We start from the raw sequence: 136,435 nt of genomic DNA, 5'->3' as shown, positions 1-136,435 counted from the left end.
CCCCACCGAGCCACGGGGCTTTGCCCGGGGCTCTCGCACCAGCGGTGGCTGCAGGGGGGTTGGAGAGATGGTGCTTGCGCCGAGTCCCTGCTCACACTCGGCAAGGCCTCTGAGCCATGGCGGAAAGCGTCTGGGGAACGAGACGAGCTCACCTTGCTCTGCTCGAAGTTGTTCTGCCGAGGGACCGTGGAGAACAGCAGAAGACGACATCGAGTCAGGGCAGCCCAACAACTTCCGGACAAGTCCCGCCACCCTGCAGCTGCTCACCCCACCCGGGCACACCAAGAGCCTCTGGCGCAGCAGCTGGCTCACAGCCCTTGCAGCTGCTCCACCTAACAACCTTCTCACTGCACAAGGTGTCCATCCAGCCTCCCAACTGCCATCGCTCCCTTCCCCGCTGGGCCCCACTGCTCCTTTGTGCTCACGGCCCTCCGGACACATCAGCCGCAGCTCTCCCTTCCCGCAGCAGCCCCTTCCCTCACCCTCCTGGACGCAACACAGCCTCACCCACACCCAACACCGCCACACTTACCCTCCCGACCTCCCACCCGCACCTCGGGCATGCCAGAGCTCCCCTGCGGCCAGGGCCATGGCTCCCGCCTCGGGTGGCTCCCTCCACATGCAACACGGGTGGAAGAAGCAGGAGGGAAAGGCTGCCTTGAACCCCACTCTCTCTCTGCATGCCTGACCCCAAGCAAGCTCTCCTGTGTCTTTCTCAGGCTCTCGAGGGACACTTGTCCTCTGCTCTCCCACCCTTCCATCCAGCCATCAGACGCAGCCTCCGCGCCGCCAGCAAAACTCACCGTTCTCCTGCTGCAGTTTCTCTGTCAAAACACAAGGGGCAAGGAGAACTGCTTGGTTAGCACGCCATGCCCAAGAAAGGCGAGCAAGCCCCGTGTCCCCGGGGGCCCTGCGCACTGCCTGCACTGCCAGAGGCTCACATGCCTGGCAGCACCCTTGTGAGCGGGTGGTGCCAGGAGCTCTGCCCGCACCTGTCCTCAGCAGGGCACCCCGCGAGAGGGCCATCCCCACCACTGTCACCTCTGCCCTGCAGACCTGCCCACGCCTTGCCCCCGCAAGGACACCCGCTCGCCCCCTGCACAAGCACACTTACCAATCTGCCGCTCCCTGTGGGCTGAAAGACAAAGACATCCCGCATCAGCTCCACGCCTGCCCTTGGCAGCCCCCAACCAACCAAAAGCAAGAGGCCAAAGCCACCCCAGGCGTGGACAAGGCAGCAGAGCCCACGGCTACCCAAAGCCTGCTGCCGGACGCAACCCCACCGAGCCACGGGGCTTTGCCCGGGGCTCTCGCACCAGCGGTGGCTGCAGGGGGGTTGGAGAGATGGTGCTTGCGCCGAGTCCCTGCTCACACTCGGCAAGGCCTCTGAGCCATGGCGGAAAGCGTCTGGGGAACGAGACGAGCTCACCTTGCTCTGCTCGAAGTTGTTCTGCCGAGGGACCGTGGAGAACAGCAGAAGACGACATCGAGTCAGGGCAGCCCAACAACTTCCGGACAAGTCCCGCCACCCTGCAGCTGCTCACCCCACCCGGGCACACCAAGAGCCTCTGGCGCAGCAGCTGGCTCACAGCCCTTGCAGCTGCTCCACCTAACGACCTTCTCACTGCACAAGGTGTCCATCCAGCCTCCCAACTGCCATCGCTCCCTTCCCCGCTGGGCCCCACTGCTCCTTTGTGCTCACGGCCCTCCGGACACATCAGCCGCAGCTCTCCCTTCCCGCAGCAGCCCCTTCCCTCACCCTCCTTGACGCAACACAGCCTCACCCACACCCAACACCGCCACACTTACCCTCCCGACCTCCCACCCGCACCTCGGGCATGCCAGAGCTCCCCTGCTGCCAGGGCCATGGCTCCCGCCTCGGGCGGCTCCCTCCACGCGCCCCGCGGGTGGAAGAAGCAGGAGGGAAAGGCTGCCTTGAACCCCACTCTCTCTCTGCATGCCTGACTCCCAAGCAAGCTCTCCTGCCTTTCTCGGGCTCTCGAGGGACACTTGTCCTCTGCTCTCCCACCCTTCCATCCAGTCCCACCAACAGCTGCCAGACGCAGCCTCCGCACCACCAGCAAAACTCACCGTTCTCCTGCTGCAGTTTCTCTGTCAAAACACAAGGGGCAAGGAGAACTGCTTGGTTAGCACGCCATGCCCAAGAAAGGCGAGCAAGCCACGTGTCCCCGGGGGCCCTGCGCACTGCCTGCACTGCCAGAGGCTCACATGCCTGGCAGCACCCTTGTGAGCGGGTGGTGCCAGGAGCTCTGCCCGCGCCTCTCCCGTGCAGGGCACGCTCGGGAGGCCGTGGGCACCACACACTCCTCTTGGCCAAAGCATGCTGGCTGCCTGCCTCGGCCGCACGGCAGCCGCAGCCACCCCACACTCCCAACGCACTGCCTGCGCTACCCCACGCCCAGCAGGGCCCTACGCAGCGCGGCACAGCACAGGAACTCTTCCCCAAGGCAGGCTTGCTGCCACCAGCTCCTGCAAGCACGGGCACCCTCCCGCCCTCCTGCCGGCACCCAGCTGCAGTGGCAGCCCACTGCATGCACTCACCCTTCTCTGCATCCTTCCCCGCCTCTCGATGCGCCTGCAGCTCCTCTGCAAAACAGGGCTGCGTGGGCACAACGCAAAGCAACCATGGCCCACCACCTGCAGGAGCTCCGGCCAGCGCGGGCAAGAAGGGCGCCTGGTGCTCTGAGCGCAGCAGCCTCCAGCCGCCACTGGCCTCCCGCCCACAGCCCTCCCACCCACGTGCTCGCCATGCCACGGGGCCAGGGCCCTGCTCAGCACACGCAGCCAGGGCTGCGGCGCCGGCTCCACGTGCCACAGCCACCTGCTCTTGCCAACAGGGCAGTTGCCACAGATGCACGCTGCGCCTGCCCTCTGCCTGCACCTGGCCCCGCAGAAGCTGCCAGAGCCCCACCAACTGCCACCCCACGCCTCCTCTCCGCCTCTCACACAACCGATCCAAGCGTGCACTTCCCAACGGGACTGGCCCTTGCGTTGCTGTGGCCGGGGGCTCTTGGGACCCCTCCTGGGCCACAGTTTCTCCCCACAGCTCAGCACGAAGGACCGAGAGCCGGCACGAGCCAAGGCAGGCCACTGCAGGCCGCCCCTCCGACAACGCCATCCCACAGGCCCTGCCAGATCCATGCAGGTGAACAAGAGCAGCCAAGCACCCCGCGAGAGGGCCATCCCCACCACTGTCACCTCTGCCCTGCAGACCTGCCCACGCCTTGCCCCCGCAAGGACACCCGCTCGCCCCCTGCACAAGCACACTTACCAATCTGCCGCTCCCTGTGGGCTGAAAGACAAAGACATCCCGCAGCAGCTCCACGCCTGCCCTTGGCAGCCCCCAACCAACCAAAAGCAAGAGGCCAAAGCCACCCCAGGCGTGGACAAGGCAGCAGAGCCCACGGCTACCCAAAGCCTGCTGCCGGACGCAACCCCACCGAGCCACGGGGCTTTGCCCGGGGCTCTCGCACCAGCGGTGGCTGCAGGGGGGTTGGAGAGATGGTGCTTGCGCCGAGTCCCTGCTCACACTCGGCAAGGCCTCTGTGCCATGGCGGAAAGCGTCTGGGGAACGAGACGAGCTCACCTTGCTCTGCTCGAAGTTGTTCTGCCGAGGGACCGTGGAGAACAGCAGAAGACGACATCGAGTCAGGGCAGCCCAACAACTTCCGGACAAGTCCCGCCACCCTGCAGCTGCTCACCCCACCCGGGCACACCAAGAGCCTCTGGCGCAGCAGCTGGCTCACAGCCCTTGCAGCTGCTCCACCTAACGACCTTCTCACTGCACAAGGTGTCCATCCAGCCTCCCAACTGCCATCGCTCCCTTCCCCGCTGGGCCCCACTGCTCCTTTGTGCTCATGGCCCTCCGGACACATCAGCCGCAGCTCTCCCTTCCCGCAGCAGCCCCTTCCCTCACCCTCCTTGACGCAACACAGCCTCACCCACACCCAACACCGCCACACATACCCTCCCGCCCTCCCACCCGCACCTCGGGCATGCCAGAGCTCCCCTGCTGCCAGGGCCATGGCTCCCACCTCAGGCGGCTCCCTCCACGCGCCCCGCGGGTGGAAGAAGCAGGAGGGAAAGGCTGCCTTGAACCCAACTCTCTCTCTGCATGCCTGACCCCAAGCAAGCTCTCCTGTGTCTTTCTCAGGCTCTCGAGGGACACTTGTCCTCTGCTCTCCCACCCTTCCATCCAGCCATCAGACGCAGCCTCCGCGCCGCCAGCAAAACTCACCGTTCTCCTGCTGCAGTTTCTCTGTCAAAACACAAGGGGCAAGGAGAACTGCTTGGTTAGCACGCCATGCCCAAGAAAGGCGAGCAAGCCACGTGTCCCCGGGGGCCCTGCGCACTGCCTGCACTGCCAGAGGCTCACATGCCTGGCAGCACCCTTGTGAGCGGGTGGTGCCAGGAGCTCTGCCCGCACCTGTCCTCAGCAGGGCACCCCGCGAGAGGGCCATCCCCACCACTGTCACCTCTGCCCTGCAGACCTGCCCACGCCTTGCCCCCGCAAGGACACCCGCTCGCCCCCTGCACAAGCACACTTACCAATCTGCCGCTCCCTGTGGGCTGAAAGACAAAGACATCCCGCATCAGCTCCACGCCTGCCCTTGGCAGCCCCCAACCAACCAAAAGCAAGAGGCCAAAGCCACCCCAGGCGTGGACAAGGCAGCAGAGCCCACGGCTACCCAAAGCCTGCTGCCGGACGCAACCCCACCGAGCCACGGGGCATTGCCCGGGGCTCTCGCACCAGCGGTGGCTGCAGGGGGGTTGGAGAGATGGTGCTTGCGCCGAGTCCCTGCTCACACTCGGCAAGGCCTCTGTGCCATGGCGGAAAGCGTCTGGGGAACGAGACGAGCTCACCTTGCTCTGCTCGAAGTTGTTCTGCCGAGGGACCGTGGAGAACAGCAGAAGACGACATCGAGTCAGGGCAGCCCAACAACTTCCGGACAAGTCCCACCACCCTGCAGCTGCTCACCCCACCCGGGCACACCAAGAGCCTCTGGCGCAGCAGCTGGCTCACAGCCCTTGCAGCTGCTCCACCTAACGACCTTCTCACTGCACAAGGTGTCCATCCAGCCTCCCAACTGCCATCGCTCCCTTCCCCGCTGGGCCCCACTGCTCCTTTGTGCTCACGGCCCTCCGGACACATCAGCCGCAGCTCTCCCTTCCCGCAGCAGCCCCTTCCCTCACCCTCCTTGACGCAACACAGCCTCACCCACACCCAACACCGCCACACTTACCCTCCCGACCTCCCACCCGCACCTCGGGCATGCCAGAGCTCCCCTGCTGCCAGGGCCATGGCTCCCGCCTCGGGCGGCTCCCTCCACATGCAACACGGGTGGAAGAAGCAGGAGGGAAAGGCTGCCTTGAACCCAACTCTCTCTCTGCATGCCTGACCCCAAGCAAGCTCTCCTGTGTCTTTCTCAGGCTCTCGAGGGACACTTGTCCTCTGCTCTCCCACCCTTCCATCCAGCCGCCAGATGCAGCCTCCGCGCCGCCAGCAAAACTCACCGTTCTCCTGCTGCAGTTTCTCTGTCAAAACACAAGGGGCAAGGAGAACTGCTTGGTTAGCACGCCATGCCCAAGAAAGGCGAGCAAGCCACGTGTCCCCGGGGGCCCTGCGCACTGCCAGAGGCTCACATGCCTGGAAGCACCCTTGTGAGCGGGTGGTGCCAGGAGCTGTGCCCGCGCCTCTCCCGTGCAGGGCACGCTCGGGAGGCCGTGGGCACCACACACTCCTCTTGGCCAAAGCACGCTGGCTGCCTGCCTCGGCCGCACGGCAGCCGCAGCCACCCCACACTCCCAACGCACTGCCTGCGCTACCCCACGCCCAGCAGGGCCCTACGCAGCGCGGCACAGCACAGGAACTCTTCCCCAAGGCAGGCTTGCTGCCACCAGCTCCTGCAAGCACGGGCACCCTCCCGCCCTCCTGCCGGCACCCAGCTGCAGTGGCAGCCCACTGCATGCACTCACCCTTCTCTGCATCCTTCCCCGCCTCTCGATGCGCCTGCAGCTCCTCTGCAAAACAGGGCTGCGTGGGCACAACGCAAAGCAACCATGGCCCACCACCTGCAGGAGCTCCGGCCAGCGCGGACAAGAAGGGCGCCTGGTGCTCTGAGCGCAGCAGCCTCCAGCCGCCACTGGCCTCCCGCCCACAGCCCTCCCACCCACGTGCTCGCCATGCCACGGGGCCAGGGCCCTGCTCAGCACACGCAGCCAGGGCTGCGGCGCCGGCTCCACGTGCCACAGCCACCTGCTCTTGCCAACAGGGCAGTTGCCGCAGATGCACGCTGCGCCTGCCCTCTGCCTGCACCTGGCCCCGCAGAAGCTGCCAGAGCCCCACCAACTGCCACCCCACGCCTCCTCTCCGCCTCTCACACAACCGATCCAAGCGTGCACTTCCCAACGGGACTGGCCCTTGCGTTGCTGTGGCCGGGGGCTCTTGGGACCCCTCCTGGGCCACAGTTTCTCCCCACAGCTCAGCACGAAGGACCGAGAGCCGGCACGAGCCAAGGCAGGCCACTGCAGGCCGCCCCTCCGACAACGCCATCCCACAGGCCCTGCCAGATCCATGCAGGTGAACAAGAGCAGCCAAGCACCCCGCGAGAGGGCCATCCCCGCCACTGTCACCTCTGCCCTGCAGACCTGCCCACGCCTTGCCCCCGCAAGGACACCCGCTCGCCCCCTGCACAAGCACACTTACCAATCTGCCGCTCCCTGTGGGCTGAAAGACAAAGACATCCCGCAGCAGCTCCACGCCTGCCCTTGGCAGCCCCCAACCAACCAAAAGCAAGAGGCCAAAGCCACCCCAGGCGTGGACAAGGCAGCAGAGCCCACGGCTACCCAAAGCCTGCTGCCGGACGCAACCCCACCGAGCCACGGGGCTTTGCCCGGGGCTCTCGCACCAGCGGTGGCTGCAGGGGGGTTGGAGAGATGGTGCTTGCGCCGAGTCCCTGCTCACACTCGGCAAGGCCTCTGTGCCATGGCGGAAAGCGTCTGGGGAACGAGACGAGCTCACCTTGCTCTGCTCGAAGTTGTTCTGCCGAGGGACCGTGGAGAACAGCAGAAGACGACATCGAGTCAGGGCAGCCCAACAACTTCCGGACAAGTCCCGCCACCCTGCAGCTGCTCACCCCACCCGGGCACACCAAGAGCCTCTGGCGCAGCAGCTGGCTCACAGCCCTTGCAGCTGCTCCACCTAACGACCTTCTCACTGCACAAGGTGTCCATCCAGCCTCCCAACTGCCATCGCTCCCTTCCCCGCTGGGCCCCACTGCTCCTTTGTGCTCACGGCCCTCCGGACACATCAGCCGCAGCTCTCCCTTCCCGCAGCAGCCCCTTCCCTCACCCTCCTTGACGCAACACAGCCTCACCCACACCCAACACCGCCACACATACCCTCCCGCCCTCCCACCCGCACCTCGGGCATGCCAGAGCTCCCCTGCTGCCAGGGCCATGGCTCCCGCCTCGGGCGGCTCCCTCCACATGCAACACGGGTGGAAGAAGCAGGAGGGAAAGGCTGCCTTGAACCCAACTCTCTCTCTGCATGCCTGACCCCAAGCAAGCTCTCCTGTGTCTTTCTCAGGCTCTCGAGGGACACTTGTCCTCTGCTCTCCCACCCTTCCATCCAGCCGCCAGATGCAGCCTCCGCGCCGCCAGCAAAACTCACCGTTCTCCTGCTGCAGTTTCTCTGTCAAAACACAAGGGGCAAGGAGAACTGCTTGGTTAGCACGCCATGCCCAAGAAAGGCGAGCAAGCCCCGTGTCCCCGGGGGCCCTGCGCACTGCCAGAGGCTCACATGCCTGGAAGCACCCTTGTGAGCGGGTGGTGCCAGGAGCTGTGCCCGCGCCTCTCCCGTGCAGGGCACGCTCGGGAGGCCGTGGGCACCACACACTCCTCTTGGCCAAAGCACGCTGGCTGCCTGCCTCGGCCGCACGGCAGCCGCAGCCACCCCACACTCCCAACGCACTGCCTGCGCTACCCCACGCCCAGCAGGGCCCTACGCAGCGCGGCACAGCACAGGAACTCTTCCCCAAGGCAGGCTTGCTGCCACCAGCTCCTGCAAGCACGGGCACCCTCCCGCCCTCCTGCCGGCACCCAGCTGCAGTGGCAGCCCACTGCATGCACTCACCCTTCTCTGCATCCTTCCCCGCCTCTCGATGCGCCTGCAGCTCCTCTGCAAAACAGGGCTGCGTGGGCACAACGCAAAGCAACCATGGCCCACCACCTGCAGGAGCTCCGGCCAGCGCGGGCAAGAAGGGCGCCTGGTGCTCTGAGCGCAGCAGCCTCCAGCCGCCACTGGCCTCCCGCCCACAGCCCTCCCACCCACGCGCTCGCCAGGCCACGGGGCCAGGGCCCTGCTCAGCACACGCAGCCAGGGCTGCGGCGCCGGCTCCACGTGCCACAGCCACCTGCTCTTGCCAACAGGGCAGTTGCCACAGATGCACGCTGCGCCTGCCCTCTGCCTGCACCTGGCCCCGCAGAAGCTGCCAGAGCCCCACCAACTGCCACCCCACGCCTCCTCTCCGCCTCTCACACAACCGATCCAAGCGTGCACTTCCCAACGGGACTGGCCCTTGCGTTGCTGTGGCCGGGGGCTCTTGGGACCCCTCCTGGGCCACAGTTTCTCCCCACAGCTCAGCACGAAGGACCGAGAGCCGGCACGAGCCAAGGCAGGCCACTGCAGGCCGCCCCTCCGACAACGCCATCCCACAGGCCCTGCCAGATCCATGCAGGTGAACAAGAGCAGCCAAGCACCCCGCGAGAGGGCCATCCCCACCACTGTCACCTCTGCCCTGCAGACCTGCCCACGCCTTGCCCCCGCAAGGACACCCGCTCGCCCCCTGCACAAGCACACTTACCAATCTGCCGCTCCCTGTGGGCTGAAAGACAAAGACATCCCGCAGCAGCTCCACGCCTGCCCTTGGCAGCCCCCAACCAACCAAAAGCAAGAGGCCAAAGCCACCCCAGGCGTGGACAAGGCAGCAGAGCCCACGGCTACCCAAAGCCTGCTGCCGGACGCAACCCCACCGAGCCACGGGGCTTTGCCCGGGGCTCTCGCACCAGCGGTGGCTGCAGGGGGGTTGGAGAGATGGTGCTTGCGCCGAGTCCCTGCTCACACTCGGCAAGGCCTCTGTGCCATGGCGGAAAGCGTCTGGGGAACGAGACGAGCTCACCTTGCTCTGCTCGAAGTTGTTCTGCCGAGGGACCGTGGAGAACAGCAGAAGACGACATCGAGTCAGGGCAGCCCAACAACTTCCGGACAAGTCCCGCCACCCTGCAGCTGCTCACCCCACCCGGGCACACCAAGAGCCTCTGGCGCAGCAGCTGGCTCACAGCCCTTGCAGCTGCTCCACCTAACGACCTTCTCACTGCACAAGGTGTCCATCCAGCCTCCCAACTGCCATCGCTCCCTTCCCCGCTGGGCCCCACTGCTCCTTTGTGCTCATGGCCCTCCGGACACATCAGCCGCAGCTCTCCCTTCCCGCAGCAGCCCCTTCCCTCACCCTCCTTGACGCAACACAGCCTCACCCACACCCAACACCGCCACACATACCCTCCCGCCCTCCCACCCGCACCTCGGGCATGCCAGAGCTCCCCTGCTGCCAGGGCCATGGCTCCCACCTCAGGCGGCTCCCTCCACGCGCCCCGCGGGTGGAAGAAGCAGGAGGGAAAGGCTGCCTTGAACCCAACTCTCTCTCTGCATGCCTGACCCCAAGCAAGCTCTCCTGTGTCTTTCTCAGGCTCTCGAGGGACACTTGTCCTCTGCTCTCCCACCCTTCCATCCAGCCATCAGACGCAGCCTCCGCGCCGCCAGCAAAACTCACCGTTCTCCTGCTGCAGTTTCTCTGTCAAAACACAAGGGGCAAGGAGAACTGCTTGGTTAGCACGCCATGCCCAAGAAAGGCGAGCAAGCCACGTGTCCCCGGGGGCCCTGCGCACTGCCTGCACTGCCAGAGGCTCACATGCCTGGCAGCACCCTTGTGAGCGGGTGGTGCCAGGAGCTCTGCCCGCACCTGTCCTCAGCAGGGCACCCCGCGAGAGGGCCATCCCCACCACTGTCACCTCTGCCCTGCAGACCTGCCCACGCCTTGCCCCCGCAAGGACACCCGCTCGCCCCCTGCACAAGCACACTTACCAATCTGCCGCTCCCTGTGGGCTGAAAGACAAAGACATCCCGCATCAGCTCCACGCCTGCCCTTGGCAGCCCCCAACCAACCAAAAGCAAGAGGCCAAAGCCACCCCAGGCGTGGACAAGGCAGCAGAGCCCACGGCTACCCAAAGCCTGCTGCCGGACGCAACCCCACCGAGCCACGGGGCATTGCCCGGGGCTCTCGCACCAGCGGTGGCTGCAGGGGGGTTGGAGAGATGGTGCTTGCGCCGAGTCCCTGCTCACACTCGGCAAGGCCTCTGTGCCATGGCGGAAAGCGTCTGGGGAACGAGACGAGCTCACCTTGCTCTGCTCGAAGTTGTTCTGCCGAGGGACCGTGGAGAACAGCAGAAGACGACATCGAGTCAGGGCAGCCCAACAACTTCCGGACAAGTCCCACCACCCTGCAGCTGCTCACCCCACCCGGGCACACCAAGAGCCTCTGGCGCAGCAGCTGGCTCACAGCCCTTGCAGCTGCTCCACCTAACGACCTTCTCACTGCACAAGGTGTCCATCCAGCCTCCCAACTGCCATCGCTCCCTTCCCCGCTGGGCCCCACTGCTCCTTTGTGCTCACGGCCCTCCGGACACATCAGCCGCAGCTCTCCCTTCCCGCAGCAGCCCCTTCCCTCACCCTCCTTGACGCAACACAGCCTCACCCACACCCAACACCGCCACACTTACCCTCCCGACCTCCCACCCGCACCTCGGGCATGCCAGAGCTCCCCTGCTGCCAGGGCCATGGCTCCCGCCTCGGGCGGCTCCCTCCACATGCAACACGGGTGGAAGAAGCAGGAGGGAAAGGCTGCCTTGAACCCAACTCTCTCTCTGCATGCCTGACCCCAAGCAAGCTCTCCTGTGTCTTTCTCAGGCTCTCGAGGGACACTTGTCCTCTGCTCTCCCACCCTTCCATCCAGCCGCCAGATGCAGCCTCCGCGCCGCCAGCAAAACTCACCGTTCTCCTGCTGCAGTTTCTCTGTCAAAACACAAGGGGCAAGGAGAACTGCTTGGTTAGCACGCCATGCCCAAGAAAGGCGAGCAAGCCACGTGTCCCCGGGGGCCCTGCGCACTGCCAGAGGCTCACATGCCTGGAAGCACCCTTGTGAGCGGGTGGTGCCAGGAGCTGTGCCCGCGCCTCTCCCGTGCAGGGCACGCTCGGGAGGCCGTGGGCACCACACACTCCTCTTGGCCAAAGCACGCTGGCTGCCTGCCTCGGCCGCACGGCAGCCGCAGCCACCCCACACTCCCAACGCACTGCCTGCGCTACCCCACGCCCAGCAGGGCCCTACGCAGCGCGGCACAGCACAGGAACTCTTCCCCAAGGCAGGCTTGCTGCCACCAGCTCCTGCAAGCACGGGCACCCTCCCGCCCTCCTGCCGGCACCCAGCTGCAGTGGCAGCCCACTGCATGCACTCACCCTTCTCTGCATCCTTCCCCGCCTCTCGATGCGCCTGCAGCTCCTCTGCAAAACAGGGCTGCGTGGGCACAACGCAAAGCAACCATGGCCCACCACCTGCAGGAGCTCCGGCCAGCGCGGACAAGAAGGGCGCCTGGTGCTCTGAGCGCAGCAGCCTCCAGCCGCCACTGGCCTCCCGCCCACAGCCCTCCCACCCACGTGCTCGCCATGCCACGGGGCCAGGGCCCTGCTCAGCACACGCAGCCAGGGCTGCGGCGCCGGCTCCACGTGCCACAGCCACCTGCTCTTGCCAACAGGGCAGTTGCCGCAGATGCACGCTGCGCCTGCCCTCTGCCTGCACCTGGCCCCGCAGAAGCTGCCAGAGCCCCACCAACTGCCACCCCACGCCTCCTCTCCGCCTCTCACACAACCGATCCAAGCGTGCACTTCCCAACGGGACTGGCCCTTGCGTTGCTGTGGCCGGGGGCTCTTGGGACCCCTCCTGGGCCACAGTTTCTCCCCACAGCTCAGCACGAAGGACCGAGAGCCGGCACGAGCCAAGGCAGGCCACTGCAGGCCGCCCCTCCGACAACGCCATCCCACAGGCCCTGCCAGATCCATGCAGGTGAACAAGAGCAGCCAAGCACCCCGCGAGAGGGCCATCCCCGCCACTGTCACCTCTGCCCTGCAGACCTGCCCACGCCTTGCCCCCGCAAGGACACCCGCTCGCCCCCTGCACAAGCACACTTACCAATCTGCCGCTCCCTGTGGGCTGAAAGACAAAGACATCCCGCAGCAGCTCCACGCCTGCCCTTGGCAGCCCCCAACCAACCAAAAGCAAGAGGCCAAAGCCACCCCAGGCGTGGACAAGGCAGCAGAGCCCACGGCTACCCAAAGCCTGCTGCCGGACGCAACCCCACCGAGCCACGGGGCTTTGCCCGGGGCTCTCGCACCAGCGGTGGCTGCAGGGGGGTTGGAGAGATGGTGCTTGCGCCGAGTCCCTGCTCACACTCGGCAAGGCCTCTGTGCCATGGCGGAAAGCGTCTGGGGAACGAGACGAGCTCACCTTGCTCTGCTCGAAGTTGTTCTGCCGAGGGACCGTGGAGAACAGCAGAAGACGACATCGAGTCAGGGCAGCCCAACAACTTCCGGACAAGTCCCGCCACCCTGCAGCTGCTCACCCCACCCGGGCACACCAAGAGCCTCTGGCGCAGCAGCTGGCTCACAGCCCTTGCAGCTGCTCCACCTAACGACCTTCTCACTGCACAAGGTGTCCATCCAGCCTCCCAACTGCCATCGCTCCCTTCCCCGCTGGGCCCCACTGCTCCTTTGTGCTCACGGCCCTCCGGACACATCAGCCGCAGCTCTCCCTTCCCGCAGCAGCCCCTTCCCTCACCCTCCTTGACGCAACACAGCCTCACCCACACCCAACACCGCCACACATACCCTCCCGCCCTCCCACCCGCACCTCGGGCATGCCAGAGCTCCCCTGCTGCCAGGGCCATGGCTCCCGCCTCGGGCGGCTCCCTCCACATGCAACACGGGTGGAAGAAGCAGGAGGGAAAGGCTGCCTTGAACCCAACTCTCTCTCTGCATGCCTGACCCCAAGCAAGCTCTCCTGTGTCTTTCTCAGGCTCTCGAGGGACACTTGTCCTCTGCTCTCCCACCCTTCCATCCAGCCGCCAGATGCAGCCTCCGCGCCGCCAGCAAAACTCACCGTTCTCCTGCTGCAGTTTCTCTGTCAAAACACAAGGGGCAAGGAGAACTGCTTGGTTAGCACGCCATGCCCAAGAAAGGCGAGCAAGCCCCGTGTCCCCGGGGGCCCTGCGCACTGCCTGCACTGCCAGAGGCTCACATGCCTGGAAGCACCCTTGTGAGCGGGTGGTGCCAGGAGCTGTGCCCGCGCCTCTCCCGTGCAGGGCACGCTCGGGAGGCCGTGGGCACCACACACTCCTCTTGGCCAAAGCACGCTGGCTGCCTGCCTCGGCCGCACGGCAGCCGCAGCCACCCCACACTCCCAACGCACTGCCTGCGCTACCCCACGCCCAGCAGGGCCCTACGCAGCGCGGCACAGCACAGGAACTCTTCCCCAAGGCAGGCTTGCTGCCACCAGCTCCTGCAAGCACGGGCACCCTCCCGCCCTCCTGCCGGCACCCAGCTGCAGTGGCAGCCCACTGCATGCACTCACCCTTCTCTGCATCCTTCCCCGCCTCTCGATGCGCCTGCAGCTCCTCTGCAAAACAGGGCTGCGTGGGCACAACGCAAAGCAACCATGGCCCACCACCTGCAGGAGCTCCGGCCAGCGCGGGCAAGAAGGGCGCCTGGTGCTCTGAGCGCAGCAGCCTCCAGCCGCCACTGGCCTCCCGCCCACAGCCCTCCCACCCACGTGCTCGCCAGGCCACGGGGCCAGGGCCCTGCTCAGCACACGCAGCCAGGGCTGCGGCGCCGGCTCCACGTGCCACAGCCACCTGCTCTTGCCAACAGGGCAGTTGCCGCAGATGCACGCTGCGCCTGCCCTCTGCCTGCACCTGGCCCCGCAGAAGCTGCCAGAGCCCCACCAACTGCCACCCCACGCCTCCTCTCCGCCTCTCACACAACCGATCCAAGCGTGCACTTCCCAACGGGACTGGCCCTTGCGTTGCTGTGGCCGGGGGCTCTTGGGACCCCTCCTGGGCCACAGTTTCTCCCCACAGCTCAGCACGAAGGACCGAGAGCCGGCACGAGCCAAGGCAGGCCACTGCAGGCCGCCCCTCCGACAACGCCATCCCACAGGCCCTGCCAGATCCATGCAGGTGAACAAGAGCAGCCAAGCACCCCGCGAGAGGGCCATCCCCACCACTGTCACCTCTGCCCTGCAGACCTGCCCACGCCTTGCCCCCGCAAGGACACCCGCTCGCCCCCTGCACAAGCACACTTACCAATCTGCCGCTCCCTGTGGGCTGAAAGACAAAGACATCCCGCAGCAGCTCCACGCCTGCCCTTGGCAGCCCCCAACCAACCAAAAGCAAGAGGCCAAAGCCACCCCAGGCGTGGACAAGGCAGCAGAGCCCACGGCTACCCAAAGCCTGCTGCCGGACGCAACCCCACCGAGCCACGGGGCTTTGCCCGGGGCTCTCGCACCAGCGGTGGCTGCAGGGGGGTTGGAGAGATGGTGCTTGCGCCGAGTCCCTGCTCACACTCGGCAAGGCCTCTGAGCCATGGCGGAAAGCGTCTGGGGAACGAGACGAGCTCACCTTGCTCTGCTCGAAGTTGTTCTGCCGAGGGACCGTGGAGAACAGCAGAAGACGACATCGAGTCAGGGCAGCCCAACAACTTCCGGACAAGTCCCGCCACCCTGCAGCTGCTCACCCCACCCGGGCACACCAAGAGCCTCTGGCGCAGCAGCTGGCTCACAGCCCTTGCAGCTGCTCCACCTAACGACCTTCTCACTGCACAAGGTGTCCATCCAGCCTCCCAACTGCCATCGCTCCCTTCCCCGCTGGGCCCCACTGCTCCTTTGTGCTCACGGCCCTCCGGACACATCAGCCGCAGCTCTCCCTTCCCGCAGCAGCCCCTTCCCTCACCCTCCTTGACGCAACACAGCCTCACCCACACCCAACACCGCCACACATACCCTCCCGCCCTCCCACCCGCACCTCGGGCATGCCAGAGCTCCCCTGCTGCCAGGGCCATGGCTCCCACCTCAGGCGGCTCTCTCCACGCGCCCCGCGGGTGGAAGAAGCAGGAGGGAAAGGCTGCCTTGAACCCAACTCTCTCTCTGCATGCCTGACCCCAAGCAAGCTCTCCTGTGTCTTTCTCAGGCTCTCGAGGGACACTTGTCCTCTGCTCTCCCACCCTTCCATCCAGCCGTCAGACGCAGCCTCCGCGCCGCCAGCAAAACTCACCGTTCTCCTGCTGCAGCTTCTCTGTCAAAACACAAGGGGCAAGGAGAACTGCTTGGTTAGCACGCCATGCCCAAGAAAGGCGAGCAAGCCCCGTGTCCCCGGGGGCCCTGCGCACTGCCTGCACTGCCAGAGGCTCACATGCCTGGCAGCACCCTTGTGAGCGGGTGGTGCCAGGAGCTCTGCCCGCACCTGTCCTCAGCAGGGCACCCCGCGAGAGGGCCATCCCCACCACTGTCACCTCTGCCCTGCAGACCTGCCCACGCCTTGCCCCCGCAAGGACACCCGCTCGCCCCCTGCACAAGCACACTTACCAATCTGCCGCTCCCTGTGGGCTGAAAGACAAAGACATCCCGCAGCAGCTCCACGCCTGCCCTTGGCAGCCCCCAACCAACCAAAAGCAAGAGGCCAAAGCCACCCCAGGCGTGGACAAGGCAGCAGAGCCCACGGCTACCCAAAGCCTGCTGCCGGACGCAACCCCACCGAGCCACGGGGCTTTGCCCGGGGCTCTCGCACCAGCGGTGGCTGCAGGGGGGTTGGAGAGATGGTGCTTGCGCCGAGTCCCTGCTCACACTCGGCAAGGCCTCTGAGCCATGGCGGAAAGCGTCTGGGGAACGAGACGAGCTCACCTTGCTCTGCTCGAAGTTGTTCTGCCGAGGGACCGTGGAGAACAGCAGAAGACGACATCGAGTCAGGGCAGCCCAACAACTTCCGGACAAGTCCCGCCACCCTGCAGCTGCTCACCCCACCCGGGCACACCAAGAGCCTCTGGCGCAGCAGCTGGCTCACAGCCCTTGCAGCTGCTCCACCTAACGACCTTCTCACTGCACAAGGTGTCCATCCAGCCTCCCAACTGCCATCGCTCCCTTCCCCGCTGGGCCCCACTGCTCCTTTGTGCTCACGGCCCTCCGGACACATCAGCCGCAGCTCTCCCTTCCCGCAGCAGCCCCTTCCCTCACCCTCCTTGACGCAACACAGCCTCACCCACACCCAACACCGCCACACATACCCTCCCGCCCTCCCACCTGCACCTCGGGCATGCCAGAGCTCCCCTGCTGCCAGGGCCATGGCTCCCACCTCAGGCGGCTCTCTCCACGCGCCCCGCGGGTGGAAGAAGCAGGAGGGAAAGGCTGCCTTGAACCCAACTCTCTCTCTGCATGCCTGACCCCAAGCAAGCTCTCCTGTGTCTTTCTCAGGCTCTCGAGGGACACTTGTCCTCTGCTCTCCCACCCTTCCATCCAGCCGTCAGACGCAGCCTCTGCGCCGCCAGCAAAACTCACCGTTCTCCTGCTGCAGCTTCTCTGTCAAAACACAAGGGGCAAGGAGAACTGCTTGGTTAGCACGCCATGCCCAAGAAAGGCGAGCAAGCCCCGTGTCCCCGGGGGCCCTGCGCACTGCCTGCACTGCCAGAGGCTCACATGCCTGGCAGCACCCTTGTGAGCGGGTGGTGCCAGGAGCTCTGCCCGCACCTGTCCTCAGCAGGGCACCCCGCGAGAGGGCCATCCCCACCACTGTCACCTCTGCCCTGCAGACCTGCCCACGCCTTGCCCCCGCAAGGACACCCGCTCGCCCCCTGCACAAGCACACTTACCAATCTGCCGCTCCCTGTGGGCTGAAAGACAAAGACATCCCGCAGCAGCTCCACGCCTGCCCTTGGCAGCCCCCAACCAACCAAAAGCAAGAGGCCAAAGCCACCCCAGGCGTGGACAAGGCAGCAGAGCCCACGGCTACCCAAAGCCTGCTGCCGGACGCAACCCCACCGAGCCACGGGGCTTTGCCCGGGGCTCTCGCACCAGCGGTGGCTGCAGGGGGGTTGGAGAGATGGTGCTTGCGCCGAGTCCCTGCTCACACTCGGCAAGGCCTCTGAGCCATGGCGGAAAGCGTCTGGGGAACGAGACGAGCTCACCTTGCTCTGCTCGAAGTTGTTCTGCCGAGGGACCGTGGAGAACAGCAGAAGACGACATCGAGTCAGGGCAGCCCAACAACTTCCGGACAAGTCCCGCCACCCTGCAGCTGCTCACCCCACCCGGGCACACCAAGAGCCTCTGGCGCAGCAGCTGGCTCACAGCCCTTGCAGCTGCTCCACCTAACGACCTTCTCACTGCACAAGGTGTCCATCCAGCCTCCCAACTGCCATCGCTCCCTTCCCCGCTGGGCCCCACTGCTCCTTTGTGCTCACGGCCCTCCGGACACATCAGCCGCAGCTCTCCCTTCCCGCAGCAGCCCCTTCCCTCACCCTCCTTGACGCAACACAGCCTCACCCACACCCAACACCGCCACACTTACCCTCCCGACCTCCCACCCGCACCTCGGGCATGCCAGAGCTCCCCTGCTGCCAGGGCCATGGCTCCCGCCTCGGGCGGCTCCCTCCACATGCAACACGGGTGGAAGAAGCAGGAGGGAAAGGCTGCCTTGAACCCAACTCTCTCTCTGCATGCCTGACCCCAAGCAAGCTCTCCTGTGTCTTTCTCAGGCTCTCGAGGGACACTTGTCCTCTGCTCTCCCACCCTTCCATCCAGCCGCCAGATGCAGCCTCCGCGCCGCCAGCAAAACTCACCGTTCTCCTGCTGCAGTTTCTCTGTCAAAACACAAGGGGCAAGGAGAACTGCTTGGTTAGCACGCCATGCCCAAGAAAGGCGAGCAAGCCACGTGTCCCCGGGGGCCCTGCGCACTGCCAGAGGCTCACATGCCTGGAAGCACCCTTGTGAGCGGGTGGTGCCAGGAGCTGTGCCCGCGCCTCTCCCGTGCAGGGCACGCTCGGGAGGCCGTGGGCACCACACACTCCTCTTGGCCAAAGCACGCTGGCTGCCTGCCTCGGCCGCACGGCAGCCGCAGCCACCCCACACTCCCAACGCACTGCCTGCGCTACCCCACGCCCAGCAGGGCCCTACGCAGCGCGGCACAGCACAGGAACTCTTCCCCAAGGCAGGCTTGCTGCCACCAGCTCCTGCAAGCACGGGCACCCTCCCGCCCTCCTGCCGGCACCCAGCTGCAGTGGCAGCCCACTGCATGCACTCACCCTTCTCTGCATCCTTCCCCGCCTCTCGATGCGCCTGCAGCTCCTCTGCAAAACAGGGCTGCGTGGGCACAACGCAAAGCAACCATGGCCCACCACCTGCAGGAGCTCCGGCCAGCGCGGGCAAGAAGGGTGCCTGGTGCTCTGAGCGCAGCAGCCTCCAGCCGCCACTGGCCTCCCGCCCACAGCCCTCCCACCCACGCGCTCGCCATGCCATGGGGCCAGGGCCCTGCTCAGCACACGCAGCCAGGGCTGCGGCGCCGGCTCCACGTGCCACAGCCACCTGCTCTTGCCAACAGGGCAGTTGCCGCAGATGCACGCTGCGCCTGCCCTCTGCCTGCACCTGGCCCCGCAGAAGCTGCCAGAGCCCCACCAACTGCCACCCCACGCCTCCTCTCCGCCTCTCACACAACCGATCCAAGCGTGCACTTCCCAACGGGACTGGCCCTTGCGTTGCTGTGGCCGGGGGCTCTTGGGACCCCTCCTGGGCCACAGTTTCTCCCCACAGCTCAGCACGAAGGACCGAGAGCCGGCACGAGCCAAGGCAGGCCACTGCAGGCCGCCCCTCCGACAACGCCATCCCACAGGCCCTGCCAGATCCATGCAGGTGAACAAGAGCAGCCAAGCACCCCGCGAGAGGGCCATCCCCGCCACTGTCACCTCTGCCCTGCAGACCTGCCCACGCCTTGCCCCCGCAAGGACACCCGCTCGCCCCCTGCACAAGCACACTTACCAATCTGCCGCTCCCTGTGGGCTGAAAGACAAAGACATCCCGCAGCAGCTCCACGCCTGCCCTTGGCAGCCCCCAACCAACCAAAAGCAAGAGGCCAAAGCCACCCCAGGCGTGGACAAGGCAGCAGAGCCCACGGCTACCCAAAGCCTGCTGCCGGACGCAACCCCACCGAGCCACGGGGCTTTGCCCGGGGCTCTCGCACCAGCGGTGGCTGCAGGGGGGTTGGAGAGATGGTGCTTGCGCCGAGTCCCTGCTCACACTCGGCAAGGCCTCTGAGCCATGGCGGAAAGCGTCTGGGGAACGAGACGAGCTCACCTTGCTCTGCTCGAAGTTGTTCTGCCGAGGGACCGTGGAGAACAGCAGAAGACGACATCGAGTCAGGGCAGCCCAACAACTTCCGGACAAGTCCCGCCACCCTGCAGCTGCTCACCCCACCCGGGCACACCAAGAGCCTCTGGCGCAGCAGCTGGCTCACAGCCCTTGCAGCTGCTCCACCTAACGACCTTCTCACTGCACAAGGTGTCCATCCAGCCTCCCAACTGCCATCGCTCCCTTCCCCGCTGGGCCCCACTGCTCCTTTGTGCTCACGGCCCTCCGGACACATCAGCCGCAGCTCTCCCTTCCCGCAGCAGCCCCTTCCCTCACCCTCCTTGATGCAACACAGCCTCACCCACACCCAACACCGCCACACATACCCTCCCGCCCTCCCACCTGCACCTCGGGCATGCCAGAGCTCCCCTGCTGCCAGGGCCATGGCTCCCACCTCAGGCGGCTCTCTCCACGCGCCCCGCGGGTGGAAGAAGCAGGAGGGAAAGGCTGCCTTGAACCCAACTCTCTCTCTGCATGCCTGACCCCAAGCAAGCTCTCCTGTGTCTTTCTCAGGCTCTCGAGGGACACTTGTCCTCTGCTCTCCCACCCTTCCATCCAGCCGTCAGACGCAGCCTCCGCGCCGCCAGCAAAACTCACCGTTCTCCTGCTGCAGCTTCTCTGTCAAAACACAAGGGGCAAGGAGAACTGCTTGGTTAGCACGCCATGCCCAAGAAAGGCGAGCAAGCCACGTGTCCCCGGGGGCCCTGCGCACTGCCTGCACTGCCAGAGGCTCACATGCCTGGCAGCACCCTTGTGAGCGGGTGGTGCCAGGAGCTCTGCCCGCACCTGTCCTCAGCAGGGCACCCCGCGAGAGGGCCATCCCCACCACTGTCACCTCTGCCCTGCAGACCTGCCCACGCCTTGCCCCCGCAAGGACACCCGCTCGCCCCCTGCACAAGCACACTTACCAATCTGCCGCTCCCTGTGGGCTGAAAGACAAAGACATCCCGCAGCAGCTCCACGCCTGCCCTTGGCAGCCCCCAACCAACCAAAAGCAAGAGGCCAAAGCCACCCCAGGCGTGGACAAGGCAGCAGAGCCCACGGCTACCCAAAGCCTGCTGCCGGACGCAACCCCACCGAGCCACGGGGCTTTGCCCGGGGCTCTCGCACCAGCGGTGGCTGCAGGGGGGTTGGAGAGATGGTGCTTGCGCCGAGTCCCTGCTCACACTCGGCAAGGCCTCTGAGCCATGGCGGAAAGCGTCTGGGGAACGAGACGAGCTCACCTTGCTCTGCTCGAAGTTGTTCTGCCGAGGGACCGTGGAGAACAGCAGAAGACGACATCGAGTCAGGGCAGCCCAACAACTTCCGGACAAGTCCCGCCACCCTGCAGCTGCTCACCCCACCCGGGCACACCAAGAGCCTCTGGCGCAGCAGCTGGCTCACAGCCCTTGCAGCTGCTCCACCTAACGACCTTCTCACTGCACAAGGTGTCCATCCAGCCTCCCAACTGCCATCGCTCCCTTCCCCGCTGGGCCCCACTGCTCCTTTGTGCTCACGGCCCTCCGGACACATCAGCCGCAGCTCTCCCTTCCCGCAGCAGCCCCTTCCCTCACCCTCCTTGACGCAACACAGCCTCACCCACACCCAACACCGCCACACTTACCCTCCCGACCTCCCACCCGCACCTCGGGCATGCCAGAGCTCCCCTGCTGCCAGGGCCATGGCTCCCGCCTCGGGCGGCTCCCTCCACATGCAACACGGGTGGAAGAAGCAGGAGGGAAAGGCTGCCTTGAACCCAACTCTCTCTCTGCATGCCTGACCCCAAGCAAGCTCTCCTGTGTCTTTCTCAGGCTCTCGAGGGACACTTGTCCTCTGCTCTCCCACCCTTCCATCCAGCCGCCAGATGCAGCCTCCGCGCCGCCAGCAAAACTCACCGTTCTCCTGCTGCAGTTTCTCTGTCAAAACACAAGGGGCAAGGAGAACTGCTTGGTTAGCACGCCATGCCCAAGAAAGGCGAGCAAGCCACGTGTCCCCGGGGGCCCTGCGCACTGCCAGAGGCTCACATGCCTGGAAGCACCCTTGTGAGCGGGTGGTGCCAGGAGCTGTGCCCGCGCCTCTCCCGTGCAGGGCACGCTCGGGAGGCCGTGGGCACCACACACTCCTCTTGGCCAAAGCACGCTGGCTGCCTGCCTCGGCCGCATGGCAGCCGCAGCCACCCCACACTCCCAACGCACTGCCTGCGCTACCCCACGCCCAGCAGGGCCCTACGCAGCGCGGCACAGCACAGGAACTCTTCCCCAAGGCAGGCTTGCTGCCACCAGCTCCTGCAAGCACGGGCACCCTCCCGCCCTCCTGCCGGCACCCAGCTGCAGTGGCAGCCCACTGCATGCACTCACCCTTCTCTGCATCCTTCCCCGCCTCTCGATGCGCCTGCAGCTCCTCTGCAAAACAGGGCTGCGTGGGCACAACGCAAAGCAACCATGGCCCACCACCTGCAGGAGCTCCGGCCAGCGCGGGCAAGAAGGGCGCCTGGTGCTCTGAGCGCAGCAGCCTCCAGCCGCCACTGGCCTCCCGCCCACAGCCCTCCCACCCACGCGCTCGCCAGGCCACGGGGCCAGGGCCCTGCTCAGCACACGCAGCCAGGGCTGCGGCGCCGGCTCCACGTGCCACAGCCACCTGCTCTTGCCAACAGGGCAGTTGCCACAGATGCACGCTGCGCCTGCCCTCTGCCTGCACCTGGCCCCGCAGAAGCTGCCAGAGCCCCACCAACTGCCACCCCACGCCTCCTCTCCGCCTCTCACACAACCGATCCAAGCGTGCACTTCCCAACGGGACTGGCCCTTGCGTTGCTGTGGCCGGGGGCTCTTGGGACCCCTCCTGGGCCACAGTTTCTCCCCACAGCTCAGCACGAAGGACCGAGAGCCGGCACGAGCCAAGGCAGGCCACTGCAGGCCGCCCCTCCGACAACGCCATCCCACAGGCCCTGCCAGATCCATGCAGGTGAACAAGAGCAGCCAAGCACCCCGCGAGAGGGCCATCCCCGCCACTGTCACCTCTGCCCTGCAGACCTGCCCACGCCTTGCCCCCGCAAGGACACCCGCTCGCCCCCTGCACAAGCACACTTACCAATCTGCCGCTCCCTGTGGGCTGAAAGACAAAGACATCCCGCATCAGCTCCACGCCTGCCCTTGGCAGCCCCCAACCAACCAAAAGCAAGAGGCCAAAGCCACCCCAGGCGTGGACAAGGCAGCAGAGCCCACGGCTACCCAAAGCCTGCTGCCGGACGCAACCCCACCGAGCCACGGGGCATTGCCCGGGGCTCTCGCACCAGCGGTGGCTGCAGGGGGGTTGGAGAGATGGTGCTTGCGCCGAGTCCCTGCTCACACTCGGCAAGGCCTCTGAGCCATGGCGGAAAGCGTCTGGGGAACGAGACGAGCTCACCTTGCTCTGCTCGAAGTTGTTCTGCCGAGGGACCGTGGAGAACAGCAGAAGACGACATCGAGTCAGGGCAGCCCAACAACTTCCGGACAAGTCCCGCCACCCTGCAGCTGCTCACCCCACCCGGGCACACCAAGAGCCTCTGGCGCAGCAGCTGGCTCACAGCCCTTGCAGCTGCTCCACCTAACGACCTTCTCACTGCACAAGGTGTCCATCCAGCCTCCCAACTGCCATCGCTCCCTTCCCCGCTGGGCCCCACTGCTCCTTTGTGCTCATGGCCCTCCGGACACATCAGCCGCAGCTCTCCCTTCCCGCAGCAGCCCCTTCCCTCACCCTCCTTGACGCAACACAGCCTCACCCACACCCAACACCGCCACACATACCCTCCCGCCCTCCCACCCGCACCTCGGGCATGCCAGAGCTCCCCTGCTGCCAGGGCCATGGCTCCCACCTCAGGCGGCTCCCTCCACGCGCCCCGCGGGTGGAAGAAGCAGGAGGGAAAGGCTGCCTTGAACCCAACTCTCTCTCTGCATGCCTGACCCCAAGCAAGCTCTCCTGTGTCTTTCTCAGGCTCTCGAGGGACACTTGTCCTCTGCTCTCCCACCCTTCCATCCAGCCATCAGACGCAGCCTCCGCGCCGCCAGCAAAACTCACCGTTCTCCTGCTGCAGTTTCTCTGTCAAAACACAAGGGGCAAGGAGAACTGCTTGGTTAGCACGCCATGCCCAAGAAAGGCGAGCAAGCCCCGTGTCCCCGGGGGCCCTGCGCACTGCCTGCACTGCCAGAGGCTCACATGCCTGGCAGCACCCTTGTGAGCGGGTGGTGCCAGGAGCTCTGCCCGCACCTGTCCTCAGCAGGGCACCCCGCGAGAGGGCCATCCCCACCACTGTCACCTCTGCCCTGCAGACCTGCCCACGCCTTGCCCCCGCAAGGACACCCGCTCGCCCCCTGCACAAGCACACTTACCAATCTGCCGCTCCCTGTGGGCTGAAAGACAAAGACATCCCGCATCAGCTCCACGCCTGCCCTTGGCAGCCCCCAACCAACCAAAAGCAAGAGGCCAAAGCCACCCCAGGCGTGGACAAGGCAGCAGAGCCCACGGCTACCCAAAGCCTGCTGCCGGACGCAACCCCACCGAGCCACGGGGCATTGCCCGGGGCTCTCGCACCAGCGGTGGCTGCAGGGGGGTTGGAGAGATGGTGCTTGCGCCGAGTCCCTGCTCACACTCGGCAAGGCCTCTGTGCCATGGCGGAAAGCGTCTGGGGAACGAGACGAGCTCACCTTGCTCTGCTCGAAGTTGTTCTGCCGAGGGACCGTGGAGAACAGCAGAAGACGACATCGAGTCAGGGCAGCCCAACAACTTCCGGACAAGTCCCACCACCCTGCAGCTGCTCACCCCACCCGGGCACACCAAGAGCCTCTGGCGCAGCAGCTGGCTCACAGCCCTTGCAGCTGCTCCACCTAACGACCTTCTCACTGCACAAGGTGTCCATCCAGCCTCCCAACTGCCATCGCTCCCTTCCCCGCTGGGCCCCACTGCTCCTTTGTGCTCACGGCCCTCCGGACACATCAGCCGCAGCTCTCCCTTCCCGCAGCAGCCCCTTCCCTCACCCTCCTTGACGCAACACAGCCTCACCCACACCCAACACCGCCACACTTACCCTCCCGACCTCCCACCCGCACCTCGGGCATGCCAGAGCTCCCCTGCTGCCAGGGCCATGGCTCCCGCCTCGGGCGGCTCCCTCCACATGCAACACGGGTGGAAGAAGCAGGAGGGAAAGGCTGCCTTGAACCCAACTCTCTCTCTGCATGCCTGACCCCAAGCAAGCTCTCCTGTGTCTTTCTCAGGCTCTCGAGGGACACTTGTCCTCTGCTCTCCCACCCTTCCATCCAGCCGCCAGATGCAGCCTCCGCGCCGCCAGCAAAACTCACCGTTCTCCTGCTGCAGTTTCTCTGTCAAAACACAAGGGGCAAGGAGAACTGCTTGGTTAGCACGCCATGCCCAAGAAAGGCGAGCAAGCCACGTGTCCCCGGGGGCCCTGCGCACTGCCAGAGGCTCACATGCCTGGAAGCACCCTTGTGAGCGGGTGGTGCCAGGAGCTGTGCCCGCGCCTCTCCCGTGCAGGGCACGCTCGGGAGGCCGTGGGCACCACACACTCCTCTTGGCCAAAGCACGCTGGCTGCCTGCCTCGGCCGCACGGCAGCCGCAGCCACCCCACACTCCCAACGCACTGCCTGCGCTACCCCACGCCCAGCAGGGCCCTACGCAGCGCGGCACAGCACAGGAACTCTTCCCCAAGGCAGGCTTGCTGCCACCAGCTCCTGCAAGCACGGGCACCCTCCCGCCCTCCTGCCGGCACCCAGCTGCAGTGGCAGCCCACTGCATGCACTCACCCTTCTCTGCATCCTTCCCCGCCTCTCGATGCGCCTGCAGCTCCTCTGCAAAACAGGGCTGCGTGGGCACAACGCAAAGCAACCATGGCCCACCACCTGCAGGAGCTCCGGCCAGCGCGGGCAAGAAGGGCGCCTGGTGCTCTGAGCGCAGCAGCCTCCAGCCGCCACTGGCCTCCCGCCCACAGCCCTCCCACCCACGTGCTCGCCAGGCCACGGGGCCAGGGCCCTGCTCAGCACACGCAGCCAGGGCTGCGGCGCCGGCTCCACGTGCCACAGCCACCTGCTCTTGCCAACAGGGCAGTTGCCGCAGATGCACGCTGCGCCTGCCCTCTGCCTGCACCTGGCCCCGCAGAAGCTGCCAGAGCCCCACCAACTGCCACCCCACGCCTCCTCTCCGCCTCTCACACAACCGATCCAAGCGTGCACTTCCCAACGGGACTGGCCCTTGCGTTGCTGTGGCCGGGGGCTCTTGGGACCCCTCCTGGGCCACAGTTTCTCCCCACAGCTCAGCACGAAGGACCGAGAGCCGGCACGAGCCAAGGCAGGCCACTGCAGGCCGCCCCTCCGACAACGCCATCCCACAGGCCCTGCCAGATCCATGCAGGTGAACAAGAGCAGCCAAGCACCCCGCGAGAGGGCCATCCCCGCCACTGTCACCTCTGCCCTGCAGACCTGCCCACGCCTTGCCCCCGCAAGGACACCCGCTCGCCCCCTGCACAAGCACACTTACCAATCTGCCGCTCCCTGTGGGCTGAAAGACAAAGACATCCCGCAGCAGCTCCACGCCTGCCCTTGGCAGCCCCCAACCAACCAAAAGCAAGAGGCCAAAGCCACCCCAGGCGTGGACAAGGCAGCAGAGCCCACGGCTACCCAAAGCCTGCTGCCGGACGCAACCCCACCGAGCCACGGGGCTTTGCCCGGGGCTCTCGCACCAGCGGTGGCTGCAGGGGGGTTGGAGAGATGGTGCTTGCGCCGAGTCCCTGCTCACACTCGGCAAGGCCTCTGTGCCATGGCGGAAAGCGTCTGGGGAACGAGACGAGCTCACCTTGCTCTGCTCGAAGTTGTTCTGCCGAGGGACCGTGGAGAACAGCAGAAGACGACATCGAGTCAGGGCAGCCCAACAACTTCCGGACAAGTCCCGCCACCCTGCAGCTGCTCACCCCACCCGGGCACACCAAGAGCCTCTGGCGCAGCAGCTGGCTCACAGCCCTTGCAGCTGCTCCACCTAACGACCTTCTCACTGCACAAGGTGTCCATCCAGCCTCCCAACTGCCATCGCTCCCTTCCCCGCTGGGCCCCACTGCTCCTTTGTGCTCACGGCCCTCCGGACACATCAGCCGCAGCTCTCCCTTCCCGCAGCAGCCCCTTCCCTCACCCTCCTTGACGCAACACAGCCTCACCCACACCCAACACCGCCACACATACCCTCCCGCCCTCCCACCCGCACCTCGGGCATGCCAGAGCTCCCCTGCTGCCAGGGCCATGGCTCCCGCCTCGGGCGGCTCCCTCCACATGCAACACGGGTGGAAGAAGCAGGAGGGAAAGGCTGCCTTGAACCCAACTCTCTCTCTGCATGCCTGACCCCAAGCAAGCTCTCCTGTGTCTTTCTCAGGCTCTCGAGGGACACTTGTCCTCTGCTCTCCCACCCTTCCATCCAGCCGCCAGATGCAGCCTCCGCGCCGCCAGCAAAACTCACCGTTCTCCTGCTGCAGTTTCTCTGTCAAAACACAAGGGGCAAGGAGAACTGCTTGGTTAGCACGCCATGCCCAAGAAAGGCGAGCAAGCCCCGTGTCCCCGGGGGCCCTGCGCACTGCCTGCACTGCCAGAGGCTCACATGCCTGGAAGCACCCTTGTGAGCGGGTGGTGCCAGGAGCTGTGCCCGCGCCTCTCCCGTGCAGGGCACGCTCGGGAGGCCGTGGGCACCACACACTCCTCTTGGCCAAAGCACGCTGGCTGCCTGCCTCGGCCGCACGGCAGCCGCAGCCACCCCACACTCCCAACGCACTGCCTGCGCTACCCCACGCCCAGCAGGGCCCTACGCAGCGCGGCACAGCACAGGAACTCTTCCCCAAGGCAGGCTTGCTGCCACCAGCTCCTGCAAGCACGGGCACCCTCCCGCCCTCCTGCCGGCACCCAGCTGCAGTGGCAGCCCACTGCATGCACTCACCCTTCTCTGCATCCTTCCCCGCCTCTCGATGCGCCTGCAGCTCCTCTGCAAAACAGGGCTGCGTGGGCACAACGCAAAGCAACCATGGCCCACCACCTGCAGGAGCTCCGGCCAGCGCGGGCAAGAAGGGCGCCTGGTGCTCTGAGCGCAGCAGCCTCCAGCCGCCACTGGCCTCCCGCCCACAGCCCTCCCACCCACGTGCTCGCCAGGCCACGGGGCCAGGGCCCTGCTCAGCACACGCAGCCAGGGCTGCGGCGCCGGCTCCACGTGCCACAGCCACCTGCTCTTGCCAACAGGGCAGTTGCCGCAGATGCACGCTGCGCCTGCCCTCTGCCTGCACCTGGCCCCGCAGAAGCTGCCAGAGCCCCACCAACTGCCACCCCACGCCTCCTCTCCGCCTCTCACACAACCGATCCAAGCGTGCACTTCCCAACGGGACTGGCCCTTGCGTTGCTGTGGCCGGGGGCTCTTGGGACCCCTCCTGGGCCACAGTTTCTCCCCACAGCTCAGCACGAAGGACCGAGAGCCGGCACGAGCCAAGGCAGGCCACTGCAGGCCGCCCCTCCGACAACGCCATCCCACAGGCCCTGCCAGATCCATGCAGGTGAACAAGAGCAGCCAAGCACCCCGCGAGAGGGCCATCCCCGCCACTGTCACCTCTGCCCTGCAGACCTGCCCACGCCTTGCCCCCGCAAGGACACCCGCTCGCCCCCTGCACAAGCACACTTACCAATCTGCCGCTCCCTGTGGGCTGAAAGACAAAGACATCCCGCAGCAGCTCCACGCCTGCCCTTGGCAGCCCCCAACCAACCAAAAGCAAGAGGCCAAAGCCACCCCAGGCGTGGACAAGGCAGCAGAGCCCACGGCTACCCAAAGCCTGCTGCCGGACGCAACCCCACCGAGCCACGGGGCTTTGCCCGGGGCTCTCGCACCAGCGGTGGCTGCAGGGGGGTTGGAGAGATGGTGCTTGCGCCGAGTCCCTGCTCACACTCGGCAAGGCCTCTGAGCCATGGCGGAAAGCGTCTGGGGAACGAGACGAGCTCACCTTGCTCTGCTCGAAGTTGTTCTGCCGAGGGACCGTGGAGAACAGCAGAAGACGACATCGAGTCAGGGCAGCCCAACAACTTCCGGACAAGTCCCGCCACCCTGCAGCTGCTCACCCCACCCGGGCACACCAAGAGCCTCTGGCGCAGCAGCTGGCTCACAGCCCTTGCAGCTGCTCCACCTAACGACCTTCTCACTGCACAAGGTGTCCATCCAGCCTCCCAACTGCCATCGCTCCCTTCCCCGCTGGGCCCCACTGCTCCTTTGTGCTCACGGCCCTCCGGACACATCAGCCGCAGCTCTCCCTTCCCGCAGCAGCCCCTTCCCTCACCCTCCTTGACGCAACACAGCCTCACCCACACCCAACACCGCCACACATACCCTCCCGCCCTCCCACCCGCACCTCGGGCATGCCAGAGCTCCCCTGCTGCCAGGGCCATGGCTCCCACCTCAGGCGGCTCTCTCCACGTGCCCCGCGGGTGGAAGAAGCAGGAGGGAAAGGCTGCCTTGAACCCAACTCTCTCTCTGCATGCCTGACCCCAAGCAAGCTCTCCTGTGTCTTTCTCAGGCTCTCGAGGGACACTTGTCCTCTGCTCTCCCACCCTTCCATCCAGCCATCAGACGCAGCCTCCGCGCCGCCAGCAAAACTCACCGTTCTCCTGCTGCAGCTTCTCTGTCAAAACACAAGGGGCAAGGAGAACTGCTTGGTTAGCACGCCATGCCCAAGAAAGGCGAGCAAGCCACGTGTCCCCGGGGGCCCTGCGCACTGCCTGCACTGCCAGAGGCTCACATGCCTGGCAGCACCCTTGTGAGCGGGTGGTGCCAGGAGCTCTGCCCGCACCTGTCCTTAGCAGGGCACCCCGCGAGAGGGCCATCCCCACCACTGTCACCTCTGCCCTGCAGACCTGCCCACGCCTTGCCCCCGCAAGGACACCCGCTCGCCCCCTGCACAAGCACACTTACCAATCTGCCGCTCCCTGTGGGCTGAAAGACAAAGACATCCCGCAGCAGCTCCACGCCTGCCCTTGGCAGCCCCCAACCAACCAAAAGCAAGAGGCCAAAGCCACCCCAGGCGTGGACAAGGCAGCAGAGCCCACGGCTACCCAAAGCCTGCTGCCGGACGCAACCCCACCGAGCCACGGGGCTTTGCCCGGGGCTCTCGCACCAGCGGTGGCTGCAGGGGGGTTGGAGAGATGGTGCTTGCGCCGAGTCCCTGCTCACACTCGGCAAGGCCTCTGAGCCATGGCGGAAAGCGTCTGGGGAACGAGACGAGCTCACCTTGCTCTGCTCGAAGTTGTTCTGCCGAGGGACCGTGGAGAACAGCAGAAGACGACATCGAGTCAGGGCAGCCCAACAACTTCCGGACAAGTCCCGCCACCCTGCAGCTGCTCACCCCACCCGGGCACACCAAGAGCCTCTGGCGCAGCAGCTGGCTCACAGCCCTTGCAGCTGCTCCACCTAACGACCTTCTCACTGCACAAGGTGTCCATCCAGCCTCCCAACTGCCATCGCTCCCTTCCCCGCTGGGCCCCACTGCTCCTTTGTGCTCACGGCCCTCCGGACACATCAGCCGCAGCTCTCCCTTCCCGCAGCAGCCCCTTCCCTCACCCTCCTTGACGCAACACAGCCTCACCCACACCCAACACCGCCACACTTACCCTCCCGACCTCCCACCCGCACCTCGGGCATGCCAGAGCTCCCCTGCTGCCAGGGCCATGGCTCCCGCCTCGGGCGGCTCCCTCCACATGCAACACGGGTGGAAGAAGCAGGAGGGAAAGGCTGCCTTGAACCCCACTCTCTCTCTGCATGCCTGACCCCAAGCAAGCTCTCCTGTGTCTTTCTCAGGCTCTCGAGGGACACTTGTCCTCTGCTCTCCCACCCTTCCATCCAGCCGTCAGACGCAGCCTCCGCGCCGCCAGCAAAACTCACCGTTCTCCTGCTGCAGTTTCTCTGTCAAAACACAAGGGGCAAGGAGAACTGCTTGGTTAGCACGCCATGCCCAAGAAAGGCGAGCAAGCCACGTGTCCCCGGGGGCCCTGCGCACTGCCTGCACTGCCAGAGGCTCACATGCCTGGAAGCACCCTTGTGAGCGGGTGGTGCCAGGAGCTGTGCCCGCGCCTCTCCCGTGCAGGGCACGCTCGGGAGGCCGTGGGCACCACACACTCCTCTTGGCCAAAGCACGCTGGCTGCCTGCCTCGGCCGCACGGCAGCCGCAGCCACCCCACACTCCCAACGCACTGCCTGCGCTACCCCACGCCCAGCAGGGCCCTACGCAGCGCGGCACAGCACAGGAACTCTTCCCCAAGGCAGGCTTGCTGCCACCAGCTCCTGCAAGCACGGGCACCCTCCCGCCCTCCTGCCGGCACCCAGCTGCAGTGGCAGCCCACTGCATGCACTCACCCTTCTCTGCATCCTTCCCCGCCTCTCGATGCGCCTGCAGCTCCTCTGCAAAACAGGGCTGCGTGGGCACAACGCAAAGCAACCATGGCCCACCACCTGCAGGAGCTCCGGCCAGCGCGGGCAAGAAGGGCGCCTGGTGCTCTGAGCGCAGCAGCCTCCAGCCGCCACTGGCCTCCCGCCCACAGCCCTCCCACCCACGTGCTCGCCATGCCACGGGGCCAGGGCCCTGCTCAGCACACGCAGCCAGGGCTGCGGCGCCGGCTCCACGTGCCACAGCCACCTGCTCTTGCCAACAGGGCAGTTGCCGCAGATGCACGCTGCGCCTGCCCTCTGCCTGCACCTGGCCCCGCAGAAGCTGCCAGAGCCCCACCAACTGCCACCCCACGCCTCCTCTCCGCCTCTCACACAACCGATCCAAGCGTGCACTTCCCAACGGGACTGGCCCTTGCGTTGCTGTGGCCGGGGGCTCTTGGGACCCCTCCTGGGCCACAGTTTCTCCCCACAGCTCAGCACGAAGGACCGAGAGCCGGCACGAGCCAAGGCAGGCCACTGCAGGCCGCCCCTCCGACAACGCCATCCCACAGGCCCTGCCAGATCCATGCAGGTGAACAAGAGCAGCCAAGCACCCCGCGAGAGGGCCATCCCCGCCACTGTCACCTCTGCCCTGCAGACCTGCCCACGCCTTGCCCCCGCAAGGACACCCGCTCGCCCCCTGCACAAGCACACTTACCAATCTGCCGCTCCCTGTGGGCTGAAAGACAAAGACATCCCGCATCAGCTCCACGCCTGCCCTTGGCAGCCCCCAACCAACCAAAAGCAAGAGGCCAAAGCCACCCCAGGCGTGGACAAGGCAGCAGAGCCCACGGCTACCCAAAGCCTGCTGCCGGACGCAACCCCACCGAGCCACGGGGCATTGCCCGGGGCTCTCGCACCAGCGGTGGCTGCAGGGGGGTTGGAGAGATGGTGCTTGCGCCGAGTCCCTGCTCACACTCGGCAAGGCCTCTGTGCCATGGCGGAAAGCGTCTGGGGAACGAGACGAGCTCACCTTGCTCTGCTCGAAGTTGTTCTGCCGAGGGACCGTGGAGAACAGCAGAAGACGACATCGAGTCAGGGCAGCCCAACAACTTCCGGACAAGTCCCACCACCCTGCAGCTGCTCACCCCACCCGGGCACACCAAGAGCCTCTGGCGCAGCAGCTGGCTCACAGCCCTTGCAGCTGCTCCACCTAACGACCTTCTCACTGCACAAGGTGTCCATCCAGCCTCCCAACTGCCATCGCTCCCTTCCCCGCTGGGCCCCACTGCTCCTTTGTGCTCACGGCCCTCCGGACACATCAGCCGCAGCTCTCCCTTCCCGCAGCAGCCCCTTCCCTCACCCTCCTTGACGCAACACAGCCTCACCCACACCCAACACCGCCACACTTACCCTCCCGACCTCCCACCCGCACCTCGGGCATGCCAGAGCTCCCCTGCTGCCAGGGCCATGGCTCCCGCCTCGGGCGGCTCCCTCCACATGCAACACGGGTGGAAGAAGCAGGAGGGAAAGGCTGCCTTGAACCCAACTCTCTCTCTGCATGCCTGACCCCAAGCAAGCTCTCCTGTGTCTTTCTCAGGCTCTCGAGGGACACTTGTCCTCTGCTCTCCCACCCTTCCATCCAGCCGCCAGATGCAGCCTCCGCGCCGCCAGCAAAACTCACCGTTCTCCTGCTGCAGTTTCTCTGTCAAAACACAAGGGGCAAGGAGAACTGCTTGGTTAGCACGCCATGCCCAAGAAAGGCAAGCAAGCCACGTGTCCCCGGGGGCCCTGCGCACTGCCTGCACTGCCAGAGGCTCACATGCCTGGAAGCACCCTTGTGAGCGGGTGGTGCCAGGAGCTGTGCCCGCGCCTCTCCCGTGCAGGGCACGCTCGGGAGGCCGTGGGCACCACACACTCCTCTTGGCCAAAGCACGCTGGCTGCCTGCCTCGGCCGCACGGCAGCCGCAGCCACCCCACACTCCCAACGCACTGCCTGCGCTACCCCACGCCCAGCAGGGCCCTACGCAGCGCGGCACAGCACAGGAACTCTTCCCCAAGGCAGGCTTGCTGCCACCAGCTCCTGCAAGCACGGGCACCCTCCCGCCCTCCTGCCGGCACCCAGCTGCAGTGGCAGCCCACTGCATGCACTCACCCTTCTCTGCATCCTTCCCCGCCTCTCGATGCGCCTGCAGCTCCTCTGCAAAACAGGGCTGCGTGGGCACAACGCAAAGCAACCATGGCCCACCACCTGCAGGAGCTCCGGCCAGCGCGGGCAAGAAGGGCGCCTGGTGCTCTGAGCGCAGCAGCCTCCAGCCGCCACTGGCCTCCCGCCCACAGCCCTCCCACCCACGCGCTCGCCAGGCCACGGGGCCAGGGCCCTGCTCAGCACACGCAGCCAGGGCTGCGGCGCCGGCTCCACGTGCCACAGCCACCTGCTCTTGCCAACAGGGCAGTTGCCGCAGATGCACGCTGCGCCTGCCCTCTGCCTGCACCTGGCCCCGCAGAAGCTGCCAGAGCCCCACCAACTGCCACCCCACGCCTCCTCTCCGCCTCTCACACAACCGATCCAAGCGTGCACTTCCCAACGGGACTGGCCCTTGCGTTGCTGTGGCCGGGGGCTCTTGGGACCCCTCCTGGGCCACAGTTTCTCCCCACAGCTCAGCACGAAGGACCGAGAGCCGGCACGAGCCAAGGCAGGCCACTGCAGGCCGCCCCTCCGACAACGCCATCCCACAGGCCCTGCCAGATCCATGCAGGTGAACAAGAGCAGCCAAGCACCCCGCGAGAGGGCCATCCCCGCCACTGTCACCTCTGCCCTGCAGACCTGCCCACGCCTTGCCCCCGCAAGGACACCCGCTCGCCCCCTGCACAAGCACACTTACCAATCTGCCGCTCCCTGTGGGCTGAAAGACAAAGACATCCCGCATCAGCTCCACGCCTGCCCTTGGCAGCCCCCAACCAACCAAAAGCAAGAGGCCAAAGCCACCCCAGGCGTGGACAAGGCAGCAGAGCCCACGGCTACCCAAAGCCTGCTGCCGGACGCAACCCCACCGAGCCACGGGGCTTTGCCCGGGGCTCTCGCACCAGCGGTGGCTGCAGGGGGGTTGGAGAGATGGTGCTTGCGCCGAGTCCCTGCTCACACTCGGCAAGGCCTCTGTGCCATGGCGGAAAGCGTCTGGGGAACGAGACGAGCTCACCTTGCTCTGCTCGAAGTTGTTCTGCCGAGGGACCGTGGAGAACAGCAGAAGACGACATCGAGTCAGGGCAGCCCAACAACTTCCGGACAAGTCCCGCCACCCTGCAGCTGCTCACCCCACCCGGGCACACCAAGAGCCTCTGGCGCAGCAGCTGGCTCACAGCCCTTGCAGCTGCTCCACCTAACGACCTTCTCACTGCACAAGGTGTCCATCCAGCCTCCCAACTGCCATCGCTCCCTTCCCCGCTGGGCCCCACTGCTCCTTTGTGCTCACGGCCCTCCGGACACATCAGCCGCAGCTCTCCCTTCCCGCAGCAGCCCCTTCCCTCACCCTCCTTGACGCAACACAGCCTCACCCACACCCAACACCGCCACACATACCCTCCCGACCTCCCACCCGCACCTCGGGCATGCCAGAGCTCCCCTGCTGCCAGGGCCATGGCTCCCGCCTCGGGCGGCTCCCTCCACGCGCCCCGCGGGTGGAAGAAGCAGGAGGGAAAGGCTGCCTTGAACCCAACTCTCTCTCTGCATGCCTGACTCCCAAGCAAGCTCTCCTGTGTCTTTCTCAGGCTCTCGAGGGACACTTGTCCTCTGCTCTCCCACCCTTCCATCCAGCCATCAGACGCAGCCTCCACGCCGCCAGCAAAACTCACCGTTCTCCTGCTGCAGTTTCTCTGTCAAAACACAAGGGGCAAGGAGAACTGCTTGGTTAGCACGCCATGCCCAAGAAAGGTGAGCAAGCCACGTGTCCCCGGGGGCCCTGCGCACTGCCTGCACTGCCAGAGGCTCACATGCCTGGCAGCACCCTTGTGAGCGGGTGGTGCCAGGAGCTCTGCCCGCACCTGTCCTCAGCAGGGCACCCCGCGAGAGGGCCATCCCCACCACTGTCACCTCTGCCCTGCAGACCTGCCCACGCCTTGCCCCCGCAAGGACACCCGCTCGCCCCCTGCACAAGCACACTTACCAATCTGCCGCTCCCTGTGGGCTGAAAGACAAAGACATCCCGCATCAGCTCCACGCCTGCCCTTGGCAGCCCCCAACCAACCAAAAGCAAGAGGCCAAAGCCACCCCAGGCGTGGACAAGGCAGCAGAGCCCACGGCTACCCAAAGCCTGCTGCCGGACGCAACCCCACCGAGCCACGGGGCTTTGCCCGGGGCTCTCGCACCAGCGGTGGCTGCAGGGGGGTTGGAGAGATGGTGCTTGCGCCGAGTCCCTGCTCACACTCGGCAAGGCCTCTGAGCCATGGCGGAAAGCGTCTGGGGAACGAGACGAGCTCACCTTGCTCTGCTCGAAGTTGTTCTGCCGAGGGACCGTGGAGAACAGCAGAAGACGACATCGAGTCAGGGCAGCCCAACAACTTCCGGACAAGTCCCGCCACCCTGCAGCTGCTCACCCCACCCGGGCACACCAAGAGCCTCTGGCGCAGCAGCTGGCTCACAGCCCTTGCAGCTGCTCCACCTAACGACCTTCTCACTGCACAAGGTGTCCATCCAGCCTCCCAACTGCCATCGCTCCCTTCCCCGCTGGGCCCCACTGCTCCTTTGTGCTCACGGCCCTCCGGACACATCAGCCGCAGCTCTCCCTTCCCGCAGCAGCCCCTTCCCTCACCCTCCTTGACGCAACACAGCCTCACCCACACCCAACACCGCCACACATACCCTCCCGCCCTCCCACCCACACCTCGGGCATGCCAGAGCTCCCCTGCTGCCAGGGCCATGGCTCCCGCCTCGGGCGGCTCCCTCCACGCGCCCCGCGGGTGGAAGAAGCAGGAGGGAAAGGCTGCCTTGAACCCAACTCTCTCTCTGCATGCCTGACTCCCAAGCAAGCTCTCCTGCCTTTCTCGGGCTCTCGAGGGACACTTGTCCTCTGCTCTCCCACCCTTCCATCCAGTCCCACCAACAGCCGCCAGACGCAGCCTCCGCACCACCAGCAAAACTCACCGTTCTCCTGCTGCAGTTTCTCTGTCAAAACACAAGGGGCAAGGAGAACTGCTTGGTTAGCACGCCATGCCCAAGAAAGGCGAGCAAGCCACGTGTCCCCGGGGGCCCTGCGCACTGCCTGCACTGCCAGAGGCTCACATGCCTGGCAGCACCCTTGTGAGCGGGTGGTGCCAGGAGCTGTGCCCACGCCTCTCCCGTGCAGGGCACGCTCGGGAGGCCGTGGGCACCACACACTCCTCTTGGCCAAAGCACGCTGGCTGCCTGCCTCGGCCGCACGGCAGCCGCAGCCACCCCACACTCCCAACGCACTGCCTGCGCTACCCCACGCCCAGCAGGGCCCTACGCAGCGCGGCACAGCACAGGAACTCTTCCCCAAGGCAGGCTTGCTGCCACCAGCTCCTGCAAGCACGGGCACCCTCCCGCCCTCCTGCCGGCACCCAGCTGCAGTGGCAGCCCACTGCATGCACTCACCCTTCTCTGCATCCTTCCCCGCCTCTCGATGCGCCTGCAGCTCCTCTGCAAAACAGGGCTGCGTGGGCACAACGCAAAGCAACCATGGCCCACCACCTGCAGGAGCTCCGGCCAGCGCGGGCAAGAAGGGTGCCTGGTGCTCTGAGCGCAGCAGCCTCCAGCCGCCACTGGCCTCCCGCCCACAGCCCTCCCACCCACGCGCTCGCCATGCCATGGGGCCAGGGCCCTGCTCAGCACACGCAGCCAGGGCTGCGGCGCCGGCTCCACGTGCCACAGCCACCTGCTCTTGCCAACAGGGCAGTTGCCGCAGATGCACGCTGCGCCTGCCCTCTGCCTGCACCTGGCCCCGCAGAAGCTGCCAGAGCCCCACCAACTGCCACCCCACGCCTCCTCTCCGCCTCTCACACAACCGATCCAAGCGTGCACTTCCCAACGGGACTGGCCCTTGCGTTGCTGTGGCCGGGGGCTCTTGGGACCCCTCCTGGGCCACAGTTTCTCCCCACAGCTCAGCACGAAGGACCGAGAGCCGGCACGAGCCAAGGCAGGCCACTGCAGGCCGCCCCTCCGACAACGCCATCCCACAGGCCCTGCCAGATCCATGCAGGTGAACAAGAGCAGCCAAGCACCCCGCGAGAGGGCCATCCCCGCCACTGTCACCTCTGCCCTGCAGACCTGCCCACGCCTTGCCCCCGCAAGGACACCCGCTCGCCCCCTGCACAAGCACACTTACCAATCTGCCGCTCCCTGTGGGCTGAAAGACAAAGACATCCCGCATCAGCTCCACGCCTGCCCTTGGCAGCCCCCAACCAACCAAAAGCAAGAGGCCAAAGCCACCCCAGGCGTGGACAAGGCAGCAGAGCCCACGGCTACCCAAAGCCTGCTGCCGGACGCAACCCCACCGAGCCACGGGGCATTGCCCGGGGCTCTCGCACCAGCGGTGGCTGCAGGGGGGTTGGAGAGATGGTGCTTGCGCCAAGTCCCTGCTCACACTCGGCAAGGCCTCTGAGCCATGGCGGAAAGCGTCTGGGGAACGAGACGAGCTCACCTTGCTCTGCTCGAAGTTGTTCTGCCGAGGGACCGTGGAGAACAGCAGAAGACGACATCGAGTCAGGGCAGCCCAACAACTTCCGGACAAGTCCCGCCACCCTGCAGCTGCTCACCCCACCCGGGCACACCAAGAGCCTCTGGCGCAGCAGCTGGCTCACAGCCCTTGCAGCTGCTCCACCTAACGACCTTCTCACTGCACAAGGTGTCCATCCAGCCTCCCAACTGCCATCGCTCCCTTCCCCGCTGGGCCCCACTGCTCCTTTGTGCTCACGGCCCTCCGGACACATCAGCCGCAGCTCTCCCTTCCCGCAGCAGCCCCTTCCCTCACCCTCCTTGACGCAACACAGCCTCACCCACACCCAACACCGCCACACATACCCTCCCGCCCTCCCACCCGCACCTCGGGCATGCCAGAGCTCCCCTGCTGCCAGGGCCATGGCTCCCGCCTCGGGCGGCTCCCTCCACGCGCCCCGCGGGTGGAAGAAGCAGGAGGGAAAGGCTGCCTTGAACCCCACTCTCTCTCTGCATGCCTGACTCCCAAGCAAGCTCTCCTGCCTTTCTCGGGCTCTCGAGGGACACTTGTCCTCTGCTCTCCCACCCTTCCATCCAGTCCCACCAACAGCTGCCAGACGCAGCCTCCGCACCACCAGCAAAACTCACCGTTCTCCTGCTGCAGTTTCTCTGTCAAAACACAAGGGGCAAGGAGAACTGCTTGGTTAGCACGCCATGCCCAAGAAAGGCGAGCAAGCCACGTGTCCCCGGGGGCCCTGCGCACTGCCTGCACTGCCAGAGGCTCACATGCCTGGCAGCACCCTTGTGAGCGGGTGGTGCCAGGAGCTCTGCCCGCGCCTCTCCCGTGCAGGGCACGCTCGGGAGGCCGTGGGCACCACACACTCCTCTTGGCCAAAGCATGCTGGCTGCCTGCCTCGGCCGCACGGCAGCCGCAGCCACCCCACACTCCCAACGCACTGCCTGCGCTACCCCACGCCCAGCAGGGCCCTACGCAGCGCGGCACAGCACAGGAACTCTTCCCCAAGGCAGGCTTGCTGCCACCAGCTCCTGCAAGCACGGGCACCCTCCCGCCCTCCTGCCGGCACCCAGCTGCAGTGGCAGCCCACTGCATGCACTCACCCTTCTCTGCATCCTTCCCCGCCTCTCGATGCGCCTGCAGCTCCTCTGCAAAACAGGGCTGCGTGGGCACAACGCAAAGCAACCATGGCCCACCACCTGCAGGAGCTCCGGCCAGCGCGGGCAAGAAGGGCGCCTGGTGCTCTGAGCGCAGCAGCCTCCAGCCGCCACTGGCCTCCCGCCCACAGCCCTCCCACCCACGTGCTCGCCATGCCACGGGGCCAGGGCCCTGCTCAGCACACGCAGCCAGGGCTGCGGCGCCGGCTCCACGTGCCACAGCCACCTGCTCTTGCCAACAGGGCAGTTGCCGCAGATGCACGCTGCGCCTGCCCTCTGCCTGCACCTGGCCCCGCAGAAGCTGCCAGAGCCCCACCAACTGCCACCCCACGCCTCCTCTCCGCCTCTCACACAACCGATCCAAGCGTGCACTTCCCAACGGGACTGGCCCTTGCGTTGCTGTGGCCGGGGGCTCTTGGGACCCCTCCTGGGCCACAGTTTCTCCCCACAGCTCAGCACGAAGGACCGAGAGCCGGCACGAGCCAAGGCAGGCCACTGCAGGCCGCCCCTCCGACAACGCCATCCCACAGGCCCTGCCAGATCCATGCAGGTGAACAAGAGCAGCCAAGCACCCCGCGAGAGGGCCATCCCCGCCACTGTCACCTCTGCCCTGCAGACCTGCCCACGCCTTGCCCCCGCAAGGACACCCGCTCGCCCCCTGCACAAGCACACTTACCAATCTGCCGCTCCCTGTGGGCTGAAAGACAAAGACATCCCGCATCAGCTCCACGCCTGCCCTTGGCAGCCCCCAACCAACCAAAAGCAAGAGGCCAAAGCCACCCCAGGCGTGGACAAGGCAGCAGAGCCCACGGCTACCCAAAGCCTGCTGCCGGACGCAACCCCACCGAGCCACGGGGCTTTGCCCGGGGCTCTCGCACCAGCGGTGGCTGCAGGGGGGTTGGAGAGATGGTGCTTGCGCCGAGTCCCTGCTCACACTCGGCAAGGCCTCTGTGCCATGGCGGAAAGCGTCTGGGGAACGAGACGAGCTCACCTTGCTCTGCTCGAAGTTGTTCTGCCGAGGGACCGTGGAGAACAGCAGAAGACGACATCGAGTCAGGGCAGCCCAACAACTTCCGGACAAGTCCCACCACCCTGCAGCTGCTCACCCCACCCGGGCACACCAAGAGCCTCTGGCACAGCAGCTGGCTCACAGCCCTTGCAGCTGCTCCACCTAACGACCTTCTCACTGCACAAGGTGTCCATCCAGCCTCCCAACTGCCATCGCTCCCTTCCCCGCTGGGCCCCACTGCTCCTTTGTGCTCACGGCCCTCCGGACACATCAGCCGCAGCTCTCCCTTCCCGCAGCAGCCCCTTCCCTCACCCTCCTTGACGCAACACAGCCTCACCCACACCCAACACCGCCACACACACCCTCCCGCCCTCCCACCCGCACCTCGGGCATGCCAGAGCTCCCCTGCTGCCAGGGCCATGGCTCCCGCCTCGGGCGGCTCCCTCCACATGCAACACGGGTGGAAGAAGCAGGAGGGAAAGGCTGCCTTGAACCCAACTCTCTCTCTGCATGCCTGACCCCAAGCAAGCTCTCCTGTGTCTTTCTCAGGCTCTCGAGGGACACTTGTCCTCTGCTCTCCCACCCTTCCATCCAGCCGCCAGATGCAGCCTCCGCGCCGCCAGCAAAACTCACCGTTCTCCTGCTGCAGTTTCTCTGTCAAAACACAAGGGGCAAGGAGAACTGCTTGGTTAGCACGCCATGCCCAAGAAAGGCAAGCAAGCCACGTGTCCCCGGGGGCCCTGCGCACTGCCTGCACTGCCAGAGGCTCACATGCCTGGAAGCACCCTTGTGAGCGGGTGGTGCCAGGAGCTGTGCCCGCGCCTCTCCCGTGCAGGGCACGCTCGGGAGGCCGTGGGCACCACACACTCCTCTTGGCCAAAGCACGCTGGCTGCCTGCCTCGGCCGCACGGCAGCCGCAGCCACCCCACACTCCCAACGCACTGCCTGCGCTACCCCACGCCCAGCAGGGCCCTACGCAGCGCGGCACAGCACAGGAACTCTTCCCCAAGGCAGGCTTGCTGCCACCAGCTCCTGCAAGCACGGGCACCCTCCCGCCCTCCTGCCGGCACCCAGCTGCAGTGGCAGCCCACTGCATGCACTCACCCTTCTCTGCATCCTTCCCCGCCTCTCGATGCGCCTGCAGCTCCTCTGCAAAACAGGGCTGCGTGGGCACAACGCAAAGCAACCATGGCCCACCACCTGCAGGAGCTCCGGCCAGCGCGGGCAAGAAGGGCGCCTGGTGCTCTGAGCGCAGCAGCCTCCAGCCGCCACTGGCCTCCCGCCCACAGCCCTCCCACCCATGCGCTCGCCAGGCCACGGGGCCAGGGCCCTGCTCAGCACACGCAGCCAGGGCTGCGGCGCCGGCTCCACGTGCCACAGCCACCTGCTCTTGCCAACAGGGCAGTTGCCGCAGATGCACGCTGCGCCTGCCCTCTGCCTGCACCTGGCCCCGCAGAAGCTGCCAGAGCCCCACCAACTGCCACCCCACGCCTCCTCTCCGCCTCTCACACAACCGATCCAAGCGTGCACTTCCCAACGGGACTGGCCCTTGCGTTGCTGTGGCCGGGGGCTCTTGGGACCCCTCCTGGGCCACAGTTTCTCCCCACAGCTCAGCACGAAGGACCGAGAGCCGGCACGAGCCAAGGCAGGCCACTGCAGGCCGCCCCTCCGACAACGCCATCCCACAGGCCCTGCCAGATCCATGCAGGTGAACAAGAGCAGCCAAGCACCCCGCGAGAGGGCCATCCCCGCCACTGTCACCTCTGCCCTGCAGACCTGCCCACGCCTTGCCCCCGCAAGGACACCCGCTCGCCCCCTGCACAAGCACACTTACCAATCTGCCGCTCCCTGTGGGCTGAAAGACAAAGACATCCCGCATCAGCTCCACGCCTGCCCTTGGCAGCCCCCAACCAACCAAAAGCAAGAGGCCAAAGCCACCCCAGGCGTGGACAAGGCAGCAGAGCCCACGGCTACCCAAAGCCTGCTGCCGGACGCAACCCCACCGAGCCACGGGGCTTTGCCCGGGGCTCTCGCACCAGCGGTGGCTGCAGGGGGGTTGGAGAGATGGTGCTTGCGCCGAGTCCCTGCTCACACTCGGCAAGGCCTCTGAGCCATGGCGGAAAGCGTCTGGGGAACGAGACGAGCTCACCTTGCTCTGCTCGAAGTTGTTCTGCCGAGGGACCGTGGAGAACAGCAGAAGACGACATCGAGTCAGGGCAGCCCAACAACTTCCGGACAAGTCCCGCCACCCTGCAGCTGCTCACCCCACCCGGGCACACCAAGAGCCTCTGGCGCAGCAGCTGGCTCACAGCCCTTGCAGCTGCTCCACCTAACGACCTTCTCACTGCACAAGGTGTCCATCCAGCCTCCCAACTGCCATCGCTCCCTTCCCCGCTGGGCCCCACTGCTCCTTTGTGCTCACGGCCCTCCGGACACATCAGCCGCAGCTCTCCCTTCCCGCAGCAGCCCCTTCCCTCACCCTCCTTGACGCAACACAGCCTCACCCACACCCAACACCGCCACACATACCCTCCCGCCCTCCCACCCGCACCTCGGGCATGCCAGAGCTCCCCTGCTGCCAGGGCCATGGCTCCCACCTCAGGCGGCTCTCTCCACGTGCCCCGCGGGTGGAAGAAGCAGGAGGGAAAGGCTGCCTTGAACCCAACTCTCTCTCTGCATGCCTGACCCCAAGCAAGCTCTCCTGTGTCTTTCTCAGGCTCTCGAGGGACACTTGTCCTCTGCTCTCCCACCCTTCCATCCAGCCGTCAGACGCAGCCTCCGCGCCGCCAGCAAAACTCACCGTTCTCCTGCTGCAGTTTCTCTGTCAAAACACAAGGGGCAAGGAGAACTGCTTGGTTAGCACGCCATGCCCAAGAAAGGCGAGCAAGCCCCGTGTCCCCGGGGGCCCTGCGCACTGCCTGCACTGCCAGAGGCTCACATGCCTGGCAGCACCCTTGTGAGCGGGTGGTGCCAGGAGCTCTGCCCGCACCTGTCCTCAGCAGGGCACCCTGCGAGAGGGCCATCCCCACCACTGTCACCTCTGCCCTGCAGACCTGCCCACGCCTTGCCCCCGCAAGGACACCCGCTCGCCCCCTGCACAAGCACACTTACCAATCTGCCGCTCCCTGTGGGCTGAAAGACAAAGACATCCCGCATCAGCTCCACGCCTGCCCTTGGCAGCCCCCAACCAACCAAAAGCAAGAGGCCAAAGCCACCCCAGGCGTGGACAAGGCAGCAGAGCCCACGGCTACCCAAAGCCTGCTGCCGGACGCAACCCCACCGAGCCACGGGGCTTTGCCCGGGGCTCTCGCACCAGCGGTGGCTGCAGGGGGGTTGGAGAGATGGTGCTTGCGCCGAGTCCCTGCTCACACTCGGCAAGGCCTCTGAGCCATGGCGGAAAGCGTCTGGGGAACGAGACGAGCTCACCTTGCTCTGCTCGAAGTTGTTCTGCCGAGGGACCGTGGAGAACAGCAGAAGACGACATCGAGTCAGGGCAGCCCAACAACTTCCGGACAAGTCCCGCCACCCTGCAGCTGCTCACCCCACCCGGGCACACCAAGAGCCTCTGGCGCAGCAGCTGGCTCACAGCCCTTGCAGCTGCTCCACCTAACGACCTTCTCACTGCACAAGGTGTCCATCCAGCCTCCCAACTGCCATCGCTCCCTTCCCCGCTGGGCCCCACTGCTCCTTTGTGCTCACGGCCCTCCGGACACATCAGCTGCAGCTCTCCCTTCCCGCAGCAGCCCCTTCCCTCACCCTCCTTGACGCAACACAGCCTCACCCACACCCAACACCGCCACACATACCCTCCCGCCCTCCCACCCGCACCTCGGGCATGCCAGAGCTCCCCTGCTGCCAGGACCATGGCTCCCGCCTCGGGCGGCTCCCTCCACGCGCCCCGCGGGTGGAAGAAGCAGGAGGGAAAGGCTGCCTTGAACCCAACTCTCTCTCTGCATGCCTGACTCCCAAGCAAGCTCTCCTGCCTTTCTCGGGCTCTCGAGGGACACTTGTCCTCTGCTCTCCCACCCTTCCATCCAGTCCCACCAACAGCCGCCAGACGCAGCCTCCGCACCACCAGCAAAACTCACCGTTCTCCTGCTGCAGTTTCTCTGTCAAAACACAAGGGGCAAGGAGAACTGCTTGGTTAGCACGCCATGCCCAAGAAAGGCGAGCAAGCCCCGTGTCCCCGGGGGCCCTGCGCACTGCCTGCACTGCCAGAGGCTCACATGCCTGGCAGCACCCTTGTGAGCGGGTGGTGCCAGGAGCTGTGCCCGCGCCTCTCCCGTGCAGGGCACGCTCGGGAGGCCGTGGGCACCACACACTCCTCTTGGCCAAAGCACGCTGGCTGCCTGCCTCGGCCGCACGGCAGCCGCAGCCACCCCACACTCCCAACGCATTGCCTGCGCTACCCCACGCCCAGCAGGGCCCTACGCAGCGCGGCACAGCACAGGAACTCTTCCCCAAGGCAGGCTTGCTGCCACCAGCTCCTGCAAGCACGGGCACCCTCCCGCCCTCCTGCCGGCACCCAGCTGCAGTGGCAGCCCACTGCATGCACTCACCCTTCTCTGCATCCTTCCCCGCCTCTCGATGCGCCTGCAGCTCCTCTGCAAAACAGGGCTGCGTGGGCACAACGCAAAGCAACCATGGCCCACCACCTGCAGGAGCTCCGGCCAGCGCGGGCAAGAAGGGCGCCTGGTGCTCTGAGCGCAGCAGCCTCCAGCCGCCACTGGCCTCCCGCCCACAGCCCTCCCACCCATGCGCTCGCCAGGCCACGGGGCCAGGGCCCTGCTCAGCACACGCAGCCAGGGCTGCGGCGCCGGCTCCACGTGCCACAGCCACCTGCTCTTGCCAACAGGGCAGTTGCCGCAGATGCACGCTGCGCCTGCCCTCTGCCTGCACCTGGCCCCGCAGAAGCTGCCAGAGCCCCACCAACTGCCACCCCACGCCTCCTCTCCGCCTCTCACACAACCGATCCAAGCGTGCACTTCCCAACGGGACTGGCCCTTGCGTTGCTGTGGCCGGGGGCTCTTGGGACCCCTCCTGGGCCACAGTTTCTCCCCACAGCTCAGCACGAAGGACCGAGAGCCGGCACGAGCCAAGGCAGGCCACTGCAGGCCGCCCCTCCGACAACGCCATCCCACAGGCCCTGCCAGATCCATGCAGGTGAACAAGAGCAGCCAAGCACCCCGCGAGAGGGCCATCCCCACCACTGTCACCTCTGCCCTGCAGACCTGCCCACGCCTTGCCCCCGCAAGGACACCCGCTCGCCCCCTGCACAAGCACACTTACCAATCTGCCGCTCCCTGTGGGCTGAAAGACAAAGACATCCCGCATCAGCTCCACGCCTGCCCTTGGCAGCCCCCAACCAACCAAAAGCAAGAGGCCAAAGCCACCCCAGGCGTGGACAAGGCAGCAGAGCCCACGGCTACCCAAAGCCTGCTGCCGGACGCAACCCCACCGAGCCACGGGGCTTTGCCCGGGGCTCTCGCACCAGCGGTGGCTGCAGGGGGGTTGGAGAGATGGTGCTTGCGCCGAGTCCCTGCTCACACTCGGCAAGGCCTCTGAGCCATGGCGGAAAGCGTCTGGGGAACGAGACGAGCTCACCTTGCTCTGCTCGAAGTTGTTCTGCCGAGGGACCGTGGAGAACAGCAGAAGACGACATCGAGTCAGGGCAGCCCAACAACTTCCGGACAAGTCCCGCCACCCTGCAGCTGCTCACCCCACCCGGGCACACCAAGAGCCTCTGGCGCAGCAGCTGGCTCACAGCCCTTGCAGCTGCTCCACCTAACGACCTTCTCACTGCACAAGGTGTCCATCCAGCTTCCCAACTGCCATCGCTCCCTTCCCCGCTGGGCCCCACTGCTCCTTTGTGCTCACGGCCCTCCGGACACATCAGCCGCAGCTCTCCCTTCCCGCAGCAGCCCCTTCCCTCACCCTCCTTGACGCAACACAGCCTCACCCACACCCAACACCGCCACACATACCCTCCCGACCTCCCACCCGCACCTCGGGCATGCCAGAGCTCCCCTGCTGCCAGGGCCATGGCTCCCGCCTCGGGCGGCTCTCTCCACGCGCCCCGCGGGTGGAAGAAGCAGGAGGGAAAGGCTGCCTTGAACCCAACTCTCTCTCTGCATGCCTGACCCCAAGCAAGCTCTCCTGTGTCTTTCTCAGGCTCTCGAGGGACACTTGTCCTCTGCTCTCCCACCCTTCCATCCAGCCGTCAGACGCAGCCTCCGCGCCGCCAGCAAAACTCACCGTTCTCCTGCTGCAGCTTCTCTGTCAAAACACAAGGGGCAAGGAGAACTGCTTGGTTAGCACGCCATGCCCAAGAAAGGCGAGCAAGCCCCGTGTCCCCGGGGGCCCTGCGCACTGCCTGCACTGCCAGAGGCTCACATGCCTGGCAGCACCCTTGTGAGCGGGTGGTGCCAGGAGCTCTGCCCGCACCTGTCCTCAGCAGGGCACCCCGCGAGAGGGCCATCCCCACCACTGTCACCTCTGCCCTGCAGACCTGCCCACGCCTTGCCCCCGCAAGGACACCCGCTCGCCCCCTGCACAAGCACACTTACCAATCTGCCGCTCCCTGTGGGCTGAAAGACAAAGACATCCCGCATCAGCTCCACGCCTGCCCTTGGCAGCCCCCAACCAACCAAAAGCAAGAGGCCAAAGCCACCCCAGGCGTGGACAAGGCAGCAGAGCCCACGGCTACCCAAAGCCTGCTGCCGGATGCAACCCCACCGAGCCACGGGGCATTGCCCGGGGCTCTCGCACCAGCGGTGGCTGCAGGGGGGTTGGAGAGATGGTGCTTGCGCCGAGTCCCTGCTCACACTTGGCAAGGCCTCTGAGCCATGGCGGAAAGCGTCTGGGGAACGAGACGAGCTCACCTTGCTCTGCTCGAAGTTGTTCTGCCGAGGGACCGTGGAGAACAGCAGAAGACGACATCGAGTCAGGGCAGCCCAACAACTTCCGGACAAGTCCCGCCACCCTGCAGCTGCTCACCCCACCCGGGCACACCAAGAGCCTCTGGCGCAGCAGCTGGCTCACAGCCCTTGCAGCTGCTCCACCTAACGACCTTCTCACTGCACAAGGTGTCCATCCAGCCTCCCAACTGCCATCGCTCCCTTCCCCGCTGGGCCCCACTGCTCCTTTGTGCTCACGGCCCTCCGGACACATCAGCCGCAGCTCTCCCTTCCCGCAGCAGCCCCTTCCCTCACCCTCCTTGACGCAACACAGCCTCACCCACACCCAACACCGCCACACATACCCTCCCGACCTCCCACCCGCACCTCGGGCATGCCAGAGCTCCCCTGCTGCCAGGGCCATGGCTCCTGCCTTGGGCGGCTCCCTCCACGCGCCCCGCGGGTGGAAGAAGCAGGAGGGAAAGGCTGCCTTGAACCCAACTCTCTCTCTGCATGCCTGACTCCCAAGCAAGCTCTCCTGCCTTTCTCGGGCTCTCGAGGGACACTTGTCCTCTGCTCTCCCACCCTTCCATCCAGTCCCACCAACAGCCGCCAGACGCAGCCTCCGCACCACCAGCAAAACTCACCGTTCTCCTGCTGCAGTTTCTCTGTCAAAACACAAGGGGCAAGGAGAACTGCTTGGTTAGCACGCCATGCCCAAGAAAGGCGAGCAAGCCCCGTCTCCCCGGGGGCCCTGCGCACTGCCTGCACTGCCAGAGGCTCACATGCCTGGCAGCACCCTTGTGAGCGGGTGGTGCCAGGAGCTGTGCCCACGCCTCTCCCGTGCAGGGCACGCTCGGGAGGCCGTGGGCACCACACACTCCTCTTGGCCAAAGCACGCTGGCTGCCTGCCTCGGCCGCACGGCAGCCGCAGCCACCCCACACTCCCAACGCATTGCCTGCGCTACCCCACGCCCAGCAGGGCCCTACGCAGCGCGGCACAGCACAGGAACTCTTCCCCAAGGCAGGCTTGCTGCCACCAGCTCCTGCAAGCACGGGCACCCTCCCGCCCTCCTGCCGGCACCCAGCTGCAGTGGCAGCCCACTGCATGCACTCACCCTTCTCTGCATCCTTCCCCGCCTCTCGATGCGCCTGCAGCTCCTCTGCAAAACAGGGCTGCGTGGGCACAACGCAAAGCAACCATGGCCCACCACCTGCAGGAGCTCCGGCCAGCGCGGGCAAGAAGGGCGCCTGGTGCTCTGAGCGCAGCAGCCTCCAGCCGCCACTGGCCTCCCGCCCACAGCCCTCCCACCCACGCGCTCGCCAGGCCACGGGGCCAGGGCCCTGCTCAGCACACGCAGCCAGGGCTGCGGCGCCGGCTCCACGTGCCACAGCCACCTGCTCTTGCCAACAGGGCAGTTGCCGCAGATGCACGCTGCGCCTGCCCTCTGCCTGCACCTGGCCCCGCAGAAGCTGCCAGAGCCCCACCAACTGCCACCCCACGCCTCCTCTCCGCCTCTCACACAACCGATCCAAGCGTGCACTTCCCAACGGGACTGGCCCTTGCGTTGCTGTGGCCGGGGGCTCTTGGGACCCCTCCTGGGCCACAGTTTCTCCCCACAGCTCAGCACGAAGGACCGAGAGCCGGCACGAGCCAAGGCAGGCCACTGCAGGCCGCCCCTCCGACAACGCCATCCCACAGGCCCTGCCAGATCCATGCAGGTGAACAAGAGCAGCCAAGCACCCCGCGAGAGGGCCATCCCCACCACTGTCACCTCTGCCCTGCAGACCTGCCCACGCCTTGCCCCCGCAAGGACACCCGCTCGCCCCCTGCACAAGCACACTTACCAATCTGCCGCTCCCTGTGGGCTGAAAGACAAAGACATCCCGCATCAGCTCCACGCCTGCCCTTGGCAGCCCCCAACCAACCAAAAGCAAGAGGCCAAAGCCACCCCAGGCGTGGACAAGGCAGCAGAGCCCACGGCTACCCAAAGCCTGCTGCCGGACGCAACCCCACCGAGCCACGGGGCTTTGCCCGGGGCTCTCGCACCAGCGGTGGCTGCAGGGGGGTTGGAGAGATGGTGCTTGCGCCGAGTCCCTGCTCACACTCGGCAAGGCCTCTGAGCCATGGCGGAAAGCGTCTGGGGAACGAGACGAGCTCACCTTGCTCTGCTCGAAGTTGTTCTGCCGAGGGACCGTGGAGAACAGCAGAAGACGACATCGAGTCAGGGCAGCCCAACAACTTCCGGACAAGTCCCGCCACCCTGCAGCTGCTCACCCCACCCGGGCACACCAAGAGCCTCTGGCGCAGCAGCTGGCTCACAGCCCTTGCAGCTGCTCCACCTAACGACCTTCTCACTGCACAAGGTGTCCATCCAGCCTCCCAACTGCCATCGCTCCCTTCCCCGCTGGGCCCCACTGCTCCTTTGTGCTCACGGCCCTCCGGACACATCAGCTGCAGCTCTCCCTTCCCGCAGCAGCCCCTTCCCTCACCCTCCTTGACGCAACACAGCCTCACCCACACCCAACACCGCCACACATACCCTCCCGACCTCCCACCCGCACCTCGGGCATGCCAGAGCTCCCCTGCTGCCAGGGCCATGGCTCCCGCCTCGGGCGGCTCCCTCTACGCGCCCCGCGGGTGGAAGAAGCAGGAGGGAAAGGCTGCCTTGAACCCAACTCTCTCTCTGCATGCCTGACTCCCAAGCAAGCTCTCCTGCCTTTCTTGGGCTCTCGAGGGACACTTGTCCTCTGCTCTCCCACCCTTCCATCCAGTCCCACCAACAGCCGCCAGACGCAGCCTCCGCACCACCAGCAAAACTCACCGTTCTCCTGCTGCAGTTTCTCTGTCAAAACACAAGGGGCAAGGAGAACTGCTTGGTTAGCACGCCATGCCCAAGAAAGGCGAGCAAGCCCCGTGTCCCCGGGGGCCCTGCGCACTGCCTGCACTGCCAGAGGCTCACATGCCTGGCAGCACCCTTGTGAGCGGGTGGTGCCAGGAGCTCTGCCCGCACCTGTCCTCAGCAGGGCACCCCGCGAGAGGGCCATCCCCACCACTGTCACCTCTGCCCTGCAGACCTGCCCACGCCTTGCCCCCGCAAGGACACCCGCTCGCCCCCTGCACAAGCACACTTACCAATCTGCCGCTCCCTGTGGGCTGAAAGACAAAGACATCCCGCATCAGCTCCACGCCTGCCCTTGGCAGCCCCCAACCAACCAAAAGCAAGAGGCCAAAGCCACCCCAGGCGTGGACAAGGCAGCAGAGCCCACGGCTACCCAAAGCCTGCTGCCGGATGCAACCCCACCGAGCCACGGGGCATTGCCCGGGGCTCTCGCACCAGCGGTGGCTGCAGGGGGGTTGGAGAGATGGTGCTTGCGCCGAGTCCCTGCTCACACTCGGCAAGGCCTCTGAGCCATGGCGGAAAGCGTCTGGGGAACGAGACGAGCTCACCTTGCTCTGCTCGAAGTTGTTCTGCCGAGGGACCGTGGAGAACAGCAGAAGACGACATCGAGTCAGGGCAGCCCAACAACTTCCGGACAAGTCCCGCCACCCTGCAGCTGCTCACCCCACCCGGGCACACCAAGAGCCTCTGGCGCAGCAGCTGGCTCACAGCCCTTGCAGCTGCTCCACCTAACGACCTTCTCACTGCACAAGGTGTCCATCCAGCCTCCCAACTGCCATCGCTCCCTTCCCCGCTGGGCCCCACTGCTCCTTTGTGCTCACGGCCCTCCGGACACATCAGCCGCAGCTCTCCCTTCCCGCAGCAGCCCCTTCCCTCACCCTCCTTGACGCAACACAGCCTCACCCACACCCAACACCGCCACACATACCCTCCCGACCTCCCACCCGCACCTCGGGCATGCCAGAGCTCCCCTGCTGCCAGGGCCATGGCTCCCGCCTCGGGCGGCTCCCTCCACGCACCCCGCGGGTGGAAGAAGCAGGAGGGAAAGGCTGCCTTGAACCCCACTCTCTCTCTGCATGCCTGACTCCCAAGCAAGCTCTCCTGCCTTTCTCGGGCTCTCGAGGGACACTTGTCCTCTGCTCTCCCACCAACATCCAGTCCCACCAACAGCTGCCAGACACATCCTCCGCACCACCAGCAAAACTCACCGTTCTCCTGCTGCAGTTTCTCTGTCAAAACACAGAGAGCAAGGCAGCACACCTTGGTTAACGTTATTTTTATCTTTTTTTTGCATGTGCCCACTCAGCCTAACCCCATCTCTCTCACTTTCATGCACCCATGCGGGAATTCAGAACAATAAAAGGAACTCCAAACTTTCTCTGTAGAAGTGACACACCTGCTGCCTTTTTGTTGTGCTCTTTGGCAGTAGTGGGCATAATACAGGTGTGAGAGATTTCTCCATGTTCCCTGTTTAATCGATGTGTCAGTGAAACAAAATCAGCTTATATTGCGTGATCTGTTATGGGTGGTCTCCCACCATCAAGCCCTAACCCACTCATAGTCTTCAGATATGGCTCCCAGGAGCTTAAGCACGCTTACCTATCTCCTCCTTCTGTTTTTATGCAAAAAAACAAGAAGAAAGAGGGCATATTGGTTATTATTACCAGTGCTGGTGGCTGTTACCCCTTCTTCCATCATCTTGCACTAATGAGAATACTTCTGTTTGTCTGATCTTTGTGCTTTCCCTTCAAGGAGTCAGAGGCTATTCCTCCAATGCCCCATACCCTCCTTACCAAACTAATGAAGCCCACTTCCCTCATCCTTTCCTCACAAATCACATGCTCTAGATCTCTATCCTCTGCACCCTCTCCAGTATTTCCATCTTTCTCTTCAACCAGGGACCCCACACTCCACTCACTAACAGCTAGTGTTGCATAAAGGGTAATAATAACTTCCTCCTCTTGGCTGGCCATGCATGGTTTGCCTTATCCATACTGAGGGCGCACCTTTGGATGAGCTCAACCCAGGTAATTTTCATCCAGGGCTGTTACTCAACTAGGTGTTTATTTTCATGCTTTCCACCTGTGGGAGAAGTTCCCTAGGGTCAGCCTAATCTGCAACCTTGTCTTTAAACAGAAACACAAGGGCAGCACAACTTACTGAACTCGAGGCCATTGATACCAAAGCAGACAAAGTAATCATCGTTTGCCTTTCCCTAGGAATGTGGCTGGGTTGCTTCTTTGAGGTACAACAATGGGGCAGAGGGTAGAAGGAGAGCTGACATGGCAACCTGAGAAAGCACATGGAGAAATGGGCTTGTCCCTCCTGGCATAGGGATGGGAGAGCAAAGATAACGTGATGCCACTGTGCAAATGTGTATAACAGCTTTCACAGAAAGAGGTTAGGCCTTTTCAGTCTGGAACAAACATGTTTTTATCATGGTTTGACATAGGTCTGAAAAATCACTAGTGGCTTGAAATAGGCTGATGGTAACTGTCTATCTAAAAGGCATCATCCAGGGAAAGGAGAAATTAAATGTCATTTGTGGGATACAGGTCTAAAATAAATGTCTGGAGGTGGTTTGTTACTCAGCAGGTAGTAAACCTGTCGTATTCTTTGATGTGTGTCCTGTATACAGGAAGGCATTAGTACTTGGAGGGGAGGCAGGTTAAGAATCTGGAGGAGAGAGCCTCTGACTGTTACTGCATAGAAAACTACAGTAGATTCAGGAAAACCTTTTAGCTGAAGATAGTCTGAGGGTGGGAAAATATTAAAGGCAAATTATCCTGTGTGAAAGGGGTAGGCCTTATCTTATTCTTCCCTGGTGGGCCTGCTTATGGCTGCTCTTGGAGACAGGATAGAGCTGGATATACCCATGAGTAGAATCAGTACAACCACTATTACATTCTCTTCTTATGCAAGGACATTTTCTATACATCCAAGACTATTGCAATATGTGTTTTTCCCATGGGTCTCAGTTGAATTCTTCTTGACTCACTGTACATGTGAAACTTGCCTAGTGAAAGCCTTGTTTGGTTTCAATGCTGCAGGGCAGGATATACAGTTGAAACTCTCCCTCAGGTTTTTTGACAAGTGTAAAGTCCCCAGTAGCCATAATTTGGTACAGGGGGGAGGAGACGGGAAGAGCGTAAGAATGCTGCGTTAATAATCCAAGCCCCCTTTCTTAGGAAAGAAATAAGGAGATCTAGGCATGAACCATACCTCCATAAAGTAGATGTCTGAAAATACATCCCTCCTACAGTTTGCTGATTTCCCCCCATTGACACAAGAGCAAGAGTGGAAAACTAGCTGAGATATCATTCCAAACCTTTACAGAATCACAGATGCATAACACTTACAATGTAAACTGCAGGTTTACAGTTAGAGGAAATAAACAAAAAAGCAAGCAAACTCACTTGTGCCAATGAAATGATGCCATAAGACATTTGTTAAAAACTCTGAGATAAATGTCAAAAACAGAACAACATTAGTGTCATCATAACTGAACTTGAAACATGAATCGTTAAATTAGGAATGTCATGATCTAAAAGGGGACAGATTTGCATTAATTCTCTCAGAATCTGAAGTCTTCATATTCTGACCAAAAACTGATCTTTTTTTCATACAGAAATGCCCCAGAGGCTTTCTTAGCATTCTCAGTCAGTCACAGGAAGCATCAATATCCGGAAACCATGTACTCACTTTTGTTTCTCAGAAAAGCCAGACTGTTTTTTTCCCTCAGCTAATAGTAGGTTTGCCAAAAGACATGATTTCAGTTGTCTCCAAATATTTGCAGATACTACCTGATTTGCTGGATTCCATCCAGTAGGAAAAAGAAATGATGTAGAAAGACACCAGACTCCTAATACCTTAACAGGTAGATGCCCAATTCATAATGAATGGCTTTTGTATTTCATGCACTACAGCACTAGGAATAAAATAAACAAATAATATGAACAAGAATGCTGAGAAAAGGAAAAAAGTGTTTGTAGTTGAAACAAAATGACTTCAGAAAGTTTGGATATTAGAGGCACAGAAAGTCTGGGAAGAGAGACAAAAGTATTTTTCTGAGATTAGGAGGAAATATGTTGATTTTTGGAGATGAAGGGTACTTTTGGAAGAGTGGAGTAGCCCTTGAGTAAGTTCAGTGAGTAAGGGAAACCTGAGAGTCATGTGAATGAATACAGAGTTGTGAGTTTCTTGGCAAGAATGAGCCGTCCCTGGCCTGGGATGCCTGTGCCGCTAGGGAAGACAGTAAAGAGCTAGACGCTCTGGCTACAGTGCGACTGGAATTTCAATGGCAAGAAGACCTGGGTAAGGGGGTCTCTGGCATAGAGGACAACAAACTTACCTATTAAGATAACTGGACAAAAGAGGCAAATAAACCAGAACCAGCCACTGTTTTCTGAAAATGGAGAAAAAACAAAACAAAAAAGACCAGTGACATCAATTTTCTTGCAGTATAACACGCACATACACAGAGTGACAGTAGGGTCACATAATCTGCACCATTTGGACATGGTTGGCAGAACAACAGTTTCAGTAAAAATCATTGATCTGGAAATGTGATCATGAAGACAAAAATCCTTAAAGAAAGCTAAAATAGGATACAGATATTTGCATTTTATATCTGTGTTTTGTGTCCAAGGATTTTGCACGTGCACGCACCCACGAAGCTGGATTTGAGATAAACAGGGAAGCATAATTTCCTCACTTGGGAAGATTCTTATTTTCTGTTTATTTTTGCACTTTGCCTTTATTCAAGAGCCTGACCCTTTCCTCAGCTATCTCTTAATGAAGTAATATTGCTGTAAGGGATACCACAAAAACACTTCAGTTAAACACTTTGGTTTAAGAGAAGTTGACCTTTGAAGTTTTCATTATGCAGAAATTACAAACAGGAATGCTCCGCCTTAGCCATGCTACTCCATACCATCTTTCATCCAAAGTAACCTTCTTGTAGCCTAATGCCAAAATATCTCCTTACTGGGGCAAATCTCAGCAGCTGATGGTGTAAAGATCTGCCAAAGAAACCTTTCTCCTAGCACTGAAAAATTGAGGTTCATGCTGGGAAACCGGGTCTCATGCACTTGTCTCAGGAGCCCACTGTCTGCCTGCCTTTTCATAGATCAGCGTACAGTCTTCCCCTGTCAGCCACAGTCTTGATACTGAGGTTGCATGACTGCAGAGCACTTCACTACCTTTCTCAGAATTTTGAGCTATAGAGTCCAGAAAGGAATCAGCTACTGAGTGTTGTGGGAAACAAGTGAAATAACTCACGGCTTGAGGCTCTTCCTTATCATTAGTGAGGGAAGATGTCTGAGTGAAAAGATGGCAATTTCTTTGGTTAAGATAACGCCAAAGCACATGAAATAGCTCTTAATTGCTACATACCTGACTTTTGAGCAAGAAGGTGTAGACCAAATTCCATATCAGTGGTCATGAAAGCAGCTGGGGGTTGTCCACAGGGTATTTCGATGGAGCTTTCTATTGCAAAAATATCATCTTTCTCCTGCAGAATGTGTGTCTGGGCCACGGAAGAGAGATCTTCTCCTTGGTAATTTACCCACATAATTTTGGGCTTAATATATGATCCTCTTATTCTGCTTGTGTATGTACAAGTGCTTGGCTTTTGCAAAATCACTTCATTCATGGCACCTGCAAAAGAGGTCACTTAACACAACCACCTCTGACACAACACAGAAATACTGAGTGTGCCATGAAGAAAGATCTTATAGAACACCTGCATTTTCTGTTGTTGCTTCCTCTCCAATCAAACCCCTCTCGATTTGAGCATTTAATTTCAAAAACTTCAAAAGCAGCAGGAAGACTTTTCACTTTTTCCACTTGCAGCTATGTAACTTTCTGTCTAGGCAACACGGATTTTCACAAGAAGCTCTCAGTAAGATCAGCGTGGGCTACACACATAGCAGCTAGACATAAAAAAATCAGCATTTATCATCTATAATTTTAGTGACTGGAAGGCCCATCACAAGACAGAAAGGCTGTGTTGGAATTAAGCCCCCTAGCCATTCCTCTTTTCCATGGTTTCCTGCATGCAGGATCCTTATATTGTGCATCATATGTTTAAAGGCAAGCAATGCTGCGGGAACTCCTGTCTTACAGCAAGAGCAACGAGAAGGCTGTCCTCAGCTCTTCCATGGCTCGTCATTTCATGGTGCCCCCTGAACATGTCACAAGGCCAGCCCAAACCTCCATAACCCCGCAGCAAAGATTTCTCCTAAGGAAACGATCCTGCAGGATCCCTGGGGCCTCAGGGAAGGTGCCGAGATCTGCCCAATTTCAGCTCTTTAAGCAGTAATGCAGGAGTCTAAGCCCCTCAACAACGCAGGTGCAAGTGTAAAAATGTGACCTACCAGTTCGACTTTTCTTTGCTTTGGGGAGTATGACAGCACATGTCACATCTACGTTATCGCAAGGCACAGTGATGTTGCTTTCTACTGTGAAAAGGTCTCTGTCATTCCAGGTTATATTGGTCTTAGCCTCCACATTTATTGTTTCTCCTCCGTAATTCCTCCAAAGGACTTCAGGCTTGGGGTACCATCCTTTTGATTTACATGTGTAGTAACACGTGCTCTCCTCTAGCTGATTCCTTTGAAAAGTTGGCTTATTCCCCATCTCTGTAAGAAAGTTAGAGTTATTGCAATAAGGTGCTCTCTGGAAGAGACTATTTCTGTGTTAGCATTTGGGACAGGTCTTTCCCACTGAGGAGGGAAAAGGGGCCTTTACCACATCCTTATGCTCACTGCACATTGGCAAGTACCCTACCCAATCTTTTTTAGTTGTACCAATCAAAACAGCTCTAACCAGAGGGGCTGAACATTCACAATCCCAGAATAGTAAATAACTACAGATCCTCAAATAGGGATATTCAGCATCTTAATTCAGTTCCCCATTGAGCTCTTTCCTCACATGACAAGCCACATGCCCTCTCCCACACAGCACCCAACTTCCAGCTGTTCAGAGCTGAAGCAAAACTTTCCAATTGTCTCCTTTGTTTATGGCCCCATGAGAAGGTGTCAATGTCTAGCAAGGAATGGGCTGACCCAGAGAGTCACGGCAGGAATTGAACTCAGCATTGTCATAGCGGATTACATTTCATTGTGAAAATCTCCCAGCTTACTTGTGACATCAAGATGAGTAATAGCCTCCTGTGAGACAACGTCGCTTCTCACAGCACAAACATATGCCCCCTCGTCTGCTACTTGCACTTGCCGGATAATCAAGAGAAGTGCTTTTCTCTCCCAGCGTCCCTCAGTCCTGCACCATTCTTCATCCTGGCACTGCTCCACCACTCCTCCCAGGTGGGAGGAAAAACACAGTGTAGTATTCTTCCCCTCTTCCTTTTTGTACCAAAGAACGCTCATGTTAGATGGGACACTATCTGCCAGCCAGCAGTGCAGAGTCACTTGCTCTCCAACAAGGACAACTAGGGGATCAGTGGTGATGGTGATGGGAATGTCACCTGAAAAGAAGAAGTAGGAGAAAAGGCATTGTTTTTCCATGCAAGTGTAACCTTTCCATAGAGGGAGCAAAATGGAAAAGCTATACGTGTTGAATTCGAGTCCAAAAGAAAAAGCTGAGCTCTAAGTTAGAGCCTCATAGTCCCTGCAATAATGTGGACAGAATCATAAGTCATTGCTACCAGCTCCTCCAGGCACACACATGCTTGGAGTTACCAGATTTCCAGACTTCATATACATTAGTTGTGTTACATATTCACATATCCATTCTTCAAGGCATTGCAGGGCATTATTAATAGGCAGCAGTATGTTCAGGAAGACAATGAGTACGCTGGTGAGCGGACTGCAAACCATAGCTCACTGAGCTCAAATCAGTTTACCACACAGGAGGTGCTCTGTGGCAACCACCTGTGCATAGGCCCTTGCTCTGCACAGGCCCTGGCTCTGACACCTATGCAGGGTTGACCATGCCTCTCTCATGTGTGCTGTGTAGTAAGATAATACTCCTGGGCTGTGTCCCTGAAATAGATGACACCCCAGAACAGCACGGAGTTGTGGGATCTCTCATCATTTAAGAGGACTGACGTTATCCCAGACTTGTGCTTGGAGCTGGCAGATGCAACACAGGATCTACAGTAGATGTGCTCCTCTCTGTGCTAGATCTGCTCCTTTCTGAAATAGGAACTGAAGTGCAGGCATGATATTTTAGAATAACTGACTGTGAATGTCTACATTTAGGCAATTGAACTGAATTTTACCGCTATTTTAGGAGACCAGCAGCGATCTGTTTTCCTGGGTTTGACACATGAGGTCATTCTTGGCCCTCTCATGGTGACTACAAGAGTAATCTGTATGGAAGTGTGCAAATCGAGGAGTTGGAATAGTAACCGCTGTTCTATGCTTTTCCACTTTCCCTTAGCAGAGAGGTCTGGAGACCCACCTCAGAAGCTGAGTCATGGGATGGTTTGAGGTGGCTGAAATTAGCAGTTTAAATCAGAGCTGACTCCTGACCATAAAGATGGGGACAGGATTAAAGCAAGTATCCTTAAGGTGACTGATGGAGCAATAGGCATCTCAGACCTAACCCAGTCTCCGTCTGGAGATGCGGTCTACATAGCCAAAGTTAGATTTCATTAATCCTCTCTCCCCTATGGTCTCTTCACTCTGGACAGTTCTCCTCTAGTGGTCAGCAACTAAGATGGGCAATAAAAGAGATATTTAGCCTGGTGGCACTCCCTTTCTTTTCCTATTGCGACAGTGTGGGAGGTTTTTGTTCATGCGGAAAGAAAAGCTTTTGGAAGAGAGAGAGGGGAACTAGAACGTGTTTCAAAAGCTAATCCCAGCTTCCTCTGTGGTTTATACTTTCTTCTTTTCATTGCATAACACTGATATTGCATAGGATTTTGGAAATCAGCATAAGGGTTCATCATACTTATTCCTGTTCTGTCGCTAAGGTGAACGGGTGGATATATTAGGGAGTGTCTTACCTGTAAACCACTTTGCAAATAAAAACCATACCGGAACAACAAAGAACAGTGCTAATTTAAGCTGGCTTTCTGAGCATAGGAGCTGTATGATGCGCACATTCCTTAAATCTTCCAAAATACTCATATTGGTCAAGTCAAGTTCTTCCTGGAAGCAGATGATATGCTGTGAGAATGAACGAATTCCTGAGAGGAATAAAACAGAAGTAAATGTAGCATTTTTTAAGAGAGAAAGAAAAAGGAAGCAGTCAAAGCAACATATATAGGATGGAAAAACCTTCCTCCCCTATTTAAGCCCTTCATGACAATATTTCTAACCAGGCTTCTTGTTACTATCTGACATGAGCTCAGCTCACACCGTGAGCCCTGCCAAGGATTTAAATGGTGGTTAAATCCTTCCTTTCACATCTCAGGATCTCAGCAGAGCTTAAATGCTTCATCGCTATCTGCTTCTGCATTTCAGGGAGTTATTCCATTGGTGGTGTGCTGAGGAAAAATTTTGCCTCATTTTCTCCTCCTTCCCTCCCCCAGTTATGTATGCTGCCAGACTCTGGGCAGCCAGCACTCTCTGTCAGCATTACTCTCTTAGGCTGGACAGGACCTTGAATTTAGATCACTAGAATAAACCTGTAAGTGATTTTTGCTTCCAAAGGATCTACTTCAAAAGCGCGGAGTTGCTTTACAGAATGCTTACATCGTCTAGGACCAAGGTTTTGGGATTTCTAGTAAGCCACACTGTTTTGATTCCACATGGTACAAACACAGTATGCAGCTCGTAAAACTTATACAGCTTTGCCCTCATTGTAATTGAGAATAATTCTGCTTTGGTGTAAACTCCAAAGTATTTCTTGTCTCTGCTAGGTAGATTCTTGCAGCTCTGTATTATGCTAAAACATACCTGAGCAACACAGGGAGCACAGACAGACCCTTGACTCCCTCCTTCCAGCTGTATTCTCTGATCTGGGAGTCCCTCTTCCCTGCTCTCTCAGCATTAAGAATTGTGCCAACTGCACAGCATACTCAATTTGGTCATTGTCAGGGCCCTAAGTCCACTAAAGGACCTTAATGGCCCTGATCACCCTCAACTGGAGTCTCCAGCCACACCCTGTGCCCATTGCTCTAGGAGCTCCATGTAAGCTCAGGCCCCTGAACTGAGTTTTCTCTCTGGCCCTGTCTCCTGGAGGGGCTGTGGATTTGTTTTGCAGGTAGTTTGTTTCCTGGGTGGAATTTGGATCAACACTATAACTTGTCTCTGTCCCTGTTTCCTTTTGCTTCTAATTAGACTCCCTAGATGGATCCTGGATCTGATTTATCACTTTGCCTTCTCTGGGGCTGTTTGAGGACCCTGTTGGCAGTACCTATCTCTGCCTGCCATACCCAGACCTTGTGGGAGTGTTCCCTGTTTGTGGGGTTACTCTTAGCTCCTGGCTTTCTCTGCAGGAACAGCTGGCTATCATAGTTCCCTGACTGTCCCTTTCCTGGGGTGTAGGAACATCTGACTTTCATCAAAAAAAGTTTGATGAAAGGCCAGGATTCTCACTGTCAGCCTTGTACTTATATTATTAGGCTCTTAAGCAATAAACAGGCTGTATCACCCACCATTGCTGGATCCTTCTAGGCACCTGAGCTGTGCTTCATGCTTCCCTACCTACCTTGGCACTGGTCATGATCCTGGGGCCAAGAAGGCTATTCTGGAAGCAGGTATGAGATAGGGTCATAGAAAGCCCTGCTTTTGTTGTTAAAGACTAGCAGGAAATGGCACCAGCCCTCTAGATCCCAGGAGACTATAAAGTCCTGGCCACTGTGCAGAAGAATGATCTACTATCTGTTTTCCTCACAGATAATTGGGGGGGGGGGGAGGGTTGACTCTTCTGGCTCGCCAGCAGTCTCTTTGGAAACTTTTGAGGGTCCTGTCTCAGGCGACTTCAGACAGCAATGCAGTCCCATTTAGTTGTGACTAACTACTACCAGATTGTCTTCCTTCTTTTACAGTACCTCTCATAGCTAAATCAATCAGTTTGTGACCCTTGGCATGCCTCACCCTACATCTCTATGGCTACGTTATCTTGCACCTGCATTCTACCTTAGCTTCAGCAAGCTTGTACTCTGTCTCAGCAGAAGACATCAATGAACTGCTATTGGGCAATAAAAGAGTTTTTATGTAGAGCAGTAAAACTGGAGTGACAGTACGGTAAGGAAGTACCTGTAGAGTACGCCATGACTTGCAAGGATCTGACATTTACTCTAGATGTACAGAGTATGAGAGGGAGGCAATGTAAGCACAGTACAGGGAAAATGTTGCATGTCATAGTGCTCGCCTGAAAGGCAGGTTAAGGGATAGCAATACATCCCCAAGTAAGTCTCTTCCTCCACTTTAGTGAACACCAAATTGCAGAGCTGCTCCTCAGAAAAGCACAGCTACTTATACAAATGCATAATTATCCATAAAAATGTACAATTATCAATAAGGTCTCATTATAAGATCTTTTCATAACAGCCTATCGGAAGGACAGAGTATTAACATGTTCATTTCAACCATTCAAGATTTCAAAAGAATAAAAACTCAGTAAAAAGCATATCTGGCTGTCGTTGTTGTGTATACCTTGCCCTCTTCTTCCACAACTCCTTATTCCTTGCTATGCTAAATATTTCTGCCTATATTTTATAGTTTTATAGATGGTTTACCATTTCAAAGCAGTGAATATTACTTTTTTTCAACAAAGTAGTAAGCCAATGAACTAAAACAGTTACATATGTAGTACAATCTCAAAACCCTACCTGATTAGCTGACATAAATAAACAGAGGATTAGTTATTAAAATACCTCTCCCTTAATAATTCTAAGATATCCTTTACCCTATTCCTTCTCATTACAGTAGTCTCAAGATATCTCGTTAGGAATTAAATACAATTTACCTGGCTGAAAAGACATTGTATGTATAGATATATTTTTCATATCTATTTCTATTTGTATTGTGCATCCTCTTCAGCATGAAAAAGCCTTGTACTCTTACCTGTCAGAAGAGCTCTCCTGGCTATGAGATTTTTAAAAAATGCGGGAAGAAGCAAACTGACCAAAGTCATTTACAGGCTGAAGTAGGAGGAGCAATTCTGCACTAATGGGAAAACAGTAAGAAGCACCTCTCACCTGTGACTGATGACTAAAATACAAAAGAAAGACTGATATAATAGGAAAGTTTAAGAAAATTCTTTTCAGGGGTAGAAAAAGTTAGGGGTGTGCTTTCATTATGCTAAGGCAAGGAAGAGGAGGAGCTGGAAATCTTAGCTTTTTCTCAAAATAAGAATTAACTAGGGGAATTAAAAGGGGAAGAAGAGATATACTCATGAACATTTCTGCATAATAGGTTTCAGCTTGTTCAGAAGACAAAAAGGGGTTGCTATGTATTTGGAAAGGATATTGTTTTAATGCCCTCTACAGAGGGACACTGAGTCACTTCAATTCAGGTATCTTCAATTTAAAGCTCTTCAGTTTAAGTTTCTGTACTGTTCATATCTCCAGCTCAGTTGATTTCCTTAGGTTCTCCTTATGGTCATTACCTTTGCCCACTGCATCCTTATTTGCCAGTGTGTGCATCCTCCGGTTTATGGCAGCAGGGAACCTGCCCAATGGGCTGCTGATGACCCATGGATGCGGTACCTTCCTGAATAGGGGGCATCAAGCAAAAGGCTAGTTCAAAACCAGAAGGGTGTTGAACACATTTAAATAGGTTTGACTCTAAGGAGCTTAGAGGCTACAGCATGGTTTTAATCTGCAATATACCATCTCATTACCAGTTTGACAGCAGGATATAGGCAAATTTTTGCATCATCAGGAATCTCAGAGAGCTGATTAGGAGAAAATGGCAGCCCATAGTGCATAGCAAAATGCTTACAGCCCACAGGCTCCTTGATCTGGGTAGGCAGCACCATGGCATGAAGCAGATTCACAGAAAACAATGACAGGATGCCCACAAAATTCTCAAAAGCCTAATCCCGTGGGGGCCTTTAAAGTGCAGGTTCTCTATCCACTTGCTACTCAGTGGAGTCTAGAAAAGTCTTTGAAAAACCTGCCTTCCTTCTCCTCTTTCTCCTCCCTCACAATGTCTTTCTCCAGATAATCAAGTCTTCCCTTGTGCTATTATCAGTTTTTTTTAGCTAGAGAAGGAGAAGTCATTGCCTTTGCAGCTGGCAGCACTGCAAATAAATTAACCATTTAGGTTGTATTAGCTTATGAGAAGATGTTCTGATTGCACTCAGTATTTTTAACTTAATTTTGGCACAAGCAGCTCCGAGTTTCTGTCACGGTGAATGGTTCAGAAACTGAAAGAAATTTTACTCTCCCCTCAAGCGGCCAAAGACAAACCAAGCCAGTCACACAAACACGTTATAAAATGAAAAGAAAGTGCAGACATTACAGAGCTCGGTTTACACACAATCTATTATAAAGAGTTGTGTAACATTTCCAGGTTCAGAAACTGAAAGAAATTTTACTCTCCTCTCAAGCGGCCAAAGACAAACCAAGCCAGTCACACAAACACGTTATAAAATGAAAAGAAAGTGCAGACATTACAGAGCTCGGTTTACACACAATCTATTATAAAGAGTTGTGTAACATTTCCAGGTTCAATGAGACCTTCAGGTATTTAGTCACATGTTTCTTCCTCTTTTCTCATGGTAGCTTTTTAATGCTTAGATTTAACTTAACTCCTTTTGATTCATCAGGTCTCTCAACCAGCTGGAATTAATATGGAAAAAGCAACATGTGGAACTCAAACTAAGGCAATGTAGGTTTCTTTTAAAACTAATGGATTTTGTGTGTTATTTCTGCTAGGACTGACTGGCAGTAATAAGGATCCAGTTCAAGTTTAAGGTGATGACAGTTCAAAAAGCCCCCTAGGTTGAACCTCCACCCAGGAATTTATATTACACTTTCAGGAGGTCAGAGAACATAATGCATTCTTGACAAACAGTATTTAAATGTAAAGAGTGATACAGGAATCTAGCAGCTTAGACAGGGGAAGTATAACTCCTCCTTTAACTACACCAGTAACAAGTGATAGTCTTTCCTTGGGAAGGCAGGTGCTGGGCCAAGGAGTTGCTATCTCCATCAAAGAATTGTCACAAATGTTCAAAAGTCCCTAGAGCATGAACAAGTTGAGTATGGACCACATCAAAGTAGCAATAAAAAAACAAAACATCCCCCCTCTCTGTCACCTAACCATGTTCCAGTTAGAGACAATAGAGAATATATCAAGGCTTCTATAAATGCAGGAGCTTAAATTCTCCTAGTAACTATAATGATCTGAACCGATAAAGTGAATAATCAAACTCTTCTAATTTTCCTTCTTTTTATTTCAAGCATCCATTTACTTCATATCCAATTTTGTTAGATCATTCAGAAAGAACAATGAAGGAAGTTTTCTATTTGTCCCAGAGTTATTTACCACAGTGCATTTCTTTGTAATGGTCAATACATTTCTTGGACAAATTAAGAATATCCTCTGCTCCAATATAGCCATTATAGACTTCTGGTCTCTTAGATGAGACCTAAAAAATTTAAAAAACTTTTTCTTTCAGGTTGCACTTTTTTTCTATTTTTGAGACACTGCAACTTTCTTTCATTGTTCCACATTATTCTAGATTTCCTGTTTTATCCTCTGATCCTACTCCCTTTATTTTACAGTTATTAATGTCCTAGATGTTTTATGGTCATACTCTTCCCCACTTCTGGACAGAGCTTTAATTCTACAATCCACGAGAGTCAACACTTCCTTTCACAGTTTCTCCAAAACAGCAGGTATTCTGACTGGGCGGATAGCAAAAGGTGTGAACGTCCCTTCCCTTCTGGGTACAAACGGGTGAAACATCTCTACAGGTTCCTTTGCAAGGCTTATAGGGATTGTCACTAGGAGAAGCATCTGCACTGCTTCGTAAAATTTGACTTGACTTTCCTCCAAGTCCAGAAGTACACCATGGGGTAGTGAAATGCTTCTCAGATGAAACTATTCCATCTACTCACGTACAGTTATTGCCATCCCTGTGATTTTGCATGAGTGTTGGCTTTGCTCTACTTAATGCACCGGTGCATCTAGCAAGAAAATAAATGTTTGAAACCACTTACCCAACTCAACCTGGTATCGAGCTGTAAGGGAAAGACGTGCCCATCATTAACACTATTTTTATCTCTCTTTCGTGTTCCCCTTTTTCAAAGTAGGAACGCTCCAAAGCAAAGAAGAATAGACAGCCCCAAAACTCAGCGTGGGGACTTTTTTTTCAAGCCATTTCAATTTTTGAGACTGCATTCCAAGGGGAAGGACACAAGGTGGGCCTTCAGACTTGGTCTGCCTTTGCTTGCATTTGGAAAGCCTTTCAGAGGACGTTAAGTCCATGGGCCGTGTGACCACGAGGAGATGACTTGCTTCTTGGTTGTCATCACAGTGGTTCCGGTAGACCTGATTTGTAACGTAACGACTCACGACACAATATAGGTGTCCGTAGCTTTGTTGTAGTGTTAGGCGTGGCAAACCTCTGACCGAGGAAGTTTTCATAATCCCGGGAGAGAGCTAAGTGCCATATTTCGTGAGGGAAGAAACAGAATCTCATTGTGACGAGATATTTGCACTGGGCTTCACCCTCAGGGAAGGCATAGACAGGCTCCATGCTCACTAGCTGTGCTGTTTCTAAGGTTCTTAAGAATGCAAGATTTATTTAAGACATATTTTCTTACCAAGACGTTTTCTGTTTTCAGCCTTTGCTGTAAAAGAATAGCTTAAATGAGTTAAATAAAGATAATCATTAATGATATATGATTTACTTCAGAAACTGGAAAAGGTAGAGGCCAGTAATCTCCAAATTGTATGCAGTATGCCATGGAGAAAATAGTAAAATGTTAAAATCAGGGACTGCAGAGTAACTTAGTAAGTTTGTTACTTATATCATTTTTCAGATGTTCATTTGTTTGTTCGATATATAACTTCAATCTGAATGCAACTATGAGAAAGATGATCAAAATTATTATGCATTTCAAGGTTCTGAAGAGAAGGGGGAAGGAAGGATAATAAGAAGAAAAAAGATTTCCAAATAGTTATCGATCCTTAAGTGATCACCATATGGAGAGAAGGAATAGGGATAAACTTTACTTTCCCCCGCCCCCTCCCCCAGTAGACAGCAGGAGATTTGTGAGGAATATGAAGCAAAGAGGCTGAAGTTGTTTACTACGGGCACAACTGCAGTAGTGAGCTTGATGGTTGAAAAAAACATGTAAAGAGAGCTGACTGGAGATGCCAAGCAGGAAATAAGGATCTCTAGCTCTTTGTGCCGGCAAGAAAATCCAGAAGCAAGAGGTAAAGAGAAAGCAGGAATGAGAAGAAAGGGAAAAAACTCTCATTTTCAGTTCATGGTTTCAGTCAATTTATGCCTGAGTTGGCATTGCAAGACCTCTAGGAAGCAGTGTCTGAAAAGCGGGGAAGGGAAGATTGAGAAAGATGAGCTATGAGTACTTGCAGTTGTGTCCAGGGAGAGACACAAGGGAGAGAGAAGACCTAATCCACCTCTTCGAGTGAGATTGGTGGTCCGCGATCCAGGCGATAACACATGCACAACATACCAGGGAGAGAAGTAAGTATCATTGGCCTCTTTGTGTTGTAGTCACCTCTAATAACATTTTTGAGAAGTGATTTAAAATAAAAAAAAAACAAGGTAGTTGAACAGGCTACCTTATTTACACTGTGGAAGGACTGCCTCCATCCTCAAAGAATTTTTTTATTAAAAGGAGATTTACCTGTTTTATTTTTGTCTTTCTCTTTCTCTAAAATGTTCAGCACATAGAAAAGAAGAAAAGAAATAAGGTTAATGGCATTGTTATTGGGTATAAAATGGAAATTTAAAGTTACAAACTGGGCTTTTATGTGGTAGTCTCTAAAGCTTCAGTGTTAAGCCTGCGTCACTTCTGTGAAAAATGCATCATTCCAACATGCTTTCTCTTTGATTGTTTTCCAGCTAAGCACACAAAAAATCTCTACAACACTTAAGGCCCTTTTTTGAAAAGAGAAAAGTAAACATCTCGGATATCTCAAGTATTTCACATGAGACTTCTATTGATTTGGTTTATTATTGCTTTTAATTGTAAGTACTTAAACACATTGAAGAGTGCCAACAAATCCAGTAACTAGACAAAAACATTTGAGCATATCAGTAGCAAAGACAACAAAATACAATGAGCAGCTTAAATATCTTACCTAACATTGACTTCAATTTTTCTTTTTCTAGAAAAGATATTACATAGATATCAGTGTCAGGTCTGTGACAGACTGGCTTCAACAGGGTAAATATACAAATTACATGACCATATACCACATATATCTGTGGAGTATAGCTATTTTCATTGTCTTGTTAACTCCTTTGAGTTTAGTAAGTGCAAATCCAGAGGAATTTCAATAGAGTAATTCATGAATGCATCACAGTATTTTAACTTTATTATAGTTAGATAGCTCCTGCAGGTTAAGCAGGATGAGAACAAGACTTATTTATATTGCTAGTTGAGGACTTCCCTCATGTTTAAGTTATACATCATTTGACCACATTGGAGAGAGGAATTCTGTAGCCCATACACAGGTATCTAGTGCATTTGAGATGCCTTGGCATGTAGGTGCCTTTCCAGTAGGGCTCTGGTTTCCTGTTGATGCTCTGTTAGTTCTGGTAGCCCTGCCCTGGTGTTTCAAATAACTGAGGGTGTCTCAAATGGCACTGAAAAGCAACTGAATCCATTCTTAGGTGTATCTGAGTGTATCATGCAGTTGCTCACTGGCTGTCAGGGGAGCCTAGACACTAAAGGCATGACTCATTTCCTTGCATGCAGATATCTGTCATGCTGTAGGGTGTCTCACAGCTCTGTGCAGGCTGTCAGATACCATACAAAATCTATGAGGTATCTGCTTTCTTCCCAGGTGGCAGCTGGGATTTAAGTGGGATACCCAAGAGCATCACAAATAATACAGGACACCTGTATGCAAGCAAGTGGATTGAGCTGTAGGCATCCATACTCCCATTATGGTCAGTAGAGATCCATGAATAAAGTGTATGGGGTGCAGAGGGCCACTCAGCTGACTTAAGGGTAGGTCTGAATAGGCTTGAAGAAGGCAGACGAGTGGTCACCAGGAAGAGATGGAATGCTAGAAGCTTAATAAGAAGGTTCCATTGAACATCAGGGATCTGGGCTGCGTTATCAAAGAGGTCACTGCTGGCCCAAGTTCTTTCATAGGCATCTACAGCCTTCACTGTACTATGTGTGCCTGTCACTTTTTCCTTAACCTTGAAAAGGGCTGCTATTTGAATATTGCTTCCCTGAATTTGCATCTTAGATATCTCGGAACATCTTAGCATCATTTCAAATGCAAAGGACTTTTACCTTCTTCCATTGCCATCTTCACTTTTACTGAAAAATGAAGAAAATCAGATCATAATGTTGTTTATTCTTTTAAAATTCCCTTGTTCTTCAACAGTGAAGATTATGCATGAACTGAAATAAGTGGGGTTAGGACTTTAATCTACTTTAACCTAATAAACTTTCTGTGGCTTCTTGTTAGACCAGAGTTCACTTTTTTAAACTAAGACATCTCTCATTGCTAAAAGAGATGCCCTCCCCCCCCCCAAAAAAAAAAAAAAGAAGAAGACATGAAATACCTTGAGAGATTCAGCTTTTCCTGGATGATTCTTGTTCTAACTGTAGCCTCAGGTTCAGAAATTACAAATCAATACCTTTTGGCCCCATGGATATATGTATCCTTAACTTCCAAACAGTTCCAGGGAGCAAGGCCAGATATGTGTCAGGAAACAACTATTCATTTATTTACATTCATTTATTAGAATAGCCCTTGCCACGGTTATGACATGAACCAATTAGTACCCTTCCAAACAACAGGCAGGTATTGCCTTGAGCGACAACATGAGGTACCGTCCATTGCCAGCAGATGGTTTGAATATGGATGCTCTATCCTGATGAGCAGGAGAGTTAAACACAGTGGATGTGAGTCATCCTATGCCAGCAGGTATCAGGACCAGCGAGAAGTGCCAACTGGCCCATTTTATTTTCAAGTATAAATATTGCTGGTGAGTCTCAAAAAGATGCATTCAAACAGTAAAAGCCTCCTGCTTTTAGAGTCTTATGGCAGACCTTAAATTGGATACTTGAATTCTTTTTGATTGTTGAATTAATTCATTTTTTTTCCTTTTCTAAAGAACCAAAGTATCACTTTTAGCCCATTAATTAACTCTGGAACAATTACAAAGGACACCTGAACGTGAATGACATGGTACAGTATGTCAATCAGCATATGGTAATGACTAGACCTTAATGAGAAAAGGAAACAGACTCTATTCTTAAGGCACAGCTGAAAACACTCATACTGGATCTCATCACTTTGTGCAGTGCAAAAATAAAATGAAAAACCATGGAACCCAATGTACCAGTACAGGCTGGGGACTGACCATCTGGAGAGCAGCTTTGTGGAGAAGGACCTGGGTGTCCAGGTGGAGAACATGTTGAAGAGGGGTCAGCAAAGTGCCCTCATCACAAAGGTGGCCAATGGTATCTTGGGCTGCATTAAGAAGAATATTGCCAGGAAGTCACAGGAGGTGATCTTTTCCCTCTATTCAATACCGATGAGGTCACATCTGGGGTACCATGTCCAGTTTTGGGCTCCCCAGTACAAGAGAGACATGGATTTACTGAAGTAAGTCCAGCAAAAGACCACAAAGATGATTAAGGAACTAGAGCATCTCTCATATGAGGAGAGACTGAAAGAGCTGGGACTGTTCAGTATGGAGAAGAGATGGCTGAGGGGGGATCTAATCAATGTGTATGAGTATCTGAAGAGAAGGTGTAAAGGCGATGGGGCTAGACTCTTCTCAGTGGTGCCCAGTGACAGGACAAGAGATAATGAGTACAAACTGAAACACAGGAAGTTCCACCTGAATCTAAGGAAAAGTTTTTTTGCTGTGAGGGTGACTGAGCACTAGAACAGGCTGCCCAGAGAGGTTGTGGAGTCTCCATCCTTGGAGATATTCAAAACCCGACTTGACATTTTCCTGGGCTAGCTGACCTTGCTTGAGTGGTTGAGTTGGATCAGATGATCCCCAGAGGTCCCTTCCAACTTCAGCTCTTCTGTGATTCTGTGAAACTTCTAGATACAGCTAGGACTGCTAATTAGTTCTGTAATTTAGTATAAATAAACTGTACCCCCAACATATTTTCATAATATTTATATTCCTCTTCCTCATTACTTACCTAATTTTACTGTTTTCTTGTGGTGGCCTGGTAAAAAAAAAAAAAAAGGCGAGAAAAAAACTTTTGTACATGTTATTCTGCAGTAATGCAGACAGAAATCAGTTCTCTGATTTGTCATATAGACACCACTGTCACTGATCACCCTCTAGAGTTACCTTTATCTCTCTCATTTTTATAGAAATGAGCCTACACAAATAGTTTATTTCACAAAGCTACTCTTGTCAGACTTAAAGCCATCTGAGATAAGGATTGCATTCTAAGGTAAGGATGCATGCTCTCTTGCTCAGCCCATGTGCTTTCCAACCCCTTTTGTGTTCCATTTTCTGAATTTGGTTGTTAAGGAGTCAGAGATGATTTTGCTTGTGAGTTTTTGTTACAATCATAGGTTTCAAGATTAACTGCAGTATTTCTATATGTTGGCTAAAATAACATAGGAAGAAATACTTACTTCTCAGCTTACAGAATGTAGTGGAAATAAGGACCATGCTAAGACATAAAATTACCAGGAAGACAACTAGCCATTTTGAAATGGATGGAAAGAAAACATCTGTAAAGATAACCAAAGGAAGTTATATTCTGTTAATGCCTTAAGAGATAAAGAAAATTATAACTCAAGATGCAGACAATACATCTGCTCAACTGTCACTGAGGAAATATGCCATTTTTGTATGTATATAGAGTCATATTTTTAATCTATTTTAATTCAGCACCAGCAAGTTGGCTGTACTGAATTTGGAACAAAGACACGAAACGTTGATAATATCTGATGCCTCTTTAGATGGGAAACTGATTTACTGAGCTCTGTTGAAGGCTCTGCAGTAAACTGGAGAAAAAGGTAGAAGACGACTGCAGTTCTCATGAACTTTTCTCCAACACTACACACTGATTTTGCAAATGCATCTTCAGGACATCTCATGACATAAAAGTGGAACCTTTTCATTTAGCAGACAGTCTATCTGAAGCTCACCTACCTGAAATCAGGACTCGGGACTCGCTCATTGTGTTTAGCAGATTGTTGACTACTCTGCAAGACACTTCCATGTCAGATCCTGGTTCCAGGTTCATGGAAGCTACGACACTGTATAGACCAGCAGGCATCATCGTTATCTTTGTGGCTGATAGTTCCTTCCGGGTCTGTCCTTGACCATCCAGCCAAATCACCTGGGGTTCAGGAAACCACCCTTCTGTGTGGCAAGTGAGGCTGATACCCTGCTTCACATGACTCTTCAGGAAAATGGAAGGCACATCACCTCTAGCTAAGAAAAAAATATGCATGTTCTCCATTTTAAGCAATATTTAGAGTGGAAAATTGTCCAATTTTTAAAGGAATTGCTGGAATTTAACTTTTTTTTTTTTTTAATTTGCATGAAATTACATAGAAAGACTTTTCTGAATTTAAACTATGACAGAGTCTTAGGCCCTGGAGCTGCTTTCTTCATAGTCAGCAGTTCTTCATGGGCAGAGTCTATCAAATTGAGAGTAAGGAAAGACTTAATGGAGAGTACAAAAGATAATGGCAACTGGGGACTGCAGTTCTGGAGGGGGGTTGCCAGTGGAATTCCCAGAATTTTGTTAAGAAAAAAAATCCATAAAATTATGAGTATTAGTGGATTACATGAAGCCTAGGAACAAGTAATAGTCCATGAAAACAGAAAAGATTATTGTCAGGCTAGTTATTTCAGGTACAACTACTACTGGCATGGTACAGATGAGGTCTACTGTGAAAAAAATGTCTCACAGCTCATTTTCTTGATATTGAAAGTTGTTCTCTAATGCTCAGAGAAGAGAGATTTTGAAAAGCCTTCCATTCAGAGTGAGAGATGTAACTTCTCTGGATGGAAGATGGCTTGTCTTCCTTTTTATTCACTGAAATCTTATGTCATGATCATGTAGAAAACCAGGGGAATGGACTCTGGGGGGATGAGAAGGCCTTGTCTAATCCTACTGTCTAAAAGGGCTGAAAACCATGCTCACCACACTTACCCAGTAGAAATTTACCCTTCTGTAGCAAGAAAAGCAAGAAGAAATATTTGTTCCCTTCCAAACCAACTACACTAACTTAAGCTACCAGGTGTGTATCTATTAATGCACTGAAGTGGAAATTGGAGCAGTGAAGGCCTAGGTACTGCCTTGTTTTCCTGCCATGGACATGCAGCATTATAAGCAGGTATGGGACCAATTAGACTCAATGGGTGTGCGTACCATTGACTATGCTGACCATATGGAAAGCCTACACAATCAGTTTAGTCATGGGTGATTACACAGAAGAAGCCTAAATTTAACTTTGCATTCATCAGCTGAATAGCTGTAAACTTCCCTCAATTTGCTAGCTAGGTTTCCATTGAGTATAAAGGGAAATTAAATTCTCAGCTCCCATGCCGATGCTTGTACTTAATTCATGTACTTAAATTCAGATATCTCAGACTGGAGCTAGATCTTACCTTAAGTATGTGATATAGTCATTAATCCGGAGAAAGCTATATTGAATCAAACATATCCCTCATGTTCTTTCCATAAAGACAGATTATCAATCAAATTATATTAAAATTAAATTATATGGTGATTCCCTCAGTCAATGATCGATATCCATGTTTCTGTTCAGCTCTATCTTTGCATACATTAAGAGAGAGAATAGCCACTGACCTGCTACTTCCAGTTCAATCAGCACATCGTGGTACTGGTTGTCAAAAGAGACCACACAAGTATACGATCCTTTGTCAGAGTTCTTGACATTCTTCAAGTGCAGAGACATGTTTCCAGCTCTAAATTCTCTGTGGAAGAATTCTGTTCTGCCTTGGTATCTCTCATCTTGTATCTCCTTTTTGTTTTTTCCGTCATATCTGCTCACAGTTCTTTTTTTAGATTGTTCATTAAATATCCACTGAACAGAAAATATCTCGGGAATGTGCTCTGCTCCCACATGGCAGGGCAGAATGACTCCTTCTCCAATGACTCCAGTGACTGAGGTATAAGGAAGAGAGCTTACAGACTGACCTGTGTGGACATAAAATTGCAAATCCTACCTATTGCAGTTGTTTATGTTTATGCATTTCACATTTTATGTGGCCCTAATTCAGGAAACTAATAGAACAAATACCAATATCAACAGGAGAGGAACCCAAAAGAAAAGTGAAAAATAACATGGCAGAATACATAAGCAGCTGAGTAATGTTCAGATAACATGAGGCTCATGAAATTTATCCTTCAGTACTTTGAACACTTACTGAAGCAAGTTCATGGGCATTAGTGACTGCTAGTGCAAAAACATGGAAAAATGGGTGAACTTCGAGAAGTCTGTAAAAGGTCAAGCACAGGATGCAGGATTTATCAAATAAAAATGGCTAGGTGGGATTCAGTTGTCCAAACACTGACACCAACTGTCATTTGAAATGTCCTAGGCTATGCAAGACATCCGTATGGTGCTGGCAGACAGGCAACCGCAGAGATCCAATAATTACAGCCTTTGTAAAAGGACCAGTGTTGCTCTGGTCCAGTTCTTTTCTTTGAAAGGAGAAGCCTAGGGTGACTACCTTGAAGCTGGATGTCCAAATTTCATACTTCTAAAGCTCTACGAGATGAATCCCACCCACAATATGTATGTTTGAAAGGGAGAAAAAGGGAAAACCAGCTCATTTTATAGCAGTCACTCCCATTTTAATGCCAAGGAAGATACTAGAATGGAAGAAAGGCACCTTGAAAATGACAAAATAATTTATAGCAGTCACTCCCATTTTAATGCCAAGGAAGATACTAGAATGGAAGAAAGGCACCTTGAAAATGACAAAATAATATATAACATCCAACATGGACTTTCAAAGAAGTCATATCACAGCAACTTGACTTTATTCTATGGCATGTTAACAATCTACCATGCAACATCCAGGAAATAATTCAGATATCTTATCATAAGAATATTATGTCACTTCCTATGCTATATGGTATTGCATCTTACCAAGCCTGAAGGACACAATCCACATCAATGTGTAATTATATCTGCCAGCTCCATTTGGCAAGAAATATCAGATACTCTAAAGCATTTACAATGGCACTAGATGTCTGTGGTTGGGTACCTGAATAATTTACAGACAGTGGAAATTCAGGGCCAGAATAGGGCACCTGTATACAAATATCCCTAAGGAGGTGTTTACATTTCAGCTGACTAAATTCCTATATAGCCAATGGAGACAGAGTCTGTTCATCCTATAGTAGAAACCTATCTTCATTCATTGAAAATCTCTCTGTTCACGGGATACAGTTGCTTGAACATATGATCTTGTGCCATCTTTGATGCCTCAAGGTACACTAAACACAGGAGCAGCAGATGTGGAACAGGGTATACAGTAAGTCTGTTCTGTTTTAAAGCAGCTAGAGGCAAAGGAGAAAATCCTATCATATCTAAAATACCAGTAGATACTTATGCATGGGCAACTGAATCTTACCCTATATGCTGAGTTCACATGCAGATATCTGCTTGTGGAGAGCTAGAAATGGGCAGCTAAATCTGTGAGCTGAATCCAACACCTCGGACACAACTCATCTGGCTACATCAAGGTGTCTGGTGCTATCTGACTTACCTTGGAGTATCCCACTTATCCTCCATTCACCAGAGGGTCATACGTTTCCTGCAAGCCCTATCATATCTTCCAGCTTATGCTGATGTTTCAGGTACCTTTGCACATCTCAGACTGCACCACAGGCTTTTATTTGATAAGTGTTTTTAGGCCTCATACATCATCCAAGTTAAAAAACAAAACAAAACAAAAACACAACAAATGATGCGTACTCATTATTTTTTACTTTTCTACTTCCATGAACCTTGGCAGAAACAAGATGTTTTATTAATATATATTCAAAGTGGAACTCTCTTTACCTGCAATCAGATGTGGTATGTGCTGAAAAATGAATATGTGAATAGCTGTCAACCACTGGAATTGGGAACCCATCAATATCCAGGCTTCGTAATCAACAGGACCAAAAGCAAAACTTCCAGATGAAATTCTTATAGGACTCCTTTGATCTCTTCACATGTTCAACGCAAAATAACAAGGGTAAATGCAGAGAGAACTCACTACAATACGGAAAATATGAATAAACTTATGGTTTGATACTGTCAAGGGCAGAGAGGATTGCAAACATCTTTTCTTTCTATATCTTCCTACCAAATTTTTCTACATGCAGTAAATGGTGCAGAAGAAATGTAATTTGCCTGCTCTGTTCATGTGTCCATACTTACCTCTGTCTTCCATGAAATCTCTATTACCTTCACTGGCAGTTTCTCCTTTCAGTGTTAAAGAGTTAAAAGTATCTCATCTTCTCTGTCAGTGTTTCCAGATTGCTATTTCTTTTTTCCTTTCTTAATGAAAAAAAAATACCCTCATGGATAAATTCCTAGGAACAAAAAATGTTACTGTACTGCTCTCTCTGTTGGCTTACATCAGTGATTTAAAGAGAAACTTGTAGTTTAACAAATGTGAAGTTGTCAAACTTCCACCCAAGGTCACTGTTGAGCTACTCCTAGAGCATACTCATAGTAAAGGTTTGTAACTTGAACTGACCAGTGGGCTGAAATGGCGTAGCACAACTAAATTAAGGATTGCACTTTCAAAATTATTATTATCAGGGCTTTCTTTCTGTAAAATGCCTTGCTGGTTTTGTTTTTCCCATGGTAATACTTACCAGTGACCCTGTAAAAATGAAACAGTATGAAATGTAAGCAGTTTTTCCCCGTCTTCTAATGAACAATCTTGTTTCAGTTAAAAATCTATGCTGATACAATGTTTAAACACAGATTCCTCTATCCCAGGACATGCATTTTATGGAGTCTGGCAGTTATAGAATAGTAGAATTTTGGCTGCTAGGGATTTTAACTAAAATTTTCCTGAAAATTTTTAATAGATTCTTAAAAGCCTCTCCTAATAGAGTGTCTATAGGCATCCATGTATTCCAGGATTTAAGTGTCATTATGTGGAGAAAATTCTCCCATGCCCATGACTCCTTACATTCACTTAAATGCAGAGAACAGCATATTCACTTTTGTTTCTGAAGATAACTTTTCAGTACTTAGTATTTTTATCAAAAATATTCCTCAGTCCTTTCTAACAAAAAAACCAAAAAACTCATGATTTCCTCAGCCTTTCTTTGCAGCTTTTTTTCTTTTTCTTCCCCCCCACCCGCACCCCCCCAACATGAATTACTGGATAAATTCAAGTGCTCTCAGAGAAAGGTGCTCCCATCTGAAAACAGCAACAATGTAACTCCAGCAGGCAGGTTCATTTTTGTCATCGCAACCCATTAAATCCATACCAATTAATTCAAATATCATTGTAAATGGAGTGTTTTTTATTTACAGATTTAACAAAAGTATGTTTTCTTACCTGAATAGTAAGAACCTTAAGACTTCTGTATGGAATATGGTTGTGGTCAACCTTTGTCCCCATATCTTTATTGCCATTGAAGTTTGTGACTGTATTTTCAGCATCCAATGGGGCTAGAGACTCTTGAACAATCTGATTAGGGGAAAAAGTACATGTCCAGATCTATGCTGAAGGCCAAAATAACTTCTTGTTTCCCACTTTATCTCTCCCTATATTCCTAGGTAGAACAACATAGGGATATTCCTCCTCACCCTCCCGCGCAAAGCAGTTCTCTGTTCAACCAGCATTCAGCCAGCAAATATGACAATAAGATTTAAAAGCATGTAATGAACTACTTTGATAAGATATTTTTTTGTCTACCACATGCATGAGTGTTCCCCTCTATTTGCAAACATAACCAGATATTGATAATTTTTAAAAATATTCTTCTTTTTATATTCTTTTGAAGATCAGCAACAAATTTCAGTCAAATTTTCCTCTAAGTTTTATACTTCAGTTTGTCTGACTCCTGGCTGTCCTGTCAGCAAGCATTTAGTGCGCTCAGGAGACTGCTGCATCTCTTTCCACATCCTGGTCTTACAGAAGTTTCTTGAAAAAGGGATGTCCCAGACCCTCTTTGTTTGACTTTATAATAGAATGCTTTGTGTCTTTTGTTCTTTTGTCCAGTTTCCCTTTTTGCACACATAACACTACGAAACAAACTGCTGAGTGAAAATCTCAGCCAAAATGTCTGTTCGGAGCTTTGCCAGATTTGTTCATAGTTCTTTAAACAAAGGCGTCATTCTAGAAATCAAGATTTTGAAGACTCACTGTACCCATCTCTTCCATTCCACCAACTTTTGAGGCCAATTCTGTCAATTTTATCCAAATATGATGAAGCACTAGACTTTCTCCAAGCTATCAAGTTTCTATAAGGTCTGTGAGAACAGTTGGTTTGTTGCCTAGGGAAATTCAAGGATTTGTGTTGTACCAAGGGTATTAGTCTGAGAGGGTAAGACTACAGTCATAATCTATTCCTCTGCAGTACCTTTATAGCTGAAACTCTTGAGCTAGCTGGAAATGCTGTCTGGGAAAACAAAAACAAAAATAGAAAGACTAGGAACCTCCATTGGCACGTTTCATAGGAAGATAAGAGACAAAAGAGTGTCCTCTCACTCAAGGCTGGGTTTTATTCAACACCCAATGCAAGAAAATAAGTCCCACAGAGCCAAGGGTAAGTCATACTATAGCTTGATTAGGGCCAGATTTGGACCCATTCTCAAACTTCCTCCAAGAATAACTTTAAAAAAAAAATTTTTTTTTCTCTTTACTGCAGGACATGCAGTAAACCTCAAAGGAGATTTTTGAAGGAGCATGAGACAGTTTTGGAAGTGTTGATTAAGGCATTCTTTCTAGGGGCAGAACTGGAGAAAGCACAGAGATACTTGTTTGAAAATGATCCTGATGAATGATGAGGCCCAGAATGAGATCAAGAAAGCAAAATGAGATCAAGACAGCATTTGAAGAGAGGTGTGGGTCTGGAAATGTGGGAAGGGTCACTTGTGGAAACAAGTGTTGCATGTATGAAGTAATAGATGAAAGGAAACAGTGGATGTGTGTTTTGGGAGGAGGACATCCCAAGCATCACAGCACTCCTGTTAAAAAGGCTTCTATAGGCAAGTGGTCTTGGAGCAGCTCCAGGCATGACTAGTAAACCAGACAGAGAAAACCTTCTTTGTTAATGCCTATATTTTGACTTGCTGGACTTTTCCTTCTCTTCAGGACTGAGGAAGCTCAATCAATGCATTTTAAAATCAAAGACCAAAGAGGTTTACAGAGGCTTTGTGATGGAGCTATGAAATTCACCTCATCCATGATGACCCCATTTAGAAAACTGGCACACAGAAAACATGGACTGAGTTAACTTCTTTAGAGCTGCAGGTGGAGAAAGACTTGCCTGAGATCACTGTAGCAGTTAGGGTTGAACTTTTCAACTGGACTGCCCGTATCATCAGGGTTTGAGTGGTACTGCCAATGCCCTAGAGTACAAGAGACTTTTTAATGACCAAAGCCAAAGTCCTTAGAGCTTTTAGACACAACTTCTTCATCCCACTGAATTGTTTCAGCCTAGGAGAAATTAAAGCATTAATATTGTAGGACTGATGAATTTTGATGCAGCTGACTCACATTATGAGTAAACTGTTATATGAAAGCAAACATGTTGAACAGAAAGCCTTAAGTGACTTTTTTTTTGATCAGAAAAAAAAAACCCAAATCATATTTCATAGTGACATAAAGTGGTAATGTCCGGGCTCTCTGCTAGAATTTGTTTAGCTTAATAATGGAGTCCAAAATGAAGCTATAGTCACATAAATGCTTCAATATAATAACAGTTTAAGGAATTTTAAGAAAAAAATAGCTACTTTATTGGTAACACTTATGCTTGTCTTCTACTATATTCTTTATTGTCTTCTTTTCTGCTCAACTGAACCTGTGACTTCCTTAGAAGACTTCACTGTCACTCATCAGAGTCATCTCACACAGATAACAAAGAGCTATTTTAGTATTATCTAATCTGAGCCTAATCTATGAGTGCTTCTGAAAACATGAGCTACCTGTTTTTGTAAGAGAACTGCAACTAGAGACTAAAAGCGTACCTAACATTCAATATTATCTAAACGTTCCCTTCAGTTAACTAAAGTAGGTGATAAGACAAAATTTTCTTTTAGAACAGTTGTTCCTCAGAAAAAAAAATCATATTCTCCTGCTTTTTAACAGTACATCCAGTAAAAGTGATATCTCTTCCTAAGTTCCCATCTCTATTGCATACAAGAGGTATGCATGCAACTTTTAAAACATATTTTTGAAGATAGGTGTGTGAGAAGGTGTATGAGAGAACAAATAAAAATATTAAAAAAATAATTAGAAAAGTGCAGTTATTGGTATGAAGTTTGATAACTGGAGCCCACCTGTATGTGTCATGAAATAGGTTTATCAGGAAGGTCCTCAATGTCGTGTCCTTCTGCCTGTGGAGAGAAGTGAGTGCATTTTTCTGAGATGATCCTCATGTGAAACAAACACTTCTTTTCCTGAGATCGCAGAAGACAGTAGCTTAGGTTGCAATGCATCTCAGGATAAGATAAATCTCCACATCTAATCATAGGAATCACACTGTCACACCCATTCATGAATAGACTGGATTCTCTAGGTGCAATTAAGCTGATGTAACTGCAGCCTTTTGAAGATGTGGTTGCAAGTCTCAGTTGATTAGACTCCCTCTACAGTCAGGGCAGGGACAGGCAGCTCTACAACATGATTGAGTCTGTCTAGGGGCCTTAAAAAAGCAGAGTTTTAAATCAAGGCACAGCCCCATGTCTGTAACTCCGCTGTATGCAGACTCCTCCTCACCTTTAGTATCAAGATGAGAGCCCTGGTTAGGAATTCATTGCTCTTTTCTCTACAAAGGGTTTGAGTTTTGTAAATCAAGATATTTTTCCTGCTCATGGTTGTTAAGCTTCCCTTTCTCTCTAACACATAAATAAAGCTGGTGTAATTGAATCATAAGGTCTTGTGCTCTAACATTTCTGTCTGGTTATCATTTCCTACCCCATCTCTGACTTGTCTCATTGAGCAAAAGGTAAGAAAGAATTTTTGTGGATCATCAGTACACCTGTGGGTACTAGATGTATGGCTACATATTCCTACCTGTCTGTACTTAAACTACTTCTGAGTTGATAACATCCTACTGTTTAATCGGTTCAAGCAATTCTCTCTATCTCCCTTCCCGCCACCCCTCCACCCCCACCCCCAGTTTCTATAGCTCTTGTTCACGCAATTTTTTCAATTTTATTGCAATAATTTTCAGCCATATTGGAAACTGAGTTGCAGCACACGAGTACACAGGAACATGAAAGATAAGCCTCTGCTGCACTTGGGAGCTCGCTGTTTAGAAAAAGCAAGCTTTTAGCCATCTCCTACTGCACGTTGCTGGTATGTGCAGGTATTGGCTGGAATATTGCACCTACCAAAGGGCAATGAGCTGCTAATGGTGAAAGTGCAGTTTTTATTATCTGTTAGCTTTAGGGAGCAGATGACTAAAGTCTATAAAAAAGGAAAATGAAAGTATATATGTTCAGGTAATACCAGCAAATTGTGAAGAGACAAAGATTCCTCACTGCCATAATCCATGATGAACTTAAAATGGATACTTTGGATCTTGCTATTCAGGTAAGGAATTAAAGTTTCTCTGAAGCAGAACTGTGCCCGATGAGGGTTTTAGGATTGCTTTGCATGAGTGCTGAGCCAGAGGTTTGCTATTTGCAACCCCCAGCAGATAATTTCATTTCAGAATTAAAAAGGGTTCTTTCTAGCCTGGATTTATGGGAATATGTTATTGTCATTTGTGGGTGCCATTTTAATGATATGTTAAAGATCATTTAAGTTCCATTTTATTTACAACCTCATTGTAAAGAATAAAATAATCTGCTTCCCTAGGAGCGGGTAATATAAATCTGATCTATGATTATGGTTTTTCATCAGCTGCTATGTGCCAGCAACCTTTATTAAAGAGGAGATTAGTCACTGAAATACTACTTGTTATTTTCTAGGTTGCTTGAAAGAGGTAGTCTGCTGAAACTGTTATGATGGATGGAGTTGTGTTTTCCATGTAATATGCTGATTCCAACATTTATTTGCACTTATGAAAGAAACTTATTTTGCTCTTTTTGTTTTGGAGATATAGACTCATCGTAACGAGTCTATTATGTTTGCCTGGTGGGTATATACCAATATATTTTCTAATATATAACATGTCATATATATTTTAATGAATGAAGTGTAAGTCAGGTATAAATTAATTGCATCATATCATTCTGTCACTTCTAATCAGCAAAACAGATGTAGATTTATACTTTCATGAGTGTGTTTAAAGTTGAGCTTTGCTTAATTTTCCAATTGGTAAATGGTGAAAATTATTGTGGCATTCATTTTTTTTCTTTCCTCTTTTTTAATCATTTTTTACCCAGTGTATGAGCACCTTCAGCTTTATTGGACAGGAGTGTAAATCAGAAATAAATCACAAGCAAGACAACCAAGACTCTGTAGCTTTGTTGCAGTTTTAAATCCTTTTTCTTCTTCATTCAGTCTAGATCTTGGAAAAGCTAACTGCATTCCCGTGAGTGGTCAATAGTTCAACGAAAATACGAATTAATAGGTGTATAGATTGCAAAAATGGGTGTGGTATTCCACATTCACATGAGTGATCCCTAGCTTCCATTTCTCTTTATTGCTTTATGAATCTCCTTTGTTAGGAGAGCATGTAGCTTAATCTCCATAAGGAAGCAAGTACTGAATGTATTCTACAGGCCTTGCATTGAGACAGAAATGTTTCTGACCTCTAAGGAAAGCAGTCCATACCCATGCTGAGCTAAGTGAGACTGAACGTTAGTAATATAAAATGGCTTGGGTTTTTTTGTTCGATTTTGTTTTTTTTTTAAGTTCCTGTGAAAAGCTCTGGGTGGGAGAAAATACTGACATTATATACTTAAAAAAAAAAGACCTGTTGAGACATTGGGTGAGGTTTCCCTCACCAAGATTTACAGCCCTTCATGTTGCACAGCAGCGTATCAATCCTGACTTCTTTATAGTTGCCAGAAAAGTCACTTCATCTTATCTGCTTCTCTGCAAGGATCCGAATGTCGTTCATTAACTCATATACTACTATGTCTACTCTGAGATGGTAGAGTTCAGGATCCTATAAGGAGGAAGCAGGGTAAAAAATAGGATCACAATCCTGGACTTGAGGAGAGCTAACTTTGGCCTCTTCAGGGACCTACTTGGAGGAATCTCATGGGACAGGGTCCTAGAAGGAAGAGGGGTCCAAGCAAGCTGGTTAATATTCAAGCATCACCTCCTCCAGGCTCAAGACGGGTGCATCCCTCTGAGGAAGAAGTCGAGCAAAGCGGGCAAGAGACCTGCATGGCTGAGCAAGGAACTCCTGGCCAAACTCCAGCAGAAGAAGGAAGTCTACAGAATGTGGCAAAGGGGACAGGCCACTTGGGAGGAATACAGGGACGTTGTCAGAGTGTGCAGGAAGGCTAGGTGATGCTACAAGGAAGGCTAAGGCCCTTTTGGAGTTAAATCTGGTAAGAGATGTCAAGGACAACAAGAAGGGCTTCTTCAAATCCATCAGGAGCAGAAGGAAGACTAGGGCAAATGTGGGCCCACTACTGAGTGGGGTGGGTGCCCTGGTGATGAAGGATATTAGAGAAGGCAGAGTTATTGAATGCTGCCTTTGCTTCAGTCTTCACTGCTAAGGCCAGTCCTCAGGAATTCCCGACCCTGGGGACAAGAGAGAGAGAGTCTGGAGAAAGGAAGACTCTCCCTTGGTGGAGGAGGATCAGGTTAGAGATCTTTTGTCCAAACTTGACATCCATAAATCCATGGGCCCTGATGGGATGCACCCCCGAGTGCGGAGGGAGCTGGTGGATGTTATTGCTAGGCCACTCTCCATCCTCTTGGAAAGGTCCGGGAGATCAGGAGAGGTGCCTGAGGCCTGGAAGAAAGCCAATGTCAGCCCAGTCTTCCAAAAGGGCCAGAAGGAGGAGCCAGGAATCTACCGGCCTGTCAGCCTCCCCTCCATCCCTGGAAAGGTGATGGGACAGCTCCTCCTGGAGGTCCTCACTAAGCATGTGGAGGACAAGAAGGTGATCAGGAGTAGTCAGCATGGCTTCAGCAAAGGGACATCATGCTTGACCAATCTGATAGCCTTCTCTGTCGGAATGAGTGGCTGGGTAGGTGAGGGCAGAGCAGTGGATGTTGTCTCCCTGGACTTCAGCGAGGCTTTGGACACTGTCTCCCATCCCATCCTTGTAGGTAAACTCAGGAAGTGTGGATTGGATGAGTAGAGAGTGAGGTGGATTGGGAACTGGCTAGATGGCAGAGTTTAGAGGGTTGTGGTGAATGGCGCAGAGTCAAGTTGGAGGCCTGTAGCTAGTGGTGTCCCCCAGGGGTCAGTGCTGGGTCCAGGCTTGTTCAATGTCTTCATCGATGACCTAGATGAAGGCACAGAGTGCACCCTCAGCAAGTTTGCTGATGCTACTAAACTGGGAGGAGAGGCTAACACACCAGAAGACTGTGCTGCCTGTTCAGAGGGACCTGGACAGGCTGGAGATCTGGGCAGAGAGGAACCTCAGGAAGTTCAACATAGGCAAGTGCAAGGTCCTGCACCTAGGCAGGAATAATCCCATGCACCAGGACAGGCTGGGGGTTGACTTGTTGGAAAGTAGGTCTGCCGAGAAGGACCTGGGTGTGCTGGTGGACAACAAGTTAAGCATGAGGCAGCAATGTGGCCTTGTGGCCAAGAAGGCCAATGGGATCCTGGGGTGCATTAGGCAGAGTGTTGCCAGCAGGTGGAGGGAGGTGATCCTGCCCCTCTCCTCAGCCCTGGGGAGGCCTCCCCTGGAGGACTGTGTCCACTTCTGGGCTCCCCAGGACAAGAGAGACCTGATAGTAGTGGAGAGAGTCGAGTGGAGGGCTACAAAGATGATGAGGGGACTGGAGCATCTCTCCTCTGAAGAAAGGCTGAGGGAGCTGGGCCTGTTTAGCCCGGAGAAGAGAAGACTGAGAGGTGATCTCATCAATGTGTAGAAGTATGTGAAGGGGAGGTGTCGAGAAGATGAGGCCAGTCTCTTCTCCGTGGTGCCCAGCAACAGGACAAGAGGCAATGGGCAGAAACCGAAACCCAGGCAGTTCCAGCTGAACCTGGGGAAAAACTCCTTTCCTGTGAGGGTGACAGAGCATTGGAAAAGGTTGCCCAGAGAGGTAGTGGAGTCTCCTTCACTGAAGATATTCAAAACCCATCTGGATGTGATCCTGGGCAATATGCTGTAGAGGCCCCTGCTTGAGCAGGGAGGTTGGACTAGATGATCTCCAGAGGTCCCTTCCAACCTCAACCATTCTGTGATTCTGTGATTCTGTGATAGGGGAAATGAATACCACTCATCACTGCTTCCACTGAGCATATGGGCCTGAAATAATCCCTTGAATGCAAATGGGGGTACTTAGGTCAGGAATATCTCAAGTTAGATCTCTGGTTTCAAAGAAGGTAAGACCTTGCATCTGCTAATTTTAAAAATGTGTAACCATTTTATTAAAAACAGTCTTTTGTTTAACAAAGACAGCAGAAGTTTTTACCTAGCAAGAATTGGTAAGAAAAAACACATATTGCGTTTCAGTGCAGAATAGATGCTCTCTATGGGGACTTGGAGATGACAACACCTTTCAAAGACCTCAGTCTGCCTCATGATCTCACTTGCCTAAGTTTAGATATTTAAACATCCTGTTGGAATTTGATATAGCCTCACATTATGCAGAGAAATTTTGGCATCCATCTGGAAGATTCCCATACACAGAGTGTCTTATGGACACTTGGGGACCAGGTCTGTGAAATGCCCTCAAGAGCGCACAAGACTCACAGCTATATAACAACCTTCTAAGGTTCTCAGAAATACCTCTCTCTCTCCCTCTCTCTCTCTAATAGATAAGCATGAATCTTAGAATCTCAGCTCAATTGCTTGACTTCCTTTAAAAACACCCTGTTCAGTCATTTTCTTGATTTCATTCAAAGGCAGGTACCTAAATATGTCTGAAGATTTGTCGCCGTGTCGCTTTATATACTATGATATATAGAAAAACATATGACTCTAGTTTCTAATTCAGTCTTCTCATTTTTTGTTTTGTACTTGAAAAGGTTTCAGGAATCTGATAAGATTTGCACTAGAAGTTTTGCATATTGATGTCTTCCCAATCTGCACAGTGATGGGTTCCACATTTCAGCGAGTGATGAATCCTCACATCATTATTTTCCTAAGGATAATTCATTTGGTCACAGGTAAATCTAGGTTCTAGTCTAACCACATTTTCATTTAAAAGGATATATAATTTCTTGGGCCATTGGATAGCTCTAGGAATAAAATAATAGTAGATTTGGGGGGGATTTTGGCAATATATATATTATTTTGCAACACAATATTCACAGCAATGTCTATTTTTTCATATATACATATGTATTCATACTATATATATATATTCCTAAATAATATTTGTAGTAACATTCTTGTTTTAAAAAGACTTTTAAAAGCAGACAGCCTCTATTCTCTCCATTCACTGGCCCAAGCCAGAATCAAACCATAGCATTACATAAAATCTTAAAACACTTCATTCATGCAGATTGCAGTGTTCACCTGGTTGATGAAGTAATTTAATCATCTGCACAGAGAAAGCCCTAGGCCAAGGCAATACTAAGGACTCGCTTAAACCTTCAATGCAGGATTATAAACAGAGCCAGAGACCTCCCATGACTGCTTTTCAGTGAGCTTCCTTCCTCTGTTTTGGAGCATCTTTTCAGCTCAGCTGGCCCTATCATGTTATCATGCTGAGAAAGCTCGGGTTCCTCTTTGTACCTCCCAGTGTAGAGTAGTAAGATGGAGGGGACAGTAAGTTTTGCAAAGGGCCATTGATATTATTGCTGTTAAAACTCAATGCGAAGGTTGTCTTTTTCATGACTGACTTTTTTTTTTTAACAAGCGCACCATATTTGAAAAGAAATCAACTTACTGTGGTGTGATTCATTGCCAAATGTCTCTATCTCAGTGAAAATATTATGGATCTCTGAAGTTAAATAGGCTGAATACTTTCTTTGTGGGTTCCAGCTTTAGAAAAGGAGCTAGCCTTTCTGCATGGTAAACAAGCCATTTCTACCTCTGCACCCACTGAACTCAGCATTTTCTTCCTCCCTGAGGTTAGTGCTGCATTCTCAGAGTAAGCAGGAGTGGTGAAGGGTGGCAGAGGCTGGCCTTCAGCTACAAAACTGTGCTTGTATATGCCCCTCTGGGCTTACAGAGATGTGATTCGATTATCGTCACAGGATGTCTTCCTCTTCAGTGCTTTGGCCTCATCAGTGTCTCATCAGTGGATTTGCCTTTACAGTGGGAGGATGATGTAGCTTACTGTAACTTAACTTCCTGGTCCAGAGCATTTTCTGATGTATTGATATTACCAGAGCAGAGCAGCTTCCTTTTTTTTACAGTCACGGATCTGACATTCCAGTTGCCTATAGGTTGTGCTAATGAGAACATCTGTTACAGATAAGATTTACATATATATTTCCTTGCAGGTCAGTTTAAAATCATTCCTCCTGACAATCCTGTCATTGGAGTCATTGGAAAAGGAGTCATTCTGCCCTGTCAGCTAAAAGCTAAGACAATCTCTGAGAGACTTTCTGTCCAGTGGATATTTACTACAAACTCTGAAAAAATTGATGTGAGCACCTATGATGGAAAAAACACACAAAATCCAGTTAGTGAAGACAAGAGATACCAGGGCAGGACAAATTTCTTCCATACCGAATTTAATAAGGGAAACGTATCTCTTTACCTGAAGAATGTCATGGTCTCTGACAAAGGGAAATACACCTGCAGTGTCTTTTTTGAGAACTGGTATGATGAAGTGGTTGTTGAACTGAACGTGGCAGGTGAGCACAATGGCAGGAATTTTCTGCTTCTTTCTCAGCCCAGTTGCGCAAGGCCAGTAAAGACTATGGGGCATTACTGTGTTGGATTAATCTCACCCACCCTTAGGCGTGTGAAAGCTTGGCATCTGTTATAAGCTGGGCTACCTGCATTGCCAGCAGACACTGGAATGTCACTGGTGTCTTTCTACCACCTCTTACAGAGGACAGTGTTGTCCAACTTTGTTTTACCAGCAGGTTTCCCGTCAGGGCAATGCTACTTCTTATTTTGTTGTTGTTCAAGTTGTTCCTGGAAATACTAAGGATCAGCCCAAAAATCTGCCTCAGTCGGGACTGCAGTAGGAAATTCCCTCAAATCTAGAAGCCTCTTTTTATCAAAAGCCATGATTTACTCCCCCACAAGACCATGGCCTCAGTAACCATCTGCCAGAATCTGTACTACCAAGGCAAAGAGGAGCTGCTCCAATACATATATTGCATATAAATGTCTCAGTTTTAATGTAACACAGGAAGAACTATTTAATCAAAGTTAAAGGTCCAATTTGGTTGAATTTACAGGCTATGTTTGCATATAAATCTAGGGCACACCTTCCCATCATGTACTGTTTGGTCAGGGAATATCTATTATTTTCTGGGGTTTTTTGAGTGTATTTGCTTGTCTTTCTATAGCTACAGGTGATGAATCTTCTATTTTCCTGAATGGTCATGTGGGTCAGGGTATTGGCCTCACCTGCAAGTCACAGGGATGGTTTCCAGAGCCCATAGTAGTATGGCTGGATAGCAAAGGAGACATGCGGAAGGAGGAAGTGACCATCCAAAACACGAAGACATCTTCAGGCCTTTTTGATGTCGTAAGTTCCATGAACCTAGAACCCAGATCTGACATGGAAGTCTCCTGCAGAATAATCAATGACTTACTCAATACAGCACGTGAGTCCCGAGTCCTGTTTTCAGGTGAGTGACTTCCAGGCTCAACTGTTGTCAAGACCAGCTGGTAGGCTGCTTTCCATTGTCTCTCCATTGACCCTAGAGTAATCATGGACACCCAGCCCAAGCACAAATGACTAATGTTTAGATGATAAGAAGTCCACTTTTATGCTTTAAATTTCTTCCTATATTCAAGAGGTATCTTAGCTATAAAATCTAGTGCAGAGCTCTCATATGCTGTCACCTGAAAGCACTATGCCAATATGGAGCGGGAAGGATTTAGAAGTGCTGATGGGGATAGCAAAACTTCTACATTGCCTCCAAGATACCCAGTAGAGTGACCTGAGAGACAGCAAGAGTATACTGATAGAAAACGCTGAATGTCTGCTTCCCTCCCTGCTTCTGTCCTCAGTATCACTGTGATTATGCTGAGCTTCAGGATGTGCCTCCCTCCAGTTTGGATTCCTTGTCTAGAAAGAAGACAACTTTAATTTAAAAGTGAAGATGGGGTAGTTACCTTTTTCTTCTGAAGCACAACTGAACATGGTTTTGCTTTACAAAAAACTATATCTAGTGGTTCAGTAGTTAAAATACTGGCTCCAGACATGGGCTGTTCACCATCTGTCCCTATAGGGAGGCAGTTTCTCTACCATGACTCTATCCTTAATGAATGTGGGTATATGACATGTAGGAGCACAATCTGATTGTTGACTGATAGGCATCTAGCAATATCTCTGATGCCCTGAGGTATCAGATCAGCACAGGGATGGTTTGGGATTGAGGGGAGATCTGCAGCCTTCAGGACTGACAGCTGGAGGACATGAAGGTTACCTTACAGCAAATAAAATGGCAGTAGACAACTAACTTTTGGCCACTGGAGCCTGTCTTAACTGTCTCACAATCAGTAAGTGAAAGTAACATTGTCTATATTTTACAGATGTCTTCTTTCCTTCCGCTTCACCTTGGATGACTGCCTTCCTTGTAATTTTATTTCTTAATGTAGCTGTTATTGCTGCTATAGCTTACAAACTGAAGAGTAAGTATTTCCATTTATAACAGCTGATACGGAAGCTTTTCATCTATAATGCAAAACACAGTTAATGAAAACTTAAATAAACCTGTTAGCATCAGATTCAGAAAGAAGCATACAGGAACAAGAGGGAGGGGGAAGAAAAAGGGTACGTACACAGTTAAAAATGGAGTATGGATGGAGGTTGCATGTGTGTGAATCCTCAATCAGGAGATCACATCTATGAGAAGCCATTTTGTATGATCACAGACGTTCAAAAGCACAGGAAATGATTTTAGTTTTTAGAATAGTGTATTTTCGAAAAATTTCTCATTTTGAAATTATAATACAATGCTAAAAATAGTCCCTTTTCCTAAAATGAAGAAATAAATACATGTTTCTTTGCTTGCTTTTCCAGGTAATTCTAAAAGAACACTGGATGCAAGTGAGTAATAAGGGAGCTAAATATAAACTCAGATGAAAGTATTTTAGAAGAAAAGTTTATGCTCCTTGTTGCTGACTCAGAAGCAGTTTCTTGAATTATAGGAGCGATAATAATGAAAGCATGATCAGTATTCAGGTATTTCAATTTTGTTATGCACCAAGGTGAAGTGGGGATATTAGAACACCGATCAGCACCGAGTGCTGCCATTCCTACTTCAGCAAGGACAGTTACTTCCTTCACTCTTGGGCAGATCTAGTTGCCAACATACATAATAACTGGAGTAGTGTCCTGGTATGTGCACTCCAATATAGTTGTCTCCTCCTATTGCTCCAGAGCCAAGAGTAAACTGTGAGTTCACTCAACAATTCCTTGAGACAAAAATAGATAAATTTAAAAAAATGATTATACTGCTATGTCAACATCAGTTAACAAATCCAATACAAAGGTTTTATAAACTGCCTGAAGGCAGGAGGTGTTGCCTGTCTGCATGTGAAAATTCTCCTTGTCTCTAGCATTTGTCCAGGTTAGAGGATATAGCAGTGCTTATTCAATATACACAGTGCCAGTGTTGCTGTTCCAGTAGCACATTTTTCTTCAGGCAGTTCTAATGTCTTCTGGTACTGAAATATTGCTCTATTAAAATAAATTACCTTCTCTACAGAAATTTTGGGTTCATTTTTAACTGACATTTGAGATCCTTTGATTAGTTTCCCTTATTATTATTACTGTTTTATTGTATTGTTAGTGGAAGTTTAAGGGAGTAAATAATATTGCAATATGATTATTTTTATTTTCAGAACAAAACAAGAAGAAGATGGAAACAGGTAAATATGCTTTGAAAACTGTGAGGGTACCCCGAAAACAAAAATTCAAAGATTCTACTTTAGGGCATTTTGATTTCTTTGACATGAATTTCAAGAGTATCGGTCCTTATTTATACAAAGAATTTAGTCACAATTAGCCACATTATTCTTAATAACAACCCCTCCACAGATAGTCCAAAGGAGACTTACTCACTTAGGGTAATCCTGTGATGCTTTCAAGATAAGGAACATAGCAGCAAGAGACCACAAAGGACTATGGGGTAATCAAGTTTAGGGAAAGATCTTCTAGTTTTCTCCCGTATGAAAGCTCCTGTTCTTCTGGTGATCCTATGAGTTCTGCTCTGTCCTGCTCTGAGTTCATCATTCTTGAGCAAAGGTGAATGGACAGAGTGATTGCACTAATAGATTGAGATATAACCTCATTGATTCTTTCTTTGCACTGAAAATGCTATTGACCTATCCCCGGTTCATGTTCATTTTTTTCATAGCTGAATCATAGTCATTCTCATATTCTGTTCTTTTGTCTCTTCTGTCTTGACCTGCTAATAATTCCCCAGGTTACAAGAGAAATAAACTTTTAAACAATACACCTTGTACTGTTTAGTGCTAAATTGCATCCAACACCTTTGACTCTAACCCTCCAGTCCGTACAGTCTAACCTGAATAAAGAAGTAACAATTTTGGCTGTGATTTCTGCAATTTCTTTGCAGCATCAGCAGATGTATTTCTTGTTTAAGCCAAATAACAATAATTGTAAACCAGATAGATCTCAAATGTGCTCTAATTCAGACGAATCCGGTTTTCCCATTTTGGCCTGATATTTCCCTTTCAGTTTACCAGTGAGATTCAGTTTACTTAAGTGTCTAAAATAATAGAGGTCTCAGGGTCTCCCTGTGTTCCTTTATAGTCAACTGTGAGAAACAGGCATGTTCCGAGAGATATTAATTCAAACTATTTTAGGCAGCTATTATTGGAGGAAATGCTTTTTGGGCGTAGATTTCATACACTGACTGTAAGGGACATATAAAGCAACTAGATGAGCTTGAGACATTCATCTCTAAAATACCTAAAAGAAGTCAAACGAATGTTATCTCATCTCTATAGCCAGGTACTAACTCTCCTCAGAATGTGCTAACTGACCCACCTGCTTTCTATTTGATATCATAGTTCTCCATTTGACTCGACGTTCTGTACTTTACCAAAGCCCCAAGAGCTTAGGGCAACCATAGCTGGCCCTACAGTAACATATTACTGAAGAAAAAGAGAGTAAGGACACTCAAGAAAAAAAATGTCATTTATTTTTAAAAATCTCCCTCTTGTTAAGTTTACCCTAAATATTTGAAATTCTTCATTCATCAAGTCTTTGGCCACCTTGTACCATCCTCAGCTTGATAAATTTACCAGCCATCCTCACTAGTAGATTAGCATGTCCTTGTTCTTGCATCTTTCTGGAATGAAAATCGTATATACCTTGTTATGTTGTTGAATCTTTACTTCTAGCTTGGATCTAGCAATGGATATAGCAATGTCTGGATACCTCATTTTCTTTCTCTATCCTGTCTGCAGAATCATGTTCAGCATCATCTTACATAATGAATACATAGAAAAAATATTTCTTTAGCATTGTGACCATATGTAGATTGTTTTTAATCCTTATCCCTTTCTCTCTGACCAGCATAACAACTTATTTTTGTGTTATATCCTTCTATACGACAGAAACAACTGTTAATCTGTTAAAATACCCTTTTCAAAGACTAAATCATCTGGATTTTCAGCAGTCTTCACCTTACTGCTACAGTTCCTGGTTTTCAGGATAATGATTTCTGTATAAATTAATTTTTGTTTGTTTTTCAGTCCATTTTTTTTCCTGGTCCCACGTTTACCTATGCTTCATCATCTTCTTTACATCACCAAAACCTACCAAAGGAAAAACACAGAATTTAACTTAAAAAATGATGCTTAATCTTCTGTCAAAATAAGTAATCAATTAATTAATTTTTAAAAGCGTTTATCTTCAGGTGTCTGTGATCCCATAAAATCTGATATATGATATAAGCAAATGTTCAGTTTAAAAGTTACTAGTGTGCCTTGCTTCATAAGTGATGGGGAAGTTTTACTCTATACTAGATGGTTATGTGATTTTACTGAACCATAGAAAGAAAGGGAAAACTGCCCTGTTCATAAGGGGCAGAATTCTAACTAACTGGAAAAATAAATCAAGCCCTCATGTACTCCTTAGCTATTCATATTACTTACACATTATTTAGCTAGTAGTACAGAAATTGTCTCATCAACTAGAAGACAAATTGTAAGTGCAAGTATCATGTGAAACTGTTGGAGTAATAGCTATGTACTGTTTCTTTCAGAAAAAGAATATCTGAAAGAAGCATTAGGTAAGCATACAGTTGTTCACGTTCGTTTTAGTACTTTGTGTGTGCATGCTTTTTATATCCCTGAAAACTGTCAGCTTTCTAGTTTGATCAACTTCATACATGGTAGTAAATCTTCAAGATCATATACAAGAGCAAATGAGCTGTAGAGCATTCCTTTATGAAATACTTATGGATGTGTCTATTCCTTTTAACAGAAGTTTTTATTATCTGTTTGACTGTAAATTAAAAGATTCAGAACACCTATATGATCTGTTTTCCATGCACTTAGTGCAGATTTAATAAATGAGGACAATGGAATAATTTAAAAGCTCATTTTATCATTTTTAACTTTTAAACTAAACTAACTGTTCACTCTCCACCCCAGTAATATTTGCTCTTTTTCTTCTTCTTTTGTTGTTGTTTTTGATCAAATTAGAGACAGAGGAGAAAACAAATAAAGGAGGTAAATATAATTCTACAGTTGAAACCATTTTAATCACAACTTACAGGCAGACATATATGACAATGAAAATAAGCTACTTCTTTTAAAATGACGGCAGCTTATTTTTATATGAATCGCTGGTATTTCTATTTCATTTTCAGTCACTGCTCAAAATTATTATTTAGTGTGGTTCTGCCGTAAGACGCTTTTCTATCCATAAAGGAATATATAATCTTTGCACCTGAGTTGCTATCTGTACTGCTATCCATACTGAAGTTTTTTGAAGTTCTAACTTATAGCTCCTGTTCTAGCTAATAACTAGCTAACTGCTCAGCTGTAACTAGGATAACAGAGCCCAAAACGTGCAATCAGTTTCTATGTCCTGAGAAATATTGGCTTGGGTGCATAACCGACTACAAAGTAAGTACTAAGGAAAATGCAATCTTATGTTTATGCTCTTCCTTCTACGTCATTGCCAGTCCTTAGCTTACCCGCTGAGATATCCACCTAGAAAGGACACATACTGTCAATACTCGAATGAGGACCCACACCTTTTGGATGAGCAGGCCTTATGAAGGCCATCCAGAAGACTCTATGGCATCTCAGATGCCGTTAGACAACCTGTGCTTATGAATCCCACAATAAGGAGGATACTATCAATGCTTTCATTACAATGGTCAGTATTCCTAAGTGCACCTAGAGAACAGTCACACCCAGAAACAGACACCTGCATTGGGTCACCTGAACCTGCACACCAACTCTTTTGAATATATTCATTGGGACAGCAATTCAGTTGTTTGTACATGGATATCCAGATTCTATGGAGGTGCCACGAGGATTCCTACCCAGGCACCACCTCACACTCCAACAGGACACATATGTCCTGTTTGTCCTGAGTGGCATTTGCCAGTTCTTTATAGATGCCTTAAATAAATTATAGCATATCAGACCGCACTGAAGACTTATATTGGGGAGGAGGGGCACAGTACAATGCTTGCAGAACATAGAAACTCTGCTGCATAGGTGTGCTAATATATACCTGAATCTTATTCACATGATATACTTTTAAGAATTAAATTTGACATATTTTAACACTGCACATTTTAAAGTGAAAATCTTAATCTAAGTTAAACTCTTCATATGGTGTAGCTGAAGATAGAATTATTTCTGTTCTCGCCTCTTAATGATTATCTTTATTTAACTCATTGAAGCTATTCTTTTACAGCAAAGGCTGAAAACAGAAAACGTCTTGGTAAGAAAATATGTCTTAAATAAATCTTGCATTCTTAAGAACCTTAGAAACAGCACAGCTAGTGAGCATGGAGCCTGTCTATGCCTTCCCTGAGGGTGAAGCCCAGTGCAAATATCTCGTCACAATGAGATTCTGTTTCTTCCCTCACGAAATATGGCACTTAGCTCTCTCCCGGGATTATGAAAACTTCCTCGGTCAGAGGTTTGCCACGCCTAACACTACAACAAAGCTACGGACACCTATATTGTGTCGTGAGTCGTTACGTTACAAATCAGGTCTACCGGAACCACTGTGATGACAACCAAGAAGCAAGTCATCTCCTCGTGGTCACACGGCCCATGGACTTAACGTCCTCTGAAAGGCTTTCCAAATGCAAGCAAAGGCAGACCAAGTCTGAAGGCCCACCTTGTGTCCTTCCCCTTGGAATGCAGTCTCAAAAATTGAAATGGCTTGAAAAAAAAGTCCCCACGCTGAGTTTTGGGGCTGTCTATTCTTCTTTGCTTTGGAGCGTTCCTACTTTGAAAAAGGGGAACACGAAAGAGAGATAAAAATAGTGTTAATGATGGGCACGTCTTTCCCTTACAGCTCGATACCAGGTTGAGTTGGGTAAGTGGTTTCAAACATTTATTTTCTTGCTAGATGCACCGGTGCATTAAGTAGAGCAAAGCCAACACTCATGCAAAATCACAGGGATGGCAATAACTGTACGTGAGTAGATGGAATAGTTTCATCTGAGAAGCATTTCACTACCCCATAGCTTCATGAAACACTAATGTCCATTAGATTAACCTCGGAATCACAGAATGGTTGAGATCGGAAGGCACCTCTGCAGATCCTCTAGTCCAAGCCCCTGCTCAAGCACGGTCCTCTAGAGCATGTTGCCCAGGATCGCGTCCAGACAGCTTTTGACTATCTCCAGGGAAGGAGACTCCACTACCTCTCGGGGCAACCTGGGCCAGGGCTCTGTCACCCTCACCGTCAAGAAGTTTGTCCTCATGGTCAGAGGGAACTGCCTGTGTTTCAGTTTGTGCTCGTTGCCCCTCGTCCTATCTCTGGGCACCACAGAGAAGCGTCTGGCCCCATCCTCTTGACTCCCTCCCTTCAGATACTTGTACACATCGATGAGACCCCCTCCCCTCAGTCTTCTCTTCTCCAGGCTGAAGAGGCCCAGCTCTCTCATGTGAGAGAGCCTTTCTTCATGTGAGAGATGCTCCAGTCTCTCCATCATCTTTGTGGCCCTTTGCTGGACTCGCTCCACTAGCGCCATGTCTCTCTTGTCCATAACGTCCACAGCTTCATAGACTATTGACGACCATTTCTTTTTTCTAGATTTCTGGGAAGCTCAGAGCCACGCAGGTAAGCTGACCAGGAGGAAGGGCGGGGGAACGGTGTGGCCAGCTGTCCGAGTTTCCCTGAAACGACAATGCCTTGTTTCTAAAGGGGCACTGGCTGAGATGGAGTCAAAGGCATATGCCTTCACTTGACTTGACCTAAGGGAAACGAGGCCGGGCTGTGTGTGTTGGGAAGTGTGAGAAAAGGAGTTGCTGAAAGGTGTCACAGTAGGAAGGGGATGTCAAAGTAGGAGGGGGCAATTCTGGAGCGGACGGACAGCCCTGTGGAAAGGGAGAGTGAGATACGTACTCGAGAGCACGTGGGGAGAGAGCCACTGGGACTTGTGCCCTGAGAGAGGAGATGGCTCTGACAGCCGGAAGGTGCCTCTTTGCCCCTCAGCAATTGGATGCAGTGCTTTGGGGAGTGTTTAAGGTCTTTGCTGAATCAAGGCAGCCCTGCTCAGTTCCTGGAACGTTTCACCCCCTCGCGCCTTGCGGTCAGAGGTGCCCAAGTCACCCCGCTAACGGGCTTATCCTCCTTTTCCCTTCCAGTACCCATTACTGTGAATCCAGACTGCCGAGAGCTAGAGCTCCGAGTGTCTGGAGCGCTGGACACCAAGAGCCACGCCTCTGAATCTGCTGAGCTGAGCGCTGCCTCCACAGTCCCCGTCCTGGTGGGGCAGGAAGGGTTTACAGCTGGGAAACACTACTGGGAGGTGGAGGTGGAGCAGCAGCAGGACTGGGTGCTGGGCGTAGTGAGGGAGAAAGGGGAACAAGAGGAGGGAGGACTACTTCCCACGCAGGACTACTGGGCTCTGCACAGATCCCAGGGAGAGCTTTTCGCTAGCGAAGGAGACGTTAGGGTTGAGAAGGAGCAGCTGCGGTGTTCGGTGATTGGTGTACTTCTGGACTTGGAGGAAAGTCAAGTCAAATTTTACGAAGCAGTGCAGATGCTTCTCCTAGTGACAATCCCTATAAGCCTTGCAAAGGAACCTGTAGAGATGTTTCACCCGTTTGTACCCAGAAGGGAAGGGACGTTCACACCTTTTGCTATCCGCCCAGTCAGAATTCCTGTTCCATTAAAAGCTCTATGAATAGGACTGCAGGATCAAATAGATTAGAGAAAGAAAGTTCAGTGGGAGGAAGAGGGGAAAACTTAAGATCTCAGACATCAGTAGTGTAAAATTAATCTAGAGGAAACATGCCATTGAAAGAAAAGCAAAACCAAGAGAAAATAAGAAAGGGGGGGAAAAAAGAATTGGATAATGTAAATAAGTTTGGGATCATAGAGTCATAAAATCCTAAATAGATGTCTGAGTTCCCATAACGGGTCAGGAAAGTCTTGCCGTTACAACAGTGGTTTTAGTTAACTGAAGAAAGACTTGGCAATTTAGGCAGTGTTATAGAGCCTTCCTTGCCTACTGCTCCAGAAGGATTTGGGTCACCTTTAAGTCCTCTGTCATAACTGCTAGCCCAGTGTCCTAGTGCATGTCAAACAGCACCTGTCTTTAAATAATGTAAGTTTTACCCAATGTTTCACCTTTATGTTCAAATCAATGCCCTCTCTAAAGTTAGGCAAGCAGAATTTTCCTCTCTCATTATCAAGAAGATAAATTTGTTTTGAAGAAAAAGAGGTGGTCTTTGAAAATTTTTTCTTAATCTTTTTTTCTTTTTTAGCAAATGGTACAGAGTGTATTAGCATAATTATTGTAGTAAAAAGTGGCAATGATAGGTCATGATTGCCAATAATGTGCTAAAGTTTAAAATATTACAGGAAAATGCTCAGAAAGTAAAGGTAGTGGGAACCCTTCCTTGCAGATATATTTAAGTAATAGTTTTAAGGTCAAACAGGAAAGGTTATGAATAAAAAATTATTTTTAAATAAAAGCCTTTCATCCACTAAAAAACTCCTTCCCTACTTCCTATCTATCCAAACCAACTGAATTCAGATTCTGCTGTTTCTCTCACTGAAGCATTATAATTATGAAGAGACTCTAACTTTATGGTTTCCTGCATCACCAATCACTGACCAGCATGCTTTTCTGCTCCTTATACTGTACTCCAACCCAAACTTTTTATACCGGCAAGACTGAATGTATTTATAACATTAATCAACTTTTATCAGCAATGCAGCCTTTGTCAAATCAATGTTCCAATGTTCACTGATATATTTTGTGATCCAGCACATGGAAAACCAAGTTTCCATAGATGCAGATGTTTAATGAGCACTCCTTATAGAGCCTGCAGTATGGCTCTGGTGTGCCAGACTATAGTCCTGCCTTGACCTCCCCCCCAACAAGGTCAGGGATGCCTGATAGATTAGGCTGAGCAAGTGGTTTAAGAGAAACGTCCACGTTCTTTTGCATAAGGTAGCAAACACTCCATGAATCTAAGTCCTCTCAATTTTTTTGAAGTCAATGGATTTGGGCTGATGTACACTAACTAATGTTCTCACCTGTTTTTAAACAGTTTATTATATTAAAATCACTAAAGAAAATCTGCAGACTGCATGCTCAGTATTTTCACCAGAAGATTGACATGACATAGACGAGTGTAAAGGCTTTCTAAAGTGAGACTACAGATTGAGCGAGCAGGCAGATTTGTAGCATTTTAAGCTGTATAACTTGTTCCTTGATTGTTCTTCCTTCAAATATGGGACAGGTATTTGTTTCACTTAATGCTGAAGCTAACAGTGTAACTTCATCATACAACTCAAGGACCATTTCTGAAAATGTGTGTTGGGGCTAGCATGCACTATATCATTCCCAATCAGTGCTTTAACATACTTCTTTGACTGGGGGGGTAGGTGGCTTGGACTGAATATGGATCTTTTCTTTTATAGTTAGCTTTTTTCTACCCATGAATGAAGATGAAATCCTTTCAATTTTTACAGTATAAATTAGGTACATTTGCCACCTCCATTCTTCACGCACAGAATAAAAGGCGATGGTTTTTTAAAACTTGTACAGTCTGAATTCTCATGAATGGAGAAGTCTGTCAAAGCTTCTCCCCACCAGGAAGTTCACAAGTAAACATCCTTCTCGATGGAAACTTTACTCATTCCCTGGTAAGACTTTAATTGTTGTTGAGATATTTAGCACGAGCACAGAGGAAAAAAACTGTATTTCAATTTCCAGCACACACACACACAAAAAAGGAAGCTATTCGTTCAAAAGTCTTACACATCCTCTGAATCTTTTTCATTTCCCTTTTTCAAAATTGTTCCCTCTCTTTCACACCTAGTCCTTCACAGTTGCACTTATTTGTACATTTTCCAGCACTTCCAGGGAAACAAGGTTCTAAGTGCTCCTTCTCTCTTCCTCGGCCAGTGACAGCGAGGGATCTTTCATCTCTTTCTGCATCTCTGCAGAAAGGCGATCCTTAAAATTAAAATTCCTGAACTGTAACCTAGTTTGGGCAGAAAGCAAATCTGAGCTGAAAGGAACCGTTTTGCAAAACAGGTTTCTGAGGCTATGGATAGCACTTGTCTGCAAATGCTGTGCAGAAGTATCACTGATCAAAATAAGTCAGAGCTGAGCATTACTTCAAATGGCAATAAGTAAGAGTGTGGAAAGAGTTTGTTTTGATAGAAGCAAACACTCAGAGAGACAGGTAAAAAAATTCCAAGAGCTATGCTGGGAGGAAAATAAAATATATGAAAGATGATGAACTTACACACTGGACTGTGCACTTCTCATTGCCAGTGTGCACTTCCAAGCATCATAACATATATTTGTAAATTATCATCTCATCTTCCTCCAGTCTTCTCCTCTTTTAACTAAATCTGGTAAAACCTGCATGGTTCAGTATCTATCTACTGGTGTAAGCTCTATCCCATCACACAGGAGAGGATGGGAGGAGAACCAGACAAATCCATGCCCACATTGCCACCCCTAGTTATACCACAAGATTTGAGGAAAGATTTCCTGCAGTTACTGATAATTATTTCTCCTCCAGGTTATTAGCTGAGTGACAGTCCTGAAAGAGAGAATGAGAGGACGTGGATGCTGCTCTGCATGGGAATGCACACGAGAATTAATCTGAATTCCCTCTTAAAATATAGGCATTAAATTGCTTTCAACTCATGTTCTTATTCAGAATATAAGAGCCCAAATCAGTTTAACTAAAAACAAAGGGTTATCAAACTGAGAGTTGCTCATGCAGAAGAGTAATAGGCAGTGGAATATGGTTTCTCTCATATAATACTGTTTATTTCTGTAGAACATACAGAAATTCATCTTTCCCAGAATCAAACAGGAGGGTCACAGCTTCCTGAGAAAGCTCTGAATAACTACAGCAGACCAAATAGAAATGAGTTTACACCCAAATCCCAGAAACTGCAGGAGTTTAAAAGTGGGTTAGAAACTACAGCTGAAAACGTAGAACTAGGTAAGACACCTGGCACCTCTTCCCCCCAGCATGGATCTGGAAAAATAACTCCATGTTTCAGATATTCACAAACTCTTGGAGTTTGTAAATGTGAACAAAAATGCCAATAAAGAAAGAAAAAGGGTAGATTTGGTGAAATGAAAGAGAGAAGCATGGTTGCTGGGGGACAGCCACTGTATATAGCATTAAGGTTCATGCCTGAATTGAATGTGTGATTCAGTTCTGAAACCTCAGTTTACAGTCCCTGGACTCTAGCCTCCAATGACTGAAAATGACTGAACTGGTTTGAAGTTGTTTGAGAGCGAGCTGTCTGAGAAGCCTTAGCAGAGGCTTCTTGATTCTCCTGGGAGCTCTGTTCAAGCTCAAGCTCTCACCCTTTTAGGCCCTTCTTGAGCTGCTCTGCAGCCATATCCACGTCTGGTCATGTATCTCACTGATCTGGACCCTGACCCTGACCTGCAGCTTGTCATCGGACCTGCTTCATCCCAGCAGATCTGTTTGGTGATCACTGTTGCCTGACTCTGGTTACCATCACCAGACCTGCTATACTCACTTTATTCAGGCACAGAGAAGTTGCGATCTTTGTTGGTGAGCAGACAGCCCCATGCCTGCCTGGCCATCACCTTCAGCAACTGGCTTCTCTTCCTTTCACCTTCCCTTATGCAACAGCCTACTCTTGCTGCTCCCTGACAGGGGTGACCTAAAGGCTCAGGCCTGTAAAGTGACCTCAGGTTCCAGCTGGGGAAGCATAAAAGTTGCTGAGATGGAGTACTGTGGGTTTTGGGGGTTTTGGATTTTTAAGTAGTATTTGAGAGATATTGCCATGGAGGAGAGCGCTATATTCTATTGTGCAAAAAGGTTTGATCGTAGTAACGTGCAGAATCAAAGAGAGGCTAGTGCCTTGAGGAATAGCTGGGAGCAAGTCTACACTGTAAGAACACTGGTATCTTTGAACTAAGTCTTTCTCCCCAGCCACAATTAACTTGGGACTGTGAGTTGTGAGCTATTGCATAGGGAAAAAGCAGTTGGTTGAGTCCTGGCTGAGGGTACCTCCTGCTTCCTCAAAGGCTGAGCACTGTGCCTCCGTAATATGTTGAGCTACTGCTCAGATGGCTACACCTTCCTGTATCTGTTTTCAAAACGAGCTGTGGATTAATGATGGTTGTGAAGGAGAGGAGAAGGGAAATCCTATTTGCCTGTGATATCAGCCTGCCAAGCAGGGACGATGAGGTATACCACTCCTATTTCCTTCCCAGAAAGGACACGTGATTTCTGAACACGAGCAGTCTGTGGGGAGAGAGTGTCTCTATCATTAGAAACAGATAACCATGTATGGCTGTCCAACAAACAATTCCAGTCAGCACAACATGGCTTCACTGTGAAAAAAAAATTGTCCTTCCTTTCACTGCCTGCCCTCCCTCCCCTGCTTGTCCTTTTATCTTTGCCCCTCCCTGGCCTCAGCAACCATAAAGAAACTGATGGGTTCAAAAATTAACCATTATGACCATGGGAGAAAAGATCTTTCTTACACCTATGCTGCTTCCTCCCTCCTCTTTGCACTCGCCTGTGAGTGACTCCTTTGGCTTCCTGAGAGGAGGGAACAGCAGCTTCAGGGAGCACTGCCCATGACACTCCTTCCCCTTCCTTCCTGGTTATGAATCAATGATTACGGCAAATTCTGCAGCTACTCCATACCTGCCCTCTACTCTTTGCCTGTAGAAGAAAAGTGAAACATAGCACCCTCAGCAAGACACAGGTGGAGAGACAGAATCTACCAAGGTAGGAAAGTTTGTGTCACTGTTTTTCCCCAGTTCTTTGCTCATGCGTGTGATGCTGTGTAGGCTTCCTCTAGTTTTGGTTAGTATACACTGCACAAAACAGCAATGCGCTCACTGTGGCTATGCACTAGTACTGGGCGTGATCAGATGGAGAAAACAAGCAAATGAAGTTGGCTTACTTCTACTAGAATACTAGACAAATGGCAGGCCCACATAACCCACCATGTTCATGTAACCCAAGAACCCTTTAAGGCTTCAGCATGAGAAAAAAGGCTATAGGGTAGGAGAGTTTCTCACTACCACTTTTCTGCAGTTGTTTGATAATTCATGTAGCTCTGTGATGCTGTGAAGGTTTCCCGCAGTTTTGTTCTGTGAACTTGCACAAAGTCCCTTGTGAACCATGCGCTCACTGCGGCTATAGACTAGGAATGGAAGTGTCCAGGTTGAGAAAGCAACCAAATGAAGTTTGCTTACTTTAAACCATCTACTAGAATATTAGACAACTGGTAGGCCCTTGTAATCCACTTGGTTTTGAGAGAATGCAACACAAAATACAGGGTTTCTGCTTGGGAAAAAAGGTTGCAGGGAAAAGAAGAGAAATAAATCGAACAGCTCCAGAATCTCCCAGCCAGCCCTGTTCCCTATGGTTAGCACTGAAAACATACACAGCTCCTTCCACTTTGCTCTGAGATACAGGAGGTGGTTTACTACAGGCTACCTGATCAGGAAGAGGAAGTCGATGAGGCCTTCTACACACAGCTGGAAGCAGCCTCACAGTCACAGGCCCTCATTCTCATGGGGGACTTCAGCCACCCTGGCATCTGCTGGGAAGACAGCACAGCTAGGCACAAAACAGTCGAGGAGGTTCCTGCAAAGCATTGAGGATACCTTCTTGACGCAGGTGGTGGAGAAGCCAACGAGAAGAGGTGCAATGCTAGACCTTGTACTAACAAACCAAGAAGGTTTGGTTAGAGATGTGAAGGTTGGGGGCAGCCTTGGATGCAGTGACCATGAGATGGTGGAGTTGAGGGTCCTACGAGGAGGGAGCAGGGCAATGAGTAGGATCTCAACCCTGGACTTGAGGAGAACTAACTTTGGCCTCTTGGGGGACCTACTTAGGGGAATCTCCTGGGGTAGGGCCCTAGAAGGAAGGGAGGTCCAGGAGAGCTGGTTAATATTCAAGCATCACCTCCTCCAGGCTCAAGACACGTGCATCCCTCTGAGTAAGAAGTCGAGCAAAGCGGGCAGGAGACCTGCATGGCTGAGCAAGGAACTCCTGGCCAAACTCCAACACAAGAAGGAAGTCTACAGAATGTGGCAAAGGGGACAGGCCACTTGGGAGGAATATAGGGACGTTGTCAGAGTGTGCAGGGATTCTGCAACAAGGAAGGCTAAGGCCCTTTTGGAGTTAAATCTGGCAAGGGATGTCAAGGACAACAAGAAGGGCTTCTTCAAATCCATCAGGAGCAAAAGGAAGACTAGGGCAAATGTGGGCCTGCTGCTGAATGGGGCGGGTGCCCTGGTGATGAAGGATACAGAGAAGGCAGAGTTATTGAATGCTGCCTTTGCTTCAGTCTTCACTGCTAAGGCCAGTCCTCAGGAATTCCCGACCCTGGGGACAAGAGAGAGAGAGTCTGGAGAAAGGAAGACTCTCCCTTGGTGGAGGAGGATCGGGTTAGAGATCTTTTGTCCAAACCTGACATCCATAAATCCATGGGCCCTGATGGGATGCACCCACAGGTGCTGAGGGAGCTGGCGGATGTTATTGCTAGGCCACTCTCCATCCTCTTGGAAAGGTCCTGGAGATCAGGAGAGGTGCCTGAGGCCTGGAAGAAAGCCAATGTCAGCCCAGTCTTCCAAAAGGGCCAGAAGGAGGAGCCAGGAATCTACAGGCCTGTCAGCCTCCCCTGCATCCCTGGAAAGGTGATGGGACAGCTCCTCCTGGAGGTCCTCACTAAGCATGTGGAGGACAAGAAGGTGATCAGGAGTAGTCAGCATGGCTTCAGCAAAGGGACATCCTGCTTGACCAATCTCATAGCCTTCTCTGTCGGAATGAGTGGCTGGGTAGGTGAGGGCAGAGCAGTGGATGTGGTCTGCCTGGACTTCAGCAAGGCTTTGGACACTGTCTCCCATCCCATCCTCATAGGGTAAAGTCAGGAAGTGTGGATTGGATGAGTAGAGAGTGAGGTGGATTGGGAACTGGCTAGATGGCAGAGTTTAGAGGGTTGTGGTGAATGGCGCAGAGTCAAGTTGGAGGCCTGTAGCTAGTGGTGTCCCCCAGGGGTCAGTGCTGGGTCCAGGCTTGTTCAATGTCTTCATCGATGACCTAGATGAAGGCACAGAGTGCACCCTCAGCAAGTTTGTTGATGCTACTAAACTGGATGGCATGGCTGACACACCAGAGGGCTGTGCTGCCTGTTCAGAGGGACCTGGACAGGCTGGAGAGCTGGGCGGAGAGAACCCTCCTCAAGTTCAACATAGGCAAGTGCAAGGTCCTGCACCTCGGCAGCAAAACCCCAGGCACCAGGACAGGTCGGAGGTTGACGTGCTGGAAAGCAGCTCTGCCGAGAAGGACCTGGGTGTGCTGGTGGACAACAAGTTAACCATGAGGCAGCAGTGTGGCCTTGTGGCCAAGAAGGCCAATGGGATCCTGGGGTGCATTAGGCAGAGTGTTGCCAGCAGGTGGAGGGAGGTGATCCTGCCCCTCTCCTCAGCCCTGGGGAGGCCTCCCCTGGAGTACTGTGTCCACTTCTGGGCTCCCCAGGACAAGAGAGACCTGATAGTAGTGGAGAGTCGAGTGGAGGGCTGCAAAGATGATGAGGGGACTGGAGCATCTCTCCTAGGAAGAAAGACTGCGAGAGCTGGGCTTGTTGAGCCTGGAGAAGAGAAGACTGAGAGGTGATCTCATCAACGTGTAGAAGTATCTGAAGGGGGAGTGTCGAGAGGATGAGGCCAGTCTCTTCTCCGTGGTGCCCAGCAACAGGACAAGAGGCAACAGGCAGAAGCTGAAACCACAGGAAGTTCCATCTGAACCTGGGGAAAAACTTCTTGACTGTGAGGGTGACAGAGCATTGGAACAGGTTGCCCAGAGAGGTAGTGGAGTCTCCTTCACTGGAGATATTCAAAACCCATCTGGATGCGATCCTGGGAAATATGCTGTAGAGGCCCCTGCTTGAGCAGGGAGGTTGGACTAGATGATCTCCAGAGGTCCCTTCCAACCTCAACCATTCTGTGATTCTGTGTTAGTTTCAGCAGAAGGCAGAAATCCTGGCCCTTCCATACAAGTACTGAGCTGAACCCTGTGATAAAAGGCTGAAACCATTAGGAGGTTTTCAGCCAGACTCCTCTCTTTCAGCTTTCTTTCCCGCCAGCTGCAATGAGGCAGCACTTAGTGACCAGTGCAGTAGGAAGCTCAATCAGAGCACCAGCTTCTTCCCCCTCCAATATGTGGGAAAGGCAGGTGTTGTGCTCAGCAGTGCAAATTTCTCTCACAACCCTGTGATGGTGAGTGTGGCCCCACCAAACAGTCCTTGCGTTGCAGCTTTCATCCAGACCCTTCCTGCCCCTTCACTGCACCTGTCCAATCCCCAGCATGAGGCAGCTAGCACTGGTAACCTTCAGCAATCATGCAGTCTTGCTATTAGCTGGTTTAGGGAGCTGATGTGATTGAGATGAAACTGATCTTGGTTATGTTAATTGTCAGCAGGATGCAGCTGCCTGAAATGGCTGCCTGCAAAGTCCTCTGGGCACCTGTGATGGGATAAAGGAGAGAGGTGGAGTCAGGAGACTGACCTGCCCAGTCTGTTGTCTTGCTCTATACCTGAACTCCAGGTCCCTCTCAGGGTTGCAGCTGTGAAGGCTTGGAAGGACAGGGGCCAGCACCAAGCCATGATCCATTGTAATTGCTGCTGTGTTGATTGTGAAAAAGCCATGGAAAGTCAGAATGGTTCCATTATTGCATTCAGTATTGTCAAAGGCATGTTTTCTCTGGTGAAGTGAAGGCACTGACTGCAAATCACTAATGCATGGATGTTTCCTCACATGGTTGTTTTTTTTTTAAGGGATGTGCAATATTCCAGATTGATTGTGGTTACACATATCAACTCTGAGAGTCTCCTTTTTAGAACCACTGGAGACCTGCTGGGGTTGATTAGCCACATATTCTGGCAAGAGGTTTCTGTACCTCAGCATTGGCTGGTCAGTGCTACGTTCTCCCAGATAATCCCAAAGTTGATTGATTCATTCTGCCACAGAAAAAGTGCAGCAGGAGGGCTTCTCCACGCTGGTAACAAAGCAAATCCTCCAAGAGGAGAAATGAGTGTCAAATGGCAAGAGGGGACACTTGTTAACAGCTATCTATCAGTGGGCATAATTCCTCATCTTCCTGTGTCTTTGTTCAACACTTTTACTAGGAACAAAGGAATACAGAAGCCTTCAGAAACCTCAAAGCCAAATAATGTCCTAACTATGGCCACTTTAATAACAATCTGAATTGCTATTTTGAGAAGTTCATGTGAACATGAAAGGAGGAAGGTGGAAGTTACATTTACCATTAGCTACATAGCAGCCTTTGGCGGTTATACTCTAAGGAGCAAAGGATGAGCTCTTCGTCCTTGGACCACTCGATTTATATTATCAGTGCTAGTAAAAGTAACAATGTGAATTTCAAATAATAGGAATAATATTGTTATGAATATTTAAGAACAGTAACTAAGACGAATTCAATTATTAGGAACTTTCTTCTTCAAATTTGTGCCAAGCCTCAAGGGTATCTATGCACAATAAGATAAAGGAAACTTCCTTTGCTGCACAGTTGAAGAACTGGGCACAAATCCCATTTAATATGACAAAGGATGGAGTGAAAAACAATATCTGAAGGAAAGAAAGGAGAGATGTGGTAGTTGGGCTAATGGAGGTCTTGGTTACGCTATTTTTCACCGTTTCTTCCATTGCAGCACATCAGAAATTATGATTTCCTGGGGCTGGAAAAGAAGAAGTGAAGGAATGATCTGTTTCCTCTTCAGTTTTCTACTTCTTATATGCCTTTATTCATCAGGTAAGTAATCCTCTTTTAAACGTTCTCTTCCTCTTCTTCGTAGGCATGCCTAAGGGGCTTATCTCTATATGCAGTAGATGCTATCTTCATTGTAGTCTACTCAAGATTATATTCCTACCAAACTGCAGAGACTGGTGAAATGCAGAGGGCTTTCTCAACAAAGAGGAAAAGAACCCACAAACCAACCAAACACACAGAAACAAGCAGCCCTGTTCACATACATATCCATTCAAGCACCTCGCATTTTCCAGACTAAAGAAATGGGCTTTGTGATACCCCCCTACATACCCTCTACCTTCTGAACCCACTGGTGTTTGACGTTCAGGAAGTGCTGGATTTCCTCTGGGTGGATGGATTGCAGTTCTTGCAATCCTTTCCCCAATCAGGTGAGATGGTCATGTCATAAATTCGGCCAGCTCCACTGGTGTGTTAGGTCAGTGTGACAGATGAGATACAGGGAAGGCCTAAGCGTTCAGCTAAGCACAGTTAAACTAACTCTAAGTGTAGATGGTGCTTGATGGTAGTAGACTTCCACTGAAACCCCCTTAAGTCATACCTTTTTCTCCTCTGGCTTGTGCCAGAAAAACATCAGGAAAGGATTCAGAGGTGACACACTCTGAGAAAGGCTCTAAGGAAAACTTTAGCTTAGGCAGTTCTGCTCATAAGCAAGGCCCCTAAAGGTGTATTTGAATGCTGCTGAGGCAAAAGAGGATCAAAGCCGGATAAACATCACCCTTAGCCGCACTGCATATATTGCCACAGGTGGCCTGCAGAGCGCAGCAGCAAACATGATCCACTGCAGTAGGACACCCTGAGCCTCAGTTCGTCATAAAACAGTCCTAATGCTGCAAAATCATCAGACTAGCTCACCTTTAGCACATCATTCCTGCACTGCGTTTGACCTATCTTCTAAGTTTCTTGCATGCAACACCTCTCAGATATGTTCCCCGTTAGGCAGAGCCAAGGATTCCACAAGCAAATCTGAGCAAAGGGCCTGGTTTGTTTGACAGACATTTGTAAGGACTAGTAGTAAGAAGGAGCAGCTGATGGTCTGACAGCACCATCTGATCAGTGCTTCGGCACTTGTAGAACAAACCTAATGTGACTCTACAGAGCCCTGTGGGAATGGGTGAGCAACACAACCTGGAAGCAGCCTGGCCATGGTTGCACAGGCCTAAGTGCAGTCTGAATTACTGCTCCTCTCTGTGAGAATGTCTGCCTGAGGAAGGAAAGAAACACATTTCGTCAGTAACCTGTTCTTTGGGAGGCAGGGACAATACTGGAGGAAGGCTTTTCGTACACATGAACTCTTTCTACTGGCATATAACTGTCAGCAAGAAAGACCGGGTCTCAGTTGAAAGGGGTCACTGGGACAGGAGCAGTACTGGCCCTGAAGCTGGAAGCTGGAGGTATGAAACTCAGCTTTCTGGTACTCATGAGCTTGTTTTTCCTACATGCATGCAGTAAAGAACAAAAACGGCCTAACAAACCGTACTTCCCTTAAAGGTGTGAGAGGAGAGATGAGCAACGTGGATAAACAAGGTAAGAGACAACACCCAGTTCTAAGAGCAACTGTGATGATTCTCCAGGTCTCCTGCCTCTGGTGAGGGCACTGCTAGCATCTGATTACTTTTGCTCCAACCTCCCATCCCTATATTGCACCTCCCTCAGACTTTGGGATGGTTTCATCTGTTGGGGTAGCAAGGCTTCATCTATGATGAACTCAGCTGTCAGCTACTCCTCTTTGACATTCTGTATCCACCCTAGCAGCCCTGCCTCCCTTGCCTTCCTGCTCCCCCGCCTGCTTTTTCTCATCACTACAATGTCTGTGAGTAGAGCCCCTGGCAAGAACTCACGTGGCATAAAGATGTCCCTTGCAAACAACTCCTCACCCCTGCCAGCATTCCATTCAGCGCCCCAACCATCTCTCACCCCATGCTCTAACATTTGCCTTTTAAAAGCGGAGGCAATTAGCTCAAAGGGTCAGATTGAATCCCTGGCACAGCACTTAGTCCCGGACTATTAGAGTCATAGATAGTGAGGTGGGAAGAGTGGTCTAGAGGTTCCCAGTTCTACTCCAACTAGAAGCAGGATTCCTCCACAGGGAGTCAACCAAGAAAATTTCTCCCAGTTTCCAGGCAAAACCTGCAGCCACTCAGCTGGATGAAGGGTTCTCCGTGGCACCATGTGCCTAGGGCCTAGCTCTGTAACTACCTCCCCTTCACAGCATGGGGGCATACTGCTCCACTGCTCTCAACCACAGGCTCAATAACTTTTTTTTTTCCTGGTGTGCGTCTTCAACACTGTCCAAGTTCATGGGAAGGACAGTAGCCAGACAATCCGACCTGCCAGAACTTACTTTCTTATGTTCTCCAGTATCAAAGTACTCCTGGTGCCATCTTGAAGAGGCTGAATACATATCCCCCATTTCCTCAGTTTCCAAATCCTCTCTCTCCCTTAAAAAACATAAAATATGCTTTCGACTGCTATGCTTGCAACTTAAATGTTAGAGGTTAAAAAAAAAATCTACTAATATTGTTCTTGCTTTGATCTGTGCCATTCTCCGCGTCACAAATATTGTGTATGCCTGTAGCCTCCTCAGATTCAGTGTCCTTTCTGACAAACTTATTAACAACTTTGTTGAACTAATTAGAAAATCCAAAAAATGGGTATTACATCAAGGCACCAAGATACTAGATGATCCAGCTAATTCTACTGACATGAAATACTCAATATGTTCTTTTAATAAATGCAGGTTGGTCTCCACAGTTCATTGTACTAACTACTCTGGCAACCCTAAACCTCCTCCTTGTTGTTATACATCTCTACTCTTGGACTGTCTATAAAACAAAATTGCAAGGTAAGACTTTGGAGAAACCCTCTGCTATCTGTTATTCCCTCCATAATGTGAAATTAAACCCAAGAATTCAGTGACAAACCATAGTTGCCAAGTGCCATGCCCTCAGGCATCCAAGTCATCTGTGGCAGATGTGACAAAAGATGGACAGGAGACTTGTGTCCTTCTGGAGCACGGGCCAGAAGCAAAATGAGATCCACAGCAGGAAGAGGGTCCCACCACAGGGGTTGGAAGACTATAGGTTCTCACTTCTCTGCTGTGTAATGCATGCTCCATTCCACTGTGGTGTCCATTGCTTCATTTTGCTTCTGATATGTGTGTCCATTTCCACAAGTATTCTTGCCTTTGTTTGGAAAACATCAAGTTTAGTTTAATTAGTTAAATTACAAGAATCCTAGTCTTTCTATTTCCTACCAGAGAAGACACAGGCCTGGCCAAAATGTTCCTGTCAGCAAAGGTTCAAATCTCAGGTCTATGCAATGAGCTGCACAATTTTCTGTTCAATTTAAAGAATTTTTACACTTTGACCTGCATACTCCTGTAGTCCATAAGCAGTAACTGTGCAGTACTTGTTTCCCTAGCACTTCTGCTTTTCTGAGTACAGCCTCAGAAAAAGAAATCATCAGGAAGAGTTGCAAGAAGAAAGCTTCCCTTTTTTTTTTACCCATTACTACACTCTTCCAGTGTAGGCAAGGCCTTTGGGTGGTGTGTTTTTAATGTGTCTTTCCTCTTCTTTGATAAGCAAAGAACTATGAATTAGATAGGATTACTCCAATCAAGCAAATGGTGATTTATCTCCCACCCAAATAACTCATGTTATTAACTCATGTTTAGACGATTCACTTTACGTGTCTTGATTTCATACTAAGTCCTGTCCTTGGAGGTAGATTAGATGACTTGAATTTTTGAAGATCTAATTTCTTATCTGAGCAGAGCTCTGCTTGACTCCACACATGAGCTTTGGAAATGCAAGTGTATTTGGTATGAAATGTATTCTATGTCAGAAATAACAATCACAAAGATTTTCTTGTAACCTTTTCTTTTTTTTTCTTCTTTTTCTATTTTTTTCTTCTTACCCTTCAAGATGCTTACAGGACCAGGCAAGAAGGTAATATATATTAAACAAATCCTTAAAGCAATTGGTAAAAGAAATAAAGCGAAAGCTTACATGTAAAATACATTTTTCTTTTGCAGGTCGAAGTTCTGCTGGAGGTAGAAAGGAAAAATAGAGTTTGGAATATTTAACCTTACACATCTCTGAGCTTTAGATGGGAAAGATTCCACTCTTCTTGTTGCCTCTAACCATGCCATTAGACATTTTTGCATGGCTAGGGTTGGCGTGAAGCTACTTGGCTCTCCGACAGTTCTTCTTCAGGGATGAGGCTTGTGTTGCATTGGAATTAGTGTAGTCGAGCTGCATGAGTTGGGAGCAGTATATATCATGGGACTTCTTCCATCATTCTGCCATTGACTTTAGTCATCTGAGCAGGTGATCCATGAAACAGCAGGGTGGCAGGCCAGGCAGTGCACACAAGGGTAACCTGTAGGCAGCAGGCAGAAACGGTAACACAGATGGTTGTGGGTGAGGGAGGTGTTTGGGTGCCCAGGAAGTGTCGGAAAGGGTTCACCCCACCACTTAAGTTGGAAGAGCTGTTTGCAGATAGAAGCTCTGTTTCCTTTCTTATAATTCAAAGTGGCAACAACCATATATTTTAAATTGTCCTTTATTTTGCATCTTTATTTTGCAGTGCCACTCTTGTCAGAGGATGGTAAGTGTCCCTTTCTCTTCACAATTCAGCTGTCAATAACTGTGTTTAAATATGTGGGCTAATGTCTGTAAGGGGTTACCACCCTGCACTTGGCTGGAGTGGGTTCTTTTTCCCTCCACTGCAGGACCGCAGAACATTTGCTCATACAAATGTGGCATTTTAAGGACATTGGCATGCTGGTAAATAGATCAGGTGCAATTTCTAAAAGACAAGTTTAATGAGAATCCGTGGAGAGAGGAACTGTTGCTATGGGGAGGAGGAGAATGTTGCTATATTCAGTCCCATTGTATGAGGACAAGACTCCACAAATGGAGACTGAAGAGTGATGGCAGAAATGCCACAGATGTTAGAATAGGAGAAAAAGGAAAAGAGGGAAAGAGTCAGGAAAAAAAAAAAAGGAAATAACAAGGAATGATGGAAGGAAAGAAGGAAGCAAGTGTAAAGGCAATGGTAAAGGAAGGGAGAGAGGGGGGGAAAGGAAATTATCAAGTACCCTGTTAGGAAAAAGTCATCTTGCGTGAGATCTCTTCGGCTCAGTGGGTATCCAGAGCAGTTGCCTTTATTTGACTGGCTAATGCAAGCTGCCAAGATATTTCTGAGAGCAAGCTTTGGTGTTAGCCCAGTCCTGGACTAGTTAATGAGGGCTGTGGTCTTCTCAGGAGGATCATAGCCTTAACAAGGTATGCTCTTCAGTGATATATCCAATTCATCCAGCACTTCAAGCTTGCTTGGAGTGATCCCTTTTCCTTTCTCCTGACCAGAGCAATATGCCCCAGATCCTGCAGCATCCCCTGTCAAGTCAGGCTCCACCAGGGCTTCACAAAATCCATCCAGCAGCAGTTTATAACCACCTCTCTTTGTTTTGCAGGGCAACTGCAAGCACAGCTAGGTGAGTGCTCTCTGGCCTGGTAGAGAGACTCCTTGTTCCTTGAGGTGAAGGTGGGAATGGGGAACGCTCTGTGTGCATGGGTCAAGCCCTTGGCCCTGCCACCAAGGAAGAGCGCCTGCTGCTTGCCTCCACACGTGTCCCTTGCCCTCCTGCCCTCAGCTGCCACGACAGCCCTGGCAAGGTGGACTGAGCAGGCAGCAGGCTAGGGTAGCCCAGGGCTTTCTTAACAGTCCCTGCAGGGGCTTCAGGCTAAGCACTGTTGCATGATGGCGAGGGTCTGCAAAGGACCAGAGCATGTTCTGGGGGCCCCAGAGTGGGAGGGCAGAAGAGCCGCCGTTCTTCTGAAGGGGCACATCCCTGATGGAGCCGGGCTGTACTCTGCCCAGCGCGAGCATAACATAGCAACAGCCCTCCCCTAGAACAGGAAGGCCACAGAGGAGCACGTCTTTGCTAACTGCTTGTGCCTTGCTGTTGTAGAAGGGATGCAGGAGGAAAAGGGTAAGTTCTCGCTGTCCCTCTAGAGAGACAGCGAGCGACTGTCCCTACCAGCGCCCATGGTTCTCCTAAGGGCCATGCCAGAGGAGGTGGCAGGAAGGAAGGCAGAAGTGAAATAAGGTGGGAGGCAAGGAAGGAAGAAGGGTGGAAGAGAATGCGGAGAGTCGTGGAGGAAGAAAGAGGGGAGGAAGGCTGTGGATTCGAAGAGAAAGGAACGGCGGAAGGGAGGAAGGGCCGAAGGAAGGAATTACAGAAGGAAGGCGAAGGGGAAGGGGGCATGGAAGGCAGGAAAGGAGGAATTTAAGAGTATGGAAAGGATGGATTGAAGGAAGGCAGGAGAAGAGGACAGGAGGGGTAAACATGGGAATGACAGACAGGGGGAAGGCAGCGTGGGAGTGTAACGTTGCTGTGAGCAAAAGTCAGCTCATGTGAGCTATTGTCTATTTGTCTCGGGTGGGTCTCCACGGTGGTGTCGTTAGTTTGGCTGTGTGACACCAGCTGCCAAAAGGTTTCCCAGGGCAGGGGGAAAAGTTCCCCAAGGGCTTCATGCAAGCCGCCAACCAGCAGTTTGTAACCCCCTTTCTCCTTTTGTTTGCAGGGCAGCTTCAAGCACAGCTAGGTGAGTGCTCCCTGGCGTGGCAGAGAGGCTCCTCGTCCTTGGAGCAAAGACGGGAATGGGGAGCGCTCTGTGGGCGTGGGTCTGGCCCTTGGCCCTGCCAGCCAGGAGCAGAGCCTGCTGCTTGCTTCCAAGGGTGTCCCTCTCCCTCCTGACCTCCACTACCAGGAGTGCCCTTGCGGGCTGAAGCAAACAGGCAGCAGGAAAGGAGGAGGGACCGAAGCCTGCCGTGTTGACTGGCAGGGCAGGGAAGGGCTGCAGGGTGGGAGTGCAGAAAGGTAGGAGGCAAGGAAGGCGATGAGGTGATGGATGAATGGAAGGGAGGCAGGGAGGGAGGGGGGAAGGAAAGAAGTAAGGAAAGGGGGAGAGAATGGAGGAAGGGAGGCATGGAGGGCAAGAGGGAGGAGAAAGGTGAAGGAGGCATGAAGGAAGGGAGAAAGAGAAGAAGATGGAAGTGTGGGAGGGCGGACAGTAGGACTTTGAACTTTTCTGTGAAGAACATTCAGCCGGTGTGAGCTCTCTTTGCCTCAGGTGGGTCGCCACATAGGTGTCCTTTGTTTGGCTGCGTGACCTCAGCTGCCAAGAGGTTTCTGAGGGCAGGCCTTGGTGTCAGCGCAGACCTGGACTAGTCGATGGAGGCTGTTGTCGTCTCAGGGGAATCACAAACCTTACCACAGGGCCCATGTCACTGCTTCACGCAACCCATCCCCAGGCACGCTGTGACCACCCTTCTCCTTTGTTTTGCAGGGGAAATGCAAGGACAGCTAGGTGAGTGCTCTCTGGCTTGTAAGAGGCTCCTTGTCCCAAGAAGCAAGATGGGAATCGGACGTGTTGTGTGTGCGTGGGGCCAGCCCTTGGCCCTGCCAACAAGGAAGAGAACCTGCTGCTCGCCTCCACACGTGTCCCTTGATAACCGAGGCCCTGTAGAAAGGGAAGGCCTTTGGGTCACAGGATCTCCTTGGGCCCATGGCTGAGAGGTTGGCCCTGGACTCCCCGAGTCACAAAACCAGGACCAACCAGAAGGAAGGAAAGGGAAGGGAAGGGAAGGGAAGGGAAGGGAAGGGAAGGGAAGGGAAGGGAAGGGAAGGGAAGGGAAGGGAAGGGAAGGGAAGGGAAGGGAAGGGAAGGGAAGGGAAGGGAAGGGAAGGGAAGGGAAGGGAAGGGAAGGGAAGGGAAGGGAAGGGAAGGGAAGGGAAGGGAAGGGAAGGGAAGGGAAGGGAAGGGAAGGGAAGGGAAGGGAAGGGAAGGGAAGGGAAGGGAAGGGAAGGGAAGGGAAGGGAAGGGAAGAAATCTCTGATCGCCTGGGTGGGGAGCCGTGGTGGGCTCTAAGCCCAGTGCCGTGTCTCTGCTAATGCCTTTTCCCTGCCCTTTCGCAGCTCAGGCCAACGAGGAGAAGGGTAAGTGGTCTCGGCTGCCTGGGACGTTGCCCTTCTGGAGAGGTCGCATGGTGAGGGGGAGCTGCTGATGTGCAAAGAGCCGGGGCTTCTGGGGGCAGGCAAGCAGCGCCCTGTTGCTGGGAGCAGCAGTGGAGCTGCTGCCACTGTGGAGGCCACCCAGTGGAGGTCTTCATCCTGAGCGGGAGCCTGCCCACCAGGCTTGCCTGAGGAACAAGTCCATGTGGCAGGGGGGCAGAGAGGGGCGGAAGGCAGAACTGAAATGAGAAGGGAGGGACGGAAGGAAGCCGGTTAGAAGAGGAGGAAGCAAGAAGTAGGGAAAGCAGGAGGGGGAAACAGACCATTGGTCTGAATATCTCAAAAGAAGAGACTGGTGGAAGGGCAGAGGTGTGGAAGGGCTGAAGGGCCGAAGGAAGGAATTGCAGGAGGAAGGGCAGGAGGAAGGTCAGGGGGAAGGCAGGCCGAAGGAAGGGCAGGAGGAAGGGAGAGAGAGAGGGAAGAAGTTGAAAGGTTGGGGCAGAGCGCATGAAGGCAGGAGAGGAGGATAGAAGGGGTAGCAGGGGAATGTCAGACAGGAGACACTGGGAGCAGGAGCAGTATGACTCCTCCTGTGAGCACAGTTCAGCTCGCGTGGGCTCTCTGCCTCAGGTAGGGTCTCCACAGCGGTGGCCTTTGTTTGACTGTTTGCCCCCAGCTGCCAAGGGGTTTCCCAGGGCAGAGCTTGGCATCAGCAGCGTCCTGGACTAGTCGATGGAGGGTGCCGTCCTCTCCCGAGAACCGTAACCCTACCGGCTTGTTTGGGTGCGTGATACCAGCTGCCCACCGTTTTCCCTGGCAGTCCTTGGTGTCACTGTGGGCCTAGACTAGTCAATGGAGGCTCTTGTCTTCTCCGGGGAATCAAAACATTACCCGAGGGTTCCCCCAGTACCTCTTGCAAGCCATCCGTCCATCCAGTTGGTGACCACACTTCTTTCCCTTGCAGGGCAACTTCGAGGTCAGATAGGTGAGAGCTCTCTAGCGTGTCGAGAGGTTCCTTGCCCCTAGAAACAAGATGGGAATGGGGAGTGCTCCGCGCGCGTGGGACAAGCCCTTGGCCCTTGTCCTGGGCCAGAAACGGAGCCTGCTGTTTGCCCGCAACGTGTCCTTTGCCCTCCTGCCCTCAGCTGCCACGACAGCCCTGGCAAGGTGGACTGAGCAGGCAGCAGGCTAGGGTAGCCCAGGGCTTTCTTAACAGTCCCTGCAGGGGCTTCGGGCTAAGCACTGTTGCATGATGGCGAGGGTCTGCAAAGGACCAGAGCATGTTCTGGGGGCCCCAGAGTGGGAGGGCAGAAGAGCCGCCGTTCTTCTGAAGGGGCACATCCCTGATGGAGGCGGGCTGTACTCTGCCCAGCGCGAGCATAACATAGCAACAGCCCTCCCCTAGAACAGGAAGGCCACAGAGGAGCACGTCTTTGCTAACTGCTTGTGCCTTGCTGTTGTAGAAGGGATGCAGGAGGAAAAGGGTAAGTTCTCGCTGTCCCTCTAGAGAGACAGCGAGCGACTGTCCCTACCAGCGCCCATGGTTCTCCTAAGGGCCATGCCAGAGGAGGTGGCAGGAAGGAAGGCAGAAGTGAAATAAGGTGGGAGGCAAGGAAGGAAGAAGGGTGGAAGAGAATGCGGAGAGTCGTGGAGGAAGAAAGAGGGGAGGAAGGCTGTGGATTCGAAGAGAAAGGAACGGCGGAAGGGAGGAAGGGCCGAAGGAAGGAATTACAGAAGGAAGGCGAAGGGGAAGGGGGCATGGAAGGCAGGAAAGGAGGAATTTAAGAGTATGGATAGGATGGATTGAAGGAAGGCAGGAGAAGAGGACAGGAGGGGTAAACATGGGAATGACAGACAGGGGGAAGGCAGCGTGGGAGTGTAACGTTGCTGTGAGCAAAAGTCAGCTCATGTGAGCTATTGTCTATTTGTCTCGGGTGGGTCTCCACGGTGGTGTCGTTAGTTTGGCTGTGTGACACCAGCTGCCAAAAGGTTTCCCAGGGCAGGGGGAAAAGTTCCCCAAGGGCTTCATGCAAGCCGCCAACCAGCAGTTTGTAACCCCCTTTCTCCTTTTGTTTGCAGGGCAGCTTCAAGCACAGCTAGGTGAGTGCTCCCTGGCGTGGCAGAGAGGCTCCTCGTCCTTGGAGCAAAGACGGGAATGGGGAGCGCTCTGTGGGCGTGGGTCTGGCCCTTGGCCCTGCCAGCCAGGAGCAGAGCCTGCTGCTTGCTTCCAAGGGTGTCCCTCTCCCTCCTGACCTCCACTACCAGGAGTGCCCTTGCGGGCTGAAGCAAACAGGCAGCAGGAAAGGAGGAGGGACCGAAGCCTGCCGTGTTGACTGGCAGGGCAGGGAAGGGCTGCAGGGTGGGAGTGCAGAAAGGTAGGAGGCAAGGAAGGCGATGAGGTGATGGATGAATGGAAGGGAGGCAGGGAGGGAGGGGGGAAGGAAAGAAGTAAGGAAAGGGGGAGAGAATGGAGGAAGGGAGGCATGGAGGGCAAGAGGGAGGAGAAAGGTGAAGGAGGCATGAAGGAAGGGAGAAAGAGAAGAAGATGGAAGTGTGGGAGGGCGGACAGTAGGACTTTGAACTTTTCTGTGAAGAACATTCAGCCGGTGTGAGCTCTCTTTGCCTCAGGTGGGTCGCCACATAGGTGTCCTTTGTTTGGCTGCGTGACCTCAGCTGCCAAGAGGTTTCTGAGGGCAGGCCTTGGTGTCAGCACAGACCTGGACTAGTCGATGGAGGCTGTTGTCGTCTCAGGGGAATCACAAACCTTACCACAGGGCCCATGTCACTGCTTCACGCAACCCATCCCCAGGCACGCTGTGACCACCCTTCTCCTTTGTTTTGCAGGGGAAATGCAAGGACAGCTAGGTGAGTGCTCTCTGGCTTGTAAGAGGCTCCTTGTCCCAAGAAGCAAGATGGGAATCGGACGTGTTGTGTGTGCGTGGGGCCAGCCCTTGGCCCTGCCAACAAGGAAGAGAACCTGCTGCTCGCCTCCACACGTGTCCCTTGATAACCGAGGCCCTGTAGAAAGGGAAGGCCTTTGGGTCACAGGATCTCCTTGGGCCCATGGCTGAGAGGTTGGCCCTGGACTCCCCGGGTCACAGAACCAGGACCAACCAGAAGGAAGGAAAGGGAAGGGAAGGGAAGGGAAGGGAAGGGAAGGGAAGGGAAGGGAAGGGAAGGGAAGGGAAGGGAAGGGAAGGGAAGGGAAGGGAAGGGAAGGGAAGGGAAGGGAAGGGAAGGGAAGGGAAGGGAAGGGAAGGGAAGGGAAGGGAAGGGAAGGGAAGGGAAGGGAAGGGAAGGGAAGGGAAGAAATCTCTGATCGCCTGGGTGGGGAGCCGTGGTGGGCTCTAAGCCCAGTGCCGTGTCTCTGCTAATGCCTTTTCCCTGCCCTTTCGCAGCTCAGGCCAACGAGGAGAAGGGTAAGTGGTCTCGGCTGCCTGGGACGTTGCCCTTCTGGAGAGGTCGCATGGTGAGGGGGAGCTGCTGATGTGCAAAGAGCCGGGGCTTCTGGGGGCAGGCAAGCAGCGCCCTGTTGCTGGGAGCAGCAGTGGAGCTGCTGCCACTGTGGAGGCCACCCAGTGGAGGTCTTCATCCTGAGCGGGAGCCTGCCCACCAGGCTTGCCTGAGGAACAAGTCCATGTGGCAGGGGGGCAGAGAGGGGCGGAAGGCAGAACTGAAATGAGATGGGAGGGAAGGAAGGAAGCCGGTTAGAAGAGGAGGAAGCAAGAAGTAGGGAAAGCAGGAGGGGGAAACAGACCATTGGTCTGAATATCTCAAAAGAAGAGACTGGTGGAAGGGCAGAGGTGTGGAAGGGCTGAAGGGCCGAAGGAAGGAATTGCAGGAGGAAGGGCAGGAGGAAGGTCAGGGGGAAGGCAGGCCGAAGGAAGGGCAGGAGGAAGGGAGAGAGAGAGGGAAGAAGTTGAAAGGTTGGGGCAGAGCGCATGAAGGCAGGAGAGGAGGATAGAAGGGGTAGCAGGGGAATGTCAGACAGGAGACACTGGGAGCAGGAGCAGTATGACTCCTCCTGTGAGCACAGTTCAGCTCGCGTGGGCTCTCTGCCTCAGGTAGGGTCTCCACAGCGGTGGCCTTTGTTTGACTGTTTGCCCCCAGCTGCCAAGGGGTTTCCCAGGGCAGAGCTTGGCATCAGCAGCGTCCTGGACTAGTCGATGGAGGGTGCCGTCCTCTCCCGAGAACCGTAACCCTACCGGCTTGTTTGGGTGCGTGATACCAGCTGCCCACCGTTTTCCCTGGCAGTCCTTGGTGTCACTGTGGGCCTAGACTAGTCAATGGAGGCTCTTGTCTTCTCCGGGGAATCAAAACATTACCCGAGGGTTCCCCCAGTACCTCTTGCAAGCCATCCGTCCATCCAGTTGGTGACCACACTTCTTTCCCTTGCAGGGCAACTTCGAGGTCAGATAGGTGAGAGCTCTCTAGCGTGTCGAGAGGTTCCTTGCCCCTAGAAACAAGATGGGAATGGGGAGTGCTCCGCGCACGTGGGACAAGCCCTTGGCCCTTGTCCTGGGCCAGAAACGGAGCCTGCTGTTTGCCCGCAACGTGTCCTTTGCCCTCCTGCCCTCAGCTGCCACGACAGCCCTGGCAAGGTGGACTGAGCAGGCAGCAGGCTAGGGTAGCCCAGGGCTTTCTTAACAGTCCCTGCAGGGGCTTCAGGCTAAGCACTGTTGCATGATGGCGAGGGTCTGCAAAGGACCAGAGCATGTTCTGGGGGCCCCAGAGTGGGAGGGCAGAAGAGCCGCCGTTCTTCTGAAGGGGCACATCCCTGATGGAGCCGGGCTGTACTCTGCCCAGCGCGAGCATAACATAGCAACAGCCCTCCCCTAGAACAGGAAGGCCACAGAGGAGCACGTCTTTGCTAACTGCTTGTGCCTTGCTGTTGTAGAAGGGATGCAGGAGGAAAAGGGTAAGTTCTCGCTGTCCCTCTAGAGAGACAGCGAGCGACTGTCCCTACCAGCGCCCATGGTTCTCCTAAGGGCCATGCCAGAGGAGGTGGCAGGAAGGAAGGCAGAAGTGAAATAAGGTGGGAGGCAAGGAAGGAAGAAGGGTGGAAGAGAATGCGGAGAGTCGTGGAGGAAGAAAGAGGGGAGGAAGGCTGTGGATTTGAAGAGAAAGGAACGGCGGAAGGGAGGAAGGGCCGAAGGAAGGAATTACAGAAGGAAGGCGAAGGGGAAGGGGGCATGGAAGGCAGGAAAGGAGGAATTTAAGAGTATGGATAGGATGGATTGAAGGAAGGCAGGAGAAGAGGACAGGAGGGGTAAACATGGGAATGACAGACAGGGGGAAGGCAGCGTGGGAGTGTAACGTTGCTGTGAGCAAAAGTCAGCTCATGTGAGCTATTGTCTATTTGTCTCGGGTGGGTCTCCACGGTGGTGTCGTTAGTTTGGCTGTGTGACACCAGCTGCCAAAAGGTTTCCCAGGGCAGGGGGAAAAGTTCCCCAAGGGCTTCATGCAAGCCGCCAACCAGCAGTTTGTAACCCCCTTTCTCCTTTTGTTTGCAGGGCAGCTTCAAGCACAGCTAGGTGAGTGCTCCCTGGCGTGGCAGAGAGGCTCCTCGTCCTTGGAGCAAAGACGGGAATGGGGAGCGCTCTGTGGGCGTGGGTCTGGCCCTTGGCCCTGCCAGCCAGGAGCAGAGCCTGCTGCTTGCTTCCAAGGGTGTCCCTCTCCCTCCTGACCTCCACTACCAGGAGTGCCCTTGCGGGCTGAAGCAAACAGGCAGCAGGAAAGGAGGAGGGACCGAAGCCTGCCGTGTTGACTGGCAGGGCAGGGAAGGGCTGCAGGGTGGGAGTGCAGAAAGGTAGGAGGCAAGGAAGGCGATGAGGTGATGGATGAATGGAAGGGAGGCAGGGAGGGAGGGGGGAAGGAAAGAAGTAAGGAAAGGGGGAGAGAATGGAGGAAGGGAGGCATGGAGGGCAAGAGGGAGGAGAAAGGTGAAGGAGGCATGAAGGAAGGGAGAAAGAGAAGAAGATGGAAGTGTGGGAGGGCGGACAGTAGGACTTTGAACTTTTCTGTGAAGAACATTCAGCCGGTGTGAGCTCTCTTTGCCTCAGGTGGGTCGCCACATAGGTGTCCTTTGTTTGGCTGCGTGACCTCAGCTGCCAAGAGGTTTCTGAGGGCAGGCCTTGGTGTCAGCGCAGACCTGGACTAGTCGATGGAGGCTGTTGTCGTCTCAGGGGAATCACAAACCTTACCACAGGGCCCATGTCACTGCTTCACGCAACCCATCCCCAGGCACGCTGTGACCACCCTTCTCCTTTGTTTTGCAGGGGAAATGCAAGGACAGCTAGGTGAGTGCTCTCTGGCTTGTAAGAGGCTCCTTGTCCCAAGAAGCAAGATGGGAATCGGACGTGTTGTGTGTGCGTGGGGCCAGCCCTTGGCCCTGCCAACAAGGAAGAGAACCTGCTGCTCGCCTCCACACGTGTCCCTTGATAACCGAGGCCCTGTAGAAAGGGAAGGCCTTTGGGTCACAGGATCTCCTTGGGCCCATGGCTGAGAGGTTGGCCCTGGACTCCCAGAGTCACAAAACGAGGATTTGAAACGTAGTCGTTGGTCTGCAAGACCACCGAGACTTTCCCTTTCTTGACAGCCTGGCTATAGCTCATCTCTGCAGAGACATATTTGCTCCCGTTTTCCTGGTCTGCTGGCTGTCCTGCCAGGGACCGTGTCCTTTCTCCTGCTCCTTTTCCGATATCATCTTCCCATTGACCCAAAGGCTTTCCCTCTCTGGAGGGCGACAGGGACCTCTGATGTGTGTTCTGACCTGCAGAACACACATATTACTGCAGAATGGCAGGCTCTTCTGATCAGCAGCATGGATTGTGCATTAACTCGCTGGGGACAAGCCCTCCGTGTCAGATCCACTTATTACCTCCTTTATTCATTTTCCTACAGCATTCTTGAAAATGCAGCGTCACAAAGGTAAGAGGAAACAACAGGCTGAATCCAGCTCTCAGGGCCCAAACAGAGCTCTGGAAAACGCATTAGTCCTATGCAGGGAACAATTCACAGGACAAGATCTTTGCAGCAAGAATGGTTTCTTAAGCTTTTCCTTCTCCATGTGCTGCCCAAGACAAGCCTGTGTTACAGCAGCTGGCATTTCAAGTGGCATCATCTCTTCTCCGAGGAAAAGGACAGGGTTTAACATGAGTCTGTTCCTGAGCATTCCTTGCTGGCCAGAGCACAGCTGAGTATGGGCAGGGATCAGCAGCTGGGACTCTGCTGCCTGCGAAGGCTGATTCACTACGTATCCCACCAGCCACCTGGTCTACTTAGGCCATGCGCTCCCGGCCAGCCTGATTTATCCCCAGGCTCATGCAAACAGCTGCCCCCGTTCTGGTTTCGCACAAAGGGCATGTGTGCAGCAAGGTATGGTGCTTTCTCCCAGCTCACCTCTGCAGAGCCTCAAGGATGAAGGAGAAGGGTGATAATTCCCTTACATTCCTTCTTGCTACTACTTGCCTTTCCAAGAGAGTGCCTGTGAGCTGCCGTGCAGCTGCTGCATGCTGGCTGCTCTCTCAGCACCCCCTAGACAAGAGCAAGGGACATGGGAGAGATGGGAGGGCAGTGGCTGGAGGTATCCTGTAACAGGAGGCTGATTTATGGGGAGCATGAATAGGGAGGCAGAGGGAGGGCAAGCGGACAGGAAGATGGGGACACCACGTAGAACGTTTCAGAAAAGCAGACCGTGTGGTTTTTGATACTGAAGGAATGACTTGGTCTTTGCAGTGGTTGTCTCCTTGGATGCTGACACAGCTCATCCAAGGCTGGAGGTGTCTGAAGATGGGAAGAGCGTGACAGATGCTGGCACTGCCAGAAGTGTGCCCAGGACAGAGAAGAGATTTGACTCCCACCTTTTTGTTTTGGCAAAGGAAGGTTACACATCTGGGAAACGCTATTGGGAAGTGGATGTTGGCAAGAGAAGAAACTGGGATTTGGGCATTGCCCGGGAGCCTGTGACTCGCAAAGGGACACTGACTCTCTCCCCAGAGAATGGCTTCTGGGTCATAGGGTTAGCCGATGGGCAAGACTACTGGGCCCGCACAGAGCCTTGGACCCGTTTGGCTGTGAGTGGGAAACCCAGAAAGATTGGGATCTTCCTGGACACCGCAGCCCAGCAGCTGTCATTTTATAATGTCCCCAAGGAAACAGCTGTGTACACTTTCAGCCTTGGTGGTGCCAGCAGCCAGGGAGGGAAGTTCTTCCCCTTCTTCTCAACAGGGTCCACTGCTGGAAAGCCTGACACCGAGCCCCTGAAAATTCTCCAGGGGTTTGAGGATGATCATGATGAGTAAACAGATTACTCATATGGAGAGCCAGGATGAGACTGCACTCCTGTCAGACAGCCCCCTAGCTTGTGCCCTCCAATCACAGCTCAACAACTAACTTGTGCCAGACACTCCCATCACTGCTTGCTCATCCTTTATCGAGCCAGGCAAGAAGGAGAAGCCTTAGAGTTCACGCTCCTAGTCAGTGGGTGGAGAGGACCTTCACTTTTGCCAAGGACCCACCCAAGGGAAGGAAATGTATCCACTGCCCAGGAAGTGAGAATGATACTGAATTACTAGTGTCCAGCACCTTTCCTTTTGAATTCTTCTGAGCATGTGCAGTATTTACGTGCCAGGCCCGGAAAACAGCAGTAAACATCCGTGAGGGGTGCATCTGTCCAAAAAGAGAGCCCGCTTCTGGGATGGGAAAGCTCTGTGAGGAGCTGGAAATCACACTTCTCAGCAACACCTCAGACCTGCATGTCTGAACCGTCACCAGTTGCACTGGGTCCCTGCTATGCCAGTTCAGAGAAGCAGGCCCCTCCTGAAGGCAGCTCGCATCAGCGCTCATCAATGCTGCAGAAACCCCCCTCATTTGGGAAGGGTGGGAAAGCCATTACCGCCCCCCTGGTTTTTGGTATACAATCTAAACAACGTGCAAGAGAATTTTCAGGGAGCGACTATCCTTCCCTTTCTGCTGGGAAAGGACTGACCTCACACATCAAAATCGAGGTGCCGGAGCTTTCCAGGTCGATCTGTGCTCTGCCCAGCTCTCCTGCCTTCCTGCCATTTCTAGCTGCACATACTCACTCACTTGGCTTTGATTCAGCACTGAGCACTGAACCTAGACACTGACTACACAAAATGAACCCCTTCTTGGGCTATGAGGGAAACCAAGTAAGACTGCAGGGCATTTGCAGTCATCCTCAAGAACACTGTCACTTTGCAAAGTCCACGCAAAGTCTCCCTCCTACAGTTTCCCAAAGAGTCTCTGGCAGAGTGACAATGTCTTTCCCTCCTTCTCTGTCGGGGTGCCTGCTGCTCGAACGCCAGAGCCCGATGTGCCGGTAGTATCACAATCACCAGAGGAGGCACCAGACATGCAGTCAAATGCCAGGATGCTGGAGAATCCCTTTGGGCACCCCTAGTTCTCGGCAGAAAAAGCCAACAGAGGCCGATTCCTTTCATTAATCTCTTGTTTTATAGTGAAAGGCAGTTGCGGCCCAATATGCGCTCTAGCAAGCGCTGGCTGGCACGATAAAGCAACTGGCCCCAGGACTTCAGCCCAAATATGAAACTCTGCTGTTCTTCCAGATTTTACTGTTGCTGATTCTTGACAACCCAGCTGCAATAATTAAAATGATGCGCAGTCTATGTAACTGGGTTTATAAACAGCAATACATGTGGGAATGTTGTGGTTGTTTTTCTTTGACAACTCTACAATGCCCTTTAATTCTTAAGCAAACAAAGGCCTCACAATTAGCCCGAGCTCTCATCCAGATGAGGAAGCCAAGCAGGGGTCAGCTCCTCTGATCCTCATGATCCCGAGTGCAGGAGGCCGAGGAGCTGGGTTCCCATTCGCTTATCTCATCCTGCCGAGGGAAACTTGACAGAGTGTAGTCACGAGCCTTACAAAGACATCTGCAAAACCTGGGGTCAGCAGAATCCTCTTTCCAAGAGAGGGTTGAGGGAATGTCAAGGCATGAAAGACTTTCTCCTTGAGAGCTACCTGACTAAAAAAAACAAAGGCAGACCATGAAGCTCAGTACTGAAGCAAATAGGAAATCGCAGAGAGTTACGTCATGGAACCTGCTGAATTTTAGAAGCCTGGGCATCTCTTTTTATCTTTTTATCTGGGGGCCTTCGCTTTGGCCTGATGTGAAAGCCGTCTGCCCCATACACACTGCTCTGATAGCCGTCCCTGCAGAGGAGAAACACATCCCACAGAGCTATCTCCTCCCTTTCCTACCTCAGTCATGCTTTGTTTCTACAGAGGAATGCAAAGCGTATGGCAGGATGCCCTGCCCACTAAGGCTCCTCTGCCACCTGAACATGAGCAGAATGCCCTGGAGTTTACTCACTACCTGTCCTCACCTCTACCGCTGGAAAATCCTCTCCTTCAGGGTTGCTCTTTTCCTCCCAGGGGAGGGGAAATTTCAGTGTCAACCTTGGTCTTTTTTCAAAGGGAACATGAATCTTAGAAGGAAAGGAATGCCACTTTGCACACATGACTTCCTTCAGTGTTGCAGCTCAGTCTCTCCTTCAGTCTACAAAAGTTTTCTTTGCTCTCCTGAGGATATTGTTAAGGGGGTACTGAAGATGCAGATGCTAGAAAGGAGCATCTTGTTGCTCAGACCTCTGGAAGATCTAGGCTTTTAAGTGGCCTTCCCCAAAGTTCCATCCTTCCTCTCCTACAGTCTCTGTCTGCCCTTTGGAGGTGGGAACTCCCTATGCAGTGGGAAGCAGAGAGGGGGCACATACCTATGTCTGGGTCCCTGCTGTCAGCAGGCTTGCTGCCTCCTTTCACAGAATCACAGAATCACAGAATGGTTGAGGTTGGAAGGGACCTCTGGAGATCATCTAGTCCAAACTAGCCACCTAGAGCACGTTGCCCAGGACCCTGTCCAGACGGGTTTTGAATCTCTGCAGAGAAGGAGACTCCACTACCTCTCTGGGCAACCTGTTCCAGGGCTCCGTCACCCTCACAGGAAAGGAGTTTTTCCCCAGGTTCAGATGGAACTGCCTGGGTTTTGGTTTCTGCCCATTGTCTCTTCTCCTGTCCCTGGGCACCACGGAGAAGAGACTGGCCTCATCCTCTCGACACCTCCCCTTCACATACTTCTACACATTGATGAGATCACCTCGCAGTCTTCTCTTCTCCGGGCTAAACAGGCCCAGCTCCCTCAGCCTTTCTTCATACGAGAGAGATGCTCCAGTCCCCTCATCATCTTTATAGCCCTCCGCTGGACTCTCTCCAGTAGTGCCAGGTCTCTCTGCAGTGGTGCAGGACTCTGCACCACTTACCACAACCCTCGGAGCTCCGCCATCTAGCCAGTTCCCAATCCACCTCACTCTCTACTCATCCAATCCACACTTCCTGAGTTTACTGAGGAGGATGGGATGGGAGACAGTGTCCAAAGCCTTGCTCAAGTCCAGGCAGAACACATCCACTGCTCTCCCCTCATCTCCCCAGCCAGCATCCCATCATAGAAGGCTATCAGATTGGTCAAGCATGATTTCCCTTTGGTGAAGCCATGCTGACTACTCCTGATCACCTTCTTGTCCTCCACATGCTTAGTGAGGACCTCCAGGAGGAGCTGTCCCATCACCTTTCCAGGGATGCAGGGGAGGCTGACAGGCCTGTAGATTCCTGGCTCCTCCTTCTGGCCCTTTTGGAAGACTGGGCTGACATTGGCTTTCTTCCAGGCCTCAGGCACCTCTCCTGATCTCCCGGACCTTTCCAAGAGGATGGAGAGTGGCCTAGCAATAACATCCACCAGCGCCCTCAGCACCTGTGGGTGCATCCCATCAGGGCCCATGGATTTATGGATGTCAGGTTTGGACAAAAGATCTCTAACCCGATCCTCCTCCACCAAGGGAGAGTCTTCCTTTCTCCAGACTCTCTCTCTCTTGTCCCCAGGGTCGGGAATTCCTGAGGACTGGCCTTAGCAGTGAAGACTGAAGCAAAGGCAGCATTCAATAACTCTGCCTTCTCTGTATCCTTCATCACCAGGGCACCCGCCCCATTCAGCAGCAGGCCCACATTTGCCCTAGTCTTCCTTTTGCTCCTGATGGATTTGAAGAAGCCCTTCTTGTTGTCCTTGACATCCCTTGCCAGATTTAACTCCAAACGGGCCTTAGCCTTCCTCGTCACATCCTGCATACTCTGACAATGTCCCTATATTCCTCCCAAGTGGTCTGTCCCTGCTTCCACCTCCTGTGCACTTCCTTCTTCTGTTGGAGTTCTGTTAGGAGTTCCTTGTTCATCCATGCAGGTCTGCCCCCTTTCCTGGGTCCAGTGGGTTCCTGCCTGTAGGCCTGGGAAGGAGGGACCCCTGACTGTAAAAGGACACCATCTCTTCCCCCTCTTTCCCCTAAAGAAGGGAAAGTGAGGCAGGATCCCACAAACACATTACCTGGTATTGTTCCTCATCCTTCCGTTTTCTCCCAGGCTGCAAACCAGGTTAAATTTCTGTTTACACCAGCAGACAACCTCCTCTTACATGTTTGCTCTCTCCTTGCCCACCTCCCTGGGAGGCAGGTGGCGGAGGTTGACAACACCCACTTTCACACTCAGCCTCAGTTCCCTTCATCTCTAGAATGGACTGAGAACTCCGTGATCTTTGTACAGGAAGCAGCCTGCCTACAGTATATTGCACAGCTGCTCATTAACTAGAAATTGCTGTAAAACTGAAGAACATTTTGCACTCTGAAGAGACAAAGAAGGCTACCTAAATGTAAAGCTCACCATCAGCTCCTGCAGATCCAACCTCCAAAGGTGAGTCTCAGTGGCCCTTGTTTCAATTATTACTCCTTGTGTTGTTTGCCTAGGAACGGGAAAAACAAACAAACAAACAAACAAACAAACACCATGCTGTAATGGTGCTACTTTCCGTGGTAGTCCACCTGGAGCACAGTGCAAACACGTCTATATATTACATCGGGTTTCTGTGTGCACTTATTAGGTCAAATTGAGATATTTCTCATGGGGAATAAGCATTGTCCAGCTTCATTCACTGTAACACTTATGAAATATTTTCAGTAGGACTGCTAGTTAATTCCTCACACATGCACACCTTGTATACTCTTGCACTATCTCCTTTCTCCTTCAAGTTTCAGAATTGTTCTGCCTATTTGAGAAGCCTCGATACATGAATGTCTCTTCATATACTGTAATATCTTTCTGCAGTTGTAAAATGTCCTTTAAGAGTTAAGAATTTGCATTCCTATCTTTTCTTTTTTCTTTTGTAAGTGCGACATTAGATACCTATTTTCAAACACGTTGCCTTTGTCCGTGGCAGTGCCTTTAGCTGAAAGACCCTCTCAAATCTGCCCTGAGCTAAATTCACTTTGTTAACATTGTCAGGCACAACTCTGAGGACATCAGAAGGCTTCTAAACTGTTTGAAATATATTTCCTTATAGTGTTGCTGAAGCGGCTAGAATCTGAAATATCAAACTCTTCCTGTCAGTGCTGAATGCTTAAAGCAGAAGAGGCAAAAAATCAAATAGGTTCGCCAGCCAAAATCAAAGCACAGATCCTATGCCAATGATCAATTGGCTGTGGAGTTCTTTAGTATCTGGGGGGAAATAAGGTTTATATGAGGGTAGTCTTCTCCTCCGCAGCACCATACATCTTCATGCATGGCCACATGGCCCCCCATAGCTCTACATGATCTTAAATCACTGCAAGTCCTAAGCATTTAAAGCTATAACATACCTAGCGTTCAGTGCAACTCAGTGTGATCTAAGTCCACATTTACAGACCATGAGCAATCTTCATGCAACTCCTAAGGAAGCCTGTGGGCACTCAAACACTCCAGGCACATTATTTGTTAAAGGTTAGAGCTCCCAGGTCACTCAAAATTATGTCTCTGGATGCATGCAGAGCCATGCTCCTGGGAATTTGAAGGGTAGAAAAAAGAAAAGAAAGAAAAAAAAGGAAAAAGAAAGAAAGAAAGGAAAGCAAGCAAGCGAGCAAGCCATGTGTCTATGTGAGCTATTGGGGTAGGTAGGTACATGTAGTGCATTAAAGGCTTTCAGCATGAAATGTTCCCAGTACCTCTGGCACACTTTATTTATCACGTAATGCCCTAATTCCCTGGGTAGTCGGCAGGCAGACAGAAACACATACATTGCTCCTATTCGTATTTTCTCTTTTCCTTTTTCAGCCTCACCAAAGAGCATGGGTTTCAAACGTAAGTCTATGACCATTTCACAAGGATGGGGAAGAGAATGGGGAGGAAAAAGAAAAGGAGAGGTAACAGCTAGAAGAGTCGTTGCAATGACAGAAAAAGAGATGAGTCAGAACCCATTCACCGGCTGGAAAGAAACAAATGCATTAGTACCATTTCACTGAAAGAAAGAGAGTGAATTTCAGCCCAGGTCCTTTCACATGGGATGCCACATTGAGACTTGTAGAAGTGTGCTGTCTGCTAAAATGCTTCTCTGCCTCTCAGTGGGCCTGCTTCTCTATCCTTCCAAGAATTCCTGTAAGGCTGATGGAAGTAGTCAGCTGGAAAGAAGGGGACTGTATTCATGCCTGGGGCTGGGCGAAGGCTGAAGCATGACCTTGGCTGTGCGCCTTGTGGCATCAGACCATTCCAGAGACATCCAGGCTTTATTAGTTCTGCTGTTGAGGAGCACACAACTTTTGGCTAGCTGTCTATTTCACTCGTGCTGGCTCTCTGTCATCTCCTTTTCTTTTTCCTCCTGCTTTCTTTGCATCAATTTAACAATGGCTCTTTGCCTCTTACCGTTAATTACTTGGGGGTTAGCTCTTCTGATTCCTCTAGTTTTTATTGCCAGCAAACCACCAGTGTTAGCTCACGTACAGAGGAATATGAGTGTGTCAGAGACAGGGAAGATGGGAGACCACAGCATGCAAAATACCTCATCTCTCTGATGAAGCGGCAAGGTCATAGGTATCATATCCAGGAGGGGAACACTGTTTACAGCTCCTGTCACTGTGGGACAGATCAAAAGTTTGGCTACAGAGTAGTGCCTTAGTGGATAGGTGCTAAGGAAACCTTTCCCAGGTCTTGTAGAACATGCTGGAGGAAGATGGGAAAATAGGGCATCTAAACACAACCTAGCATCAAAGGTGATGGACTGAAAAAAGCTGTTACCAAGGGACCCAGAGGGGAAAAATCTAAGTTTGCATTGCTCAGTCAGAGACAGTGACCCCACACTTTTTTAACAGGGTCTCTTCAAGTCTTTGAAGATGTTCCTTTCCATGAATGGAAAAAAACAACTTGTGCCATGATTACTGGAGGAATGGCCTTTATTTCCTGTGTCACGTTATTTCTCTTTTGGAAATGTGTAGGTGAGAGTCTCTGCAATTAAAAGGCCTCATTTCCCCATGCAAAGAAAATTGTTTTTTCTCAGAGTGACCATTCTCTCAAAGAAAGAAAAGGAAGACTCAGCCAAACACATGTGGAGCAAAGGGCTAATGGACACATGGCTCAGGAATAGGTTGCCCTGGGGGTCACTAGAGCAGATGCCATTCTTCAGCCACCCCAGATGAGGCCATCTGTGGCTGGAGCCTACCCAGCAAGCTCAAATGAGAAAGAGGACCATGCAGGAAAGAGAGAGAGAGGGAAAGAGGGGAAGGCCAAAGGCTAGAAGGAGGAAAGGAGGGAATCTGAAGAAGGGGGGAAGGGAGAGAAGAAAACTAATTTCCCTGAGGGTAGATATAACCTTGAGCGAGTTCTCTTCTGCCTCAGGTGAGTATCCACTTCTCTTCCAAGGCAAAATACAACTGCTGAGATGTCCTTGGGGTACGTACTCAGCTCAGGAAAGCTGCGTAAGGACTCCACATGGTTTCTCCTCATCAGAAAAAACCAAATGCCTGGGGTGGAGACCTATCAGGGTGTGAGCGCAGTCTTTCCTAAGTTCCCTTTGTAGCTCAGGCAAAATATGACTGTAAACAGTGCAAGGAATGCAAGGACAGCTAGGTGAGTGCTCTCTGGCTTGTAAGAGGCTCCTTGTCCCAAGAAGCAAGATGGGAATCGGACGTGTTGTGTGTGCGTGGGGCCAGCCCTTGGCCCTGCCAACAAGGAAGAGAACCTGCTGCTCGCCTCCACACGTGTCCCTTGATAACCGAGGCCCTGTAGAAAGGGAAGGCCTTTGGGTCACAGGATCTCCTTGGGCCCATGGCTGAGAGGTTGGCCCTGGACTCCCCGGGTCACAGAACCAGGACCAGGAAGAGAGCTCCAACCAGGGGGAAGGGGGAAGGGAAGGGAAGGGAAGGGAAGGGAAGGGAAGGGAAGGGAAGGGAAGGGAAGGGAAGGGAAGGGAAGGGAAGGGAAGGGAAGGGAAGGGAAGGGAAGGGAAGGGAAGGGAAGGGAAGGGAAGGGAAGGGAAGGGAAGGGAAGGGAAGGGAAGGGAAGGGAAGGGAAGGGAAGGGAAGGGAAGGGAAGAAATCTCTGATCGCCTGGGTGGGGAGCCGTGGTGGGCTCTAAGCCCAGCGCCGTGTCTCTGCTAATGCCTTTTCCCTGCCCTTTCGCAGCTCAGGCCAACGAGGAGAAGGGTAAGTGGTCTCGGCTGCCTGGGACGTTGCCCTTCTGGAGAGGTCGCATGGTGAGGGGGAGCTGCTGATGTGCAAAGAGCCGGGGCTTCTGGGGGCAGGCAAGCAGCGCCCTGTTGCTGGGAGCAGCAGTGGAGCTGCTGCCACTGTGGAGGCCACCCAGTGGAGGTCTTCATCCTGAGCGGGAGCCTGCCCACCAGGCTTGCCTGAGGAACAAGTCCATGTGGCAGGGGGGCAGAGAGGGGCGGAAGGCAGAACTGAAATGAGATGGGAGGGAAGGAAGGAAGCCGGTTAGAAGAGGAGGAAGCAAGAAGTAGGGAAAGCAGGAGGGGGAAACAGACCATTGGTCTGAATATCTCAAAAGAAGAGACTGGTGGAAGGGCAGAGGTGTGGAAGGGCTGAAGGGCCGAAGGAAGGAATTGCAGGAGGAAGGGCAGGAGGAAGGTCAGGGGGAAGGCAGGCCGAAGGAAGGGCAGGAGGAAGGGAGAGAGAGAGGGAAGAAGTTGAAAGGTTGGGGCAGAGCGCATGAAGGCAGGAGAGGAGGATAGAAGGGGTAGCAGGGGAATGTCAGACAGGAGACACTGGGAGCAGGAGCAGTATGACTCCTCCTGTGAGCACAGTTCAGCTCGCGTGGGCTCTCTGCCTCAGGTAGGGTCTCCACAGCGGTGGCCTTTGTTTGACTGTTTGCCCCCAGCTGCCAAGGGGTTTCCCAGGGCAGAGCTTGGCATCAGCAGCGTCCTGGACTAGTCGATGGAGGGTGCCGTCCTCTCCCGAGAACCGTAACCCTACCGGCTTGTTTGGGTGCGTGATACCAGCTGCCCACCGTTTTCCCTGGCAGTCCTTGGTGTCACTGTGGGCCTAGACTAGTCAATGGAGGCTCTTGTCTTCTCCGGGGAATCAAAACATTACCCGAGGGTTCCCCCAGTACCTCTTGCAAGCCATCCATCCATCCAGTTGGTGACCACACTTCTTTCCCTTGCAGGGCAACTTCGAGGTCAGATAGGTGAGAGCTCTCTAGCGTGTCGAGAGGTTCCTTGCCTCTAGAAACAAGATGGGAACGGGGAATGCTCCACGCGCGTGGGACAAGCCCTTGGCCCTTGTCCTGGGCCAGAAGTGGAGCCTGCTGTTTGCCCGCAACGTGTCCTTTGCCCTCCTGCCCTCAGCTGCCACGACAGCCCTGGCAAGGTGGACTGAGCAGGCAGCAGGCTAGGGTAGCCCAGGGCTTTCTTAACAGTCCCTGCAGGGGCTTCGGGCTAAGCACTGTTGCATGATGGCGAGGGTCTGCAAAGGACCAGAGCATGTTCTGGGGGCCCCAGAGTGGGAGGGCAGAAGAGCCGCCGTTCTTCTGAAGGGGCACATCCCTGATGGAGCCGGGCTGTACTCTGCCCAGCGCGAGCATAACATAGCAACAGCCCTCCCCTAGAACAGGAAGGCCACAGAGGAGCACGTCTTTGCTAACTGCTTGTGCCTTGCTGTTGTAGAAGGGATGCAGGAGGAAAAGGGTAAGTTCTCGCTGTCCCTCTAGAGAGACAGTGAGCGACTGTCCCTACCAGCGCCCATGGTTCTCCTAAGGGCCATGCCAGAGGAGGTGGCAGGAAGGAAGGCAGAAGTGAAATAAGGTGGGAGGCAAGGAAGGAAGAAGGGTGGAAGAGAATGCGGAGAGTCGTGGAGGAAGAAAGAGGGGAGGAAGGCTGTGGATTTGAAGAGAAAGGAACGGCGGAAGGGAGGAAGGGCCGAAGGAAGGAATTACAGAAGGAAGGCGAAGGGGAAGGGGGCATGGAAGGCAGGAAAGGAGGAATTTAAGAGTATGGATAGGATGGATTGAAGGAAGGCAGGAGAAGAGGACAGGAGGGGTAAACATGGGAATGACAGACAGGGGGAAGGCAGCGTGGGAGTGTAACGTTGCTGTGAGCAAAAGTCAGCTCATGTGAGCTATTGTCTATTTGTCTCGGGTGGGTCTCCACGGTGGTGTCGTTAGTTTGGCTGTGTGACACCAGCTGCCAAAAGGTTTCCCAGGGCAGGGGGAAAAGTTCCCCAAGGGCTTCATGCAAGCCGCCAACCAGCAGTTTGTAACCCCCTTTCTCCTTTTGTTTGCAGGGCAGCTTCAAGCACAGCTAGGTGAGTGCTCCCTGGCGTGGCAGAGAGGCTCCTCGTCCTTGGAGCAAAGACGGGAATGGGGAGCGCTCTGTGGGCGTGGGTCTGGCCCTTGGCCCTGCCAGCCAGGAGCAGAGCCTGCTGCTTGCTTCCAAGGGTGTCCCTCTCCCTCCTGACCTCCACTACCACGAGTGCCCTTGCGGGCTGAAGCAAACAGGCAGCAGGAAAGGAGGAGGGACCGAAGCCTGCCGTGTTGACTGGCAGGGCAGGGAAGGGCTGCAGGGTGGGAGTGCAGAAAGGTAGGAGGCAAGGAAGGCGATGAGGTGATGGATGAATGGAAGGGAGGCAGGGAGGGAGGGGGGAAGGAAAGAAGTAAGGAAAGGGGGAGAGAATGGAGGAAGGGAGGCATGGAGGGCAAGAGGGAGGAGAAAGGTGAAGGAGGCATGAAGGAAGGGAGAAAGAGAAGAAGATGGAAGTGTGGGAGGGCGGACAGTAGGACTTTGAACTTTTCTGTGAAGAACATTCAGCCGGTGTGAGCTCTCTTTGCCTCAGGTGGGTCGCCACATAGGTGTCCTTTGTTTGGCTGCGTGACCTCAGCTGCCAAGAGGTTTCTGAGGGCAGGCCTTGGTGTCAGCGCAGACCTGGACTAGTCGATGGAGGCTGTTGTCGTCTCAGGGGAATCACAAACCTTACCACAGGGCCCATGTCACTGCTTCACGCAACCCATCCCCAGGCACGCTGTGACCACCCTTCTCCTTTGTTTTGCAGGGGAAATGCAAGGACAGCTAGGTGAGTGCTCTCTGGCTTGTAAGAGGCTCCTTGTCCCAAGAAGCAAGATGGGAATCGGACGTGTTGTGTGTGCGTGGGGCCAGCCCTTGGCCCTGCCAACAAGGAAGAGAACCTGCTGCTCGCCTCCACACGTGTCCCTTGATAACCGAGGCCCTGTAGAAAGGGAAGGCCTTTGGGTCACAGGATCTCCTTGGGCCCATGGCTGAGAGGTTGGCCCTGGACTCCCCGGGTCACAGAACCAGGACCAGGAAGAGAGCTCCAACCAGGGGGAAGGGGGAAGGGAAGGGAAGGGAAGGGAAGGGAAGGGAAGGGAAGGGAAGGGAAGGGAAGGGAAGGGAAGGGAAGGGAAGGGAAGGGAAGGGAAGGGAAGGGAAGGGAAGGGAAGGGAAGGGAAGGGAAGGGAAGGGAAGGGAAGGGAAGGGAAGGGAAGGGAAGGGAAGGGAAGGGAAGGGAAGGGAAGGGAAGGGAAGGGAAGGGAAGGGAAGGGAAGAAATCTCTGATCGCCTGGGTGGGGAGCCGTGGTGGGCTCTAAGCCCAGCGCCGTGTCTCTGCTAATGCCTTTTCCCTGCCCTTTCGCAGCTCAGGCCAACGAGGAGAAGGGTAAGTGGTCTCGGCTGCCTGGGACGTTGCCCTTCTGGAGAGGTCGCATGGTGAGGGGGAGCTGCTGATGTGCAAAGAGCCGGGGCTTCTGGGGGCAGGCAAGCAGCGCCCTGTTGCTGGGAGCAGCAGTGGAGCTGCTGCCACTGTGGAGGCCACCCAGTGGAGGTCTTCATCCTGAGCGGGAGCCTGCCCACCAGGCTTGCCTGAGGAACAAGTCCATGTGGCAGGGGGGCAGAGAGGGGCGGAAGGCAGAACTGAAATGAGATGGGAGGGAAGGAAGGAAGCCGGTTAGAAGAGGAGGAAGCAAGAAGTAGGGAAAGCAGGAGGGGGAAACAGACCATTGGTCTGAATATCTCAAAAGAAGAGACTGGTGGAAGGGCAGAGGTGTGGAAGGGCTGAAGGGCCGAAGGAAGGAATTGCAGGAGGAAGGGCAGGAGGAAGGTCAGGGGGAAGGCAGGCCGAAGGAAGGGCAGGAGGAAGGGAGAGAGAGAGGGAAGAAGTTGAAAGGTTGGGGCAGAGCGCATGAAGGCAGGAGAGGAGGATAGAAGGGGTAGCAGGGGAATGTCAGACAGGAGACACTGGGAGCAGGAGCAGTATGACTCCTCCTGTGAGCACAGTTCAGCTCGCGTGGGCTCTCTGCCTCAGGTAGGGTCTCCACAGCGGTGGCCTTTGTTTGACTGTTTGCCCCCAGCTGCCAAGGGGTTTCCCAGGGCAGAGCTTGGCATCAGCAGCGTCCTGGACTAGTCGATGGAGGGTGCCGTCCTCTCCCGAGAACCGTAACCCTACCGGCTTGTTTGGGTGCGTGATACCAGCTGCCCACCGTTTTCCCTGGCAGTCCTTGGTGTCACTGTGGGCCTAGACTAGTCAATGGAGGCTCTTGTCTTCTCCGGGGAATCAAAACATTACCCGAGGGTTCCCCCAGTACCTCTTGCAAGCCATCCATCCATCCAGTTGGTGACCACACTTCTTTCCCTTGCAGGGCAACTTCGAGGTCAGATAGGTGAGAGCTCTCTAGCGTGTCGAGAGGTTCCTTGCCTCTAGAAACAAGATGGGAACGGGGAGTGCTCCACGCGCGTGGGACAAGCCCTTGGCCCTTGTCCTGGGCCAGAAGTGGAGCCTGCTGTTTGCCCGCAACGTGTCCTTTGCCCTCCTGCCCTCAGCTGCCACGACAGCCCTGGCAAGGTGGACTGAGCAGGCAGCAGGCTAGGGTAGCCCAGGGCTTTCTTAACAGTCCCTGCAGGGGCTTCGGGCTAAGCACTGTTGCATGATGGCGAGGGTCTGCAAAGGACCAGAGCATGTTCTGGGGGCCCCAGAGTGGGAGGGCAGAAGAGCCGCCGTTCTTCTGAAGGGGCACATCCCTGATGGAGCCGGGCTGTACTCTGCCCAGCGCGAGCATAACATAGCAACAGCCCTCCCCTAGAACAGGAAGGCCACAGAGGAGCACGTCTTTGCTAACTGCTTGTGCCTTGCTGTTGTAGAAGGGATGCAGGAGGAAAAGGGTAAGTTCTCGCTGTCCCTCTAGAGAGACAGCGAGCGACTGTCCCTACCAGCGCCCATGGTTCTCCTAAGGGCCATGCCAGAGGAGGTGGCAGGAAGGAAGGCAGAAGTGAAATAAGGTGGGAGGCAAGGAAGGAAGAAGGGTGGAAGAGAATGCGGAGAGTCGTGGAGGAAGAAAGAGGGGAGGAAGGCTGTGGATTTGAAGAGAAAGGAACGGCGGAAGGGAGGAAGGGCCGAAGGAAGGAATTACAGAAGGAAGGCGAAGGGGAAGGGGGCATGGAAGGCAGGAAAGGAGGAATTTGAGAGTATGGATAGGATGGATTG

At 53.1% G+C, this 136,435-nt stretch overlaps 3 protein-coding genes across 5 annotated transcripts; 1 reads left to right on the top strand and 2 right to left on the bottom strand.

The window, feature by feature from the left end:
• Positions 1-50,916: 50,916 nt before the first annotated feature.
• LOC138063683 (CD276 antigen homolog) lies at positions 50,917-62,245 on the bottom strand. 2 transcript variants are annotated; one of them, XM_068923539.1, is made up of 7 exons: positions 62,139-62,245; positions 58,585-58,729; positions 56,758-57,099; positions 55,991-56,254; positions 55,008-55,271; positions 53,965-54,018; positions 50,917-53,071 (listed from the first exon to the last, which is right to left on the bottom strand). In XM_068923539.1, exons 1-7 carry the CDS (start codon positions 62,151-62,153, stop codon positions 52,995-52,997), a joined length of 1,161 nt encoding a protein of 386 aa, XP_068779640.1. In that variant the 5' UTR covers positions 62,154-62,245; the 3' UTR covers positions 50,917-52,994. The 2 variants fall into 2 exon arrangements, with proteins under 2 accessions (XP_068779640.1, XP_068779639.1); XM_068923538.1 differs by having other exon boundaries at positions 52,975-54,018.
• Positions 62,246-63,307: 1,062 nt separating this feature from the next.
• LOC138063668 (butyrophilin subfamily 3 member A2-like) lies at positions 63,308-76,283 on the bottom strand. Its single transcript, XM_068923417.1, has 12 exons — positions 76,239-76,283; positions 74,735-74,932; positions 72,508-72,858; positions 70,836-71,120; positions 70,313-70,411; positions 69,865-69,891; positions 67,987-68,013; positions 66,818-66,844; positions 66,361-66,387; positions 65,308-65,334; positions 64,702-64,722; positions 63,308-63,315 (listed from the first exon to the last, which is right to left on the bottom strand). The coding sequence occupies exons 2-12, from the start codon at positions 74,805-74,807 to the stop codon at positions 63,308-63,310; spliced, it is 972 nt and encodes a 323-aa protein (XP_068779518.1). The 5' UTR covers positions 74,808-74,932; positions 76,239-76,283.
• Positions 76,284-80,314: 4,031 nt separating this feature from the next.
• LOC104144149 (butyrophilin subfamily 3 member A2-like) lies at positions 80,315-98,284 on the top strand. Of its 2 annotated transcripts, XM_068923533.1 has the most exons (14): positions 80,315-80,444; positions 80,825-80,990; positions 84,967-85,107; positions 86,392-86,748; positions 87,415-87,699; positions 88,610-88,708; positions 89,100-89,126; positions 89,924-89,950; positions 92,317-92,343; positions 92,759-92,785; positions 93,990-94,016; positions 94,602-94,622; positions 95,346-95,372; positions 95,900-98,284. In XM_068923533.1, exons 3-14 carry the CDS (start codon positions 85,035-85,037, stop codon positions 96,439-96,441), a joined length of 1,539 nt encoding a protein of 512 aa, XP_068779634.1. In that variant the 5' UTR covers positions 80,315-80,444; positions 80,825-80,990; positions 84,967-85,034; the 3' UTR covers positions 96,442-98,284. The 2 variants fall into 2 exon arrangements, with proteins under 2 accessions (XP_068779634.1, XP_068779635.1); XM_068923534.1 differs by lacking the exon at positions 80,825-80,990 and having other exon boundaries at positions 80,370-80,444.
• The last annotated feature ends 38,151 nt before the right edge of the window (positions 98,285-136,435 follow it).

The sequence above is a fragment of the Struthio camelus genome, chromosome 34 (assembly GCF_040807025.1).
Source record: "Struthio camelus isolate bStrCam1 chromosome 34, bStrCam1.hap1, whole genome shotgun sequence".
NCBI classification, from domain to species: domain Eukaryota; kingdom Metazoa; phylum Chordata; class Aves; order Struthioniformes; family Struthionidae; genus Struthio; species Struthio camelus.
The sequence above is the reverse complement of the archived record's forward strand: the minus strand, read 5'-3'. Positions and strand labels throughout refer to the sequence as shown.

Bases quoted from the DNA above. Each gene is read 5' to 3' on its own strand.
- LOC138063683 (XM_068923538.1), bottom strand. The intron at 57,100-58,584 runs GTAAGACACTCC...TCTTCTTTTCAG, and splicing joins ATTTGCAAAGTGGTTTACAG to GTGACATTCCCATCACCATC. The intron at 54,019-55,007 runs GTATGTAGCAAT...CTCCATTTTCAG, and splicing joins CCTTCTTGCTCAAAAGTCAG to AAAACAGTGGCTGGTTCTGG.
- LOC138063668 (XM_068923417.1), bottom strand. From the start codon at position 74,807: ATGGGTTCCCAATTCCAGTGGTTGACAGCTATTCACATATTCATTTTT. The intron at 66,845-67,986 runs GTAAAAGTCCTT...TATCTTTTCTAG, and splicing joins GAAGATGGCAATGGAAGAAG to AAAAAGAAAAATTGAAGTCA. The intron at 66,388-66,817 runs GTAAGATATTTA...TGAACATTTTAG, and splicing joins AAAATTGAAGTCAATGTTAG to AGAAAGAGAAAGACAAAAAT.
- LOC104144149 (XM_068923533.1), top strand. From the start codon at position 85,035: ATGGGTTCCACATTTCAGCGAGTGATGAATCCTCACATCATTATTTTC. The intron at 85,108-86,391 runs GTAAATCTAGGT...ATTTCCTTGCAG, and splicing joins GATAATTCATTTGGTCACAG to GTCAGTTTAAAATCATTCCT. The intron at 95,373-95,899 runs GTAAGCTGACCA...TTTCCCTTCCAG, and splicing joins GGAAGCTCAGAGCCACGCAG to TACCCATTACTGTGAATCCA.